The sequence below is a fragment of the Cavia porcellus genome, unplaced genomic scaffold (assembly GCF_034190915.1).
Source record: "Cavia porcellus strain 051 isolate PalLab524CR breed Dunkin Hartley unplaced genomic scaffold, mCavPor4.1 scaffold_18, whole genome shotgun sequence".
Taxonomy (NCBI): Eukaryota; Metazoa; Chordata; class Mammalia; order Rodentia; family Caviidae; genus Cavia; species Cavia porcellus.
The window spans coordinates 27,477,696-27,616,998 of NW_026947501.1; the positions used below are offsets into that span (position 1 = coordinate 27,477,696).

Here is a 139,303-nt window from a genome sequence, read left to right on the forward strand (position 1 = left end):
AGCAGAATAGCTACCCCTGCTTTTTTTGGGGGGGGTTCCTGTTGCAGGAAGTATTGTTTTGACCATCCTTTGACTTTCAGTCTATGAGTTTTGTTTTGGGTTAGATGGGTTTTTTTGTAGACATCGTATGGTTGAATGTTGTTTCTTGATCCATTCTGCCAGTCTGTTTCTTTTAATTGGTGAATTGAGACCATTTACATTAATGGTTGTAGCTGTTATATATTGATTTATTGTTGATATGTTATCTTTCTGCTGTTGCATCTTTATCTTTCCATTCTATTTCATTGTCTGCCTTGCTTAGTGGTTTTTTCCTATGTGTATTTGAACTGTCTTTCAGAATTCTTTGCAGTGTTGATTTGGTGATCATGAAGTTCTTCAGCCGTTCTTTGTCATGGAAGTATCTTATTTCTCCATCCATTTTGAAAGATAGTTTTGCAGGGTAAATCAGTCTAGGTTGGAAATCATTTTCCTTTAGGATGTGAAATATTTTGCTCCATGCTCTTCTTGACTTCAGTTTGAGAAATGATCTTATGACACATGATGAAATGAACAGATACTTTGAAAAAAAAGAGACACTCAAGTACCCAGTGCTGATCCTGGAGTGCCATAATGTGAAACCCAGCAATAGTATTATTCTTTGTTCAGAGTGATATTAGCCTGCTTGGGTTTATTCAGTCTCAACATAATTAAAGACATGTATAACTGCATGTATGTTTAAGTGTATAGGATTGATAACCATATTTCTAAGTTTTTGTTGGGTAGTTGAACAGAACTGGTTTCAGTCTCACTATTTGAATCCCCACTTTATATGCTCTACTTTAGTATATTGAATAACTATTTGTAAGACGACAATGTACAATCATCAACTAGTGATTTCTTACTGTTTATTTTTTTCTTTGAAAATATGTATTATTTTTACCCATTTTCTGTTTTGTTTAGTCTTTCTTTAAATGAAATTTTTTTAAAAGACACTACAGTACCCAGTGCTGATCCCAGAGTGTCATGATATGAAATCCAGCAATACTATTATCTTTGTTCAGAATGACTTAGGCCTGCTTTAGTTTATTTAATCCCAACATAAATGAAGATATGGATAACTGCATGTATGTTTAAGTGTATAGGATTGACAACCATATTACTAAGTTTTTGTTGAATAGTTGAACAGAACTGTTTGCAGTCTTACTGCTTGAATTCCCACTTTATATGTTTCACTTTTGTATCTTGAACAACTATTTGTAAAAAGGCAGTATGAAAACATCAACTAGTGATTTCTTACTGTTTATTTTTTCTCTGAACATATGTTATTTCTACAATCTCTGTTTTCTTTAGTCTTTCTTTAAATAAATTTTTTTTAAAAAAGAGGGCAGGATAGGTGTCACGAGATGGCATGAGGTGAATACCCTTGAGTTTAGATCCTGTGTCTGTCTACCAGATAATTCCCCAGGGATCCAACAGTGTATTGAAAAGCTGAAAACTTCCTCTTCTGGCACTTTTCTGCTCCTGGACCTTGCTGTTGATGATTAAAAACTATTCATGAGCCAACCAATGAATGGCATCCAGATCTGCTGCCTAGAAGTAGGGCAGGCCCTACACAGTCTCTCCCAAGAGTCAATTGGAAGCTGAAAGCTCAGGCCACTCTGCACATTCTTGGCTCTGTGATATCAGGTAAGAGGACATGGATAAGGTTCAGGCCTCTCAGTATGGGCCAAAGACCCAAACTTTCTCAGTGTTATGGCTTGTATCTAGATGTCTCTCCAGAGCCTCGTATATTCACAGATGGTGCTTTTCAGAAGTGACTGAATCTAGGTTTGTGAATGCAGATTGAGGGTGTGTGATAAGCGAATTAATGTACTGGTTGGTTTAGCATAGTTCTGGGTGTCGATAATGAGAAAGCCCACCCTGGGCATGTGGCACCATCCAGTAGGTTTATAGCCTGGATTCTATGTCCTGCTTCCTGCCTGCCTGACATGAACTGTTCCTCCTCTGCAGTGTTCCTCTGTTATGCTGGCCTGTCTTGGAGCCAACTGACTGTGGACCGAAACAGCTACAAACTGTGAAGTATCATAAAGCTTTCCTCCTATAACTTGTAAGTGTTGGTTATTTTGTCTTAGCAACAAGAAAAGAAACTAAAAGAATTGAGAATGTCAATATTGGGCCATTTTGAAATTTGAACCTTTTACCTTATCAGCATCCAATATATTTATAATTGGGAAAAAGATGTTTTTTTTAATTTCCTGCAGCACAATGTTGGATTACTGTAATAGATTGAACTAGGAATGAACCAAAATGCAAGGGACACAAGGTCTGACTGCCCCATGTGCCATGTCAATATACAGAAAGCCTTAAAGAACCTGTTGTGGCATAAGGGACTTTATATACCAGCATTTCATACACATGATTCTAATAAAGCCACAGACAATTTTAGTAGGCAGTTTTCTTTTTTTCCCTTGTTGTGAGTTGAACACAGTCTTAGAGAAATTAAGTATATAAGTATTAAGTATATAAGAGGTCACACATCCTGAAATGGGAGGAAGATGGGAGGAGCCAGTGTTCCAATAACATATTTCTGACCCTCACTTTCTTTTAGTACTGGTGGGTTGCTTCCTTTGGGTGACAGCCGAAGAACACACACTGAGCAAGGTATCCATGGTGCCTGGGCAACCAGAGATGATGAGGCGCTCACATGACTTCTCCTCTCTTCTCAAGGGCTGCAGACAGGTTTGCCTGTCTCTCAAGGACTGTGAAATTTTAGACACAGACGCAGCAACATGGCTCCTTACCACATCCGCACATTCCAGGAGAAAGACCAAACACCAGTCATGGACTTGTACAGCAGCTGCTTTGTTGAGCATGTCCCTGCCGCCATCCGTCACGCGCTAATGTTGCCTAGAAACCTACTGCTTGAGGTTGGGGTGGCCCTGTTGGTATTCCTGGTCTCTGGTTCTTGGCTCTTGGCTGTCATATCCATCCTCATTCTGCTCCTCTTCTTGTGTTTCCTTGTCAGATACATGTGGAAGCATGCAATTGTCATATGTTTGCGCACTGACATGGCTGACATCACCAAGACCTACCTGAGTGCCCACGACTCTTGCTTCTGGGTTGCCGAGTCTGGGGGGCAGGTAGTGGGCATTGTGAGTGCTCTGCTAGTGGCAAATCCACCCCTGGGGAAGAAGCAGTTGAAGCTGTTTCACCTAGCAGTAGCCATGGAGCACCGAGGAGAGGGGATAGCGAAAGCCCTGGTCAGGACTGTCCTCCAGTTTGCCCGGGACCAGGGCTATGGTGAAGTTGTGCTTGATACAACCGCGGTGCAGCACAGTGCCCTGGGTCTCTATCAGGGCATGGGCTTCCGGAAGACAGGCCAATTTTTTGAGAGTATACTCTGGAAACTAACAGGCATTTCTTGGATTCGTTTAATTTACCACCTCCCATCCGCTCGGGATGGGGGCCTGTGATCTGTTTCCTTTGTATTAACACAATTTGAGTGACAGCATTCCTATATCTTGTTCTCTCAATAACTACTATGATGACAATAAAGCATAATGTATTAATTGTAACTGTCCTACTAACTAGTTTGAAAATCTGTTCATTTGTCATTTTCAGCTTTTTTCTCTTCTAAAAGAACAAAACCTGGTTGAGTCTGTGGTGGTCACAAACTATGATGTTTGTGTTATAAACCCTAAAGTCTCTTTGCTCATACCGATCTGTGTCCAGCATGTTTGATGGTGGTGTTCAGGCGGTGGCACCTCTTTTCCATTCTGTTTTTGTGGGTTGCTCCCTCTTCATTTTTCTAGTGACACAATCATGTTTCTTTTGAAAACAACCACATCACAATAACTGACATACATTTTCTCAGAAGTTGTGAGCCAGCAGTTTCTGTTGAGTTGGGCTGGGATTTTGCTGGTCTCAGCAATCTCTGATAACGTCCTGGGTTGGCTGCAGTCTTGGGCATTTGGGTTTCATTTTGTTCCAGCAGTTTGACTGACACAGAGGTCAAGGTCTCCCTGAAGAGCTCCAAACAAAAGTAGAAAGGAGCAGAGGCTTTTCCAAACTTCTTTACGTATCACATGTGGAAACATCCCATCTTAAAGGAAGAAATTGAGCCACATCCATAGTAGTCCAGTTTGAAAGGGAAACAATTTAACACAGGACATATAACTTGTATTATTTTATGATAATTACCCAGAGAGTCAAATATTGCATACAGTCAAGAGATGCTCAGGTCTCTGTCCCCAGGTCAGGGTAATCAACCCAACAGTATAAGCATTTAGTTGGTTTATGTGCCTTAGTTGCTATCAACTCTGGCTGACCTCAACAACTTTCCATTGCTATCAGAGGGATGGAGGGGCATGGGATGTTTGATTCTTAGCCCGTGCATGGGTAGGCTCATGGGAGACACTGACTTGTTCTCTCTCTAGTGTGCTGGCTGCTAGTTGTGCTACCACCACTTACCATGAAGGAGAGTTTGTTGCTTTTTTGCTCAGCTCCCCAAGTTCCAACATAGCTGGATCTGGAATTCTTAAATTGACACAATGAACTACATCTTAGAACAGGTGGGGCAAGTCCTCTACACCCCAGGATGTAGAATTGCTGAGCTACTTAGTTAAGCTTCTAGACTTCTCAAGTTGACACAGTGTATCAACCATTATATCAATCAGCTTTAGGAGCTGTTTGTCACGCAGACCACAAGTTCACAAATACAGACCTCTGATCAAATCCTGCCCACAACTTGTTTTTGTAAATCAGGGTTGACTGAGACCCAAATATGTCTTTTTAATGTATTTGTCTATGGCTGTTTGGGCCATAGACTGTAACTGTGCAGCTGAACAGTTGGAGGAGACATTATGGCCTTCAAGGAAAACATATTTACTTCAGAGACGAGTTCCAGTTTCCTGACTCTTGATTAAATCTATCTTGATTGACATAGTCGAGTACATAGAGTAAAGTGGTGCAAAAAATTCAATCATTTATCAAACACAAGTTTACACTAGCTGTATAACCTCAGAAAAGTGACTCAGTATTTCTATAATCTTTCATTACCTCTTGTATGATGAAGCTAAAAGCAGCATCTTTCTCATAAGACTGATAGGAGAATGAAATGAAGTCATGGATGTAAAATACTGAGGAAAAAGATCCAGTAGCTTGGAAGAGCAGAGCCAGACTAGGAAGAAGTGAAGTGTAGGATGTGAACAGATGGGTATAAAGTGTTTTATGGTAAGAATCCAGTACACTGACCTTCTGGGAGAACATGGAGGATAGATAACAGCAGCTAAGGAGGCTCTCTGAGACAGCCAGCTCAGGATCCAGGAGTGGTGCTGTGTGAGGAGTCCTAAGCGAGGGGAGATGTACCCTGCTGACCCAAGAATGAACTAAGCTGAGAGAAACCAACTGGAAATGCAATTTCTAACAAACAAACAACCTGGAAATATAACTTGCTGTGAGGCCTTAGGTTCAATTTCAAGAACTGTACCAAAAAAAATTTTAAAGAAACCCTACAACATAAAAATAAGAAAATCTGCTAGGAGAGCGTGGTGGACAGATAACAGCAGCCATGGAGGCTCTCTGAGATTACCAGTTTAGAATGCAGGGGCGGTGCCGTGTGGGGGGTCCTACATGAGAGGGGATGTACCTTGCTGACCCAGGGAAGAGCTGGGCTGGGGGAGGCCAGCTGGAGATGCAATCCTGGTGCTATGGCGGGAACGGATGGAATCTCAGTGCGGAGGCTGGATCCCGCGCCATTGGAAGCCGTGATTCGGGTTTTCTGCTGCTACTGCTGTGTCCTGGTCCGCACGGCAGGGAGAGAGATGCACTAGGGCTCTGAGAGCAGGAGTCAGTGAACCAAACGGCATCGAGAGCGGATCTGGCAGGGAGCCCTGCATCGATCTGTGGTGACTGAGAGAAATGGGGACCCTTTCATGGACTGGGAGGCTCCAACAGAGGTCATTCTGGGAACAAGCAGACTAGCCGGAACAGGGCCCTGCAATGACTTTAGTCGCATATTCCCCTCTCAAGCGGGAGTGGTGGGGAGCGCTTGGCCTGGTGACACCGCGGACTGGGATCCAGTGGGCTGGCCCAAATCAGGTCCCTGCGCCTGGCAGTGCACCCTAGCAGTGAAGCATTCAGTAGGTTGACCTGGAGGGGCGGGCCCAGCAGAGGCTGCACAGGTCTGTGTCTCCCTAGTACACTGCAGTGGGAGGGAACACCTAGCTGGTGAATTCAAACAAACTGTAACAGACAAAGACAAAAAAAAAAAAAAAAAAAACTGGGCCTCCCACATACACTTGTATGGAAGGAACAAAAAGTATGGGAAAAGGGAGCAACAAGAAAGAGTCCTCAGTCCCCAATCCTGAGAACACTGATGCAGGAAAGGTAAATGCAAAAGAGAATGAAAACAGAAAACATGTAATATCAAACATGGCACCTATAGACATAAAGTGGTATCTCCGGAGCTTCATAGACGAGTTCAAAAATGAAGTATTTAATGAAATAAAGCAAGAAATAAGTAGAATAGTTAGAGAAATGCTAAGCACCACCCAAGAAAAAACAGATGGTGGAATGGAAGAACAGAAAAAAAGGGGAGAATTGTTTGATGGAGAAAATAGAGAAAACAGAATACGTGAAGCAGGTTCAAAGAGATTACCAGGAAATTAAAAACTTTATTGAAAGCTGGCATAACAGCTTGAAAGAAACTAAGGATAGATTATCTGAACCGGAGGGCAGATTTGTGAGGTGGGAGCATGAAATGAAAAACTTCTTAAAAATAACAAGAAAACAAACAGCAATAATACAAAGACTAGAAGATGATAAGAGGATCCATAACTCAAGAATTAAGAACATAAAAGAAGAAGTAGGGACTCAAACAAATGAACTACAAAAGCTATTCACAGAACTAATCCAGGAGAATTTCCCTAATTTAGCAAAAAGTAAAGACACTCAGATGTATGAGGCACACAGGACCCCAGCCACCTACAACCCAAACAGAGTACACCCAGGCATATAATAACCAAAATTCCAGAAATCCAATATAAGAACAGAATACTAAAAGCCATCAGAGACAAGAAACAGATCACTTACAAGGGAATACCCATCAGAATTACAGCAGACTTCTCGGCACAAACCATCAAATCACGAAGAGCGTGGGGGGAAATAATTCAAGCTTTGAAAGATGATAACCTCCAGCCAAGATTGATATATCCTACACAACTGTCCCTAGAAATTGATGGAAAAACAAGGTGCTTCCAGGATAAAGAGGAACTAGGGGAATATGCAACCACCAATTCAACTCTACAGAGATTACTGCAGGATATTCTAAAAATGAAAAATACCAAGATTCCAGAAACAGTGGCAGAGCGGTCACAATGAATGGAGCAGAAAGCTAAATGAAGAGGACAAACTGACAACTAATGACAGAAAAAGAGCTCAACAGAAATGAGGCAGAGAAGGTTGGATGGTAGGAACAGCCATTTTGGAGAAAACAAGACATCATAATAGGTAGTGCTGATTTAATATCCTCTTGTTTTGAAGTCCCATCAAGCTTTTGTTCTTCTGTCTCCATGGGTTTTTACATGTTGTATCTTATTGGATTTTATTATATGTGATAATATAAACAAAAACTTTTATAGGCAAGGAGATTATACAGAAACCATTGTTCATTTTCTGTTAGTTGATTCTAAATACCCTGTAATACTGTCATTCTCTTGAACAGTTTTACATTGTCTTGATACATTTGATGCTACAGTATACAAAGTTATACCCAAAGATTTTAAGGGAAGAGACACTATGGTAACTACTATTATGTCGAGATTATCTTGTGGTGAAACACTATTTTGCTTAAATGGCTATGTTTTGACCTGCGCTGTTTTGTTGTTATGCCCTCTTTTTTTATCTCAATCTCCTTTTTATTATCTACTTTTTCATTTTTATCCTTTTAATTAAGGGAAAAATAAATAAAAAATAGCAGGATATATTATAGTAACCCACTTTGATTTCCTATTAACTTGATTTGAAACTCTGTATTGCTCTCACCATCTTGTTTTGACTGATTTTCCTCTATTCTGTTATGCTTGATAGTACCAAGTTTGAAAGTATAGGCAACAGCTATGAAGACAATAAGATTCATTGTGACGCCCATTCTGATTGACTATTATCTTCTTTTGAAGTCCTCTGATGTCTCCAATGTTTTGGTTTTATTGGTCTTATTCTTTACTGTTTTGTACAATTTTATTATAACTGATGATATAGGCAATTCTTTTTAAGATAGCAAGAGGCATTATGGTAACCATTGTTGATCACCTTGTATTTTGTTTTTACAATTATGTATTATGTCCATCCTTTTGATTTCACTGACTCTGTCCTGGTATGTCACATTTGGTTTTACTTTCTTCAAAAAAAAAAAGTAGTAAGAACTGTGGGAGTAATAAAACCCAAAATGTGTAATTGTCATTGTACAAAAGAAAGGAAAGAAAGTTCTCTAAAAGATATAACTGCATATATATTTAAGTGTATAAGATAGATAACCATATTACTGAGTTTTGTTGGATCATTGAACAGAACTATTTGCAGTCTCACTGTTTGAATGTCCACTTTGTATGCTTTAATTTTGTAACTTCAACAACTGTTTCTAAGATGACAATATGTAATTAACTAGTGATTTCCTACTGTTTACTTTTTCTGAAATTCTGTATAACTTGTACCCTTTTTCTGTTTTGTTTTCTTTTTCTCCTTAAATAAAATAAAAAAATAAAATCTAATTCACATCTAAACACATACTCTCCAAAAGATCAAAATACATCCAAAAGATCCTCAACTTCATTAGTCACTTGAGAATGTGAATTTACTGTACAATGAGAAAATATGTAAAACAATAGCAGTACCATGTCAAATGTGCAGAAGTCTCATATCTTTCTGTTCTGAATGTATAATATATGGTAGCTTGGGACAAATTCTGATTTCTTTAAAAACTTTAAGCATATACTTAGCATACCTACTGGTTCCACTTCTCAGTATTCACCCAAAAGAATGAAAACATGTCAAGCAGATACACCTCAGTTTGTTTGTTTTGGTTTGAAATTTTATTTTAAAGAAAAAAGATAAACATAACAATGAAATGAAACCAAATTCAAAACAGGTTAGTTGGACCATTACAATACTTGATATTTTATTTATTGTCTTTGTGGTTGTTGATCAAAGGTTGTTGATACAAGCAAGATGTCTTGTTCAAACAATATTAGCACAAAGTTTTCTTTTCAAGGAACTAAGGGAAGCTAACTGTATAACTATCTTACATATACGTATATCTTTTCCTTCGTCCTTTCTTCCTTTCTCCTTTCCCCCATTACAGTTTGTCTTTTCTTTTGAACAGTTTCTTCCTAATTCACAGTATCTATTGTACATTTTCATGTTATTTACTAGTTCAGTTTTTCATACTAGTGAGACAATAGCATGTTTACACATATTTGTCTGATTAATTTCACTTATGAGTATGATCTTGAGTTGCATCCATTTACCTATAAAAGTCTCAAGTTTATCCTTCTTTCGGGCTAAATAGTACTCCATTATTTAAAAAAACCCCACATCTTTCTTATCCATTCCTCAGTTGATGCACACCTGAGTTGTTTCCAAAATTTAGCTGTTACCAGTTGTGCTGCTGTAAATGGGTGTGTGTGTGTGTGCACGTGTGCACATTTCTCAATGTGGTATGATATTTTTAATTCTTCTAGGAAGATACCCAGAGGGAAAAGCTAGATCGAATGAGACCTCTAATCCTAATTTCTTAAAGAAATTACACATTGATTTCCATAGTGGTTACACCAGACTACATTCCACCAACAGTGGAGAAAAGTTACTTTTCCCCCCACAGTCTCTCCATCATTTGTTATTAACTGATTTCGTGATGATAGCCATTCTTTCTAGGGTAAGATGGAATCTCAGTGTTGTTTTAATTTGCATTCCTTGAATGACCAATGACCAAAAATACAAGAACATTTTCACATATATTTATTTGTCATTTGTATTTATTCATCTGAGAAGTATATATTTATCTCAGATACCCATTTATGGATTGGGTCTTTGAGTTTGTCAGATCTGGTTTTTTTCAATTCCTTATATGTTCTAGATACAAGTTCTTTGTCTGTGGTACAACAAGCTATAGTTTTTTCTCACTCTGTGGATTGTCCTTTCACTCTGTTGGTGATTTCTTTTGTTATGCAAAAGCTTTTCTTTTCATGTTTATTTTAAAAGACTAAACCCAAGCAAAACAAAACAGAATGAAACCAATCAAAACAAAACAGTGTAAGTGATACAGAGTTTCAAAATAAGATAATGGGAAATCAACCATAATGCTTCTTGTTGTTTTCAAATTACCTGCCCATACCATCAGACACAGGAAAAACAAACAAAAGAGAACTAAATAGAACCAATAAAAATAAAAACAATGAATGCAGTACAGGACTTCAAAGCAAGATAATAGCAAATCCAAAATAGCTATCATAATATATCTTGTTATCTTTGAAAGAGCTGTCTATGCCATCAGATATAACAATATCAGATATAACAAAATCAAACAAGACAAAATAATAAAACCACACTAAATAAAACAATGAAAATGATACAGGACTTTAAGATAAGATGGTAGGTAATTAACTATGGCTACCTCCTTCAGAAGGAGACACCCCATAGATGCTATACTGCATATTGTTATCCTCCAAATAGATGATCAGATTACCCGCTGTAGGCCTGCAAAGTCAATGAAACACTAAACACTACAAGCATTAAGTTGTATCTTACTTCAATAGTCATCATCTCAGCCTGTGTTTCTCTGGATCACCCAGTCCGATCATGGCAGATGGGTGGGGATTCGCTCTTCTTGTCTCCCAACCCATGCACTGGGAGGGGCTGGCCTTTGATTGTCATTCCTCTGGCCCGTACATGGCACTGACTCCCAGGAAGTGGCTGGCTTCTTGTTTTCTTCCCTGAGGTCCGCGAGTGCACAGGTCAACAGGAAGGGGATGGTGTCTGGTTGTCTTCCCTACAGCCTGTGTACCAACTCTCCTCCGTGAAACCCACTGCAAAAGCTTTTTGATAAGATGAAGTTCCATTTGTTGATTCTTTGTACCATTTCCATAGCAGTATGGGTTTTATTCATGAAGGCTCTGCTTACACCTGTGTCTTTGAGATTTCTGCCTATTTTATCTTCCAGTAGATTTAGTGTTTCTGTTTTAATATTTAGATCCTTGATCCATTTGGTCTTAGTGAAAGATGATAGACGTAAGTCTAGTTTAAGTCTTTGGCATGTGGGGAGCCAGTTTTCCCAGAACCATTTATTAAACAGATTATCTTTCTTCCATTGAACCCATTTGGCTCTTTTACCAAAGATAAGGTGGCTGAGTGTGTTTGGGGATGTGTCTGCATGTTATGTGCTATTCCACTGATCTTCAGATCTGGGTGGTTTTTTTTTTTTTGCCAATATCATGCTGTTTTTATCACAATAGCTTTATAGTATAATTTTGGGCCTGGGATTGTGATGATCCCTGACTTGGCTGTGTTGCTCAAACTAAGCAGATTCACTTTGCATTGATTGGCGACTTGTCTGAAGCCAGTAGGACACAAGGAAAGATGAGCAGGGAGGTAAACAGAACCCTGGGATTCACTGTGAATTGGTGTCCCAAGGCTCTAGAAAACTACCCAGATATATGAAATATCTTCTGCGGATGCACCACTTTCACAATGGCTAAGAGACTTCAAAAAGATGCACATTCTTCTTGGAAAGAGAGAGATGTACTGATCTATAGCATTAAAGGTTACCTATGATTAGGTAAAACAGAATAAGCCCTATTCTGGCTGTTGGTCTGACCATTGGTTTATCCGTATGGAAGCCAGTTGCATTTCCAGTGCACATCAATTATTCTTCGAAACCATAAATGAGAATGGAGAGAAACCTGGGCTAGTCCAAGGTCACCCAGAGAACTGTCCTGAAACTTATACATAAATTTTCATATCAGCTTCACTTGTAATAACCACAAACTGGAGATGATTAATGACCAACAACACACGAATGTATATATAGTGGAAATTTGTACAGTGAAACGTTACTCACTAATAAAGAAGGGATAAACTACAGATAATTCTGGTATGCATGAATCTAAAACACATGTTTGGGGAAAATGTGAGAAATGAAAATTACCACACCCTAGGACTCTGAAAAGTCCCATCTGTGACCACATAAGAGTTTGGGAAGACATCTAGATACAAGACATAACAAATTTTGAGGTGATACCTTAGATTCTGTGTTCATATAGCATGAGATATAAATGAAATTAATAATGACACAAGGTGCCTTTAGGAAAAGGAATTGGTACAAAGGGTAGTTTCCAAGTTAACACTGGGGTTCCCCAATCAATACTGGGGATGTTGTTTCCCAATTAATATTGAGACTGACCTCTGGTGAAGACTCCTGCTTTGATGAAGGAAGACTGGTGGCATAGGCACACACAAGGAGTGGGTTTACTAACCACATTGTTCCTTAAAGGAGCACCCTGTTTCTTAAAGGAGCACACTGTCTGAAACATAATGAGAACAAAGATGTTCTTTACTAAATGAGAATAAGAGGCATTCTATGACCAAGGAACTCAAAGCTAGTTGAAGGAAAATACATGTTCCATTTGAGCTGACAGTATGGGGGACAGCTTGGGAAACAGCATGGAAAACGTCTTCCACATCCTGTAGCTGTCAAATCACGGCCCCCTCCAAGTCATTCTGTGCTCTGCCTACAGAGTCTAAAAGCTGACCTTCAACAGACCCTTTAGGACAGACCACATCACAGTTTAGAAGGAAAACATTTCACATACACATTTGCAGTGCTGACACCATAGTGAGAGAACTCCCATATAATGAGAGTAACTGGTTTACAGAGACTGCGCAAAAGACCCTGCAGTCAAGGGAACAACCTGCAATACAAAGGACATAGTGTGTGGAGCAGAGTACTCATAAGAGGTGCTGACATGCAGACATGGAAGACACAACAGAGTGCAATGAAAAGACAACTTGGAATCAGATGCAGAAGCTTTAAAATGAAACCTGAGAGCCACAAGAGGAGAATAACAGAAATGGACTTGCTTTCTTAACACAATTCTGGGACTATTGCTAAAATTTCCTTGGAAAGTAGGTTTAGACAATACATTGGGTGGACCTCTCTGCATAGTAGCAGTGTAGGGAATCATGTTGTAGATTCAAATTATGACTTAGGACACTCAGCTCCACTCCTTCAGAATAGTGCACATACACCCAAAATCAGGTTCACTTGACTGAGAACCCCAAAAGCAATCTAATAGCAATTAAATTCTCACTTCCTGGGCTCTTATGCCTCCAACTCTAGCTCCTTCCCAACCCCCAGCAAATGACTGGGAGATATAATTTAAAGCCAAAATCTCATTCTAATCAGAACAAGAGAACACCATGAGGCCCTATCAGAAAGTTCTAAGGAAGGGGACTTTGAAAATTTAGGCAAAGTAGAAACCCTTTGAACTGTAGTTTAGTGGAGTTGCCTTCTACTAATGTAGAGTCCACATGAAGTTAACTGATTGGCAAGACATTAGAGAAGTATCTGAGACCCTAAGCCTCTGACCACAGCACAGCCTGTGCAAGCCTCGCTTCTAATGGGACACATGGGCAGGAGCAGGAGCACCAGAAGAGTAACTGACCTCGTTGATTATGTCTGTGCGTGAACAGTTAGTTATAAGACTTTCACCTATTTTTATGCTAATTTATTCCACGGTGGCTCTCACAACAGCAAGCCAGTTATTAAATACTGCTTAATTTTATCCAGAAAACTTCACTACCGAAAAAAATTTTAAGAAAAATTTCCACAAGCTCTGATGTCTTTCTATGAGGTGAGCTACTTTGAACTTTGAAAATAAATAATTGCTGTAAATTCCTTTTGATTTTCTTTTTCTGAGTTCATAGGCCTGGCTGCATTCATTCATAGAAAAAAGTTTATTAAAATAATCATAACAATAAAAAGAAAAATCTCCCAATGTACCAGAGAATGAGATTGATGATAAATGATAGATTAGAGATGGCAGTAAAATTGTTAAAGATGATCAATGTCAGGGAAAAATAAAGACCAAGTATGTCCTGCAGGGGGGAAGTAAGTAACAACAAACTGCCTAGCCACCTCATTACAAGTCTAACACAGTAAGAATAACATTTCCAGGGGCTGGGGATTTAGCTCAGCGGCATAAGCACCTGCCTTGCAAGCAGGCAGTCCTGAGTTCGATCCCCGGTACCGATAAAAAGGAAAAAGACAAAAAAAAAAAAAAAAAAAAAAAGAAGAAGAATAACATTTGCATAAACTCTTTGGCTCAATCTTATGGCCAGAGTAAAGAAACATGGTCACTAGGTATAACAGCAATATCTCCAACATGAGCAACACATACATAAACAAATGTGAAAAATAAAATTGATGCAAGGAACAGAATAAACTTTAAAAACTCATAACATTAGAAATATAAGATAATGCATTGTTTTAAACACAAGAAAATCTTTTTGCACCACTAGGGATCAAATCCAAAATTCTCTCCTGCTAGGCTTCTCCTCTACCACAGAACTAACTATATTTTCAGCCAAAGAATGGTGGTATTTTCTACAAAAGAAAATGGTCCATTCAAAAAATGAAAATCATCTCTTAGAAATTAAAAATATAGAGCTGACAAAAGGAAAGAACAACTAGAATGGGAAAAGGAGAAAAAGAGGATAAGAAAACAAAACATATATATATATATATATATATATATATAGTAGCTAAGAGAATTATACTAATATTTTTATTAATTCATTGAAAAGAATGGTTTCTGCTTAGATTGTTTTTGATCAACTTTGCATGTCTATATCTCTTTTTTAAATTTTATTTTGAAAGTAGTAAAAATGCAACAGCACAAGACAGAACAAAGCCAATCAAGACAATGCAGTGAAACTGGTACAGGATTTCACAGTAGGATACTGGGATAGTAGTAATAGGTACATGGTATATCTTTTTAACTTCACAATAGTTTTCCAGTCAATTAGGTATATAGCAAAATCAAACCAAAAATAGAACTTTATAAAACCAATTGAGAGTACTGAATAGAGCAAAAGAAACAACAAAACAAAACAGTGAAAACAACATTTGCCTTCAAACAGAAGATAGAAGGAAATCCCCCAAATTTGCTATACTGCATATGGTGATCCTCCCAAGAGATGCTGAGATATCTATCCCCAGTAGCTATGGGGGAATGGGAGGGGGAAGGATTTTCAGCCTGCATGGCAGTAGGCTCACAGGTAATGGCTCTCCTCCTGGCCTGCACCGAAGGCTCTTACCAAGAGGGCGGGTGAATAAGCTGCTTGAGTCCCACCATGGCCAGATCTCGGGAGTTCTGGTTCTCTTCCTGGCATGCCTATATCTTGTAATCTGAGCAACTACTTTTAAGATAATAATATGCAATATATTAACCACCATTGATTTTCTATTATCTTGTTTTGAAACTATGTATTATTGTTTTTCCTGAGTTTTTTCTCTTTAAAATGAAAAAATAGAGACAGAAAACTGAGTACAGTGACATATGCAGTCCCAGCCATTTTATTTGGGAGGCTGAGGCATAAGGAATGCTTGAGTTTTAGGCCAATATGTTGTGCATCAAGAGGCTCTGTCTCTCTCTCTGTCTCTGTCTCCCTCTCTATCTCTATCTCTGTCTCTGTCTTTTGTACCAGGAATCAAACTCATGACTCACACTTGCCAGGCAGATGCTGTGCCACTGAGCTATATCCCTGGCCTAACCCATCTCTTTTAAAAATAAACTATATATATTTTATATTGCAATGACAAGCAGAAACACTGAAATGACATCCAGAATTTGGAGGTAGATGTATGTTGACAAACACTGACAAGAAATCAATTGTCCCTCAAAATGTCAGGCCTCAAAGGCCCAGGGAGGGAGGCTTTTTAATGGGGTCTGCAAAAAAGTACAGAGTCCTTGGCTGTCTGATTGGTTTTCACAGTATGTATTATAGTGAAAGCCCTTAGCAAGAGATTGGAACTACAACAGGAACTGTCACCTGGGCATCTAACAGATTGGATGGGGGGGTGGATTTTCTGGTATATTTCCCCCATTTTTTAGTTTCCCTGGTAAATCATGTTACATGTGATCTTCTGAGACAAGGTCCAGTTAGAAGCAGCAACATTAGCGGTGTTAGAGGTCCTAGGGTGTGTCCTAGTCAAAGCCTCTAAGATTGGAAAGCTTTTCCTTATTATAAAATCTCTCCCCAAGTTGCTTTTAGGAAGAAACATGTTTTAACACTACTCTGGCAAAGGAGTCAGTTTTACCCTGGAATGTGTCTAATGTACCTTGCACACTTGTCAAATCTTGGTCAACTGTAGAAAAGGGAAAGGGCCTTACTGGTCATTTTCTATTTTAAATGAAAGTAAGTACTGGAGTAAGCAGACTGCAAAGGCACAAAAATCAAGGAGAATAATGTATTGAGGTATGGAACAACCTTGTGAATGGTGTCCCCAGCTTTCATTTTGGTCAGCATCCGAAGTGACCAGAACAGGGGTTTCAGTCCACTGTCTCTTCAGGTCTGCATAAACTCTCCAGAAATTCAACAGGACTCTAGAATGGTGGATCTACGCCTGGATTTCTGAAACTTTAAGAGATGCTAGTATGCACCTGGGTTATATGTGTGTACAGGGATGTCTACAGGTATAGCTGGTCTTTCAGCTAAATTTTTATGGAGCTGATTACAAGCTGCTTTTTAAAAACTTTTCTAGAGCTTTGTGGCCTGTACCCTGTATGTAGGTTTTATGTAATCTAGTTTTTGAGTTTTCTCTGCTACAAATGCAGTTCCATTGTCTCTAACAAAGGTCAAGGGTAAGCCATATCTAGGGATGATTTTTCACTGCCAGGACCTTACAAACTTTTATTGTCATTTCAGTGTGGTTATGGAATGTCTTGGGCCAGTCTCCATAGGTGCAGGTGAGCACTAAGTCTATCTATATATCTTTAAATGGGGCAGAGGGGGAGGTCAGGGCCAGTGACACAGATGCCTGAGCTGGCTGCAGGGCCATGGGTGCCAACACTGTGGCTTGAGCTTGCAGAATGTATGGTGGGGGTAGGTCTGGTTCTGATTCAGATAGATCTTCTGGGAGTACCAGGTAAAGTTTTTCTGGCTGAGGTTGATGTTTCAGTCATCTGGATTCACAAAGAGGGCTTAAGCCTCTGAACTGGATTAGAGTGCAGGTTTGGCATCATTGGTGGCAGGTTTCCAAACAGCAGCAGGAGGCAGTAGCAGGAGATCTTGGGTCAAAATAGCTTTGTCCAAGGTGATCACAGCATGCCCAGCCTGTCGGACTCCATTTCTAACAGAGCTACTTCCATCTGTAAACAGAGTGTACTCAGCATCTGTCAGGGATTTCATTTTTAAGACTGATCAACTCAAGAACAGTTTATCACTCAGTGGCAAGCTATCATGATTTGGAAGGCCCAGCAAAATTGGCAAGTATATGGCAGAATTGAGTGGTCTACAGTTATTTAGGAGGTTCAGTGCCACAAGTAGCACCTGGATAGTTAAGTCTTGGTCTAAGGCGAGACTGTCGGTCTTTATCAGAAGGACCATGGATATTAGAGCATGGAGGCAAAGGGAGAGGCAGTCCTTAGTGACTGGATCTAAGTATTTGCACAGGGGCTGATAGTCTGAGTAAGCATTACTGTTTTTGTGAACTCAAAGATCCAGATTCTATAGAAGCTAGAAGCTCCAAGAAATTTGTTAAGTTTCTATTTTATAACCACTTTCTGCCAGATATTGTAACAGAGCTTTTTTGCCTTTCAGCTGGCAGGCTGGGTGTCATTAGTCAGAAGTGCAATGATATTTTGTGTTGGGAAACCAGTGACGTCAGCTGTGACAGCATGTCCAAAGAGGGCAAACAAGTTTTTGAACATCTGGGAGGTGAGTCCAAGTCACTTAACCTTTGAGATCAGAGCTGGGGCCCTTCCATTTAAAGGTGAAAATGGGCTGACTGGCGGTAACCAAAGAAAGGCAGAAGTAGGCATTTTTTAGGACCAAGCATGTGGTCAAGAGGGGCAGAGAAGTAGGTGTCTTGGAGTGGCCAAATCTTGTCAGAGCCTCCCCAAAAGTAAATGCACAGTTGTCAAACCCTCATGTCAATAGTTCAAGTGAGTTGGCCCTTTTTATCCCATCTCTGTATCTTCTTGTTCAAAGGCAAAGAGGGTTGACTAGCATGGACAATTTGCAAACAGAAGAAGGCATCTTTTAAATCCAGACAAGTCAATCAGGTGGTATTTGGAAGTAACAGTCTGAGAAGGGTGTATGGGTTGGGAACCACAGAGCATGGTTGGTGGTCAGGCCCTAAAGCAAGTCTTGGCTCATTCCTCTAGGAAGAGAGTTTTCAAAATTTCAGGATTTGCAGTTATCTGTCTCAGGCTGAGGCAAGCATCATCTTCCTCTCTGGGTTGAACTAGGGGGAGGCTGACTGGATTGAGGACAGGAATTCATGTTTAGTGAGCTGTCCTGCCGGCATTGTTTATGCCTGGCAGAGGGGGCAAGAAGCAAGAGTCCAATTGCCTCAGTGGTGGTCACTTTTTAAGAGAGGAAACTTTTGAAGGCCAAGATTTCTGTTCCATTGTCTACCAGGAAAAGCACAGGTTTGCTTCTGACTTTTGCAATGATCGTGGGCTCTCAGGGTGCCAATTTGATAAGAGTTTGGACTCTCCTATCCATCCATGACTGACAGGGTAAAGAGAGGTTCATGTTGAGGTGGGCCTAAATAATCAGGTTTTTTTTGTGTCTTGCAGATGAAGAGGGCTTTTATATTTGTTCATCACCCTTACAACTCATAGCCAGAGGATATGATTGTCTATCAAACTTTACTTTCTTATAGATATCAGGTGCTTTATTTTACCAGGTTTCTGGTAACAGTGGTCGATGGGCTTTTTGCCCTCATTTTGATGTCTTTGAGGAGCACTTGAATGGGTTGCTTTGGTTAAAAGCCATGGCAGTTTCTGGATACTGGTGCCTATAGAGGAGTGTGAGTCCATGCTCTGCACTTCCTCCACTGCCTTGACATGGTGGTGCTGGTGGGAGGAGTGTAAGTTCATGCTCCTCCCATCCTCTATTGCCCCAGGATGGCAGTGCCAATAGGACGAGACATCTGAAGAAACAGACAACTCCAAGGAAAGTCTCAACATCAGTGATAAGGCTTACATTATAAATCTAAAAGCATAACATGAAAAACAAAATAAAGTACAGAAAATGACAAAGAAGCAAAATGTAATCCCAAATGCCTGGCCTACCCAGGACAAGTTCAGAATATAGAGGTTGAGGAAATCAAAAGTCTATAAATAGGGCCAGGGATTTAGTTCAGTAGAACAAGTGCTTACCTGGGAAGCATGAGATCATGAGTCTGATCCCTGCTACAAAAAAAGCCAACAAATATGTCTTAGTTACTTTTTACTCATTGAGACAATACCTGATGCCTAAAGTTGGGAAAGAAAAGTTCATTTCTTACAGGTTGGAAGTTTCAGTCCATTCTCCACTGGCTCCAAGTGGCAGGGTAGCATGGCAGGCCACCATTCATGGCTGGCTGCAACAGCAAAAATGAAAGCAAAAAGAGTGAGACACATCTTCTTCCCACCATTACATCACATCATTGTTCCACCCCTAGGCAGGTGGAACACTTACATTGCATATCCCAGTACTAGACAGCAAACCAATCACAAATGCTAGATTCAGCTACATCCAAATTACATGAGGCCTAGGGGTGGGGGCAAAGGAATACATAATCTATAACATTCTACCCTTGTAGGGGCTGGGGATTTAGCTCAGCAGCATAAGCACCTGCCTTGCAAGCAGATGGTTGTGAGTTCGATCCTCGGTACCGATTAAAAAAAAAAAAACATTCTACTCCTGCCCTTCCCAAATACTCAAGTGTATCCTTTTACAAAAGACATTTAGTCTATCTCCAAGAGTTGTCAAAGTCCTAAAAGTTTTAGAATTGCTGAAAAGTCCAAGTCCCAAACCTCCTCTGAGATCTAGGGTAAACTCTTAACTGTAACCCTCTGTACAAATAAAACAAGGTTAAACATTTCCAAAATGCAAAGGCACAAGATAAACATCATCATTCCAAAAGTTACAAACAGAGGAATACCAAGGATTGGAACCAAACAAGTCCAAAATCTATCAGGGCAAACATTAAGCCCTGGAATTCCACATTCAGCATCTGAAGCAATCTGGTTGCAAGTTCCAAAAGGCTTGTGTGATTCCACCCCCACAGCATTTCCAGGGATTTGACTCCTAAAGCTTGTCTCTTAAGCCCCCTCTACTTGGTTTTTACAGCTTTCCTTGGATGATTCATATCCCTGGATTTTTCAAACTTCTAGGGTTTCCATTGTACCTTTGACTTCACCCTAACATCTTTACATATTACCCTCTCAAGGGCACACTCCCAGGCCTTTTACAGTGGAAGCTGTCTTACCCTCAGAACATGTGCATTTTCCTTGCATCTAAAACCAGAACTACATGGATGCCACCAAGGTCTGCACTCAGTTGGAGCAATAGCCAGGCTTTTCTCTTGGCTGTAGGGGTTGAGTGCCTGGATTGCTGAGCTCTCTGAACCTGAGTGTGAGGAAAATCTTCTCTATGTCACCATCATCCTGGAATCTGGTGTGGTCACCAGCATTTTGGAACCTCCTGTAGCCTCTGTCAACCACTCTGGAATATGGCACTCTGTGGCTTTCTCTTCTGAGCAAAGTATTTCACTTTTGGTGGTTTGAGGCTGCAAAAGATGAAGACTCACTGCCTCTTGGGATGGCCCTAGGCCATCTTTTTTATTTCTTTGTTTTGTCTCAGCAATCAAGGTTTTGGTTCTATCTTGATAGTCCACAGCCTTACTGGAGTTTTTCTTCTGGCCAAACTTACATTTTAAATTATCCTGCTGGGCTCTCTGCTCTTGACTTACAACACAAATCTGGCTAAAATCTTTTAACAATAGCCATACCACTGACTCAATATTTGACTGCCTTGAAATTTCCTTGCCAGATTCATTAGTCCACTGGCCTTAATTTCAGTGTCCAGCAAAATCTCTGGACATGAGAAAAATGCAGACAAATTTTCTTGTCAAGTCATCACACACAACATATGGAGTCCAAAAGCCAAGTCAGTCTTCCCAGCAGAAACCTCTCAAGCCTTTTATCTTTACCAGCAGACTTTCCATCAGCCTTCTGGTCTCCTGAGCTCTGCCCAGAATCTCCTCTGAAGAACTGCCTAAGCTGTTCCAGCTCTATTCATACAGGCAATATCTCTGAATCTTCCCAAACTCTGCCCACAAGCCATTTCCAAAGGTTCTTGAACCACATGGTCAGGTAGGGTCACAGTAATGGCCCCACTCCACTGGTACCAAATTCTGTCTTGGTTACTTTTTACTCATTGTTGAGATAAAATACATGACACCCAAAGTTAGGGAAATAAAGGTTCATTTCTTACAAGTTGGAGGTTTAGTTCATACTCCGCTGTCTCCAAGTGGCAGGGTGGCATGGTGGGCCACTGTTCATGGCTAGCTGCAACACCAAAAGTAAAAGCAAAAACAGTGAGACACACCTTCTTCATACTGTTACACCATACCATTGTTCCACCCTTAAGCAGATGGAACACTTACATCACCAATCCCAGCACTAGACAATAAACCAGTCACAAATGCTAGATTCAGCCACATCCATGTTACATGAGGCCTGGGGGTGGGCAAAGGAATATCATAATCTATAACAAAATAGAACTCTCTGAAATGATAGAAGAAGTAAAAAAACAAATGGAAGAGGCCACAGGAAAAGTAATCTCTAAGGTGCAAAAATGGAATGTTGATCAAAATAAAAGACATTAAAGCAGACATAGATAAACAAATAGAGGAGCTGAAAAACACCATGGAAGCCATGAATGCTAAGCACAGACAAAAAATGGAATCAATGAAACAGATCTAAACAGAAATTCAGGAGATTAGAAACACCACTGAAAGTATATGCAGCAGATTGAGTGAAGATGAGGATAGCATATCAGATCTAGAAGACAGGAATGTAACTAGCAACCATGAAAAGAAAGATATCTTAAAAATAGCAATAGACTATGAAAAATCAATCCAACAGCTACAAGATGAAGCAAGGAAGAATGACATAAAACTGATTAAAATGAGTAAGAAAGCTTGAAAAAACCGCACAAAAACCATTAGAAACCTCTTCACAGAAAACATGGCAGAAAAGTTCTCAAAAAGGAATATATAATTTGACATATGAAAAAAATGAAGCATGTAAAACTCCAAATAGCCATGACTAAAATCTACACCAAGACATATAACAATCAAGATTCTAGAATTCAGCAGAAAAAAAGTATTAAAAAGCAGCTAGAGAAAAGAAACATCACCTGTGAAAGAAAGCCGATCAAAATCACAGCTGATATCTCAACACAAACTCTCAAATCAAGAAGAGTTTGGAGTGAAGTATTTCAAACATAAAGAAAAACAATCTTCAACCCAGATTGATGTACCCCACAAAACTATCTTTCAAAACTGATGGAGAAATAAGATACTTCCATGACAAAGAATAACAGAAGAAATTTATGACCACCATTCCAGCTCTACAGAATGCTCTGAAAGACATTAGAAAGAACAAACACAGGAATACTAATAGAAGGAAGCTGCCAGGCGGGACAAGGAATTAAAAAGACCAGAAAGACAGGGAACAAACAACAGGGAAACAACATAAAAAAGAAAAAAATCAGTACATATCTGTTATAATCATCAACATAAATAGTTTCAACTTACCAGTCAAACAAAAACAGACTTCAGGAATGGATCAAGAAGCAAGATCCAACAATATGCTGCATTCCAGAGATATATTTAACCCAAAAAGAAGTTCATAGACTAAAAGTCAAAGATGGAAAATAATTCTCCATGCCACAGGAACCCAGGAAAATCAGGAGTAGCTATTCCATTTGCAGATAATGCAAACTTTAAGCCAAAATTGATCAAAAGAGATAATTACCACATACTTGTGAAGGAAAAACTCCAAGAAGAGATAACAATCATAAATATTTATGTACCAAATACAAGTTCACCCAGCTACATAAAGCAAATATTAACACCCATGAAAAACCAAATAAACACTAACACAATTGTAGTGGGGAGCTGTATCACCTCACTCTTGCAAATGGATAGATAAACCAACAAAGAAATATAAGAAAACAAACCTGTGAACAAATGGACTTAGTAGATGTCCACAGGGTGCTTCACTCCACAACATCAGAATATATATTCTTGGAAGCTGGGAAAATGGCAGATCAATAAGCAGCAAAGTAAAAAGCCTCTCTGAGAGAAACAGCTCAGATGCTAGAATATAGCATCCTGGAGAAGACCAGATAGAAGGAGATGGATCCTCTCTTCCCAGGAAGAAATTGAAATGAAAAAAATTAATAAAAAATGTGAACAGAAGACTGTAGATGTGCTGTCACTGGAGCTGGTCCCACTGTGTGTGAAATGCCATTGGAATCCAAAGATGCATGGTCACCATGATGTTGGGGGTTGGCAAGCCCGAGGGTCTCGGTGGGAGGATGTGGTCATGGAGGGGAGCAGTGGAACGGAAAACTTCACTGGCTCACGGTGAGTGTCGGGAACTCAGTCCTCCCATGGGAGTGGGTGATTGGCCAGGTGACATTTTGGAGTTGGGCAAGATGAGCCCAGAACCAGAACTGCATCTGGCTTCATTCAGTCATTCCTAGTGCAGAGCAGATTGGTGAGAACTGCTTGGCTGAGTCCCACCCCTGTGCATGATCCAATACCTAAGACTGAGGTTTCCCTGAAGCTATCCCTAACTTTCCCTGACGATGCTGCACACACTAATGTGGTGAAGACTCCCAGTAGTTGACCAGCTCAGAAGGGAGGGGCCAGTTTGTCCTGTCCCTGCTTGTACTCCAGTGGTCACCAGCATACTGGGGAGGGCAGCGATCCCTAGCCAGCACACTTTGAAGTAATTATAACCAATACAGGAAGTGCCAGGGACCCCTACTATCCACTTGTCTGGAAGAAACCAGAAACATGACAAGAAGAAACAAAAGAAAATCTCTGGCCTCGAACCCAGGAGGGTTGGCCCAGGAGAGGTATACACAGAAGAGCAGGGGTTGCACACCTGCAGTTTCTGAAGCAACAGCATCTATCATAAAGAAATCTCTTGATGAAATTATAAAAGAACTTAAAACAGAAATACTAATACAAGTACAGGAAGATATAAGAAAATTAATAAAAGAAATGCTAAGTACTTCTCAAGGAGACACAAACAGAAGAATGGAGGAGCAGAGAAAAAGGAGGGAAACCTTCAATGAAGAATACAAAAAAAGTCTAGAATATATGAAACAGATTCAAAGAGATTACCAGGAAATTAAAAACTTCCTTGAAAGCTGGCAAAGCTGCTCAAAAGAAACTAAAGACAGACTATCAAAACTCTAAGACGGGTTTGCAACTTGTGATTGCAAAATGAAAGATCTCTTAAAAATGACAAGGAACCAAGAAGTAAAAATACAAAGGCTAGATGACAAGAGGATTCTATAACTTAAGAATAAAAAAAAATGTGAGTGAAGAAGCAGGAGTAAAAACTAATGAAATACAAAGGCTATTTACAGAAATAATTAATGAAAACTGCCCAAGCATAGGAAAAGTAAATGATATTCAGATATATAGGCATATAGAACTCCAGCCAGGTATAACCAAAATGGATCTATACCCAGACATATAATAATCAAGATCCCACAAATTCAGCACAACAAAAGGATATTAAAAGCTGTCAGAGAAAAAAAAATAGATCACCTATAATGGAAAACCCATTAGAATCATGACAGACTTCTTGACATAAACCATCAAATCAAGAAGAGTTTGGAGTAAAGTAACCTCCAACCCAGATTGATGTATCCTGAAAAACTATCTCTCAAAATTAATGGAGAAACAAGATGCTTCCATGACAAAGAGGAACTGGGGGAGATCATGACCACCAATTCAACTCTACAAATAATACTGAAGGACATTCTAGAGAAAGAAAAAAGGACCATGGTTTCAGGAACAGAGGCAGAGGGGGCTCACTGAAGGGTGCAGACAGTGGAATGAAGGAGAAAAGTAGAAAACCAATGGCAGAAAAATAACATGGCAGAGATGAGGCAGAGAAGATTGACCATAATCGCTAACATGGATGGCCTCAATAAATTAATAAAAAGAAACACAGATATAGTAGATCAGGAGACAGGGTTCATCAAGATGCTCTATATAATAAATATAATTAACCTTAAAAAGGATTTATGAACTAAAAGTCAAAGATGAGAAAATAGTGCTCTATGTGACAGAGAACCAGAAAATAGTGGAGGTAGCTTGCCCTTTAGCTGCAGATTGGTTGGAAAGACATAATACTTTCATACAATGGAAAACTACTCAGCTATAAGGAAGGAAAACCTTGAGGTTCTTGTAGGTAAATGTATACAACTTGAGATCAAGCTCAGGGGTAAAAAGATTCAGAATCACATAGGTAAATAGTGAGTTGCCTCCCTAATGTAAAAACTAAAGGAATTAGTGGGATACAAAATGTACAGTGTGAAAGTGAAAGGGGAGGAATTGTCTAAAAAGGGAAGGTAGAGGACACTGGTAATCTAGTATCACGACTTTAAACCCATATTATTTTCATCACTCTGTTTAGTTTGGTTATATTCTGTTCCAGTTTGTCTTCTTGTACTAGGTTTGATGGCATGGACAGCTTTTCCAAAGATAGCAGGATATGCTATGGTAACCATTTTTAATTTCCTATTAACTTAATCTGACCCCTGTATTGCTTTTTTTTTGGTACAGGGGGTCAAACTCATGACTGCATGCTTGCAAGGCAGGCACTTATGCCACTGAGCTAAATCCCCAGCCAACCCTGTATTGCTTTCACTGTCATGTTTTGGATGATTTTATTTGAATATGTTTTGATTGCTCTCTTGTCTTGACTGATTTTATTTGAATCAGCTATGTTTGATAGTATCAAATCTGAGAGTATAGGCAACTGCTCTGAAGACAATAAGATTCACTATGATACCCATTCTGGTTTGACTATTACCTTCTTTTGAGGTCCTATAATATCTCCAATGTTTTGTTTTTATTGATTTTGTTCTGTACTGCTATGTTCAATTTTATTGTGCCTGATGATATGGGCATTCTATTGCAGATAACAAGAGACATCGTAGTAACCATTGTAGATCACATTGCATTTTGGTTTTTTAGTCATGTACTATGCCCATCCTTTTGTTTTGCCTGACTCCATTTTGGTTTTTTTCCTCATTTGGCTTTATTTTCTTCAAAATAAAAATAAAGAATATACATTCTTCTCCATGCACATAAAACAGTTTCCAAAGAGACCATAGAACATGCTTAAGTAAATGCAAAGGAACTGAATATGCATATTATCTGACCACAGCACAGTGAAATTGGAAATCAATGGCAAAATAAATCACAAAACTACATTAGCACATGGAAATTAAACAACCACCTCCTGAACAACCAACGTATCATAGAGGAAATTAAAGAAGAAATTAAACAGTATTTACAATTAAGTGCAAATGTCAATACAACATATTAAAAATTATGGAACACAATAAAAGCAGTCATATGAGGGAAATTGACAAGTGGTAAACTCACACATCAGGAAAACATAATGGGCTCAAATAAACAACTTAATATTGGACCTCAAATTCCTCCAAAAGGACAAACATATCAAAACCAAAGTTCATAGAAGAAATAAAATTATAAACATCAGAATAGAAACTAATGCAATTGAGACTAAGAAAATAACACAAAAAATCAATAACTTGAACATGTAGAGTATTTGGCTACCTTCAATTGGTTTTTACATTATACATCATAGTAACTAGTTGTTTCAAAGAAATAGAAGCAAGCAGAATTGCAAGAGGAAATGTCATTTGAGCAAGTAATAGATTGGTGGGGGGGCATTTTCTGCTACAATGTGTGTGTATGTGTGTGTGTGTGTGTGTGTGTGTGTAAAGGCAGATACAGCAGAAAGGGACTGGAAGTGTAGCTCTATAGTAAAGTATTATATATCATTTTTCTTCAGAGTTAAAGTAAATACAAATACCAGGATTTATTCCATCCCTAGATGTAGAGAACAGTGAGTTGGTCTGCTAAATGCTGAGTTAAATCTGCCAATAATTCATAAGTTGACATCCTAGCACCAGTATCTAAAAAAAGTGCATTTGCAGATAGAGCCTTTAAAGATATAACAAGTTAAAAAGAGATCAGTAGTGTAACTCTTAATCCAATATGTCTAGCAGCATTTTAAGATGAGGAAGTGAAAGATACAGCTCAGTGATACAATGTGGGAGATCTGGGATTCCAACATACACATGTCCCCCAAAGGTAAGAAGAGATTAGGACACAAAGACAAAATTTTAAAAAACCATGTCAAGAGTTACAGGGCGGTGATAGCATCTACAAGACCAGAAGAGATGCCTTAGAGGAAACCAACCCTGTTTACACCTTCATCTTTTCCCATTGTACATTACAGCCTCTCTAAACTTCTTAGCACGTAAGCACTTGTGCTAGAAGATCACATTCTCCAACACTTTGGTCCCTCCCTGGGGTCTCTACTTGTAGAAATTCCATGCAGCCTTCAGCATATGCAACATTCACAAGGCTGACCATCACCACTTCATCAAGTCCTCAAACATTTTCATCAGTTCAAGAGGAAACTCGTACCTTCACAACCATCATTGCCTATTTCCTCATCTCCCCAACCCTGGTGACCCCAAACTGCCTGAACAGCTTGCTTTTGATTTTTACATGTTGTATCATGCCTCAAGGCACAATTTTTTCCATCTCATGGAGAGTGACACTTTGTGAGGTTTCCTTGAACTTCTTGTAGCCTTTGGTCTCCTTGCGACACAGTCATGCCCTTCCTCAAGCATAAACATATGTGTGCACCTGCACAGCTCTGGACTCCTCCTACAAGTCCTTCAGGAAGAAATGTCACAGCCCCACTGGCAGGCATTACTAGTGGTCATGGAGGAGGGAGGTGCTAGTCAGAGTAGCAGACCCCTTCCTCCTTCGCTATCCAACCTACTCAGAACACTCCTGCCCATCTTTTCCTCCTTGAAGCTAGCTGCCATGGTGTTTGCAGGAGGATTCTGTCCAGGATTAATATTTGTTAATATTAGTCTTTGACCATATAATTGAGGAATACTCTTGTTGTAACAGGTGTGTAGGCAATAGGACATCTCATGTGGGTATCACACTGCCTTGCAAAGGAATAAATTGCAACAACAACCAAAATTCAGCTAGGATAAAAGGCTTCTTTTCTGTTCAGAAGTTATCATTCTAATCCAATCTTCATTGCTGTTTCTGTAAAAACTGAAGTTGATGAACTGTCTTAGTTCCTTTTCTCTCATTGTTGAGACAAAGTACCTGACACCCAAAATTAGAAAGGAAAAGTTTATTTAGTTAACAGTTTTTGGAGATTTCAGTCCATGCTCAGCTGGCTCCAAGGCAGGATGGCATGCCTGAGGGGCAGCTGTTCATGGTGACCACAACGACAAGAGCAAAGGTGCAAAAAGGGGAAAACACACCTCCTTCTCTCCCTTATGTTGTATGCTGGCTCCCTGCCTGTGAGCAAATGCAGCACTCATACCATCAATCCCAGTGCTAGACAATGAACCAATCACAAATGCTAGATTCAGCTGTCTCCATGACTGCATGAGGCCTTGGGGGGACATTTAAACAAATCATAACATGGACCTACCAAGTCCTACCAGAATATATCAGGTTAATGGTACTGTAACATTCAGAGTTCATTAGAAGAAGATATTTATGATGTTCTGTATAAGGATTTACAGGGTCTGCTTTCAAGGGTCATGTATGGCAGAGTGCAACAGGGCCACCTACCAGCTGGAGAGCAGGGGGTTTCTGTCAAAATGGAAGGCTTGAAGCTCGCTACAGGGTCCTGTTCAAGTCCTTATCAGCAGGCCTAAGGGACTGGTCTGGAAGGCAGAAGACTACTCTAGGAGAGTCTGAAAAGTCTATAGAAGAAACCTGTAGGCAGAGTTTGGAAGGCAATGGCAAAGACTGCAGCTCCTCCCAAGAATCAAAAGTGAGACTCCCTCTTCATTTAAGTCACACTACAAGCTTAGAGGTTGGTTCTTCAGTCTTCTCTAAGTCAGTCATCCAGGCTCACTTAGATGGTCCTAAACCAATATACTGAGTTTTTTATTTAAGTTCATCTCACAATTAACAGCAACAAAGTGCTTGAAGACCTATAAGAGACCTGAGGGGAACAGAGCATGTGGCAAAGGTTAGGAGAGTGCAGAGGTCAGGTAGATCAGGCTTCAGGGCTGCATCTGGGTTCCAAAAGCATAGGTCCAGGCCCTGGTGTTGCTTTGGCAACAGAAACAACCAAATGACACCCAGGGTTTGGAGGCAGGGAACAGCTTTATTTTACACAGGTGATAGAGGCCTGGCTGACTCCCAACAAAAAAGAAAGCCAGGCCTCACCCTCTGGTTGTCTGGGGCTTTTATATTATAGGCTTTTACAGGCAGGAGATACAGAATCAGAAATGTAGGTTTTTGATAAGGCAGGGCAGGTCCTGTGACTTTGGGGAACAGGTGGGTTGGATGGTGGTTTATGGCTGTGGCCCCCAGGCCTCATGAGTTTGCATTGTGTATTTGTGATTGGTTCATTGTCTAGTGCTTGGATTGATGGTGTCAGTGCTCCACCCACATAGGGGTGGAGCCAGGATGTGATGTAATGGCAGGAAGAAGGTGTGTCTTGCTCTTTGCTGGTTCTGGCTTGCTGTTTGCAGCTGCCATAAAAGGCGGCCCAGCCATGCCCGCCTGCCTAGGAGCCAACTGAGTGTGAACTGAAACCTCCAAAAACTGTAAGAAATAAACCTTTCCTTTCCCAACTTTGGGCTTCAGGTATTTTGTCTCAGCAACGAGTGAAAAGTAACTAAGACAGATGGGAAAGGCAAACATAGTGCCCAAGATGTCGGCCGATGAAGAATCAGGAAGTGAACTGCAGGCATCCACAAACTAGTGAGGAAGCCTTATTATATGGGGTAGTTGGAAAAATAAAAATGGAATATAAGGTGATTTCTGCTTCCATGGGAGGCTCCTCCAGTGAGGGTGCCCTTCCTCAGTGTGCAGGGTGCCCCCATTCACTTCAGTGTGGTAGAATTTCCCTCCTGGCCCCTATTTGGCCTCCTTGGCTCTTTGGCTCCTGATCCCAGCAGGGCCTGTCCCTATTTGTGTGAGATTAGCAAATCCATTTCCCTTTGTCCCTTCCGAAGCATAGGGAACATCCTGGCCTCCTTCACGTCACACCCCAGCCTTGTGCACACTAGGAACTGCTCCTGAGGAAATGACCTTGTTGGGCAAGGAGAACTGGTAGCAGCAAGAAATGAAGAAAGCTCTTCAGCTTCCTTTTCCCTCCTCAGTGGGCTATTGTGAGGGCCCTACTGTTAAAGGAGAAGATGGCAATACAGCTCAGGAGGTAAAAACCTCTGGTGTGAAGGGGCATGGTGGGGGAGTGATATGGGTGCATGAATTACTGAGTTCAGAGAAGCACGGGGATGTAACCCAAAGGAAAGGGATGAGTTGGCAGATGGAATTGTGAGTGCTACCAAGGCCAGGGTCAAGCTGACCTGCAAGAAAAGAGTAAGAAATGATGTTTTTGGTGCCTAGTCAGTTGCATTTAGACACTTGGAATGAATATGGCAAAGGGGCTCCATGGTCCATGTCAGGGTCAGCTGCGTGATGGTGCAGGGTGTTCTCCATCTTGACCCTTCAGGAGGGAGGAAGATACATATACAGTTGGGAGAAGATCCAAAATATTGCTTGCATGTTACAAAATCTTGGCTGAGGGGTGCTTAGAGTTGTGCATTTTGCAGAAGGTCAGCCTGAGATTGGGGGACCCAGGAAGAGACTCCAGAGACTCATGGGCACCCTAGTATTAGAAAGGAAGTAGCTGGAGACAAAGACAATCCTATGAAAATCAGCACAGAAACACATTCCCACTCTCCCACACTGAGGCCTCCAGAATGACATGGTCAGGATAAGACAGCTGTGATTCTAGAGTCCAGGAGACTTTGAGGATAGGACTGGGTCCAGTCTGGGTGCTAAGAGTGAACAATCTAAGACAGTCATTTGCTCAACATCCCTACTTCTTGTATACAGGGAAAAACTCTTCCCCAACTATCCATCTGGATATAGTCAGTATGAGGGCCAAATACCTCTAGATCTCTTTGTGAAAACAACCTTTACCGCAACCCTCTCTGCTTTCATCCTTCTGTGCACCAAATCTGGACTAGAGAAGAGACAGCACAATGCTGCCCAAGTCTTTTCACACGATTTTAATTTCAAACCTTTGCCTGTGGCTTCAGCCAGTATTAGCAAGACGGTTTGGAGGAAACTTCTCTTTCCTGCTGTTTTGACTACTCTTTAGGCACTCTGAGCCCTGTCTCAGTTAGACAAGTGAAACAGGATGAATCCTGGATCCCCAACACAGTACCAATTTAGGACATTTGCACAGATATCTTGAGACCAACAAGATACCAACCAAACCCAGTAGAAACTGCTGGTCCACAACTTCTGAGAAAATGTACATTTATTTTTATATGTGGTTGTCTGAAAAGTAACATTATCATGGCACTAAAAAAATGAAACGGGGTAATCCACAAAGACTAAAGGGAAATGAGCCACCATTGCATGAAGACTACCATCAAACATGCTGGACGCAGATGGGAACAGGCAATGAGATTTTATGATTTGTAATAGAAATATCATAATTCATTTGTGACTACAGGACATGCAATCACCTTTCATTAACACAAAAGAAATGAGTTACAGGCTCCCATACTGAGCAGAAGGGAGATGGTAGATTAAATGAAATACAGGGATATCTCTTAGCTTCCAGAGCATATTTACAAAGTAATGGCCTGTCTTTTGGAAGCCCATGCCCTGACAGAGGCCCAAGCCACTGTGCTGCACCATGGTTGTATGAAGCACAACTTCACCATAGCCCTGGTCCCGGGCAAACTGGAGGACGGTCCTGACCAAGGCTTTTGCTATCCTCTCTCCTTGGTGCTTCGTGCTCACTGACAGATGAAACAGCTGCAACTGCTTCTTCCCCAGTGGTGGATTCTCCACTGGCAGAGCACACACAGTGCCCATCACTTGCCCCCCAGACTCAGCAACCCAGAAGCAGGAGTCACGGACACTCAGGTAGGATTTAGTGATATATTCCAGGTCAGTGTGCAAAGATGCGTCCACATACTGTTTCCAGATGTATCTGGCAAGGAACCACAAGAAGAGGAGCAGAGTGAGGCTGGACATGATAACCAAGAGCCAGTGACCAGAAATAGGGAGAGAGGCACCCCAGGCCCAAGCAGTAGGGTTCTAGGCAGCATCAGCATGTGGTGGAAGGTGGCATGGACATGCTCAGTCATGCCTCTGGAGAACAAGTCCAGCTCTGGTTTCTGGACTCTCTCCTGGAATGTGCGGATATGATAAAGAGCCATGTTGCTGCTTCTGTGTCTAAAATTTCATGGTCACTGAGAGACAGGCAGACCTGCCTGGATGACTTCCCTGAAGCTCTAGAGAAGAGAAAGAAAGTCACGTTAGTACCCCTCAGCACATGGTCACCAGGCACCATGGATATGTCCTTCTGCTATCACCCTAAAGAAAGCAACCCACTAGTACTAGAAGGTGAGGATTAGAAAAACATTACTGGATCACTGGTGCCTCCAATTTTTCTCCCATTTCTAGCTATGTGACCTTTGACATATCACTTAATCTCCCTGAGCCTATATATGCTCATCTGTAGAACAGAGAAGAAAAAAACCCCTGCCCTGAGGGGTTCTTTGAGGCGTTAGTAGAATAACTCATATGAAGTGTGGGTATATAAACTCCCCCAAATTCCTACTGTATTATTCCTTTTCAGTTTTCTCTAAAGCTGTTGGTATATTGAGATGACATTTGTGGCAGCCAGACCCTGTGTCCCTCATTCTTGAGTCCCTTGCTAGGGTCTATCTATTGCAGTAATTACATATTCCCCAGAAGGACCTTTAGTAAACTTCTTTGCCCAATTAGTAATGCTGATAAGGTAAAAGGCTCAAGTGCCAAAATGGCCCAGTTTTGAGACTCCCCAACTCTTTGGATCTTTGGACCCACACTGAGAGGCCTGATACTCATTCATGTCCTCTTACCTGATATCAGAGAGCCAAGAGAATGTGCAGAGTGGCCTCAGCTTTCAGCTTCCAACTGACTCTCAGAACAGACTGCATAAGGCCTGCTCCACTTTTAGGGAGCAGATCTGGATGCCATTCATTGGTTGGCTCATTAATAGTTTTTAATCATCAACAGCAAGGTCCAGGAGTAAGAACACGCCAAAAGAGAAGGCTTCCATCTTTGCGATTCACCTTTAGATCTCCAGGGAATTATCTGGTAGAAGGATATAGGATCTGGAACAGCTCAAGGGTCCTCACCCTCATGAGAGCTCTTGACCCTCAACTTTCCTCCTTTATGCCTCAGCGCCTATCATGTGACTCCCTAAGCCCTGTGTACATTCTACCATGGTTCCGTACCCATACCTAGTAGGAGCCTTGAAACTGTGATTTGCCTGGGCTCCCTTGTCTCAGACCAGAGTCCAGCTCTCCTAGCTCAGTAACAAAGTCCTTTCCACAGATGCACACAACATGGTACACACTCAGCCATGCAGAAAAACCTTCCAAACACATCCTCTCCTCCTGCCAGGCCCTCAGCAACTGTGTGGATTCCTCTGTTGTATTATAAATGTCCTTTGGAGTCCCCAGCTGTGTTTCCATTCAGCTGACAGGATGTAGACAGTAGGCAAATGCCATGGGCCCTGTGGGGCTCAGTTACCCACATCAGATGTTTTACACATTTTAGTTGAACATATACCTCACTAAGTCAGGCAAAGCAAGACATAAAGCCTATTCCCTCTCAATGGAAACCTCTACGGAGGTAATGCTTCCCTTTCACAAATGTGCTCACCTCTGCCTATATATCCTAACCTCAAAGACAATTGAAAGTGTTGGTTTTCTCCTCTGTAGGCTCCCTAAAACAGGAGGAGAGAAAAACCTAATCTTTCTGTGCAGGAATTACCTCTCTTAGTGTGTGGCAGGGAACAATGAACACTTGGGATGTGGCAGAGATGCAGCAACGTGGGATCTTCTGGAAAAGGAGCTCTTCATGAGATTTCAGTGTGTGGATGCAGGTGGATGCCCTTCCAGCTGTGATAAGAGCCAGGAGAGGCAGATATGAGGCAGCAGGCCCCAGTGAATAGTGAGACGACTGCCTCATGCTGAGGAGTAGGGGCCTAAACACATAGAAATGAAACATAAAGATTTGGAGAAAAGTGACTAACAAAACTGTCTTTGGGTGGATAGGTGAGGGCACCTGCATGTCCACATGCAGGCTATGTGGTGTGGACTCTATTCAGGAGCAAAGAAGCCACAGCTGGCTAAATAAATACAGTGCAAAGTATGTATGTATGATCATCACTCTTTCCACTCATGGAGTATGAATCAGAGGAGTCCTGAGTAGAAAGATATAACCCAAAGGCACATGGATGATCGTGGAAAGCAATTGGTCCCCAGATACAGTTGTGCAGGTAGAAGAACACCTGGTCAGGTAAAGGTAACAAGAACCCGGCCATGAGTCCTGATTGTCAGTCTCAAGAATATAGTGAGAAAAATAAAAACAGAGACAAGTGTATTATTCTAACAATGGCTGGGAAGCCAATGCCTCTGGATCTGACCTCTCTGCTCCCAAATCAGCCACTATTTATTATCTGTCATACAGTGATAGGTGGTGCAAGCAAAGGATTACAATTCATCTGAAGACTCTGACTCCAGAGGGCATAGGTAATCTTATGTTTAGAAGTATCTTGACCTGGAGTATAATCCTGTAATAACTCAAGAAGCTATAGATGATCCTATGCTTAGAAGAGTCAATGGGAAATCCCAGCTGGATGATACCAAACAATCCCAATCCTTTCATCCCACAGGGAAATAACCAGTCACTGTGAATTTGTGGTCCTCCATATATCCCCCTTTTGTTTCTATAATTGAAGCTATTGAAACAGCATATAGGATACATATTTTTGTACATACTTTTCTGCTGGATGTTTAAGAGCAAGCTAAAGTGAGACCTGTGTTAATAAAATGTAACTTCTTTGCTATCTATTAAATCACCTGTAAAGGAAAACCCATTAGAATCAGAACAGACTTTTCAACACAGACCCTCAAGTCAAAAAGGGTGATTTCAAACCAAAAGAGAAAATAACTTCCAAGCCAGATTGATGTACACTGAAAAATTATCTCTCAATATTGATGGGTAAATAAGATACCAACAACTTCTGAAGGATATTCTAGAAGAAGCAAAAAAGACAATTCCAAGAATCCCAATAGAATGAATCCACCAGGCAAGTCAAGCAATTAAACAGAAGGAAAAGTAAGGGAATCAAGAAGAGGAAAATATTATGATGAAAAGGACAAGTCAAAATGTATCACTTATCACCATCAGTATTAATTGTCTAAAAAAATCAAAAGAAACAAACTGGCAGAACGGATCAAGAAGCAAGAATCAACAATATGCTACATACAAGAAACACATCTGACTCAGAAATAAAAGTATAGACTCAAAATCAAAGGACATAAAATAATATTCCATGCCACATGAACCTGGAAAAAACCAGGGGTAATTATTCTATTTGTGGACAAAGTGTAATTCAAGCTGAGTGTTCAGAAGAGACATAGAAGGTTAAGGCAACAATCCCGTAAGAAGAGATAATAATCATAAATATGTATGCATCAAATACAAGCACACCTAACTATATAAAGCAAACACCAATGGATAAGAAAAATGAGATAAGCATTAATACAATTGTAATGGGTAACTTCAATACTCCACTGTCACAAACTGACAGATCAACTCGATTTTAAAAAATCAACAAAGGAATATCAGAACTCAACTAAACCTTAGAAAAAGTGGACTTAATTGATACCTACAAATTCTTCTGTTCAACAAGAGTAGCATACACATTCTTTTCAGAAACACAGAATCCTCTCCAAAACAGAACGCATACTACCTCATTGAACATGCTAATGTAAATGCAAAGAAATTAAAATTACCTCAAGCATATTATAAGATCACAGTGCAATGAAATTGGAAATCAATGACAAAAGAAACCATAAAATGTCATAAACACATGGAAATTAAATCATATCCTCCTGACAACCAATGGGTCACAGATGAAGTTAAAGAAGAAATTAGACAGTTTCTACAATTAAATCATAATGCAAATACAACATACCAGAACCTATGTGACACAGTGACAGTAGTTCTATGAAGGGAATTTATAGTAATGAATTCCCACTTCAGAAAAACAGAGCAAGCTCAAATTTGTAACCTACTGGTGAATCTCAGGGTTTTAGGAAAAGAAGAGCAGGTAAAACCCAAAACAACTACGAGGGAGGAAATTACAAAGACCAGAACAGAAATTAATGCAATTGAGACTAAGAAAACAATACAACAGATCAATGAATTGAAGAGTTGGTTCTTCAAATGATTAAATAAAATAGACAATCTGTTAGACAACCTTATCAAAAAAAGGCAAGAAAAGATTCAAATCTAGGCAATTAGGAATGAAAAGGGTAAAATCAAAATGAACCCTGCAGAAATCTATAAGATCATCAATATCTACCTCAAAAACCTGTACTTTAATAATATGGAAAATTCAGAAGAAATGGACACATTTCTAGATAAATATGAATTGCCAAAGCTGAATCAAAAAGTTATGAAAATTATAAATAACCCAATATCAGTCAGTGAAATTGAAGAAGTAATAAAAATAATACCAACAATGAGAAGTCCAGGTCCTGATGTATTCACTGCTGAATTCTATAAGAACTTTAGACATGATTTAATCCTATTACTCCTCTTCAAACTCTTTAATGAAACAAAAAGAAGCAATACTCCTAAAGTCATTTCTAGAAGCAAACATTACCCTGATACCAAAATCAGAGGACTCAACTGAAAAAGAGAACTATAGGCCAATCTCTTTCATGAACACAGATGCAAGAATCCTCAAGAAGATACTGTCAAAACACACATGCAAGAATCCTCAAGAAGATACTGGCAAACAGAAAGCATCAAATCATCAAAAATATTATGCACCATGACCAAGTACAATTCATTGTAGAGATGCAGGGATGGTTCAAACTGTACAAATCAATAAAAGTAATATGCAGCATTAACATAATCAAGGACAAACACTACATGATCATGGCAATAGACACAAAAAGCATTTGACAAAGTCCAATATCCATTCATGATTTTTAAAAAACTTGCAGAATATTGCAGGAAGGTTTTTATCTCAATCTAATAAAAGCCATCTATGACAAACCAATAGCCAACATCATATTAAATGGTCAAAACTGAAAACTTTCACTCTAAAATCAGGAACAAGACAAGTATGCTCATTTAAATATAGTTAGCCAGAGGAATTAGATAGGAGAAAGAAATAAAAGGCATATGTATAGGAAATAAAGAAGTTAAATTATATTATTTCCTGATAACATAGTAATCTAACATAGAAGATTCCAAAAACTCCACCAAGAGTCCTAAATTTGACAATCAAATTCAGTAGTATATCTGGATACAAAGTCAAAACTCAAAATCCCTAGCATTCATGTACACAAATAACAAACTCCCTGATAGAGAAATTAGGGAAACTAAACCTTTGACAATAGCATCAAGAAAAGTGAAATACTTAGGAATCAAACTAATGAAGCAAGAGAAAGACTTTTACATTGAAAACTAAAGTACTGGCTGGGTGCAGTTGTGCATTCCTGTAACCCCAGCACTCAGGAGGCCGAGGCAAGAGGATTGCCATGAGTTTGAGGCCAGCCTGGGTTACAAAGTGAGTTCAAGGCCAGTCTGAACTGTGTAGTGAAACCCTGTCTTGAAAAGATTAAAAAACAATGATGGAATGAACACAAGAAAAACAAAGAAAGAAAAAGAAATAAAGAAGGAAGGAAGGAAAGAAAGAAGAAAAGAAAGAAAAAACTAAAATATCGCAAAAAGATCAAAGAGAATATCCAAAAATGGAATAATATGCCCTGTTCTTGTTGGACAGAACCAATGTGATGAAAATGGCCACACTTACAAACTGTTTTACAGATTTAATGCAATCCTGTTCATAATAACAATAGCATACCTCACAGAAGTAAAGAAAACAATCCTACAATTCATAATGGAAGCAGAAAAGACCTAGAATAGCAAAAGTAATTCTGGGCAACATAGGCAAGGTAGGGGCATCACCATTCCTGATGTGAAGTTATACTACAAAATTACTGTGACAAAAACAGAATGGTACTGGCAAATAAAAGACCAATGATCTGGTGGAAGCGCATAGAAGATTCAGAAACAACTCTAAGCACACTCAGCTAGCTTATCTTTGACAAAGAGGCCAAACACCTTCACTGGAAGAAAGGTAGCCTCTTTAATAATGGTGCTGTGTGTAGGAAAGAGAACCATATTGCTGAGTTTTTCTTGGATCATTGAACAGAACTGACTGCAATCTCACTGTATTAATCTCCACTTTGTATGCTTTAATTTTGTAACCTGGACAGCTGTTTGTAAATTGACAATGTGTGATCTATTAACTGGTGAACTCTTACTGTATCTTTTTTCTCTTGAAATTCTGTGTTGCTTCTAGCCTTTTACTGTCTTGCTTCGTTTAGTTTTGTTTTTCTCTTTAAATTAAAAAAAATAATGGTACTGGTAAAACTGACTTTCCATATGCTGTAGATTGAACCTAGACACATATCTCTCACCATGTACTAAATTAAAATTCAAATGTGTCATAGATCTAAATATGAAAAGCACAGTCTTCTGGAAGGTAAAACTCTAGAAGATATAGGTGTAGTCAAATACTTCATGAACAAAATTCCAGTAGCAGAAGCTCTTAGAGGCTTCCTGGGACCCCATACCATCTGGAAAGTGGAATTTAGAGCACTTGCATTTCTGGCTTTCCTGGGACCATGTCAATTACCTTTCTTGAGTGCCACATATACCCATATTCAATGCAGCTGACTCTGAAGACTTGGGCAGGATTACCTGGGAGCTTCTCAGGATGGGGTCCTGGGTAGTTAAGAGTCCTAGAAAGCAGGCCTAGGGACTGCATCACAGAAACTTTTATGATTTGGAGATGATGTGTGAGATATACCAAGGGCCTTCCAGGAAGGTAAGATTTGCTTAACATGAATGTATACATGGAGGATGTAATGTGGCTAATGGTCCAGAACATCATAACCTTCAACCTAGGACTAGTAATGGGAACAGAAAAAAATAAACCCTGCCTGGGTGGCTCTATGCTTACCCATGGGATCATGTTTTTTTGTACACAATGCACACGCACACATGTACACACATAGGCTGCTCAGTTAAGGAGGGCAATTCAAAAGAAATTCTAGAGCAAGATTCATAGCAAAGGTCAATTTTGGTACTACAGTGGCTACAGGGAACCCTCTACTAGTAATGTCTTAGATCTCATCGCAGAATTTCTTCCTTCTCAGTAGAGGGTCACTTTTTGAGTCTCCCCTCAAACTTTGGGCCCCTTCTGTGACCCTATCATGCCTGCTCCCAAGTCTTAGACACAGCTGTGAGCCTTTCCTTTGAGTTCTTCAGAAAGACCTAGCACAACTCCACCATCAGACTGCCATAGGTCAAGGCGGAGCAGGGAAGAGTCACTCAGAATGGCAGGGCCTTCCCTTCCTGGCTGTAAGTGATGACCAGACTTCGGAATCTGGACCAATTCAGGATACCTCTTCCAACCTTAGTTGGAACCTTAGTATCTTCCCCCTGTGCTGCGTGCAGAAGGAATCTGTCCAGGATGAACACACCATTAGTCTTGGGGCCATAATGTTTGGTTTCCACTTTTGTTTTTAAGAAGCTTCCTAAAAATGTGGTAGCAGGTGTATGGATACATTAGGAGGGACAAAGGTCTGAATTTCAATGATGATCAGATTGCAAGTAAGATGAAGTGCTTCTTCCTCCCCACAAGTCCTCTTTCCAACTTGGTTTTCCTTCCCCCTCAGTCAAAAACTGCAGTTGCTGAAACCACCGACGTGTGGGAAGGGGTGTAGACAGGATAAATATTCCAGGCCAAGGGAACAGCATGCTTCAAGGCCTGTAGCAGAATGAGGCACCCAGAGCAGCTGGCTGAGGTGGGAGTCCAGGGGGCTGGAGTGGGGGGAAATGAGGCTCGTTTCCCAGGAGCAGAGGATCCATCCCTGGAGGTAGCAACCAATAGTCAGGAGTTGGAGCCTTGGACAGCCTTCCTATTGCCCAGGCTACCCTACCCAGGACTTACATTCTCATTCTTTATTGTGCTTCTGACCTCTGACCTCAGAAGGATCTGCTCACTTCTGTTTAGATTTAATAAAGCCACCTTCTTTGATTGAATAAATGCTGCAAAGCACAAGAACCATCGTGACCTCTTCCATCATACATCAAGCTAACCACGTGCCTACACAGAACCGCACCTGGGGATAACAGCCTTACTGAAAAAGGAGATCAGGGAGATTCGTCAGACTCTTCTCACCACACAAGGGCTGTCAAGTGCCACCATTAAGTAAGAAACTCAAACTAGTGCTCAACAGGCAACTGAAATGTGATGTGAGCAATGGTTGGGGTGAAGCTGGAAGAGGAATTTGAGAACAGGTGTATGAAAGGGTATGAATAGTTTATAGAATCATGTGGAATGCAGACTTAAGGGGATGGACTGGCAGAGGGACCTATATGTGCCATCAAGTAAGGACCACCCCGACCAACATGGAAGGGGTACTATAGAGGCCTGTGGTCCAGGCAACAAATCACTCGCATTGAGAATCAATGAGTAAGCAGAGCAAAAGTCTTCCCAGTAGGGAAAATTGGCCTGTGACAAGGCCAGAAGCTAGGATTGGGCATAGTTGGCCCATCTGAGCCCTGAATGAAAAGGAGGAGACATGCACGGTCAGCAAAGCATGCCCATTATAGCTGAGTGTTACAAGTTTCTGGCTAAGAGCAGATGAACTCTTTTGATGAACAGGAGCTCAGCCTCTGTGTTAGAGGGACCACAGTGAGAGGCACTAGATCTTCATGGTCACCCTGGTATTGGAATGAATTACTAGGAAATGGAAACAGTCCTGCAAACATCAGCACAGACTCATGTTCCAACTCACTCTTGTATTGGTGACTTCAAGGATAATATATTTAGGCCTGTGACACACATTTGGGGGCTCTGAGTATTTAGAAACACGGAAATGGGTATATCCCAGTGGTGGCAGATATGGAACTCTCACCCACTCCACATCCTCTTACTGAAAAACTAAGAAAGCTTCTTGCCACATCCCCCTTAGTCATGCTGGCCCTCTGCTGCCCAGCACTATCACTCACACAGCTTATATCACAGGATCACATCTTGCCCTCTTGCTCTCAGACTGTTCAGCTTCACTCTATAGCTGGCAACATTCTCCCCATGAGGCTGGGATGGCTCCAGGTGTAAAACCTGCAGGTGCTTAGAAAAGCCTGCACTCATTTCTTGGTGTACTCTGGCTCCATTCCAACACCCTGGACTCTGCCTGAGCTGTCCTGTGTGAGCAGGATGAAGCCCAGTGGTACTGGCAGTTCAGCCAACCCAGGATCTTTACACAGGTCCTGAGATGCACAGATGTTGGTCCACAGTGAAATGAGCTTTTTTTTTTATTTTAAGAAAGACTAAACAATACAGAAAATGGGTAGAAATAATACATACTTTCAAAGAAAAAATAAACAGTAATAAATCACTAGTTGATGTTTGCATATTGTTCTCTTACAAATAATTGTTCAAGATACAAAAGTGGAACATATAAGTGGGAATTCAAACAGTGAGACTGCAAATAGTTCTATTCAACTATCCAACAAAAACTTAGTAATATGGTTATCAATCGTATACACTTAAACATACACTTAAACACAACTTTGTAGGTAGTGTAAAACTACAAAAACAGGTAATAATCAAGCCAGAATGGATATTGTAGTAAATCTTGTCATTTTCACTATAGTTGTCTATACTCTCAGACTTCATATTATCAATAATAAGTTTTGAATAAAACCTGCCAATAAAAAACACCAATCAAACAAATCAGATTTAACTAAGATCAGTCATGATATAACAGTATAGGTTATTCAGGACTCCAGATTAAGATAATAGGAAATTAAAGATGATTACTGTGCTATATCCTGGTATTTTTGGGATAGCTGTCTGTGCCCTCAGATCTAGTGCTTGTAGACAAACTGGGACAGAATAAGTTCTATCTAAGCAGAGCAGTGTAATATGGGTTTTAATTCCTGATACACTATTAACAATATCTTCTGCTGTCTTTTTAAAACTATTCCTCCCCTTTTACTACCCCAGGGCATACTGTGCATTTTTGGGTCTCACCAATACCCTGAGTTTTAAATTGGGGGGGGGGGCAACCTGCTATTTATCTAAGTGGTTCCAAACCTTTTCCCTCCTGGACTTGATCTCTAGTTGTATTCCTTTACCTATTAAAGCCTGTCTTTCCCACCTATCCACAAATACTGGTCTAGTTGCCTCTATCATTCTCTGGTTCCCTGTCACATAGAGCATTGTTTTATCATATTTGATTTTTGATCCAAATACCCTTTTTCAGGTTAGCTATATTTCCTATAAAGAGCATCTTGGTGGACCCTACCTCCTGATCTACTCTGCCTGTGATTTTTTTTATTTAGTGTATCAAGGCCATCTGTATTAGAGATTATAGCCAACCTTTTCTGCCTCATTTCTGTTGTGTTCTTTTCCATCATTAGTTGTCTGTTAGCCTTCTTCATTTTGCTTTCTGCTCCATTCATTGAGGCCTCTCTGCCACTGTTCCTGCAATCCAGGTACTTTTCTCTCTCTTTAGAATGTCCTGCAGATTCTCTGTAGAGTTGGATTGGTGGTCACGAATTCCCCCAGTTCCTCTTTGTCTTGGAAGTATCCTGTTTCTCCATTAATTTCTAGAGACAGTTTTCCAGGGCACATCAATCTGGGCTGGAGGTTATTTTTCTTTCAGGCTTGGAATACTTCACTCCAAGCTCTCCTTGATTTGATGGTTTGTGTGGAGAAGACTGCTGTAATTTTGATGGGCTTTCCCTTATAAGTAATCTGTTTCTTGTCTTTGACAGCTTTTAACATTCTGCTCTTATACTGAATTTCTGGGATCTTATTATATGTCTGGGTGTAGCTCTGTTTTGGTTGTAGGTGACTGGAGTTCTGTATGCCTCATATATCTGAATATCATTTCCTTTTCCTATGTTTGGGAAGTTTTCCTTAATTATTTGTGACTAGCCTTTGTAGTTCCTTTGCTTGTACCCCTGCTTCTTCATTTACATTGTTTGTTCTTAAGTTATAGATCCTCTTGTCATCTTCTTGGCTTTGTTACTGCTTGTTTCCTTGTTATTTTTAAGAAATTTTTCCTTTTGTGATGCCACATTGCAAACCTGTCCTCTAGTTTGGATAAACTATCCTTAGTTTCTTTCAAGCAGTTCTGCCAGCTTTCAGTGGAGTTTTTAATTTCCTGGTAATCTCTGAACCTGCTTCATGTATTCTATGATTTCTTTATATTCTTCATCAAATGATTCTCCCCTTTCTTGCATTCCTCCATTCTTCCATCTGTGTCTTGAAAGGTGCTTAGCATTTATTAATCTATATCTTGCTTTACCTGGTTAAATATTTCACTTTTGAACTTGTCTATGAGGTCTCAAATATATCTATGTCCACTGGTGCCGTGTCTGATATTGCATGTTTGCTGTCCTCAATCTCCTTTGTGTTTATCTTTCCTGGATCAATGTTCTCAGGGTTGGGGGCTGGGGACTTTTTCTTGTTGTCTCCTCTTCTAATATTTTTTGTCTTCCATATAGGCATGCTTAGAAGTTGTTTACACTTCTTCTGAAGTGTGCTGGCTAAGTGATCCTGCGCACTGCAGTGTGTGATTGAGGTGCAAACAGGGGCAGCTTGTGCTGGCTCCTACCCTCCAGGTCAGTCAACCTGCTGAGGCCTTCACTGCATTTGTATACTGCTGGGGCATAGGGAATTGGTTTGGGATAACTTATTGGGTCTTAGCCAGGAGCGTGACCCAGGCCAAGCACACCCCATCAATCCCGTTTGGGAAGGGAGCAACTAACCAAAATCACTGCTACTCCTTGTTCTTTCAAGTCCTGCCTGTTCCCAGAATGTCATCTGTTGGACCCCTTTTTCTGTGGAATGGTTTTATTCCTGTTACTCACCACAGGTCAATGCAGATTCCCCGCCAGCTCAGCTCTCCGTTTGGCTTGCCGACCCCTGACCTCAGCAAGACTGTGTTTCCAGTGAGCCAAAGTGGCAGGATTTTGGGTGGCTCAGTAAATTGCAGCTGCTCAAATTTGGGCACTGCAGTGGGAGCACCGAGCCATTAGCTGTTCCAATAGTAGCACCGGGACTGTATGTTTCTTCTCAACTTAAGTTTCTTCCTGGGTCAAGAGGATTCATTTCCCTCTGTTCGGGACTCCCCATGCTGTATTATTTTGTAATCTAAATTCGCTATCTCAGGGAGCCTCTGTAGCCTGCTGTTACCTATCTGCCACCTTTACCAGAAACCCAAAATGAGCTGTTCACAGATTTTTTTAATGCAATGTTAGTGTGCTGTGACACAAAGGAAACACAGACAACCCAGAAATACACAATTCAGCAGAGCAATCCATTCCACTTTCAAATAGGTTAGACTAAGATGTTAACATCACCATGGAGATTCTGTTTATCTGCCTAAATGCAGGATTTGCTTCCATGAAATCCTAACTGACCATCCAGCCTGATGTTGAAACTTCCAGGTTGGTCTTCAAGACTAACCTTGAACTTGTGGCAATCCTCCCTCTGCCTAGTACAGAGATTACAGATGTGTACCACCATGCCCAGCTGTTGGGAGGTGGTATGTTAAATGCAATGTAGGCACAGCCAAAAGTCTTGCAATAGTATTGAGGAAAAACTGACCCGTCTCCTGGAAGCCCATGTGTAGGTAAAGCTTGAGGGCACTCTGCTGCACTAGGCTGGTATGAAGCACAACTTCACCATAGCCCTGGTCTCTGGCAAACTGGAGGACAGTCCTGACCAGGGCTTTTGCTATCCCCTCTCCTCGGTGCTCCATGCTCACTGAAAGATGAAACAGCTCCAACTGCTTCTTCCCTGGTGGCGGATTCTCCACTGGCAGAGTGCACACAATGCCCACCACCTGCCCCCCAGACTCGGCAACCCAGAAGCAAGAGTCACAGGCACTCAAGTAGGTCTTGGTGATGTCAGCCATGTCAGTGCGCAGACACGTGACCACATACTGCTTCCAGCAGTACCCAACAAAGAGCCATAGGAAAACAAGGAGAGTGAAGCTTGACACACAAGCCAGCAGCCAGGAACCAGAGACCAGGAGAATGCAGAGTGGCACCCCAATTAGGAACACGAGTGTTTGGGGCAGCCTCAGTAGGTGGCGGAAGTTGGTTGGGATGTGCTCCACCATGCCCTTGTAGAACAAGTCCACGACTGGTTTTCGGTCACGCTCCTGGTATTTGCGGATGTGAGGAGGAGCCATGGAACACTTCAGTGTCTACAATATCAGTGTCCACACGTGACAGCTATACTGATGGCTCAGCTTTTCAATAGCCTGGAAGAGGGGAAAAAGCCATGTGAGTCCCCTCATGAACCATGACTCCCCGTACTAGAATAAGGGAGACCATGTCCATGGCTATATTTTTCTCTCATCATTGATGGAGAAGTAAAAAACCACCACTGTAAGCAGGTAAGCATCAGAAAAACCTGATTAAAATACCAGTTCCTTCCCTTTCTAGCTGTGCAACCTTGAACATGTAACTTAATATCTCTGAGCCTGTGTAGCTTCATCTGAAAAATATAGTAATATATTATTGTTTTGAGAATTTAACAGAACATATATGAAACACTGGCACCTGTAGTATCTTCCTCTCCATGCTCATTACCCTATCACAGTCTCTTTGAGGTTCTTGAGGCATTAGGATAGTTCCTGTAGAGCCAGGCATCATGTCTTCAGGCCCGTTTCATCCCCAGATTCCATTTATCACAGAAATCCTGTCCCCAAGCAAAAGATCAACAAACCCTCCTGTGACAGTAAGGGCATATGCTGCTGAGAAGGCACAAAGGGCAAAACTCAAAATGGCCTGGTCTTCAGATGCTCAATGTTCAGGAACTCCTGGTTCATACTGAAAACCTTGATCTTACACCCCTGTTCACTTACCTGCTCTACCACAGTGCTCACAGTATAGACAGTGGTCCAAGCCCTCAGCCTCCAACTGGCATTCAGAAGACACTCTCTAGGGTCTACCCCAGCTCTAGGAAGCAAACCTGGGTGCCACCTCACTGGCTTTTGTGGTTACATGGTAACCATGAATCCCAAGGTCAATGAGCTGGATTGTGACTAAGCATGGAGTACAAGTCCACTCACGGTTGTGATCCTTGCAGAAGTAACCTGGAGGGAAAAGCAGTCTAGCTGGGTCCACAGGTGGTCATTCACATGGGGGGATTGTCAGCTTCCTCCTGATTTCTTTAGGACACAGCACCTCCAGCTCAGCACACTAAGCCCTCTCTGTGATCCACTCTGGTCCCTTGTACAGCTGTGCTAGAAGCCTTGGGACTGTGCTTGTCACCCTGAGCTTGTTCAACAAGGGGCAGAATCTAGATTCTTTCCTCAGAAAGAATGTCTGTCATGTGTGTCCTTCTCCCTACCAGAATTTTACCTTGTCCAAAGTCAATGGATGGGAGTGGACGGTGCTTCACATTCACCAGCCCCGCCCCTACACTCACAAGCAGCTGTGTAGATATCATCCACTGTTCTGCAGGTGTTCTCTGCAGGAACCAGGACATTAGGCATTTTGAGCTCTGGCGGTGGCTCAGAACCAGTGCCATGCTTTTCATATAATGAAGCTGAGCACGTGCCTATGACTGACAAAGCTAAGCAAAAGTGTTTTCTTTATGGAAGGCATGCTTGCTGTCTAAAAAATGATCTCACATCTGCCTATGTAACCTGTAACACTTAGGGTTCACTAGAGGAACAGACTTAATATAAGTATGCAGGGTGTGTTTGTGCATGTAATGAAGGATTTACATGTTAGGCTTACAATGGCTGCCTAAAAAACAGCTATCCGTGGGCTGAAGAGTAGAGGAGCCAGTCAAATGTGGAAGGCCTTCAGATTCCCCTGTGAGTCTGAATCTGGGTGTTGAAAAGTCTACACTGGAAGGCAGAACTCTGTGCTGGAAGCCTGGAAATGGACATTCAAAGGTAATGAAGAAGACTGGAGCTCTTCCAAAGAAGCAAAAAGTACACTTTTTAGTAGTACATTAGTTTCCTTTTTTATTCCTTCCAGGCTGCAAACCTATTGGTTAGTGCCACTGGCAATTCCATGGAGACAGAGTTACCTTTTGTTGTGCCACTTGGTCTGCAAATAAAGAGTAGACCACAGAGGAAGAATGGTAGCAGATTCCCCCAGAAATGAGTATAGCATCTGAGCTGGTGATGGACCCCCAGATGCAGTTGTGAAGTTTGCATACAAGAGCACCTGGCCAAAAAAGTTTAGTGTGAACTAAATTGAGCCTACAAAAGTTCTCAAAAGCTCAGCCTACCCAAGAAAAAACCATTTATTTCTAATTTTCTCCCAGGCATTGTTTCTCCAGTACCCTACATTAATGGTGTATATGACATAAGGAAGAATCTAGGTCAGTGTTCACAACAGGGTCAACAGAGACCCAAGAGTCAAAGTCATACACTGAGCAAGAGGAAGGCAACTGAGGTGGTGTGACCTAGAATATCTTGAAATGTATTTGGAGGCAGAAAATGGAAGGGTTAGAATGACTGAGGGGAGATAAACAAGAGAGAGTCTGAAGATCCTTGAGAGCTTCTAGGAGGACAGATGGAAGAGGCCAGAAATGGAAAGGTCAGGAGTTATCTGTAGATGCTGTATCCAGCAACCTCATCTGGAAGCAGATGTTAGAACCTGGTAGATGGGAAAAGATGCTGAGCTTTTACATCTCTGGCATGGAATCACAGCTTAATCAAATCCAGGTAGTGAATATACTGGTAACATTGTTTTCAGTTCATTTTAATACTGTCTATATTCTTGAATATGCAGCTGGAAGTTGAACTAGGAATCTAAAGAAGAGGGCAGAGGGCTCTACATACAGAGTGTTCCTAGTGAGTCTGCATAATATTAACCAGTTGGAAACTCAAGCCATGCTGAAAGGCAAGAGGCTCTCCATGTCCTCTGTTTCCCTGTTTATTCAGTGGTTCTAGGGGTGGGAGGTGGCTAAACCTCTAGTTACATTCAGGTTTTTCATCTATCCTGGGCTTTACTACTGCATCTGTATTTCTGAGAGTCTAAGAATTGGTTTTTGAGTTAGAATTAGTTTCAGCATGTAGGGCTGAGTCTTTGTAAGGTACTTGCTTGGCATAAAAGGAAGCAGACTTTGGAGGCATGGTCAGCACTGTCAGAGGACAACCCTGTGTGGTTCCAGAATATAACACTCAAAAGAGGAAGAAATCTACTCTTGGAGTCCAAATAGATGAGTATCCAACTACTGAAGGAGAACCACTGGGAGACTTAGGATACGGCTACCCTGGTAGAGAGAAAAACAGCAGACTCAGAAGCTGAAGGAAAACTCCTGTGACTACCACTCAGAACAAGGTTTTCCCTCAGGGTAAGGTACTGGACACAGGTGCTGGTAGATAGCAAAAGGTGTCAACCCAACTCTGTATTAATAGATGTGCAAAGATATACTAAGATCTGGAGTGCTAATGTTCTGATCCCCCAACTCCATGCCTCTGATTGAGCTTATTATAGGACAGGCAATAGGAAGAGGTAGACTGTAGAAGAGACTGTCAGATCCTGACTGAAACACAAGGTAATACATCACAGGCCCACTTTCTCAGCAGAAGAGACATGGTACATTACATGAATAGCCACTGGCCTTGAGATCTTGGAGATGGAGGAATGGCCCATCTTCTGGAAGGCCATGCACAAGTAAATGGCTCTTCCGCACCATGCTTGTATCAAGCACATTAGCCCCAGTGCTTGGCAAACTCGAGGTCAGCCCTGACCAGGTCTTTACTATCTTCACTCCTCAATGACTCATGGCCACCAAGAGGTAAAAGAGCTGTAAGTGCTTCTTCGGCAGAGGAAGATTCTCCATTGGCATAGTACATACAGTACTTACCAACTGCTCCTTAGTTTCACCCACTTACAAGCAGAAGCCACATGTACACAGGAAGGAGTTGGAGATATTAACCAGGTTACTGTACAAACATGTAATAACATACTGCGTCCAAGGACATCTGACAAGCGGCCACAGGAAAACAAGGAGGATGATGCTGAACACAAGAACCAGAAGTCAGGATAAAAAGAAGGGGACCCCAAGTACAAGGAGGAGGGTTCTGGGAAGCATGACTGTGTAGCACAGAGGGTCAGGAGTGTGTTCCACCACGTCTCTGGAGAACAAGTCCAGGACAGTTTGGGGGCCACCCTCTTGGTATTTGTTGATACGATTAGGAGCTATGGGGATACTTCAGTATCTGAAATCTCAATTCCCTGGAAAAAAGACGGGAAACCATGTAAGTGTCCACATAGCTCCTAGTTTTCCAGCAACCATGAAGATCCTGCTTGGTGTGTGCATTTTTCTGTTGTCATTCAAGACAAAGCAGGCCACCATGACTAGGTCAAAAACACCTCACTGAAACTCTTGTTTCTTGGTTTTCTAGTAGGTAAAGGTGGGCAAGTCACTTAACCTCTCTGAATGCTTGCCTTCATCTGAAGAGCAAGGAAAATAACACTTGTATTCTATTATTGTGCAAGGAAGAACAGAATAAATTATATGAAACACTGGTATACAGTGTCCCTGCCGTTCACCTTCATTGCCCTATTACATGCTCTCAGAGCATCTTGACATGTTGTTGGAAAGGCACCTGTGGCACCCACACCTCAGGGTCCCAGCTCTTTGGTCCCTCCCAACATTCTTGCATTGTAGAAATTCTATGTTCCCACCCAGAAGTTTCAGTAAATGCTTCCTCACCTCCAAACTGTATAGATTTAGACTGCTGAGGAGAAAATCCAGAAGGCTGGGAACTCCAGGCCTCTACTTAAGACTCTGGAAGCTACACCAATGTCCACTGACCTGTTACCAGAGCCAAGAGTGTTGAGGACAATTTCAGCTCTCAGCCTCCAAGTCTCTCCAACATGACTAGGCTTTGTCACAACTCTAGTGAAATGATCCGAGTATCCCCTCACTGCCTGGCTCCTGAAAATTTAATAAAACTCCAGGGTTATGGAGCTAGAATGTGACAGAGCAGAGAACCTAGGTTAGGTTTATTCACCTTTGTGAATCCTGGTGAATTAACCTGCAGGATCTCAAAAAGTGTGCTGGGTTCCTACTCTCAGGAGATGCCTGCCACTGCTTTTCCTGTTCTCTCAGGTCACAGCATCTCCCATCAGACATTCAGCTCTCTCTGTAACTTCCCAAATCCCTGCACTCATGTTCTAGGAGCTTGGAGACTCTATCACTCACCCTAGGTGTCTTATCACAGACCACACTTCACATCCTATGACTCAGAAACAAGGTCCTTCATAGCTGTGATTATCCCTGCTGAAAACTTGGCAAAGACCTGATCCAAGACAAATAGATCCTGGAGAGCTCCCCGCATTGAAGTTAAACTCCATCCTCAACTCTCATCTTTTTTCCTCCCCTTCAGTCCCAAAGTAACACTGTGGACAAATGACACCCATCTCACAAGGACTTGTAGTGGTAGCTACAATGTGCTCTGGTGATGTTTGAGCTCTTTTCACAAGATAAATCAGATGTCATTCTGGTGACCTGTCATTAAGCCCTAACTCCACATCACCTGTCTTATATTTTATGATCTTGGCCATGAGTATTTCTTCTGCAATAGCCTTCTCAGGCTTAAGGCACCAAGCTCTTGAACAGATCCTTTCTTTCTTCCTTTCTCTCTTACTCTGACTCTTTCCTTCCTCCTTCTCTCGGGGTCTATTTGCTACAGAGCCCGGAACCTGGACTCCAGGGCTGTAATAGAGCCCCTTCTGAGTACTGAGCACAACTCTACTCTTTCACCTATCCGTGCTGTGTCTAAAGGGCAGGTCTCGCTGTTTTTCTCAGGTTGACCTTGAACTCCTGGGCTCCAGCGATTCACTTGCTCAGCCTCCCGAGTCGAGGCGACCCGAGGCCCCGGGCTGCTTTTATGTGTGTTCGGTCTCCTCACTAAACTTCCCTTTTGGCGAGGAGAGGCTGACTCTATCATAATTTCCATTGCTGGATTCCCAGGCTGGCCTTGGTAGGTAAGTGATGAGTATCTGCGGAGTCACCGCGTGAACATTAAACTATTCAAACTGCCAGGGGTCTGGGATTCCCCTCCTAACCGGCCGGCTGCCTCCCAGGCAGAACTCACCCTCCAGTGCCGGTCAGTCCCAGAAAATCTCCCCCACACAGCGTTTAAGTGTGGTGCCCAATCTCCGCCCTCGCGCCCTCTCAGTCTCCTTAGTCATTCAAGACTTCGCCGGATGTTGATCCCGTTGGTCCGTCCGCTGACCCTTTCCCCCAAATCTGAGTCCTATCGGCGGATGCGAAGGTTAACAGCTACTGCTGTGTCAGTCCAGGTGCAGGAGGAAAGGATCCCGGGCAGAAACAGAGGTCCGATTGTGAGTTCCGGCTTTGTCCTTAACCGGCCCTAGTTCACTCGGAGCTTCTTCCTTTTCTCTTCTGTTTATTGACAACGGGAGGTCTATATGGTCGTTTCCACTGCTCGAGATTCCACAGTGCATTCCCAAGGCACTGGAACTCAGTTTACTTAAAGCTCTGAACAGAGCTGGGTGTCGTGGCGCACTCCTGTAACCCCAGCACTCAGAAGGTTGAGGCAGGAGGGTTTTTCCAAATTTGAGACTAGCCTGGGCTGCAAAGTGAGCCCAAGGCCAGCCTGAACCACATAGAGAGACCTTGTCTCAAAAAAGACTGACAGACAGACAGCCAAGAAAACCTCTGAGAGTAATCCTTTAGAGTGCGGACTGCGCTCAGTGATTTGTGAGGTTTAAGACACGCAGTGACAATACGTGGATGAATTCAGCCTCTATTGTAAGTCCCAAGATTTATTGTGTAATCTCCAAAGGAGTATAAAAAAGACTATAAATTATATTCCATTTTAGTTATGGTGAGGCTTATCTTTATCAATACAGTAGTTTTCAGAGAAAAACAAATTTAGCTTTTCAGAGAGGATATGTGCTATGGAGGAAAATAGAAAAAAAGAGAAAGAATGCCAGGATGTAGGTACAATTATCCATAGTAAATAGGATGGTTCAGAAAGATATTTACAAAAAGGGCCATTTGAAACATTGACTGTAGGAGGCCTGGAAGCAAACTTATTATATCTGGGGGACCTGCCCTCCAGGCAACAGAAGAGTTTTGAGACAGAGAACTGTGTGATTTCAATAGGAAGAATATATACTGTGTGTATTTCTACCCCACTCGCCTTTTTTTCTCTCTCCTTTATCATTCTTTTTCAGTACATCAGACAGAAAGGTAAATATTATGTATACCAGATAAATATTCTATCACTGAGCTATATCCTTGTCCTATATTACCCTTCTAAATTTATTCTGACAAGACACTAGTGTCCAGATTATATAAAAAATTACAACTCACTTGAGCATGGGTTTGGGGATGTAATCAGACATTCTGAGGAGACAGGCAAAACTATCTCAAATTGAAAGCCAGCCAGAGCAATTTGGTGAAACTTTCTGAGACAAGAAAATATTAAAAGCCCTAGAAATGTAGCTCATTGTGAGGCCTTAGATTCAGTTCCAAGGACAGCAATAAATAAACAAATAAATACATAAAAGAAGCCCTACAGCACAAAAATACTAAGAAAAATGATCTAGAACAGGATGTGATGACTCACATGTGTAATCCCAGCACTAAGGAGGCTGAGGCAGAAACGACAAGAGTTTGACACCACTCTACTATTCAATGAAATTGAAAGGGAAGCAATCCTTCCTAAGTCATTCCTGGAAGCAAATATTACTCTAGTACCAAAACCTGAGAAAGACCCAACTATAAAAGAGAACTATAGACCCATCTCCCTAATGAACACAGATGCAAAAATCCTCAATAAAATATTGGCAAATAGGATCCAGCAAATCATCAAGAAGATTATACACCATGACCAAGTGGGATTCATCCCAGGAATGTAAGGATGGTTCAACATACGCAAATCAATAAATGTAATCCACCATATCAATAAAGCCAAAAATAAGAATCACATGATCATTTCTATAGATGCAGAAAAAGCCTTCGATAAGGTCCAACACTTATTCATGATAAGAACTTTACAGAAAATTGGAATAAATGGTCTTTACCTCAATATAATAAAGGCCATTTATGACAAACCAACAGCCAGCATCATACTAAATGGCCAAAAATTGAAAGCCTTTACTTTAAAATCGGGCACAAGACAAGGATGTCCTTTATCACCACTCCTATTTAATATAGTACTGCAAGTACTAGCCAGAGCAATTAGGCAAGAAAGAGAAATAAAAGGGGTAAAGATAGGAAAAAAAGAAGTTAAATTATCATTGTTTGCAGATGACATGATACTCTACATAGAAGACCCCCTAAACTCCATTGAAAGACTCTTAGATACAATAAATAGATTAAGTAATGTGGCTGGATACAAAATCAATACTCAGAAATCAATAGCATTCCTATACACGAACAACAAAATTACAGAGAGGGAAATAAGAGAAACTGGACTATTCACATTAGCAAGCAAAAAAATGAAATATTTGGGAATTACTCTTACGAAAGAAGTGAAAGACTTATACAGTGAAAATTATAATACACTGAAAAAGGAAATTGAAGATGATCTCAGAAAATGGAAAGACATCCCTTGCTCATAGATAGGAAGAACAAACATTGTGAAAATGGCCATTCTCCCAAAACTGTTATACAGATTCAATGCAATCCCAATAGAAATACCATCAACATACCTTATAGATCTAGAGAAATCACTCCTAAATTTCATCTGGAGCCAGAAGAGACCTAGAATCGCAAAGGCAATTCTAAGCAGCAAAGACAAAGCAGGAGGCATCACAATCCCTGACTTGAAGTTATACTACAAAGCAACAGTAGTAAAATCAACATGGTATTGGAATCAAAACAGAGCCGAAGATCAGTGGAATACATTAGAAGATACAACCACAACTACAAACACACTCAACCACCTTATCTTTGATAAAGGAGCCAAGCAGGTTCACTGGAAGAACGACAGTCTCTTTAATAAATGGTGCTGGAAAAACTGGCTCTCCATTTGCCGAAAACTAAAGCTAGACCCATGTCTATCACCATGTACTAAATTAAAATCTAAATGGGTCAAAGATCTGAATATTAAAACAGAAACACTAAATCTATTGGAAGACAAATTAGGTAGAAACCTTGGAGACATAGGAGTAGGTAAAGAATACATGAACAGGACTCAAACCGCACGGGAAATACTTCCCAGAATCAATAACTGGGACCACTTCTTATTAAAAAGTTTCTGCATGTCAAAAGAAATCTCCAGCATAGTGAAAAGACAACCCACAAACTGGGAAAACATTTTAGTGAACTCTCTCTCAGACAAGGGACTCTTGTCTAAAACATATAAAGAATTAAAGAAACTCAGACCTCCAAAATTCAAAGACCCAATCCAAAAATGGGCATCTGAGATGAATACGCAATTCTCAGATGAAGAAATGCAAATGGCAAATAAATACATGAAAAAATGCTCATCATCATTGGTCATTAGAGAAATGCAAATTAAAACCACACTGAGATACCATCTCACTCCTGAAAGAATGGCCAGGATCAAGAAAACCAACAACAAATGCTGGAGAGGCTGTGGGGAAAAAGGAACTCTCCTGCACTGCTGGTGGGAGTGTAGACTGGTACAGCCTTTGTGGAGATCTGTCTGGAGATTTCTCAAAAAGTTGGGACTGGAAATCCCATTTATTCCAGCTATTCCACTTCTAGGCATATTCCCAGAAGAACTGAAAGCATCATACCACCGTGATATATGTGCACCTATGTTTATAGCAGCACAATTTGTAATCGCCAGATCTTGGAAACAACCCAAGTGTCCATCAACTGAGGAATGGATAAAAAAGTTGTGGTATTTCTATACAATGGAGTATTATTCAGCTATAAAGAAGGATCACATTGAGATATTTGTCAATAAATGGGCACAGCTTGAGACCATACTCATAAGTGAAATAAATCAATCTCGCATGTGTGAATACCGAATAGTGTCCCTAATGTAAGTAATGATTCAAATATATAAAAATATGTGGTAATCATGATTCCCTATTAGGTGGCCTTGAAGCCTTATAAAGTTTTCACTCATTAATTAGAAAGGCTTTATTCTGGGCTTCTTGATATGGAAATATTTGAAGCTAGAGTATATGAAGTTTTATCCAAATATTTCAAGGAAAAAGACAGACACTATGGTAACTACTATTAAGTCGGGTTATATGGTAGTGAAGTACTAGGTTGCTGAAACAGTCATGCTTTGACCTCTATTGTTATATTGCTATGTCCTGTTTTATCTCAATCTCCCCCTTATTCTTTTTTAAAAAATTATTTAGTCATTTCTTATGTTTGTCTTAATTAAAGAAAAAATTTAAAAAATTAGGATATATAAATAGTAACTCTTTTTGATTTCCTATTAACTTGTTTTGAAGTCCTGTAATAATCCCACGATCTTGTTTTGACTGATTAGACTCTGTTCCATTCTGTATGATAGTATCAAGTTTGAAGATATAGGCAACTACTTTGAAGGCAATAAGATTCACTAAGATACCCATTCTGGTTTGACTATTGTCTTCTTTGGAAGTCCTGTAATGTTTTCAATGCCTAAGTTTTATTGGTCTTGTTCTCTACTGTTTTGTCCAACTTTATAATATCTAATGAGATAGACAATTCTTTTTAAGGAAACAAGAGACAACGTTGATAACCATTGTTGATAACCTTGTACTCTGTTCTACACCATGTGCTATGTCTATCCTAGGTTTTGACTGACAGCTTTGTTTTGCCATATTTGACTGTATTCTCTCCCCCCCCCCAAAAGTAATAAGCACTAAGGAGTAATAAAATCCAAAATGTGTAAATTTTGTTGTAAAAAAGAGGGAAAAAAAAAGAAAAACAAAAAGAAAAAGAGCTCTAACGGATATAACAGAAAGTGTGTTTAGGGGTGTTAAATAGCTGACTATATCAATGTTTTTGAATCATTGAACACAGCTGTTTGCAGTCTCCCTGTTTGAATGTCCACCTTGTATTCTTTGATACTGTGATTTGAGCAACTATTTTCAAGATGATAATATGTAATCTATTAACAGGTGATTTCTTACTGGTATGTTTTTTTTTTGTAGTTCTGTATTACGTGTACCCTTACACCGCTTTGTTTTGTTTTGTGTTTTTCTCTTTTTCCTCTTAAATAAAAAAAAAAGAGTTTGACACCACTCTAGGCTACATAGTCAGTTCAAGACCAACCTTGAACTACATAGCAAGAACTTGCCTCCGAACAAAAAAACAAAGAAAAATCTAATTCAGAAGAGGTGACATATCTAAAAACACACTATACAGTTTATAAAACTTGCATCAAAGAGACCAGGAATGCATTACAGTGACCAAACAAAACTAACAGAAACTGTAGATGGAACTCTTACCTGGGCAGCTTATAAACTGACATAAGCTGGTGGGGAGCATTTTCAGCTACAGTTGTACTGTATCATACAGTACTATAGTTTCAAATTCTAGTTTACATTCAAGTATTGCATGTAATAATTATTTAAATAAAAGAAAAGTTATCAAATTAGAGTTTCCTTCTGATCATTTCTTCTGCATATTGCAGTCTACATACTATATACAGTTCCTCATTTAGTGACCAATTCATTTAACGACCTAGTCCCTGGAATATGGCACAGTGGTTCAATGAGCAGTGTTTGTAATGCTTCCTATTCTGAACAAAAAATGGTATAGCCACTTTAGACAAGTTCCACTTTCTTGGGAAACGTTACATACTTATTATTCCCACCAGTTCCCCTCCCCAGTGTTCACTCAGGAGAAATGAAAACATGTGAATCTGTTTCCCATAAGCTGCACCTGTATGTGAGCTACCTGCACTTGAGCTACAGACAGAGTCACTACGTTCCTTGTCATGCTAAATGCTAAAAAAGCTAAAATGCAGAGTTAAAGATTGTTATTAGCACAAAGACCTTTGTCACTCTGTGCTCTATGCTTATCGCCCTAGTAACCATGTATCTGGCACACTGACCACATTGTTATAGTTATAAATTAACTGAGGCATTGCCATACTGTTCTGTATGCTCATCACCTTAGTAACCTGTTTGCTGTATCAACCTTTGTTCCCTTTGTGAGAGACAAATGATGCTGTGTCAACCTTTGTTTGCTTTGTGAGAAACAAATGTTCCTGGAATTAGCAGACCAAGGGCTGTAAATTAAGAAAAAAAGGGGGGGGGTGCTAACCACCAACTGTGAAATGTCTCTGACCTCAAGCAAAGGGAAACAAAGGGCTTCCTAATTCCTGCTCTGTCACCTCACTCAGTTAATGTGCTATAAAAATCTGTCAAAATTCTGACTCAGTTGCACAGCTTTGCAAATTCCATCTGCACTGTGTTCCTGGTGCCAGCTAAAATAAAAGCGCTTCTTTTAAAAAGATGTCATCTTGCTCCATTTTTCATCTTGGGGCCTTTTTGGGGTACAACATCCCTAACCTCCTTTCCCAGGTAGGCTCCATACCCCAGCTCCTCTGTATAAACTACACAGAATCTCAGCTTCTCTTTGCCACCATGTCCGTGCAGAGATCAGGGGGACGGCTTGCTGCTTAGGGCTGCGTGTCATCCCTCACCAGCCTCAGTTGCACAGCTCTCACCCTGGCTGGCTTCCATGGCCAAGGCTTCGTAGTGCACACAGGTGTGGTGGAGCTGTAGAGGGAAGACCAGACCACCCCAGAGGATGCTTACTCTGGGACCCATTTGTGCCCTGGACCACCTGGCCCCAGGCCTTTAGGCCAGTCTCCTGAAGCAGTTCTACCTCTTTCCCCAAGATGACTCCTTGGCTACCCTTTCAACTGTCTCTGTGTGTACATGCACACGTGTGCATGTGCCTGTGCATGTGTGGCAGGCACAGGCCCTGTACTAGGCCTCCTTCTCAGCCAAGCTTACTGCCTTTCTATGGAGATGCAACTCACTCCTACCATAGCTGCCTATTGCTTTTCCCTCACCTTCCCTCACCTAGAAGGTTGTCTCATAACCTTCCAGCACACTCTAAGTGCTATAAATATACTTGCTTTTCTATTTATCTAGTGGGGCCCCAAAAACAGAAGTAGTAGCTTGTACTTTACTATTATATCTTAAATGTCACAACAAGCTCTGTATCTACCAGGCATGTGTTGAATGGCTAAATGATAGTTAACCAGTTTGTGGATTCCAAGTGGTGTGGGAATGGGTGGGAGTTGTGCTTTCTGTAAAACCACAGAGTTGAAGCTTCAAAATGTTTCTGTTCTTGGCATTGACTTCTTCTAAGAAATTCTCTTTGAATTTGCAGTTTTACATTCTGAAGGCAGGCCCTGAACTGCCAATGCCTCATGCTCCACACTAGAGAGATAAGCACTGAGAGCAGAGTTTCCTACTGGACAAAATATGGATTTTAGAGTCCAGCAGTCTGGGGTTTCAATCCTGCCCTCACTTTCAGGATGCTTCTTCTTTCAGACTTCTGTTGCTAATTTGTACAGCTGGGCTCCAAGTGGCACATCCCACTGCCTCAGACAGCAGCCACTCTATTCCTGAGAAAATCCATGAATATCTTACCTCTCTCCAAACCTCAGCAGTTTGGAAACATCTGAACTCTTCTCTGTTCTAATTTTATAAAATGAAATCTACATTCATGTAAATTTTATTTTTTTAAAGTGTAAATCCCGGGGCTGGGGATTTAGCTCAGCGGCATAAGCACCTGCCTTGCAAGCAGGCAGTTGTGAGTTCAATCCCCGGTACCGATAAAAAGGAAAAAGACAAAAAAGAAAAAAAAAAGTGTAAATCCCTATGGCCTGTGGTACATTCGCTATGCTGTGCAACATGCCATCCCCCCAAATCTGAGGCACGGAGTGTGTGCTGGCATAGCTGTGGGGCCCTCCTGTGAGTCCTTGAGGAAGACCTGTGACAGCCCCTCACTGGCTGTGAGTGATGACCAACCCTGTTTAGCTCCTCCGAGCAGATCTCTCCTGTCAGTTCAGGACAGAATCCTGCTGTGGACAAGTGTTACAAGTTAATGGCCAAAGGTATGTGAACTCCTCTGGTGAATAGGAATTTAGCCTCTGTGTTAGGAGCACCTAGTGAGAGGCTTCCGATTTTTATGGGCACTCTGGTGTCACTAGGGAAACAGCTGGGAAAAGATAGTTCTGCCAACATCAGCACAGATCCATGTCCCAACTCACCTTTGTACAGGGGCTTCAAGAATATTATATTTAGGCCTGAGGCACTTATCCTATTGGAGGTTCATGAATACTTGGGGACAGAGGGACAAAGCACACCGTGTCCTGTTGCCTGCAGACCTGGGGCTCTCTCCATTTCCTCTTACTAAATTCCAGCTCCCTCCCACATCCCCCTTAGTTATGCTGGCCCTCTGCTGCCCAGCACTATCACAGAGTTTAAATCTCAAGGCAACATCCTGCCCCCTTGCTATCAGACTGTTCAGCTACCCTCTACAGCTGGCTCCCTATAAGGTTGGGATCACTCCAGATGTAAAACCTGTAAGTGCTTAGAAAAACCTGCACTCTTTTCTTGGTACACTCTGGCTCCATTCCAATGCCCTGGACTCTGCCCAAGCTGTCCTGTGTGGGCAGGTTGAAGCCCAGTGGTTCTGGCAGTTCAGCCAACCAGGATCCTTACACAGGTCCTGAGATGCAGAGATGTTGGCCCAGCACAGCACTGACTGCTGTACGGGCTCCACAGAGAAATGAGATTTTCACAGATTTTTTTAATGCAATATTAGTGTGCTATGACACAAAGGAAACACAGACAACTCAGAAAGACACAAATCAGCAGAGCCATCCATTCTACTTTCAATTAGTTTAGATTGAGCCGTGCCCAGTGAGGAGATTCTATTGTTTATCTGCTTAAATGCAGGATTCGCTTCTTTGAAATCCTGACTGACCATCCAGCCTGCTGTTGAACCTTCTAGGCTGCTCTTTCAGAATGACCTTGAACTTGTGGCAATCCTCCCTCTGCCTAGTACAGAGATTACAGATGTGTACCACCATGCCCAGCTGTTGGGAGGTGGTATGTTAAATGAAATGTAGGCACAGCCAAAAGTCTCATGATACTGCTGAAGAAAAACTGACCCGTCTCCTGGAAGCCCATGTGTAGGTAGAGCTTGAGGGCACTCTGCTGCACTAGGGTGGTATCAAGCACAACTTCACCATAGCCCTGGTCTCTGGCAAACTGGAGGACAGTCCTGATCAGGGCTTTTGCTATCCCCTCTCCTCGGTGCTCCATGCTCACTGAGAGATGAAACAGCTGCAACTGCTTCTTCCCTGGTGGCGGATTCTCCACTGGCAGAGTGCACACAATGCCCACCACCTGCCCCCCAGACTCGGCAACCCAGAAGCAAGAGTCACAGGCACTCAGGTAGGTCTTGGTGATGTCAGCCATGTCAGTGCGCAGACACATGACCACATACTGCTTCCAGGAGTACCCAACCAAGAGCCATAGGAAAACAAGGAGAGTGAAGCTTGACACACAAGCCAGCAGCCAGGAACCAGAGACCAGGAGAATGCAGAGTGGCACCCCAATTAGGAACAGGAGTGTTTGGGGCAGCCTCAGTAGGTGGCGGAAGGTGGTGGGGATGTGCTCCACCATGCCCTTGTAGAACAAGTCCACGACTGGTTTTCGGTCACGCTCCTGGTATTTGCGGATGTGAGGAGGAGCCATGGGGACACTTTAGTGTCTACAGTATCAGTGTCCACACGTGGTGGCTATACTGATGGTCCAACTTTTCAATAGCCTGGAATAGAAAGGAAAAAGCCATGTGAGTCCCCTCATGAACCATGACTCCCCATACTAGAATAAGGGAGAACATGTCCATGGCTATATTTTTCTCTCATCACTGATGGGGAAGTAAAAAACTACCACTGTCAGCAGGTGAGCATCAAAAACACCAGTTCCTTCTCTGTGTGACTTCGTGCATGTAATTTACCATGTTTGAGCCTGTGTATTCTTATCTGTAAAAGAACCATGGCATCATTTGTGGATTTAACAGAATAACACACATGAAACTGTGGTATCCACAGATTACCAGTTTAGAATCCAGGAGCGGTGCCGTGTGAGGAGTCCTACGTGAGGGGAGATGTACCCTGCATCGACCCAGGAATGAACTAAGCTGAGAGAAACCTACTGGAAATGCAATCCTGATGCTTTAACAGGAACAGATAAAATCTCAGTGCGGAAGTTGGATCCTGCGCCATTGGAAGCTGTGATTTGAATTTCCTGCTGCTGATACTGTGTCCCAATCCGCACGGCAGGGAGAGAGACACACGAAAGCTCTGAGAGCTGGAATTGGCGAACCAAACGGCATTGAGAACAGGACTGGCAGGGAGCCCTGCATCGACCTGTGGTGAGTGAGAGAAATGGGGACCCTTTCATAGACTAGGAGGCTCCAACAGAGGTCATTCTGGGAACAAGCAGACTAGCCGGAACAGGGCCATGCAGTGACTTTAGTCGCATATTCCCCTCTCAAGTGGTAGTGGTGGGGAGCGTTTGGCCTGGTGATGCCGCAGACTAAGATCCAGTAAGCTAGCCCAAATCAGGTCCCTGTGCCTGGCAGTGCACCCTAGCAGTGAAGCATTCAGTAGGTTGACCTGGAGGGGCGGGCCCAGCAGAGGCTGCACAGGTCTGTGACTCCCTAGTACACTGCAGTGGGCGGGAACACCTAGCCAGTGAATTCAAACAAACTGTAACAGACAAAGACAAAAAAAAAAAAAAAAAACTGGGCCTCCCACATACACTTGTATGGAAGGAACAAAAAGTATGGGAAAAGGGAGCAACAAGAAAGAGTCCTCAGTCCCCAATCCTGAGAACACTGATGCAGGAAAGGTAATTGCAAAAGAGAATGAAGACAGAAAACATGTAATATCAAACACGGCACCTATAGACATAAAGTGGTATCTCTGGAGCCTCATAGACGAGTTCAAAAATGAAGTATTTAATGAAATAAAGCAAGAAATAAGTAGAATAGTTAGAGAAATGCTAAGCACCGCCCAAGAAAAAATAGATGGTGGAATGGAAGAACAGAAAAAAAGGGGAGAATTGCTTGATGGAGAAAATAGAGAAAACATAGAATACATGAAGCAGGTTCAAAGAGATTACCAGGAAACTAAAAACTCTATTGAAAGCTGGCATAACAGCTTGAAAGAATTACTAAGGATAGATTATCAGAACTGGAGGACAGATTTGTAAGGTGGGAGCATGAAATGAAAAACTTCTTAAAAATAACAAGAAAACAAACAGCAATAATACAAAGACTAGAAGATGATAAGAGGATCTATAACTTAAGAATTAAGAACATAAAAGAAGAAGTAGGGACACAAACAAATGAACTACAAAAGCTATTCTCAGAAATAATCCAGGAGAATTTCCTTAATTTAGCAAAAGGCAAAGATACTCAGATGTATGAGGCATACAGGACCCCAGCCACCTACAACCCAAACAGAGTACACCCAGGCATATAATAATCAAAATTCCAGAAATCCAATATAAGAACAGAATATTAAAAGCTGTCAGAGACAAGAAACAGATCACTTACAAGGGAATACCCATCAGAATTACAGCAGACTTCTCGGCACAAATCATCAAATCACGAAGAGCGTGGGGGGAAATAATTCAAGATTTGAAAGATAATAACCTTCAGCCAAGATTGATATATCCTGCACAACTGTCCCTAGAAATTGATGGAAAAACAAGGTGCTTCCAGGATAAAGAGGAACTAGGGGAATTTGCAACCACCAATTCAACTCTGCAGAGATTACTGCAGGATATTCTAAAAATGAAAAATACCAAGATTCCAAAAGTGGCAGAGCGGCCACAATGAATGGAGCAGAAAGCAAAATGAAGAGGACAAACTGACAACTAATGACAGAAAAAGAGCTCAACAGAAATGAGGCAGAGAAGGTTGGATGGTAGGAACAGCCATTTTGGAGAAAACAAGACATCATAATATGTAGTGCTGATTTAATATCCTCTTGTTTTGAAGTCCCATCAAGCTCCGTTGGTTTTAACGTGTTATATCTTATTGGATTTTATTATATGTGATAATATAAACAAAAACTTTTTTAGACAAGGAGATTATACAGAAACCATTATTCATTTTATGTTAGCTGATTCTAAATACCCTGTAATACTTGTAATACTGTCATTCTCTGGAATGGTTTCACATTGTCTTGATACGTTTGATGCTACAGTATACAAAGTTATACCCAAAGATTTTAAGGGAAGAGACACTATGGTAACTACTATTATGTTGAGATTATCTTGGGGTGAAACACTATTTTGCTTAAATGGCTATGTTTTGACCTGCACTGTTTTGTTGTTATGCCCTCTTTTTTTTTTATCTCAATCTCCTTTTTATTATCTACTTTTTCATTTTTATCCTTTTAATTAAGGGAAAAATAAATAAAAAATAGCAGGATATATTATAGTAACCCACTTTGATTTCCTATTAACTTGATTTGAAACTCTGTATTGCTCTCACCATCTTGTTTTGACTGATTTTCCTCTATTCTGTTATGCTTGATAGTACCAAGTTTGAAAGTATAGGCAACAACTATGAAGACAATAAGATTCATTGTGACGCCCATTCTGGTTGACTATTATCTTCTTTTGAAGTCCTCTGATGTCTCCAATGTTTTGGTTTTATTGGTCTTATTCTTTACTGTTTTGTTCAATTTTATTATAACTGATGATATAGGCAATTCTTTTTAAGATAACAAGAGGCATTATGGTAACCATTGTTGATCACCTTGTATTTTGTTTTTACATTATGTATTATGTCCATCCTTTTGATTTCACTGACTCTGTCCTGGTATGTCACATTTGGTTTTACTCTCTTCAAAAAAAAAATTAATAAGAACTGTGGGAGCAATAAAACCCAAAATGTGTAATTGTCTTTGTACAAAAGAAAGGAAAGAAAGTTCTCTAAAAGATATAACTGCATATATATTTAAGTATATAAGATAGATAACCATATTACTGAGTTTTGTTGGATCATCGAACAAAACTGCAGTCTCACTGTTTGAAAGTCCCCTATATATGCTTTAATTTTGTAACTTCAACAACTATTTCTAAGATGACAATATGTAATTAACTAGTGATTTCCTACTGTTTATTTTTTCTGAAATTCTGTATAACTTGCACCCTATTTGTTTTTCTTTTTTCTCCTTAAATAAAATTAAAAAAATGTGGCATCTGTACTGTCTTCCTCTCCATGCTCATTACCCTATCACAGTCTCTTTGAGCTTCTTGGGGTATTGGGATGGCTTCTGTGGCAGCCAGATCTCACGTTTCCAGGACTTTACTCCCTCCCCTTGGTTCCTTCCATTTCAGAAATCTTGTGTCCCCAAGCAAGAATCAAGAAATTTTTCTTGTCATGACTGTAAAGTTTTAGGCTATTGAAAACGCTAATGAGAAAATCACAAGAAAAACAAACAAAGGACCAGCTTTGAGATCCCCAGAAGTGTTCAGGGACTCCTATTCATATTGAGACCCCTGATCTTGCACCCGTGTCCACTTACCTGCTCTACCACAGTGCTCACAGTATAGACAGTGGCCCAAGCCCTCAGCCTCCAACTGGCTTTCAGAAGACACTCTCTAGGTCTACCCAGCTCCGAGAAGCAGACCTGGTGTCACCTCATTGGCTCTTGTGGTTACATGATAACCACGAATTCCAAGGTCAGAGTTGGGCTGTGACTAAGCATGGAGTCCAAGTCCACTCACGGTTGTGATCCTTGCAGAAGTAACCTGGAGAAAGGAGGCTCTGGATGGGTCCACAGGTCCTCACTCTCCTGGGGCATTTGTCACCCCTCTCCTGCTTTCTTTAGGACACAGGACCTCCAGCTCAGCATACTAGGTCTTCTTTGAGGTCCACTCTGGTCCCCTGCACAGTTTTGCTAGGATCGTTGGGACTCTGCTGGTCACCTTGGGATTCTTCAACAAGCAAGATAATCTGGGTTCCCCAATCAAAAAGAAAGTCTGTCATATGTGTGCCTCTCCCTGCCAGCACATTATCTTGTCCAAGGGACAATAAACCCTGGGTGAGTCCTTGTATTCACCTTCCCCTCTCTGCCTTTTTCTTCCTTTTTTTCTCTTTCTTTATATCTCTTTTCTTTCTTTTTCTTCCTCTCTTCTTTTTCTCTTTCTTCCTTTCTTTCCCTTTCTTTTTTCCCTTTTTGTCTTTCCTTCCTTCCTGGTTAGGACACTGTTACTGGAAACAAGGAGAACAAAAAAGCTCCTGGGTTTCTAGGACAGGTCCCAAATGTGGTAGCTGCATAGCCCTGCCATTGGAATTGCTTACACGCAAGTAGTGGACATAAATTGCTTGTTTAGTGGTCACCTATCACAGATGACTCTGGAGATTTCAAATGATCCATTGGGACTTAGGCTTTTTAGCTCAGTTCTTTCACAGCATGTTTATAATAAACTGGAATCTCAGAAGAAACTGGTTAATGTGCAGTACAATTTTGTAGAAATTCAGGATCTTAGAACGGAATGTCTGCACCTCCCTTTGTAGAGAGTGGGCTGCATTCCATGCTACCTGAGGAAATAACAATCTTGGTCCAAAGTCCTAGTTCACTGTCTAGTCCTGATTTTTATCAGTATGGCTAATTGTCCAGCTACTCTATCTCAAGCCCTTCCACTAGTTAGTTTAAAATTTTAGTTAAATTTAAATTTTTTAAAAAATTTATTTTATTGGTACATTTTTAGATACATATAATGGTAACATTCATCATTGGAATTTGCAACTGTACATGATATATCTTGCTCCCTGTTTCTTTCCCCTTCCCTTCCTCTCCCTTTAACCCTTTTCCCCCTTATTTACAAAACCTGCTGGATCCCAGTGAGAACTCAGAATTTAGAGAAGATGAATGAAACAAAAACACAGCTCATCATTTCAAGGGAGAAAGAGTTGACAAGTAAGTTATTCTTGGTAAGTTGCAATGGCAAACAGAAACACCAAAACAACACCCAGGACTTGGGGGCAAATTTATGCACATTGACAGGCACTAATTAGGAACATTCCCAGAATATCAGGCCCAGATCTCTGGTAGTCTAGGGCTTATATGGGAGAGGCAAGCAGGAAGAACAGAAGCAGAATGACTTGTTACTTGGGTATTGGTTTATACAATGTGTACCATAGTGATCAGACAGCTTCTCATTTCTGAGACAGAAGCAATGGGAATTGGAACTGGAACTGTTATCTAGGCAACTAAGAAACTGAAATATACTGGCTGCAGGAGGTGGCTATCATTTTCTGTTACAAGGTGTTCACAAATCCTAGGACAGTATACAGAAATGATGCTCTCACCTGGCCTTTTAACAAATTCTCTAAGGGAGAGGATATCAGATCTCAACACTCAAATGAAGATAACTGTAGATAATCAAAGGTAGAATTAGGAAGCTGCCATGGGGAAAGGGAAATGGGCTGAGACAGGAACCATGTCAAACACGTTTACGTAGGTCTAATCCCAGTACTTGGGAAGCTGAGACTAAATGATCACTGTAAATTCAAAGCTTGCCTGAGATACGTAAGTTCAAAAGGAGCCTGGAATCCATCTCATGATGCTGTATCAAAATCCAAACCAAACCAAACCTACGTTGCCACAGGGAAGCAGATGTCCTAGGAACTGGACTGAGGAACAGAGCAGCTTTCCGAAGAGAAAGTTTAGTGTCAAGGCAGAATAAATACCAGCCTCACTCTCTTCGTCTTTCCCTCCTCCAAATTCTGCCAACTCCCCTCTCATCTTCAGAGCCAGAGAAAAAGGTTCTTCTTGCTGCATGTATCTAGGTATATCTAGGTTAGTATCCACAACAGAGTACTATGAGGAAAGGTAGTGACTGGAGGGAAAAACAGAAGACACTCAGAACACAAAGTGATGAAAACCCACCATACATCAATAAATGAGTGGACGCCGAAAATATGGCATTTATATAGACAATGGAGTACTATTCTACCACAAGGGAAGATAAATTTGAGTCTGTAGGAAAATAGATATCGAGAATGGCTGCAATTCCCTTTTGGGGAGCTTTGGTCCTTACACTGAGCATTGTTTCCTGCACCAAAAGGGAAGTTGTGTGCTATTTAATCTCCAGAAGTTTGTTATGCTGGCGTCCTGATATGTACTTGGCTCTTTTCATCATTGGAGGAGCTCAGGACCTGATCATCATTGATGGCGGCTGTGGTTCTTTTCAGGGGAGCCCTGGTCTTTATTTTGAGCGTTGCTTCTTGGCTCCAGTACAGAACCCTCAGCCTGCTAGCACAGCTCCTTCACACTGCTGACTTTGGGCCTTCCCAGCACAAATCCGAGAAATAGACTTGCATGAGTCATTGTAGGCTCTAGGCTTTCAGCTAAACTCATCCAGGCCCTCAGATGGATTTCCTAGGTCTTTAGTATTGTGGACAGATTTCCTATACTTTCTTTGTATTTACCTCTTTGGATGACCATTATAAATAATACTGTAAGTTATGTGTTGTGTATGTAGTTGTTTTCCTTGCAAATCCTAACAATAACATACATTTGCAATCTTTTAGAGGTGTGAAATAGAGGTGAGAGATTAAATCTATTTCCTCACACATATATATCTGGGGCTGTCACAAAGACTAAATGAGTGTAAATAAAGTACTCGGCACAGAACTTGGAACACAGTAATCTCAGCATTTCAGAGGCTGAGGCAGAAGGGTTACCATGAGTTTCAGGCCAGCCTGAACTACATAGCAAGATCCTTTTTCCAAAAATACAGATAAGCAACACCTGTCACTTCCAATGGAAGCTTCATAGCCGCTAAGAAACTCACTGTGCTCCCTTTTAGCTAGCAGGGACCCAGGAGCACAGGCTGAGACAAAGTCCTCATAGCCTGGGTACCTACGTCACCACAGTGAGCCTTCCTGTTGACTCATGCTGGCTCTGTGGAATAAGATGAAATTTTCTATTGTATCAAACCAACTAGCTTTAGAAACTGTTTGTCACTGCAGCCTACCTAACCTTCAGGTTCATAAACCATCAATCTCCAAGTAAATCCTGTCCACAGCTTGTTTTTGTTTCTCAAGGTTGACTTGGACTCAAATGAGTCTTTTTCTCTCTTTTTGGTACCAGTGATCCAACTCATGAGCTTGTGCTTGCCAGGCAGGCACTTTGCTGTTGAGCTAAACCCCTAGCCCACCAGGCATGTCTTTATGTGTTGTCTGTGGCTGCCTGGGCACTAAAACTTGTGGCTGAGTATTTGCAGTGGATTATGTCTGCAAAGAGGAGAATTTTTATTCTGGTTCTTCACAGAAGAGTTTCACTTTGCTTAGTCCTTTGTTTTATTATTTATTATTATTATTATTATTTTTTTTTTGGGAGAGAGGGTCTCACTATGTAGTTCAGTGGCCTTGAACTCACTATGCAGCCCAGGCTGGCCTCAAACTCTTTAACAATCTTCCTGTCTCAGCGTTCTGACTGTTGGGATCAAAGGCATGTGCTACCACACTCATCAAGTTTGCTGAGTCTTGACCAAATCTACCTTGACTAACACAATCAAAAACATAGGTAACAAGAAAATTCAATCATCTATCAAAAATTACTTCACACTAGCATGTGACCTTACTCTACGTTTTTAGCTGCCCCTGTAAAAAGTAAGGGTAAAAACACCATCTACTTTGTATGCCTGCTGTGGGAATTAAATTCTTACATGTAAAATACTGAGAAACAAGATCCAGAAGCTTGTTAGGGAAGCGCTGGCGTAGGCAGAAATAGGGGTGAGGAGTGAACTAATGGATATAGATTGCTGTACTTAGTGCATTGCAGGCACTCAATAAATGAGGCAATTTTTCTTTTAATTATACAAAATACATTTGAAAAGATACAGAGATGTAGAGATAATAAAAAACAAGTGTTTTCTTTAATGCTGATAATTTGTTAGTATTTCTCTAATACTTCAAAAAACATCTTTTGTTGACATTCTACAAATGATGCCATCCAATAGTGTCCCAATGCTTTCTTCTTGTGAAGACAGTTTATAGATCTGCAAAAATGAGAGACAAATGACATCTTTCTGATATACTCTTGCACTACTGTCATTCTGCCAACATTTATAAGTGAAATTTTCATTCAATTATTAAGTTATATGGTATGGAATGATGAATCACAAATGATTAAAATAGTCAAAGCAGATGAAGATTCCACTGCTTATCTCATATATTTCCTTTAAAGTGTAGTTATGAGCATAAAAAGTTCTCTATACATAAAAATGCATTTCTATCAATTTTAATAGAACTCATTTATATACTAATTTCATACTACAGTCAACATTCTAAATGTATATAACCTTGAGAATTACTTTCTTGGAGTGCAGAATATTATCAAATACATTTCCAACCACACTTTATACCTCCCAGTTATATTTATAATTAGTATTAAGTAATTTAAAAATGTTAACATTACTTAAAAGCTCAAATATGTGCTTTTTTGTTTATGAGTCAGGGTCTCCCTATGTAATGCAGGTTGGCTTTGAACTCAAGATCCTCCTGCCTCAGCCTCCTAAGTGGTGGGATTATAGGCATGTGCCTGGTGAGGTGCACTGTTGATCAACAAACAGCATTATTCACTTAAATATAAATTTACAAACCTTTTTGACTTCTGCAATATTCGTTATTTCAGGAAGATTTTTCAGAGAAACCTGAAGACCTTCTACTTGAGATATTAGGTACTCTTGATTTATTTGTTTTTTTCCCTCTTCGATGTAAACAATTAGAACTGATGTGTCATTTGCTGAGGTACCAAATTTTTTCAAAGCTTGTGAAATCTAAGGAAGAAAAAAAATAAACTAGATTTGTATCATCTCCTTACGTGCCTTGTTCCTCAGTCAAGTGCTTCCTGTTTTTCATAGTTTTTGCTTTTTAATAGCATCTATTTCTACTATGTTTTGGCTTCTCAAGTTCTGCCTACTTAAAGCTGCACCTTGCTTCTGTGAAGTCAAGACCACACTTCTCCACACTGTGTGTAAACAGCCCTCCCTTCTGCCTCCCCACCTGTACGTTTCTGGCTGCTAGCCAGCCTGGACTCCGTGTTTCATATTCTTCTGCCTATGTTTATGCTTTGTCCTCTGTCCCATCAGCCTTTTCTGTGGCTGGGCTGCTGAATACAGGCTGGAGGATCCAGCCCCCACCTCCAGACCCTCCTCCCTTCTGTGCATTCATACTCCCATTATATCATTTAACTTAGGGCAGCTTAACTTTTGTCTTCTTATCTGCCTCTCCTTATGAACATATTTGCTCCTAAAACTAGAACAGAAACGATGTCCTGAATCATTGCAAAAATATCTCTAAGAAACAATCATGACCTGGTGAATTTTATTCCAGGTACTGGGGAGCTCTATTACTATGCTAACTATATTTTATAAATTTTGCAGTCATTTCTATTTTAACCAAACCACAAGCTTCTTAATTTTCTCTTAAAAATTATCTGGTTGTTAGTAACAGTAGTAGTTATACTGAAATTTCATCAGCAATAAATTAGTGTGCTACATGCATGTGCATTATTGTTAGCTCAAGAATTTTTATTAAGAAAGTATTCCCATCAGTAACGCAAACCATGAAATCTTCCTGCGCACTTTAGTACGTAAGCATGGATTCAGGACTGCCCTAGGAAGCAGCTAGTTCCTGAACTGTATATGAAAAGGACACACATCATTCCCTCAAGGAGCATACAGGAGAGGGAAAGACATGCATGAATGTATAAAATGTCTATGCCTAATTTTTATCATTTGGATTTCTGTCAATCTCTTAGGCAAAAATACTTGAGTGATCTTCCTAATCCTACATGGTAAAGACAGGTAAAATTAGCTTTATTTAATTTAGCCAAACTGTTGTTTACTGAGACAGAAACTGACTCTAAAGCTTATTTGTCTACACAGTGCTAAACCTCCCATCTCAGTGCAGAGCTCTTTGTGATTATTTTCGTTTATTATTAACAACTGGTTCCCCAGAACTTAACCTCTATCCCAACACTACAGAACATGTATGTGATTATGACAAAGTCAATGGAAATAAAGTCAGTATGTTCCACATTACATTGTTATTTGGGGACAGGTTGAAAATAATTTCAGTAGATAGAGTTCGTGTCTTCATTTTTCCCAGTTTGTAGAGGTGAAATGCTTTGTTTGCTGCCACAAGTATCTGAAATGGGTCAACAATCTACCAAAGAGAATAGAAACAATTACAAGGAGAGAATCTGAAAAAAATCTAAAGATATACACCTATTTTATGGTAGTTTCAGTATGCATTTGCTTTATTTCATCTGTCTCATATGCAATATTTTTCAAAATTATTATCAGACGGTCCAAGTAGTTTTAAAAAATCATAAAATCCTAAAGCTTCAAGGAATTCAAATAGTAAAAACAATTTAAAATAACATTATTGTGGGCTAATATGGGAAAGGCTATATTGTAACATTTTACTTGTATTATTGTCTCTAGTGCTCAAATTACTCAATAAATCTGTATTATCCACATGTAAAACATGAAGTCACTGAGATAAAGAACATCTGGGTTGAGTTCCAGCTGTCACTTAGCACCCTGAGAACCTGGGCAAGTTCCTAGTTGCCATGGTTTGTGTTTGGATGTCCCCCCAAAGCCTCATTTGGTCATGGAGGGGTTGGAAGTAGGCTAAGTCTAGCATTTGTGATTGGTCTGTTGTGTAGCGCTGGGATTGGTGGTTTGACTGCTGCATACAATACAAGGGAGGAAAACAGACTTGCTCCTCCCTTTTGCCTCTTTTGCTTTTGTTGTTTGTGGTTGCCATGAACGGTTCATGCCACCCTGCCTTGGGGCCCGCTGAGTATGGCCTGAGGCCTTCACAACTGTAAGCTAAATAAACCTTCCTTTCCTTAATTTTGGGTGTTGGGTATTTTGTCCCTGCAATGATAAAAAAGTAACTAAGACACCAGTGTTTTATCTGTTACCAAAAAATAACACTACTTACTTGGTGAGGCGGCTGAAGATGAAGTGAGTTAGGTCACAGAAAGCACTAAGTACAATGCCAGGGTAGAGTAGGCACTACTAAGTGTTTGCTATGACTTGTTCCAAGTCAAAGTAAGTGGCAGAGCTGGACTAAGTCCAGGTACTACGGTCCCACAGTGTGTGCTCTTAACCACTGTGCCGTTTCTTCTCCACAGACACAAGTCTAGTTGAGAATTCTCATTTCACAGATGAGAAGCTGAACAGCTGAGCATGTGCCACAGTACAATTGTGGTTAGAGCTACACAACCTTTTCTCTTCCTTAGGGCAGGGCCTGGCACCTCTGCTTCCACTCATTGTTCAATGCAAGGCTGACCAAGTTTGACTTGAGCAACACTTTTTTACCAGAAGATCATAGAATTTTAGCCTAACTACATTATGAAAAATTAACATTCTGAAAATTCCTTTACGTTTTACTCAGTCTCACACTTTGTAACTTACCAGTGTAGGATTTATTAATGAACCAACAGCGCTGCCTTCCATGGCCTTTATTCTCAAGTCTCCAGCATTTTTTACATCTTTAAATAACAGAAGGGTCACCTTGCATTCTGGAAATAGCTCCAGTTGATGTGTTAACTGCATTTCATAGACAAGCAGGATTCTGCTGTACCCAACCTAAAATGACCAACAGATTTCTTTTATTTAAAAGTTAACATTACCCTGGTATTGTGGTGTATGCCTGTAATTCCAGAACTCCAGGGGCTGAGGTCATAGGTTCAAAGCCAACCTGGACTACATAGTAAATTCAGGCCTAGCCTAGACAACACAGCAAGACTCTGTCTCAAATAAAACAAAACAAAATAAAACACAAAATTTAACAGTGTAACTCTTTTTTTTTAAAAAATGGCCCTGCTATCAAGTGAAAGTAATTGTTAGTACAAGATGACCCTGCTGTTAAACTATAAAACCCACCCCCCAACACATCTGGCTTCCTCACACTTTCTTCCTAACCTTTCTGAGGTGTTTCTAGCTCTTTTCCCATTGCTGGGAAAAGGTCACAGGCCACATCTGATCCCCTGTCTGTCCAGAGGAGAGGCTTGCACAGGTGACTGAGGGATGGTTTGCCCAGGAGACAGCCAAGAGCAAAATGTTAAGAAGCTGTGAAACATAGGCTACTTTACAATATTAATGAGACTGCGCTCCACCTTAGCTTTTAACTTTCTGATATCACTATTTTATTTATATTTTAGTGGATCTGGACACAAATATTAAGAAAATAATTGTAAAGCTAGGCATGGTGGCACACACTTGTAATCCCAGCACTCAAAGAAGCTGGGCAGGGAGATTGCTGCCAGTTCAAGGCCAGTCTGGGCTACCTTGTCTCAAAAAAAACAAACAAAAAAAGTAATTGTAAAGTATAAAGAATCACACTTGAGCCAAAGACAATTCCAGAACTCCATGCATGGGAATTAGCAGAGAAAATATAACTGTTAAAAAAACAAATAATAGTGGTCCTTTCTTACACGTAAGTTTAGCAGGGAAGAATAGGATATATATAAAGACAAAAAGAAGTACAGGGTAAAGATGCACTCAGTGACAGAACTGCTTGCCACACAAGCTGAAGGCCTTGGGTTCCATCCCCAGCACTAGGGGCAAAAAGACAATATAAGAGATAATCTGAGGGGCTAGGGATTTAGTGCAGTGGCATAAGTGCCTGCCTTGCAAGCAGGCAGTCAGGAGTTCAATCCCCGGTACCGATAAAAAAGAGATAATCTGAATAAACAGAAAGACGTAACTATATCCTTGAATGGAAAACTAAGTACTCTAAAATTTGATCTTTGAAAACAACTTTAACTTTTTTCCTGGGGATTTAACCTAGACCTTTACATGCCAAGTGTGTACTCTACCACCTAACTATATTACATCCCAAACACTTAATACTGTTTTCAAACAGTTAACATACTGGTGGGGCCATTTTCTAAATTCATATCATCCTGTAGGCTTCATTTCTAGGACTCCTTCCCAAGGAACTAATTCAAAATTTGGATACTATAATAAGACATGTTTATCATTATTTAACAATGAAAAGTTAAGAACTTACCTAGCCAATAACAGGATTACTTATGACTAAACAACTATCTAAAACTGTATACTTAGCAAGGCTTGTTGGTACAGGTCTATAATCCCAGCCCTATGAAAAACTGAGGCAGGAAGATCACAAATTCACAACCACTCTAAAGAATTTAGTGACTTAACAAGACCAGGTTTCAAAATAAAATAAGGGCTGAAGATGGAGCTCAGCACAAATGCCTCAGTGCAAAGCTGAGTATTGAACACAGAACACAGAACAAAAAAGTATACTCTTGGGTTAGGGATTTAGCTCAGCGGCATTAAGTGCCTGCCTTGAAAGCGCATGGTCATGAGTTCAATCCCCAGTACAAAAACAAAAAAAAAGTAAACATTTGAAAGGAAAACAAAACAAAATATGGTTGAATTTTATGGTTTTTGAAAAGCATATAAAGAAAAAAACCAAAAAGAAAACAGGGAAAGTTAAGAAGTTGTCTCTGATTTGCTGAAATTACATCTGATTATTTCTATTGTGAAAAAGGGAAAAAATATTTGTAAATAATATTCTGTCTAGCACAGTAGTTTAATCTTTAGTCATAGTCAAGTCTAATTTAAAAAATGGGTACCAAAAGTTAGACTCTGTATAATACCAATTACAAAAAAGATACACAAAGAGACAAAAAAAAAAAAATTGAAAGAAATACATAAACAGTCACTTGGACTAATAAGATGACTAGATGATTTTTTTCCCCCCCAAATTGGCAGTCCTAAGAATTGAACCATGGCCTTCCCACAGCTTTTGTATTTACTTTTTTTTTTTTTTTTCTTTTTTGAGACAGAGTCTTGTTAAGTTAGTAAACTACCCAGGCTGGGCATGAATTTTTGATTGCCCTGCCTCAGCCTCCCAGAGCGCTGAGACTACAGGCACGTCCCGCATTCCTGGCTTATATTAGGTGATTTTCATTGTCTGGATAAAAAAATCCTGGCTGGTATGGTGACACACACTTGTAATCACAGCATTCAGGAGGCTGAGGCAGGAAGATTACCAAGAATTCAAGGCCAGCCTGGGCTAAATCGTGAGACCCTGTCTAAAACAAAAACCCAAAATATATTTTGCTGTGTATGTTCTGAATTTTCAACAGGGAGAACACAAAATATAAGCACTTACAATCAGGGAGAAATTAAATAATCTATTCTTCTAATACAAGGGAAACTTTACAAACCTCAAAATAGTTTGTTCTTGTTCAGTGTAATTCACTTACTTAGGGCAGAAAATCTAGAATCATTGTTGGATCTGTTATATGATTTCTCCTCTGTGAAACTCATTTTGAAATTTAATTTTCATGGGGCACACCTGTAATCCCAGCACTTGGGGAGGATCACTGTGAGTTTGAGGCCAGCCAAGGCTACAGAGTAAGCTCAAAAGTCAGCCTGAGCTGCATAGTGAGACCCTGGGTCACCAAAAAAAAAAAAAAAAAAAAAGAAGAAAGAGAAGGAGAAGGAAGAAGAGGAAGCAGCAGCAGCAGAAAAAGAAATTTAATTTCCATTATAAGATATTTAGAGGTGGGAATACATAGGGCGTTCAGATTAGGACTGTGTCTTCATAAATGCATCAATCGTTTGTCTCCAAAGTCGGCTCTAAAAGCCAAATTTAGCTAGGTTATTTCGTGTTTTTTTGTTTTGTTTTGTTTTGGTAGTGGGGCTCGATCTCCAGACCTGATGCTCCCCAGGCAGGCGCTTACACCGGGGGAGTTGAATCCCTGGCCCTATGTCACCTCTGTACTCTTGTCTCTTGCCATATGATACCTTATGTAGCTGCCCTCAGGGCTGTATTCAGCAATGCCATCTCTAAATGCTGTTCCTGAACCAGAATCCAGAATCGTTAGCCAAAACTAACCACTTTTCTTTATAACTCACTCCATCTAAAATATGGTTATTAGAAACAGAAAATGAACTAATACACCTATCTTTCAAATCCCTATAGTCCTGAATTTCTGCCACCTACATTTTGATTTATCCATTCCTTTCCCACACCCTCTGCCACTTCCCTTCTTCTATAGCAGTGTCCTCCTAAGAGTGATGTCCTCACTGAAATTCTTGCCTTCCTATCATCCAACTTCCACCTGCAGTCACAGTGATCCTTTCAAAACACAGATTACACTGTGCAGTTCTGGTGTTCTGAACTGGTTTATGTCAAGCTGTCCCGTCTCTAAGATCTGCGCGCTGCTTACCTTATCTACCACAATCAGCCTCCAGTCACAAACACACTGAACAGGTAGTTTCTTTATTCATGTCTTGCTGACTCATTCCTTCTTCATTCTTTCGGGGGTCCAATTACTAGCACAGCAAGACATGGGGTTTGTATCAGTTATACCAGCCCTTCTTAGTACTAAGCACGTAAACCACGTGCCTATTCGGCGTTGTTTGAGACAGTGTCTTACTGTGCTATACAGGCTGGCCTCGAACTCTTAGATCACTGGCAGGCACCACGGCGCCCTGAGCTTGTCTGTCTCCTTGCTAGACTGTATTTCTTAGAAGGGAGACGCTATCGTCTCCACGCTGCATTCCTACGCCAGCCTTTGTGTAGGCACGTGAAAAATATCTGCTGAGAAAACACAAGTACCACCCACAAAACTGTTTAAAGCTACTGGGTTTAGAGTTTCTACACCAATCGCCGCCAGCTACAACTCACGGTCCGGTCTCTGTCCGTAGGGCCGATCTTGCCTTCGGAAACAAATCTCTTAACTTCCGGAAGTGGCGCGGAAGTGGCGCCGGGTGGCGCAGCCCGTTTCCTGATTAGCCGGCTCGGGTCGCCCCGCCTCTCAAATCTGAGTCCCGTGAGCGGACGCAAATAACAGGTACTGTTCCATCACTTCCGGCGAGGGCGGAAAGGACCCATCAGCCCGAGCCGGAAGCTTAGGGCTTACTTTTGTTGTGACTTGCCGAGACGTCCTGGAGTCCTACCTGTACGAGTGTTGAGATGAAGTCTACGTAGGTTTCCACTGCTCTGGAGTCTACAGTTCGTTGTCAGAACAAGCGGGACTCGGTTTGCTTCGTGCTTTCCCAGCAGTCAATCACTTCCGGAGGGTCATGGAGCCGACTCTGCTCAGTGATTTGCTTCCAGGACACACCCGGCCATTACAGGCAGCCTCTTAATGTAGAGAAGGCCCTGCAATTTGATGTGTAGTGTTTGTATAAGCCTCCAAAGTCAGGTAAAAGGCTATAAAGTAATTTTTATTTTATCTTAATTATAGTTGGGGCTTCTCACTGCTTTTCTTTGCAGAGAGGTAATAAATACAGCTGTCTTGTGCGTGTGTGCTATAGAGACAAACAGAAAAGTGGGGAAAATGAGGCAATGAGGCTGTTACTGTAAATAGGATGTTTTAGAAACATCGACCAAAAAACGATCATTTGAAACAGTGATAGGATTCTGAAAGCAAAGTTCGTGTACCTGGAAGAGCAGCACTCCAGGCACCATAATATATATAGCATTCTCGAAGATTGTATTTTTTTTTTCAGTGCTGTGATCCGATCTAGGAGCTTGCACACAGGCATTTTGCCACTTAGCTATATCTCCTCCCTTTTAAAATTCATTCTGACAAGATACATCCAGGTATTTCCTTAAAAAAAAAGCTCAAAGTAGAGCTTTAATTTGAGATAATGTAATTAAGATATTCCACAAAAAGAAAAAAAGATTTTTAATATCATTAATCGTGGGAAATACGAATTTAAAGTACAATGACTAAAACATAAAACAATACCAAGTGTTATCAAAGATGTGGAACTAAAAACCTCCTTTATGTTGCTGTTATAATAAAAAATACTATCACCATTTTCAAGAAGTTCCAGTTTGTTTAACAATGTTAAACATACCATATTCAGCAGTTCCACTTCTCAATATCCACTCAGGAGAAATGCAGACATGTCCATGCAAAGGCTTATGAAAAGCAAGTTTACCATGCATTGATTATCAGCTTATCTGAATGCAGTGGAACACCCACACACACACAACTAAAGACTCCACAGAAGCCGAAGATTCATTGCAAGACGGTCTCCCAAGATTCAAGAAAGCTGTCCATGATGAGTAGAAAGTTATCTACAAATACTTCTCTTCCACTGTATCCCAAAAAGCTGCCTACCCTGGTTTTTATACTCTGGAGGCAACATGGCAAATGGGGCTAAAACAAAGTACAAACTGCTACTACAAGCAAATGGAATAAAGCCTAGCCACCTAGCCTAGTCCCTCTTTATTGTAAAACGTTGCATTCTCAACTCATTTGTTATTCTGCATCCAGTAACACAGTTCAGGCTGGCTTCAAGCTCACTTTGTAGCCCAGGTTGGTTACAATCCTCCTGCCTCAGCCTTCCAATTGCTGGGATTAGAGGCCTATGCCCAGCTAACATAGATGAATCTTAAAATGCTGAATAAAAGCAATCAAACGTTAAAAGAATACTATGATTCTATTTATATAAAATTAATCTACTGTGATAGCACATCAGAGGTTGCTGGGATAGGGTACTTGGTATGCAAAGGGATGTTGTTTACCTACAGCTATAGGGTTAGCTGTATCATTATACATCTAGGCAAGTTGGTTCAAAAGCTCTAATTTGAAAAATTGTTAAGGAGCAGAAGGGAAGCATTTGAGTAGTAGGTATGTTTGATTGTGGTAATGACTTCATGGTTGCATATAGGTCAACATATCTAATTGGCTTATAAATAGATACAGTGTATTGTCAATTGTCTATATCTGTTTTTAAAAACAGTAAGACATTACATCTCTTTATAACCACAGCTACAATAAATCCCAGCACTCTGCAAAGCTGAGGCAGGAGGAACTTAGGTCTTATTTCAAAACAAAAAAGTAACAAGGGCTGAGGATACAGGCCAGTGTGAAGGCCCAGGGTTCAATCCCCAGCTGTCAAAAACAAAATGCAACAACTTTGATAATACCAAGTGCTAGTGAGGATGTGAGCAATTGAAACTCTTGTACCTTGCTGAGATGTAAAATAGTGTGCACTGGAAGTTTCCCAGTTTTGCCTTGCCCCACAATCCTGCAGCAACTCTACTCCAAGGGGTAAAAAAAAAAAAAAAGATGTTTAGGCAAAAAACCTAATGCAAAAAATTTTTATAGCAGCTTTGTTCAAAGTTCTAGGAATACTAACAGCAACACAAGGGAATGGATGGTCAATCTACTCAGTGATGTAGACGAATCTCAAAAACAGAGCGCTAAGTCACAGAAACCCATTTGGAAGGACACATACTTATTTTTCTATTTAGATGACATCAAGAAAAGGTGAAACGAGATCAGAAACAGATCAGTTGCCAAGATGGGAATGATCAGTTGCCACATGGTGATAGGATCTTGAAAGGGGAGGGTTTTTATATTTTGATTGTAATTGTAGTTACAAACCTGCACCTACTTGTCAAAACTCACTGAATTGTGGGCCAGGGATTTAGTTCAGTGGTGTAAGCACCTGCCTGGCAAGCACATGGTCGTGAGTTTGATCTCCAGTACAAAAACAAAAGACACTGAATTGTATGCTAAGATAGGATGCATCCATACCATTTTTTAAGTCATCTCTGAGGAAATGTCCCCTTTACTTATAGCTATAGGGTTAGCTTTATCGTTATGTATCATAAGCAACTTGGTTCAAAAGTTCTAACTTGAAAATGTGTTAAATGAGAATTTAAGGATATCAACATTTTCTTACCAACACTGTACACAGACCTGCATAAATATCTGTAACTTATTCTCTTAAAATTAGTCTAACCTTTAAAGTGTTAATACAGATCCCCCAAACTATTCCCATGATCATGTGAATATATCCTGGAAGTGAAATTTGTATTTTTTTAATACCAGGATCAAACTCATGACCTTGCATATGCCAGGCATGAGCTGTGTTGCTGAACTACATCAACTGTAATTTTTTTAAACGTCCAACCAGTTATTACTGCTTTGTGAATTTGATGATACACAATGTTCTGGGAAACATCTCTTGCTTCAGCTTGTCTTCTCTCTTCAGTATATTCATCTAGTGTAGAGGAGGAGTAAACACCATCTTTTGACTCATTCTCAGATCATCCATTAAAACTAATTTTATTTTTCTGGCTAAACTACAGAGATGGTCCTCTAATTGCCTATTTAACATATAATTTTTTAAGAATTTTTATTTCCCACTAGTACATGTTTGCAGTCCATGCTTATATTCCTCTTGGGGAGTTAGAAGCCTATAATTCTTTATTCATTGTTACTTGGATGTAACTGGCACTTATCTGTTCTTAAAGGATGCCAAGTTCTGGAGAATTCCTGTCAAACCAGTGGAAAGGTCAATTCCTCCTTACGGTTGAACCAAAACCTTACGGCCGCCCAATTTCTAAACAAATCCCAGAGTCAGAAATCAGAACCAGAAGCAAAGATTCAATCACTAATATTTTATTTGAGATACATAAGAACACAGTAGGAAGAAAGAGGAAAATGTTAACAGAAGCAAAATACAATGCACAATTGTGATGTCATGAGCTATCGCCCTGCCAGGCTTTGCGTGAGCCAGGAAGACATGCAGTACGTTTGTCTTTATGTTCACTCTGGAGGCTGAGCGTTCACTGGACGACTCATAAGGCAAACCATGGCTCAGGAGACTACAGCAAGGACACAGGAAGGGGCATTTGCCTGCCAGTCTCCCTCCTGTCCTTTCCATCACATTAATCAGGAATTCCCAGGAGCTGACTCCTCCACACTTCTGGATCATTCCACCCTTCAGTCAGATCCCAAGGTCTGCGGGGTAGAGCGCTTCCTCTAATTTAAAGGAAGGGGCAGATGTGAGAGCACAAAGGCTTAGTGTGGGGTCAGAAGGACCATGCGGGCCCAGAGTTAACTTGGGTTCCCATGAGCTTGGGGATCTCAGTAAATTCTGCTGGCAAAGGCTTAAAAAGGGCATTGTGGACTCAGAGGCAAACAGTGCTACCACAAAGGGCGGGCTGAGGGTATCTCAGGTGGTGACTTGGATCTTGTGTTCATATAACATCAATAAAGTTAAATCAGTGACACAAGGTACTTTTAGAAAAGGGGATCATTCACTTGAGTGTAGGACTGGGATAGAAGACTTTATGGAGGAGATATGGCTAAAATGATAATTGGTTCACAGAAACTACAGGAGAGACTGCAGTCGAACAGCCTAGAAGACGGTATGGTGTCTTAAATATGCGTGGCACAGAGTAGTCATCAATAGCTGGCATGCAGATATGGAAGGGAATCCAAAGGGCACAGAAAAGTCAGCTTGCAGTTAGATACAGAAGTCTTAATGAGGAGTTGGTTGAAAACAGAGTATGAAGGTCAGGTGGCTTTGAGGTTTATAAGAGGAATGAGTCTGTTTTCAGGACGTAACTATGACTCTGGTTTGAAGGTCACTGAGAAGGTTTAATCAGGATCATAGATGAGCCTCCCTCCTTAGAAGGAGCATTTGTGGCTGGCATTACAGGTCCAAATAATGACTTAGGACACTCAATGGCTTACACTCCCGGGATGTGAAGCACCAAAACAATTACCTAAGTTTATTTGGTAATGAAATCTCATTACACTGGCTCTGATTGTCAAAAATTTCTAGCCCTACCCAAACCCTACTGAATGACATTTTAAGGAACTTTTAAGACTAAAACTCCCCAGGGTGGAAGACATAAGACATGGTATAGGAGAGTCAATAAAAATTTTACAGATGATATCTGTCAGAATAATGAAAAAGAGCTTAGTGGCTCTTTTTATTTTATGAATGACACACACCTATAATCCTCATGAGGTTGAGGTAGGAAGATCACTGGGAATCTGAGGCCACTCTGGGGTACATAGTGAGTTCAAAGCTAACCTGAACTACATGGTGAGACCCTGTCTCAAAAAACGAAGAAAAAAAGACAAGAGTGGTAAAAAAATAAAGCCTAAATGTGTGCAGCAAGGGGAAGGTAATAACCTGATTAGCCATCTTGTCCTAAAATAGAACTTCCCTCGGCTTTTAGTGCTGCCATCTTAGGTATATATAGATAACAAATAAATATGCTCACCAAGTGTTTCAAGAACATCTCTCACATGAGAGACAAGATGTATATATAAGGGAGAAAAAGACTGATGAAGGGAACCAAAGAAACTGTAAAATCTGGTAACATTAACGAAGTATAAGACAGTGCATCACTTGAAAAAACTATCTTTTTCTGCAAAAAAAACCTGCCATTCAGAAAGAGCTAGCTCTTAGAAATTAATGTAGAGCTATGTGCAGTGGCATATGTCTATGGTCCTACTACTTAGGAAGCTGAGGGAGAGGATTACTTGAATCTGGGAGCTTAAGGCCAACTTGGGCAACACAGTAAGACTTCATTTCCTTAAAAATTAAGGATAGACAGATACACACACACACACACACACACACACACACACACACGAGTCAGAGGTGTAGATTAGTGGTAGTGCACTTGCCTAGTAGGCACAATGCCCTGAGTTTAGTTCCCAGGACATCAACAGAAAAAAAGAATATTTGAAAGAATAAACAATCATTTATTCATATTGAAATATTTTATGTTATTAGACATTCAGAGAATGAATAAGGTAAATAGGAAAACAGCAAAGAGAATAAAAAAATAATAAAAAATAAAAAAACATATAAGAAAGAAAACATAACTATGGTAAATTATGGCTCATGAGGAAAGATACTTGGCTAGTAACACAAACTCAGAATACTGATTTAACCAAAAGCTGGGAAGCAACTGTAGTGTGGTGTTAAAGGGCTAAATCCTCATTTACTATAGTAAAAATTCTTTAACAGATAGTAAGACAATTGAAAAATCAAGAAGTGGCACACCACACACATACACGCACATTATTTAAATAGTATAAAACACTGTATTTGCCTTTGAGAAATGATGACAATTAGGGTTCAGACAAAGGAGTGTTCTTTTTCATGGTAATCTCAACATAGCTACTTGAACTTTAAACTATTCATATTTGCTTTTTAAATAAAAACAAATTTTAAAAGCTTAAATAGACCACTAAAAATTTTTCAAAAAGAAAGGTACTTGTCCTTTACCTAGAGGCCTTAAGCTTTTTCAATAGTGCAGAAGCCAGAACCAGTGTACTGAATAATAAATGGGACATGAGATATCAAACAGCAGGTCTGTTTCAATAAGCCACACTAAGCATTGAAATGTGTAGCACATAAAGGGGGCAACAGAGTCAAGAAAAAAAAAATTCTGAAAGTGACATAGCCTAAATGATGGCACTAACGTAAGCTCCTCAAAAATGGCTTGTGAGTCATTCCTCTTTTCAGCCATAGTGGTGATTGAACCAGAGCTTTTCTACTGAGCTACAACCCTGGGCTTTTTTTTGAGACAGGGTCTTACTGAGTTCCCAGGTAGGAAGAAAACCTATGATCCTCTTGCCTCAGGCTCCCAAGTGCTGTATTATAGGTGTGCACCACATACCCACTTTGCCAAGTCATTCATTACAACTAGGTAGATTCCCATATGCACCCATGCTTTTTTTTTTTTTTTGCCTCACAGCTGTTTTGCTTGAATGCCTTCCAATGTAAAGCTTCATGATATCTCTTGGGGAACAATTTTATAACCAAAGGACTTCTGTATCTCTCTTAAATGTGGCAAGCAGAGAAAAACTTTATGAACTATCATTTAGATGAAGTAGCGCAACATGACTAAATGAGATATAGGCAAGGAGAACAGCTGAGTTACAAGTACTTTCTTACAGTCAGGTTCCACACATTGTTCATATATAAAACAACTATCATATATGGTATTAGGCATTCTATGATACAAATCCTCAAAATCAAGAGGCTTTAAAAAAAAATGAGTCTGAGTTGCCCAAGAATTCCTCAAATATTCACAGAGGCTTAATATGTGTCATGGTATTTAAATACCTTCTCAAGCAAGCAACGATGTTTAGCTTCCTCTGCAACTAAAAATAATTAACACCCTCTCAAGTGATCTACCTGTGTATTCCTGAGGTAAAGCACCACTCCAGCATAAGAGGCAACTGGAGAAAGATCCCAGAGAGTTATGTTCAAAAGACAAAAATAAGTCCTAGATATTCCAGGCAATTTATGTTCATATCTTACTCCATTCATGGAGCAACTTCTATAAATCTATTAAGTTTTCAAGCTCTCTGGATGGATGGTTCAATCTCTTTGATGGCATTTATCCTGTGATCAGATCATTTGGAAAATTATCATTTTTCCAACACTGTAATTAATCTTTCTTGCCCAATTAATAATCCCTAATATTTTTATCCATCTTTGTGTTTGATGGCACATCTGGCAGTTCAGTACAAGGAAGCTGGTCAAATTCCAATACTGACTGCCCAAGAAAAAAATACCTAATCACAAAAATACAAGAATTAATACACACAGTGACTAGGTTCTAAAGAAACTTGTCCTTCTAGGTAAAATTTAGTAAAAAATTTGAACAGTTAGAGAAAAAAAGACTGGGTCAACAAACATAACAAAAACACTAAAAAAATCATATCACAAGTCTATCAAAATGAAATACATAGAAAAAAAGGATAGAATTTTAAAAAGTAATTCGCAAAGGAAGTTAATATTTTATCAGATCTAAAATATCTTTCTGTAGAAAAATTTAAATGGAATGACCAATTCTTTGCATTGCTATAATATGAATTTATGAGTGAAGAGGTAATATTATCATAATTTTTCTTTAAGTCTGAACACATATAACGGAGCAATAAATTTTTGTTAAAAATTTCATCTGACCTGAAAAATAATCTGACCTGATTTTTACTGTAAGTCACTTTAGCAATCTTCAGCCCAGCTCTGTTTATCAGGTAGATTTCCAGGACAGGCCTGTATCACTTGTTCCATCCCCAATAGGCTGGAGAAGACAGTCTCTGGTAACCAGGAGCATACCACCTCTTATTCTGAGCTGCTTGACTGCCATGTGGCTTCATATTCCAAAAGTATCTCCTTTGTGAATAGTCCTCTCCAGCAGGGCCAGGAGGAGGGATATGGCCTCTCTGGTAAACATTCTGAGTTTGTGAAAATTTTCTTAAACAAAAAGTAATAAACCATTATTAGAATAAAATATAATAAGCCTTATAAAATAACCCATATTGTGATTCTGTTTCCTTTCTGATCTTAACAGACTATCTCTTCATTCGTTATAAAATGGAGCTATTTGTGCCCTCCTTTTACAGGCTGTTATAAAGATAAATTAAAGCAATGTACTTTTGTTTCCTACAATGCCTTGGCATATATATATTCACAGAAGCTTTCTCACCCTTTCCTACATACATAAATGCATACCCATACTAGTCTAAATGACTATATTCTCTCCAGTTTGGCATGGTTGATACCAGACAGACCAAGATTTTTGATATTGAAAACAGAGAACTTTTATTTTATAAAGTATAAAAAAAAGCCACAGCCATGACACATGCAACAAATTGCAATAACCAACGTTTAATTCTTTCAAAATCAAGATTAGAAAATATATAATCATATAAAAATTTGGAAATCTGATTAAAAAACCATAAACCTCTCAATCCCATTTAATCGAATTCAACACATTAACATTTCCTTTCACTTTTTCTCACTGCATTTTTTTACACGAATCACAGTACTATTTTTGCTAATTATAGTGACCTATTACTAACACTTTATAAAATGTTATAATATGGATATACTATAATTACTTTGCTGTATCTTCCATAGTTAGACATATATGCTATTACCAGTTCTTGTACTACCACAAACACTTCTGAAATTAACATCTAGGAATATATACTACTGTAACTAAGCATGTAGCCCAGTATCTGAGACATAGTGGGGAGCTTTACAAACGTACTAAGTGACCTAATGAATTCAGCCTTCCCCAAATTTTGAAGTATTTCCTTAGTCTCAAGATGAAACTACCAGGTATATTTATGGCTATTAAAATTGCATTTCAAAATGGTTATACCAATTTTCTATGCTATTATCACCACCTTTTTCAAATGTTTATATCTCTTTAAAATGCCAACAACTTTCTGAAAGTGTTTATAGTGTGCTAAAACTATTTTAACTAATGATGTAGTCACGACAATCCCTTATGAATTGTGTATTATTAAAATCTCCACCCCACTGATAAGAAATGGAAATTTAGAAAAGTTAAGTGTTTCACCCAAAACCACACACTAGGTGAATGGCAGAGATAGGAAGCAAACCCAGGTCCAGTCTGACAAACACTCCACTGGACTGCTCATCAAAAATTGTTACGAAACAGTCCAAGAATAAGGCTTTACTTTTGCAATGATAAGTTTTAGGTATCAACTAGACTGACTTAAGGAGTGCCCAAATATCAGGTAAAGGATTATTTCTAGGTGTATCTGTGAAAATGTTCTGTAAAGACTGTTGTGTGAGCTGGTGGACTAAGGGACTAAGATCTGCCCTCAATGCAAGTGGGCACCAGTCAAATGGCTTGAATTCTGGTAGAAATCTGCCCTCTCCGTTGGAGCTGGGACACACTTCTCTTGCCCTTGGGCATTAAAACTCAGCCTCTGGACTCTAGAACTTTCACCAGCAGTGTACCTCCCCCTTTTCCACATAACACTCACCGTGACCCCGGAGTTCTCAGACTTTTGGCCTCAGGACTTGAATGGAAAGCTATCAGGTTCCTTGGTGTGGAGCCTTTCTCACTTAATTGAGTTATATTACAGGCATCTTTGGTCTAGCTTGCTTATAGCCTGTTGTGGGACTTCTCCACCTCCATTTGTGTCAATTCCCCTAATAAAGCCCTTCTCAAATCGCTTGTCTCCTCCTCCTCTCTTCCAGATGTATAGACAGAGATACAGATACAAATATATAATTTATTGAATTCACGGTTTTTACAGTGATCAATACCCCTACCTCTGTCTTTATTTTGAGACAGGGTCTCACCAAGTTGCTGTGTTGCCCAGGCTGAGCTCTAACTTGTGCAACTCTTACCTCAGCCTCTGAGAGTACTGGGTGTGTGTCACTATATCTGGCTTTTCTGGATAACTCTAATACAATACTTTCACTGAACTCAGATTGCTCCCATTTCAAAAGTGTGATCGACCTATTCAAATGCTCTGCAAATACCTCTATTGGGATTTTATTATTTTTCTTAATTTACATTTACTTTTAAATAATAGCCTTTCTCATTCTGAAAAATATACCGAAATTAAAATAGCCTAAAAATGCAAGACTCTCTCTGGAAGCCACATCAAACTCATGGCTTACATTAAGTTTAAAATCATTGAAAATTTCTAATTCCTTTCCCAACTGTCTAAGAAATCATAAATTCTCTGCCCTGGGGCTGGGGATTAGCTCAGCAGCATAAGCAACGAAAGGTTGAGTTCAATCCCCAGTACCAAACGAAAAAACTTCCCTAACCTGTATTTAGGTTTTTCAAATACACAGCAGGATGATACCCACTAGTTGATACTGATCAGCAAGAAAACATCAATTCCTTATCATTATCATAATATCTTTTCACTGATTAATAGTATTAATTTCTGGGGCTGGGGATTTAGCTCAGTGGCATAAGCGCCTGCCTTGTAAGCAGGCAGTCGTGAGTTCGATCCCCGGTACCGATAAAAAGGAAAAAGACAAAAAAAAAAAAAGCAGAAAAAAAAAAAAAAAGTATTAATTTCTGTTTCAGTTCTAGATAAAGAGAAAGCAGAGGTACCTGACTGATTGTTGCCAGTTCTGGGTCCGGTTATGAAAATGCTGGGTAGGGGGTAGATTGTGTAGGTTATACTTTGGTCCACCATTAACAGATCTGTTGTTATAGCTGTGTACTGGTTCCTCAGAATCTTCAAAACCACTTGATCTGCATACACCGGAATTCCAGTTCCTCAAAGAGAATATTTCCACACAGTATTACTAAATTACTAAATTTTCAAATTTAGAAGCCATTTTAGTTATGCTACTTTTGGCCTATGTAAATAACAATCTCTTTCCAGTAAGGAAAAACCTATGAAAAGAATGGATATATTCAATTCAAATTATTTAAAAAAGAGATCTATAAGAACAGATATATCCAACTTGAATTACATAAAATAAGAGATCTTCTTAACCCACCACCATCACCTAAGAAATGTAACACTTACTTTCTGATAGGACCATTCTGAAGATCTTCAATGTAGTTTTGCCTTTCTATGCAATGTCCTCGGCACCTATTGAATACTGAGGAGTGAATGAATTATTAGAAGTTACTTTACAAATACCAAATCCTTCCCAGAGAGATAAAAATAAATCACTGACTAATTACTTAGGCGGTTACAGCTCACGACTTTCAGACACATCCTTTTATAAATTTTTGGAAAGATTGCCTTATATGGTTTGGGGGGGGAATTGTTTGGTTTTGTTCTTTTTTTTTTGGGTGCTGGGCATGCACTCTATCACTGAGCTACACCCTCAGCCCCAAGACTTGTTTTTTCTTCTTTTTTTTATATTTTATATTGGAGCAAATGAATTATGAATTTTTTTTCAAAATTTGAGAAACTGATCTACATTTTTACCTCTAACTTTTATAAAAAGGGGAAAATAGCGACAACCCTCATACTTACATTCAATTGCATCATCTGGCCTCATGCCTTCTACATCAATCAAATATCTAACAAAACAACATAATTTGGGTCATTTATGTATACGAAAAGAAAAAAAGTTTTTTCAAAAAAGGTCCAATTTCACTTACAAATGGAAACATAAAGGTCTTAGGGAAATATCAATACATCTAATCCAACAATTACTAAAGAGCAATATGCCACAACAAAAAGACTATTCCAAAAATAAAAGGATGACCCAACTTTAGGAAATTTATTAATAAAGGTACGTATACTACTATGATAACTAAAAGAAGGAAAGAAAATACAGACTCAAAATGGCAGGTGTTTAAAAGGTATTTGAAAAAATTCAAGAGGTATTTTGAACAAAATGCTATGTACACTAAAATCAGAAAACTTCCTTGATGTGACAGAATATTTATCAGGAACCAACAACAAACAAAAGACATACTGGGTAAAATAGTAAGATCATATCCAAAAAATATGGTGTAACCAACTGTATGGGCCAAAAACAGAGGAGTCATCATCACTGTCAGCTATTTCTTCTCATTCTCACCTTCATGCTGCCAACAAATTGTGGCAAGATATCACCTAAATAATCTCTGAAATATGGCCATATTTTCCCCCCAAAATAGCCAACACATCTTGCTCCAGGATACTGTCATGCCTCATTTTCTGAAAGTTTCCTAACTTGACTCCTTGTTTCTACTTCTTTCCTCTGTGATCCATTCTCCATTCAGTAGTAAAATGACATGTTAAAAATGCAAAATTGTATTATATTCCATACACTCACCACTTCAAAAACATTCGTGGTTTTCTGTTGTTCTTAAAACCTTAAACATAGTTCTGTGTTATCTAGCTCCTACCTATGCTGCCGCCTTCATTCTAATATTGTACTTACCCCATGGAACTCTCCACCATAGTGTGTATTGACCCGTTTTAGAGTCTTTGCTTTTGCTGATAACCACAATTCTCTCCACCATGTTCCTACCTGATTACTGTCAATTCAACCTTCATATATAATTTCCTCATGGATAAATTCTTCATATATAAATTCCTCAAACTTCCTCATGGAAACCTTTAGTCCTTTCACTTAATGAGGTCAAATCCTTTCCATTATAACCACTTATAATACCATGTCCCTTTGCATAGCACTTGTCAGTTACAATTTTATATGCATGTGTGATTCTTTCCTATCTATTCCATCACAAAGGGCAATTCTACATTTTCTGAATGAAGAAACATAAATAGGTACAGTATAGCAATAAAAAAGTATTAAGAATGTGTACTCTGACTCAGAAATTCCATTCTGAATGAAATTACCTCTGAGATAACTCCATATATATTCAAAGATGTTCAGAGAGGAATGCTCACTATTTTAAATATTAAAAACTTCTGACTTTCATGTTCATCAGCATGTGAATGAATAATGCAGCCTTTAAGAAGAGTAAGATTTCTAAGAACCTTTATAGAAACATGTTTACAAGACAATGCACTAAATAGCATATCTATTATAGCAGAACCACACTTTATGCTTTTATCTACATTTTTGAACACTAAACATATATTAAAGTATTAATGATGGTAACCTCTTGGTGACATAAGAGTGCTTTCTATTTCACACATTTATATACTGACTTCATTTTTTGCAACAACCTTATAATCACTGTGTTCAGACAAAAACAATTTAAATATGATTTACCTCTAGGATTGGCAACTCACCTGCAGATGAGGTAGCCAGTCCTGTTTAAACCATGGGTACAGTGGACACCAATAAGTTTGTCTATAAAACAAGAAATACAGTGAAGTAACTGAAATAGACTAAAAATAAATAAGACAATTTTCTCAAGAGTAACGTACAAGTTACTGTAACATTACCAATATCCTGAAAAGAATCTATTTTTCAGGAACATTTATAAAGAAACATCTATGAGAAAACCAACATTCACTTTCTATAGAAAAATTTGCATAGCCTCCATTAGACCCAATGATGTAAACTGCAAAGGCCTACTTAGGTATTAACAGCTAAAACTGCATGGAGACAAAGTTATCTGTCTTAAAATACTCATTAGAACTGATTTCATTATAGAAAAAGTAAGTAAAACAACAGGTACTGAAAAGAAAAATTTGTTTTAAAATGAAACAAATAAAATGGCTTAACTTTCTTTTCGTTCATTTAGCCTTCCCTCTCTTCCTTGCTCATTTGTTTGTTTGTTTTTGCAGTACTAGAGGCAAGCACTCTAAACACTGAGCTACAGAGCAGACCTTCTGATACTGAACACAAGCAAAATTGTAATCAAAATGGAAAAAAATAGTGGAAATGCCTTAAATATGCAAAACAAATGTACAATTCCACTGGCTCATACTTTATTTGGTTCTATTTGGGACCATCTTACTCCTAGCATTTGCCTTTTGCTGTTTCTTTTGTGTAACTCTCAGACTCTGAGATTTTCTGTTTTTTTAAATCTGTCATCTCCTAACCAATGCAGAAGATAAAACAAGGTTTTTTTCATCTTCTTATATATGAGGTAGTTTGATTCATCTTTCTTACTAAAATCACTTTTCAAAGTAAACTTTATCTGACCAACAAAATGAAAAACATTGTATGATCAATTCATGTTTTCATCTTAACACAATGTCAAAACTTTAAAACTATCAACAATATCCAATGCCATTTAAAATTACCAAAATTTAGACTTTTTCAAAAACAAAAACTTACCATTATCTTTATTTTCCTTCAAAAATTTATTAACAGCACATTTAAATTTAAAAATAGTTTTATCATTAGGCACCTGATGCCCAACTGTAAAAATTTTTAAATAGTGCATAGTTTCTGGTAAATCCTATAGAGCAAAACAAGAAAAATATATATTATTTCATTTCTTCAAAAAGAATTACAACAACTATATGATAAACCAAGAGATTACAATAAACTCTGTGAGTCAGTAATTCTGATGAAAGAGCTATTTTTTTCCAAAGCTGCTTCAACCAAGATAGATATATTACTTGATAAAACCACAGGACAGATAGTTAACAGGTATACAAGACACATCAAACTACATGTGAATACAGGCACAATATAACTAAAAATCCCATGAGCAGTTCTACCTAATATTTCACATTTCAAGGGCCAATGCCTTCATAAAGCAGCTGCCAAGCATAAATATTCTTGAGACGGTAGGAATTAAGACACAGATAAGAGAAGAGGTAACTGAAAATCCTGAAAATCTAAGTATAAATAGAAAGTAACAGAAAAATTCATGACTTAGTTTATATTACAAACCCAGCTCCCAGCTCTACCTATACAAAAAGCCTAGGAACAAGGTCAGCCTAGCAGCAATGAGCACCTCTTAGCATGCAGACTTGTAGTTTCAAAATATTCCCACTAAAAGAAATCAAAGCATCTTGTTACAATGAAAGATTCGAGTTGAGGCTGTATGTATACGAGACGTGTTGCAACTTTTTCCATACAAATACCAAAAAAAGTTATCAAAGACTAATAAAAGAAGACTATCAAAGACTATCAAAAGAAGCCAAATTAAGATGTTCCAATTGTCCAAAGGCAAGGACTCAACCTGTGCCTCAGTAAGACAGACAACTGCATCAGAGTTTATGATGACACAAAACTAGTTAAATAAAATCTTGCTATCACTGAAAGATATTAGTGAACCAACTCACTATTTCAAACACTATTAAATAAAAAGAAAGCATCATCAAGGATTCACCAAGAAGTATACCCTCCCTGTGAACCAGCACCATATGCAGGCCACTGCTGGTGGGTAGTGGCCAGCCAGACCCCAGCCTTTCACTGTGAGTCAGCACCATCAGCAGACTGCGGGAGGAGAGACAGATGATTCACTAAGAAGCAAGTCCTCCCTGCAAACCAGCACCACACAAGGGCTGCAGCCAACAGGGGGAGAAGCAGACCCCAGTCTTTCCCCATTAGTACCATTAGCGGACTGCGGGGGGGTGGGGGGTGGGGTGGAGGAATTTGGCTCCGACAAGGATTCTCCAAGAAGAAAACGCTCCCTGAGAACCAGTGGCACAGGCAAGGTGACAACCAGACTCTAGCCTTACCCCGTGAGTCAGTGCCATTTGCAGACTGTGAGGGGAGAGAACAAGGCTTCAAGAAGAAAGCCCTCTCTGTGAACCAGTGCCATGCAAGGTCCTTAGCTGGAAGGGGACAATCAGACCTCAGCCCCTGAGAGCCCATGGGCTGGTAAACAAGAAAAGTCAATCCCCTTCCCCTAACCCCCATAAGCAACCTGCTGATCCAGAGAAATACAGGCTCAGATATTGAGGTGAAATGCAATTTGATGCTTGTGGTGTTTTGGCGTTTCACGGACCTTGCAGATCTAGGGCCAGTGGTCTGATCTCTATTCAGAGACTATCAGTACACAGTGTGGCATTTAGGTCTGATCTCTATTCAGAGACTATCAGTACACAGTGTGGCATTTAGGGGGATTCTCTTTCTCAAGGTGGAAGCCATTGTTAATTTCCTATTACCTTGTTTTGAAGTCCTTATCATTTTCACTGTTTTGTTGGGTTGTGCTTTGTTCTGTTTGATTGTTATATTCAATGACATAGGCAGCTGCTTCAAAGACAGCAAGCTATATTATGGTAGCCATTTTGGATTTACAATTGTCTTGTTTTGAAGTCCCTTACTGCATTCATTGTTTTGTTTTTATTGGTTCTGTTCTGTTTGAGTTTTACTATGTCTGAAGGTATCTGCAGCTATTTTGAAGACAAGAGGCAATATGGTAACTGATGTTGATTTTAAACTGTTTTGAAACTCTGGATCACTTAACATTGGTTTGATTGGTTTTATTCTGTTTCACTTTCCTTGGTTCTATCCTCTTTAAGATAAAATAAATTTTTAAAAAAGGCTCATGCCTAAAATATCTGACAAGGAGAAATTCCTCTTTACAGAATTGCATATACCTAGGTAATGAATAATTTAAAAAAAGAATGACAGAATTTATAATTTTTGATGTGTGTCAAAAATGAAGGGGCCAATGAATGACTATTTATAGAAAGAGAAATCGATTCATTTATTAGCCTCCTCATAGAAGAAAACAACACCTATATTTTTTGTTTTCATTTCTGTTTTTGTACCAGGAATCAAACTCACAACCTCACACTTGCTATGCCACTGAGCTATATCCCCAGCCTAAGATTGCCTATAAAACATCTTGAAAAAATAAATAAAATAAAGCTTGAACACCAATTAAACTAGGTTCAACTACCAATCTGCAGAAAACAAAAGAATAAAAGGTCTAGAATATAATCAGTTATCAAAATATTAACAGGACATGATATTCAAACATAATTCAACGAGGAAAAAATGAAAGAGATCAATGTTAAGGGAAAACTATAAATTAACATGTAACAAATTTAATTGCTGGGTGACAATTTTTATTACATTTAGGAAATAATTCTAAGTTAAACAACAGATGGAGTACTTGATATTAAAGAACTGATATTAAGGGGCAGGGGTTTAGCTCAGCGGCACAAATAAGGCAAGCGCAAGGCTGTCAGTTCAATCCCCAGTAAACAAACAAACAAACAAAAATTGATATTAAGGAATAAAAGCATTCTATTTTAAATATGTATATTAAAGGTACAAAGTTATAATATCAATGAAAGTGAAGTTATATGAGATTTTAAAATAATAGCAAATGAGGAAAGATACCTAAACACAATAGTCCACACTTGATTGATGTTAAAATTGAGTATGTTGAATTAATGGGTGTACAATGAACACTAATAAGTATATGTTACTTTCTGTATTTGTTTGGAATGTCAGATAATAGCTCACAAGAAAGAATATAACATTGTAAAACTCTGGCAATTACTTGTTAGGTTAAATAAACTACCGTATGATCCAGTAATTCCACTCCTAATCATACCTTTAAAAGAACTGAAAGCAAGGATCTGAACAAGTATTTATACATCAATGTTTATGGTAGCATTATTCATAATAGCCAAAGGAACAACCCAATTGTCTACCAATAAATGAATGGGTAAACAAAACATGGCATATACACACCATAGAATATTCAGCCATAAAAAGGAAAAGATTCTGATACAGACTACACAACATGAATGAACCTTAAAAAACATAACTGAAATAAGCCAGAAAAAGAAAGAAAAATACTGTATAACACACTTGTAGGAGGTACTTGAAATAGGTACATTTATAGAGATAGAAAGTAGATTTAGACATTACCAGGACCTAAATGGATAAAGAAACGGGAATTACTGTATAACGGTTACAAAGTTCTTGTTGAGGATGATAAAAGTGATTTGCATACAGACACTGGTAACAATGACCAAATATTAAATTTTAAGTCATGTCTCCAATCCCATTTTAAGACAGAATTTAAACATGCAGTTGAAAAACACATTTGGTTGTTCTCTTTTAAATTTTACTATTACCCACAGATGGCCAGGCTTTGTATTAGCACAAGATGAAAATTACTCAATTATTACTGAATTACTATGAACTATTTTAGTATCAGAATAAACAAAGTTCTTTTCAATTAAGTATTTACCTCTGGTTTGTAATAGCGCTGAGTATATGTTAAATCAATAATCAGTCCAAGCTCTTCATTTTGCTCTTGGACTTTGTTAAAAAGATCCAAAAGAGAAAAGCGTTCTTCTGAAGCAAGATTCACTTCAAAATTCTGTCAAAGACAGTAAAATAAAAGAAAGCAAATGTATGCTTTGAATTCTAAAATGTGTTATGCAGTTATTCAAAGAATATGACACTAATGTACAATGAGACACAAAAGAAAGTTTTCATTCTCCTGGAAGCTATACTACAAATCTCTCTTCTAAGTGATTGAAAGAAAAAAAGGCGTTTGTGCTGCTGAGCTAAACCCTTGCCCCTTCTAAGTGAATGAATGAGAAAAAGGTGTTTTACAGTGTTACACACACACACACACACACACACACACGTCTGTGTTCCATCTCTTGTGACTTTGAGCATCCCAGTAAACATTAATATAGGTTAAAAAAGCAAAAACTGTTTCTATTTCTCTAAGCCTTAGAACTTCATTTCACAAAAGTATTTTTGCACAATTTTAATATATATTAAATTTCCCACGATAGTAATCATTTTATCAACAAAGTGAAGGCTGATCTTTCTTTTGCTTAGAAATCTACTAAGAGTAGTTTGCCAGAGTATCTCTTCCACTAAGGAAATATATGTAACTCACCTACTCTGTATTTGTAGTTCCTTTTTTTTTTTTTTTTTTGGTATGGGGATCAAACTCACGACCTCACACTTGCTAGGACAGGTGCTTATGCCACTAAGCTAAACCCCTGGCCCAAATTTGTAGTTCTTGCACTACAAATACAATCAAGCATTTCTTTACATCCTCTAGTGTAGTCATGCAAAAATATTTATACACTGAAAACATATTACTTTATTATGAATCTGGTTTATCCTTTATATTCTAAATAGAAAGCTACACTAATTTTCTTTCTTTAAAATTACATATGGAAGTTGATCAAATTCATGTGTGAAGCTAATTTCAGGACAATATGGAGCCATTACAACATATTTGCTACAAAAACAAACTAGAATAAGACAGGGTTGAGAACCAGTGTTCTACAGGGTGAATTTAGTTTCTGAAAAAATATTGAACTTCTGCTTACCTTTTGCAAAGGTACTTTGAAAGCAATGAAACGAGTACCAGGCATCCGCTGTCCAACTGGGAGGTAGTCTTTCCACCTAGCAGATATGTTTTTTGTCAGCCAAATTGTATTTTACCCTCATCTCTCTGCACAGAATGAAGTCTCCTTGAAAACAGTAGTTACAGGACACCCAAAAAGTTCCTGTCTTGCCACTCAATTTATCCACTCTTGCCTAGTAAAAACTGATACTCTCCTTCCCACATACCCATCTGGAAAAGTCCTATTTTGCAATAATACAGGACAAAAATCTGCACATTTAAGGAACATAAAAAGCTGGAGAACTTATGCAACTTTGATAACCTAACTCAGTATCAAATAATTAGATGTCACTAATACATACACAGTGGCTGAAATGATTTAAATTCAATTCTATCACTTCATAAGGTTTTGTCTTCATGCAACTGAAATGATTAAATTCAATCAGAACAAAACTTCCAATTTGTATTCGAGAACATCTGATTAAAAAGGACTGTGAAATTAATTTAGGGGCACTAGATTCACAATGAAAAGTAATACTGAGCCAACTTCTGTAGAATGAGAATTAACTACATTTAGTTCAGTATATTTTAAGTTTAAAAAAAAAAAAAAGGACAAAAGTGACAAGAGATGGGGCTGGAGAAGTACAGAGGATCCTTGACCATGTAGATCCTCATATTATGGGACATAAAAAGAAGTGGGGTTTTTTGTATGTTTTTGTTGTTATTGGTAAAGTAAATTTTGGGGGTTTTTTTTAGATAGTCTCGTTATGTATTTCAGGTTGGCCTTGAACCCACTATGTACACCAGGCTGGCCCAGAGCTGGCAGCAATCCTCGTCTCCCTAGTATTGGGATTAAAGGCATGCCTGGCTGACAATGCTTTATATTAACGTCTAAGAGCTACCTTCCAACTACAGTTCAATTTCAACTTTTAATAATTACCTACTTAAAGAGTTCGGACTTAAGGAAGTAAAGAGTAGATACCTGGACACGACTCATATTTAACTATAATAGGTCACTCAATATCTGCATTAGGACGGTAAAGACAACAGATTCAAAAACTGTTGGGGTGACAAAATAAAACAGCCTTTAAGTATGAGACAGCAGAAAGTCTCAAAGAATAGAAGAGAGTTGTCAAATATATCAACTTTTTTTTTTCTTTGAGACAGGGTCTTGCCCTGTAGTTCTGGTTGGCCGTGAACTCACGGGGATCCTCCCTACCTCAGCCTCCCAAAAGCTGGAACTACAGGTATGCAACCACGCCCGGCAAGCAAAGTTTTAAAAACCATTTGAAAAATAAAAGCGCGTTCCTCAAAGGACAGGTGTGACGAAGCACCAGCTTCCCTTTGTAGTCCTATGAATACTGTTAACAAACTCTCCAAGTAAGACTAGATGGGTTGCAAGGCCGCCGAGACGGAGGTCTTTAAAACTTCTCATTGGTACTTTCTGTGGCAAAATAGTGTGATGTAATGACGGAAGCCGCTCAGCGTTTGGTAATTTAGGAGTGTCCCAACACGAACAGTTCCGCATCAAGACAGTCTTTCTTGTATTTTACCAGAGGAGCACAGGACACAGCTCACTTTTTAATTAAGAACGGGAAGAATTCACAGAACCTGACACTGTTCCTTTTGGTTACCGCGAGTGGCGGCGTGGGGAGAGGCCAGGACCGTCAGCGGGGCGCCCCGGGACACAGAGCGAGGCCGACAGCTCGAGACGGGGCCGTGCCCAGAGCTACAAGACTGAGGGCGGAGGCCTCGAGCCAAGCCTCATTACCTTTCCGGGATGCGGTTTCCACCTTTCTTTTTGGCTGAAGGAGGTCCATGAAAGTCGCGTCCGCGGCTCCAGCCACTGCGTGCGTGACGCCATTGGCTCATGTGGGTCCCGAAAAGCCGCTCTCCGGATTTCAAGCAAGTCAGAGCCGTGGTCCCGACTTCTCCGTACCAAAACGCTCCAAAGGCATACGGATGCCTCGCTACTGCGCCTGCGTCCCCGCCTGACGCGTTGGCGTCACCACATCACGCAACGTCGTTTCAGACGTAAGGTTCCTAAATAAGACCCGCGCGGCCACAGCGCCCTCCTTCACTGGAGGCGGGTAGTGGTCGATTAGTTTGTATATACACCTTTCAGAATTTAAATTCTGCACAGGGCAGGAAATAAAAAGTAAAATCCCGTCGCCCTAGTTCGTTGTGTGTTCTTCAAAACTTACATTTAGACTCTTCCTATACAAATGTCTACCATCCATTTTGTTCAATGTATTGATTTAGTGCTGAGTTTCCTATTAAATGTATATCTCCCTGTTTTTTAATGGCAGGTGATAAATAACACAATGAAAAGTACCATAATTTATTTGACCAGGCTAACTTGATGGACTGCTAGTTCAATTTGTTTCAGTTCTGCTTTTATTCTTGTAAAAATGCAATGTGAAATGCTTATGCATAAATGCAACTATGACTCATTCTTACAAGTAGAATTACTGAAATGGAAGACACATAGCCTCAAAGACTGAAAAACATTAGCTAATTACCCACCAAAAATTGAACCAACCTCTACTCCCAATGAAAGTCTTTTACTGGTTTCATTATCTGCTGGGTATCGTGTTAGAAGTGGAGAGCATGGATTTACTTTTAGAAAATAGAAAAAAAAATACCTGAGAAAGATAACAATGGAGCTCAAGGTCAAAATTTCCACACACTGTTTAAAGTCTAATTGGAAAGAGAAAAAACATAAGTTAGCACAACATAGTTTATAAACTTTTTCAAATTATAAAGCACAATTTTTTTGCCATTTGAAACTTTCATAAATTTACTCCAGTAAAAGATGTCAATAATCAGCAAAGTGCTAAAAAAAATTTACTCAAACAATAGTATATTTTATTGCAAAATCTTATCTTTTAAAGTATTCCACTATGTTTTAAAATTAATTTTATTCGTATTTCTTAGATATATATACACAATAATAACATTCATCATAGGGTATTTGTACTTATACATGATGTATCTTAATTTTTTTCTATTTACTTCCCCTCCCTTCTACCTCTCTTCCCCTCCTTATTTCCAAAATCTTTGTTGCCATCTTTTCCTTCAATTCTTTTTTTCTTTCCCCTTTCTTCCTCCCTCTCCTCCTCTCCTCTTCCCATTTGAATATTTTCTTCCTATTTTGCAATATTTATTATACAGTTTGGTCTTCATTTACACTTTCAGTTTCTCCCATCAATATGTTATTTACATGTGTGTGTTTAATTTGTTTCACATAAAAGTGTGGTCTTTGGGTGCCTCCACTGACCTAGAAATGTCTCGTTTATCCTTATTTATGGCTGAGTTGTACTCCATTGTATTTTTTTTTAAAACCCACATCTTTTTTATTCATTTACCAGTTGATGGCCATTTGGTCTGTTTCCAGGATTTAGCTGTTAAACATTGTGTCACTGTAAACATGGGTGTGCATATATAGTTTTGGTATGATGCTTTTAATTCTTTTGGGAAGATACCAAGAAGGGGAAACAAGGCATGGGTCAAAAGGAACCTCTAGTTTTAGTATTTTCAGGAATCTCCACACTGATTTCCACAGTGGTTGCACCAGTTTACACTCTCACCAACAGTAGAGAAGGGTTTGTTAAAGGTTGATTTCTCGATAATAAGCATTTTTTCTGGAGATGGAATCTCAGTGTTGTTTTAATTTATATTTCTCAAATGACTAGTGATGTTCAACATTTTTCATATATTTATTTACTATTTGTACTTCTTCAACTGAAAAGTGTCTTTATTTTAGATGCCCATTTTTGGATTGGGTCTTTAAATTTAGGGGGTCTGATTTTTTGAGTTCTTCATATATTCTAGAAATTAGTCTTGTGTTTGAGGAACAGCTGGCAAAATCCAGCAAATTTAGGTTTTAATATTTAGATCTTTGACCCATTTTGATTTTAGGTTAGTATGGATGGTGAGACATTGGTTTAGTTTTAGTCTTTGGCATGTGAAAATACAGTTTTCCCAGCACCATTTATTAAAGAGGCTATCTTTCTTCCAGTGAACTGTTTGGCTCCTTGGTCAAAGAGGAGGTTATTGGGTGTGTTTGGGCATACGTCTGTGTCTTCTATTCTGTTCCACTGATCCTCAGGCCTGTCTATTGCCAAAACCATGCTGCAAATGACAAACTCCGGTAACTATTAATTTGCCACCTTTAACTGTATGAACAAGATTTTATATTTATGTAACAAAATCTAAAACAAACCAGAAAATTGTGTACAGTAAATATCACCTCAATTTCTCTTCCTCAAAAGAGAAAATTTTAAAGGAAAGAGGCAAAAAAACAGAGAAACAGAAGAACAGAAAGAGATTAGCAGCAAGACTGGAGGACAAAAGAAGATATGCAAGCTTTGGGAACTGGTGAAGAAGCAGAGGAACAGAAAGTAGGCAGAAACAAGAACAAAACAATGAAAACAACAAAAACTTGAAGCAATGATCTAACTTATTTTAAAAACAAGAACAAGTAATCAAGAAAAAATAGAAAAAGTATTTCAAAAATAAATATATAAAAATAAAAAGCAAAGGAAGAAAAGCAGAAAAAAATGTTGTCTTCAGGGTATGTCTTTGCTGTCACTATTTGATAGAGGGGGAAGACAGAGTTCAAATTCATACTGATTGATCCCAGAAAGGCGGCAGAATTATGGCAGTGGTATATAATCTGAAAAGGCCTGGTTCTTTATTTCACTGAAGTTCAGGCTACTTCTGCTTTCTGGCTGTGAGGTTGGGACCTGAGTTTTCCAGCCACAACACTCTGAATGCCTCATGTCAGTTTGAACTCAGCTCCTTGACCTCCTTCGTGTTTGAATTCACCTATGCTTCACCCTGACACCTAGAGCCAACCCACAGCTGCTCTGAGTTCTGACTTCCATTGGCCTCTTTCCAAAGTAGCTACTACCCAATCACCGTCTCTTGGGGGGCATCTGAACCTGAATAACTCGCCAGCCACTGCAATTCACAGTGTTCTTTTCCACTGGTTTTTCTGAGGTGGCCTCTGGAGTCACCAGTAGTCACTGTTCCTCTATAGTCACCCCTCCCATGCTGTGAGCTGAGGCTCAGGGAGAGAGCAGCAGTTGCCCCTTCCCTCTGCATGTGGTCCCCTTTTTTCTAAAATACAATCTTAGAACTTACAAAAAAACTGATGTACAGTGGTTGAAAAGTACAAACAATACAAATGTCTATAAATATAACAAACAAAATGTGACATAAATCTATCAGAAAACAGAAAAGCTCTGTTGGTCTTGTAATTTAAATTTGCTGAAGACACAAATTTAGGGTAAGAACAAAGTCAAAGGCATTCTCAGTCATAGCTGACAAAGAGCTAGGCAGAACAGAGTTTGTGGGTGAGTCCAATAAGAGGTGAAAGAATATTTTTATGAACAAGTTCAAAATATACTTAAATGGAAAATACAGGATAAAGCCTTAGTTAAAGCAGCAAACAGCTGAATAAGTAGTTAATACTAATAAGACCTGCCCGTATCTGTAAGGACCTAAGTGCTATATAAGTGTTTGAGGGCTTCTAGTGTTTAATAAAACCAAAAAGAGACCATGGAGAGAATTTGGAAAGGTCTCAGGAGCAAATGGTCTGGCTGTATTAGAGCAATCTCACCTATCATGTTGTATACAAAATGCAGGGATGGGTCTTTGGGACAAGGCAACAGTAAGTACAAAAACAGGATTTAGAGAGAATCCTGGCCACTATAAATCTCTAATGAGAGTGTAGGAACCACTCAAACTGCTTCAAAGTTCATGGGTACCTAAGGACACCTGAGGATGTGATTCCACTTGTCTAGCACAATACATAGCCATGACTTAGCACAGGTAAACATGTATGTGCTGGTTACAACACTGTACAAGAATGTAAATATGAGATAACAACCTGTGTAAGAATTATACACTAACGATGCAGGTGGCTCTCTTGCACTATTGTCCTTGCATTCTCTGCTGCACTCCATGCTGTCTACTGTTATTGCTGATGTCTTACACACGTGTGTTCTTTAACTTTGGGGCCTCATTCATGAAAATTTCTCTTGGACTCCCTGAGCTAGTAGACAGTAAATTAAGGGACAGTGGAAATGTATCTCTAGGAAGGTAAACTCTATTTTATTTTTAGTTTCCCCCTTACTATTGTTTTTAACAGAAATAACACATTTATGACAATAAATCAATTTTTTTAACTTTTGAGACAGGGTTTCATTAGCAATTCAGGCTGGTCTTGAACTTACTTTTAGCCCAGGCTGACCTCAAAACACACAGTGATCCTCCTGCCTGAGCCTCTTGAGTGCTGGGATTACAGGCATGTACCACCACACCTGTCCTCAATTTTAAGATTCAGGCAAACATTTTAGATTTTCTCATGGTCACCTTATTTGCAAATAACAGTGTTCTGTTTCACTGGTTGGAGTTCTGGAGGCAGGCAAGGGCTGAGTTACTGTGACATGCATGGGACAACTGGCATGGAAATCTAACCTGTGATCAGCCTCACAGGAAAGAAATCTTGATCTTACAGGCTCTTAGTGCAGTAAAAGAATAGCCCTCAGCTCTCCTCACTAACACTTAGAATGGGTGAGCAAAGTTATCGGACCAAATGGCACACAACTTCACCAGCAGAAACAGTGTTAAGATTAAGGCAGACAGATAGAGGGCTGGGGATTTAGCTCAGCGCCATAAGTGCCTGCCTGCCAAGAGTGAGTTTGATCTCTGGTACCAAAATAAAATAAAATACAATTTTAAAAAGATTAAGGCAGATAAAGACTTCTCACTGAGCTCATCTTAAGGGTAGAGTTCTGGGATATTAGGTTTTTTTTTTTCAATGCAGGGACTAAAGCAACATGGAAAGTATTCATTATTAAACTGCTAATAAATGGTGGAATTTAGGTTGCTCAAACTTGCCTATTACAAAGCAAAAAAGAAAAAACCAGAGTTTAGATCAGGAGAGAATAAACATTTTTATTTCAGAAGTTAAGATGGTGTTTTAGTGCAAGATAAAATTAAGTGGCTGGAAACATGGATAGAAAATAGTTATAAGGACCAAGGACCAGGAAAAGACAATGTATGACTAAATAGAACTGAAGGGCCAGGGATACAGTGCAGCAACACAGCCTGGCAAGTGCCACATTATGAGTTCAATTCCTGGTACTAAAAAATTAATTAATAAATCAATTGAACTGAATGTTGGAATTGAATATTTTAACATGTGAAAATTGTACTGATATAAAAATGATCTCACTGCATGCAATAGTTTTGTTTTTGAAATAGGTTCTTGCTATGTAGTTCAAGCTGGCCTTGAACTCACTGTAGAGATCATGCTGGCCTCTCTGCAATCTTCCTGCCTCAGCCTCCCAAATACTTGGATTACAGGCATGTACCATCATGCCAAGCTATATGCAATATATTTTGATCTAGAATTTCCCAAGGGCCAGTGTGTTAAAGTGTTAGTCCTGGCATGACACTATTGGGAGGTGATAGATCCTTGAAGTGGTAGGGCATAGTGGTAAATTTTCTGGCTATGGAGGAGATGCCCTTGAAAGGGATCATGAGACTCTCCTTCTTGCAATCCTTCTCTTCCTTATTTCTTCTGGCCATGTAGTAAGGACTTTGCTCCACTACATGGTCCCTACTATGTTGTATGGTGCTACAAACCCAAAAGCAAGGTGATCTGAACCTTTTGAAACCATGAGCCAAAATAAGCCATTCCCTTTAAAGCTGATTACTTCAAGTGTTTGTTACACTAAAAGATGACAACACACCACATTTCTCCCAATCTTACACCTGCCACCCCAACTTGTAATAGCTATTGGTTTCCATAGGAACATATAGAGGATAGAGACTTCTCTAACTTGCAGAAGAACATTTTATTAGATAAGGATCATGTACCAGTATTAGGGAATAGACTACCTATGGCATGAAAATGAGCTAAAAGGGGAAAAGACTTGAAAAAGGTACATAGTATAATTTGTATATATACATTACCAATACTTACACAATTTCTTCTTAGATAAGCATTGTCTCATGAAAAATTACTGAAATGTACATCTCTAATATTTGGTATGGGAAATATTATTGGAAGATGAGTTAAAATAATATGATGAGTCTTTGATGGATGAAGCAACCAATAAGGCATCAGGCCAGTGGCACCTGGGCATGTGCAAGAAATCAACTGATAACAAATGATAGTGAGGCTGTGGGGAAAAAGAAATACTCTTCTACTGTTGTTGGGAGAGTAGACTGGTGCAGTCACTGTGGAAATCAGTATGGAGATTTCTCAGAAGACTACAATTGGAAGTTCCATTCAATCCAGCTATTCCCCTCCTGGGTAATTTCCCAGAAAAACTGAAAAGGTCATGTCACAGTGATATATGTGCACCCATGTTTATAGCAGCACAACTCATAATAGTTAAATCCTGGAAACAATCAAAATGCCCATCACCCGCAGAGTGGATGAAAAAGATGTGGTATTTTTATACAGTGGAATGGTAATCAGCTATTAAAAGGCTGTTTTGAGGAGGAGGAGCAAAATGGTGGATAGATAACAACTGGCTACAGAGGCTCCCTGAGATAGTCAACTTAGAATTCAACATAATACAGAATAGGGAGCCCCAAACAGAGGACATGAATTCTATCATCCCAAGAAGAAATTAAGCAGGCAATTTGCTGACCATCTGAGGTCCCATTGTGACTTGCCAAGGTCCCACTGCAACTTGCCAAGGTCCTGCCTTGACTTGCCCAGCCGTCCAAGGTCCCACCACTTTGACTCACTGGAGGTGCAGTTACATTGAGTTCAGGGGTCATGGAATTGAACAGAGAGCTGAGTTGGCAGGGTGCCTACATCGACCTATAGTGAGTGACAGGAGCGGAGCCATTCCATAAATCGAGGGGCTCCGGTGGTTGACATTCTGGGACTGGGCAGGACTGGCAAGTACAAGGGGCAACAGTGACTTCAGTCAATTTTTCCCTTCCTGAACAGGCATGGGTCACGTGACCTGGCTGAGACCCAATAGGTTATCCGAAATCAAGTCCCTACACTAACCCAGTGAAGCCTCAGAGATTTGACTGATCTGGAGGGGAGGCAGCGCAAAGTAATACAGTGCAGGCCACAGCAGCTTGACTGACCCAGAGGGGAGGAGCCAGCATATGCTGTCCATATCTGCAACTCACTTGCACACTGCAGTGTGAAGGGTCATCTAGCCAGTGTGCTTCAGAAGAATTGTAACCAACAAAGAAAGAAACTGGGACCTCCTGGAAGAAGCAAAAAAGATGGGAAGAGGAAGCAACAACAAAAAGTTCCCAGGTCCCAACCCTGAAAACATTGATCCAGGACAGGTAAGCACAAACATGCAATATCAGACACAACACCATTGGACATAAAGAGATATCTCTGGGACCTCATAGATGAGTTCAAAAGTGAAATATTTAGCCAAATAAAGCAAGATATAAGAAGATTAATAAAAGAGATACTAAGCAACCCTCAAGCAGACACAGACAAAAGAAAGGAGGAACTCAAACAAAGGAGAGAACCATTTGGTGAAGAATATTTAAAAAAATATAGAACACATGAAGCAGATTCAAAGAGATTACCAGGAAATTAAACACTCTATGGAAAGATGACAAATCAGCTTGAAAGCAACTAAGGAAAGATTATCCAAACTGGAGGACAATTTTTCAATGTGGGAGTATGAAAGGGAAAACTTTTTAAAAATAACAAGGAAACAAGCAGTAACAATACAAAGGCTAGAAGATGACAAAAGGATCTATAACTTGAGAATAAAGAATGTGAATGAAGAAGCTGGGTACAAATAACGGAACTACAAAGGTTATTCACAGAAATAATTAAGGAAAACTTCCCAAACATAGGAAAAGGAAATGATATTCTGATATATGAGACTTACAGAACTCCAGCCACCTACAATCAAAACAGAGCTACACCCAGGCATATAATAAAGATCCCAGAAATTCAATATAAGAACAGAATATTAAAAGCTTAGAGACAAGAAATAGATAACCTGTAAAGGAAGGCCCATCAGAATAATGGCAGGCCCCTTGACACAAACCATCAAGTGAAGAAGAGCCTGGAGCAAAATATTCCAAGCCCTGAAAGAAAATAATCTCCATCCCAAATTGATATACCCCGCTAAACTGTCTCTAGAAATTAATGGAGAAACAAGATGCTTCCAAGACAAAGAGGAACTTGGGAAATTCGCAGCCACCAATCCAACTCTTCATAGAATACTGCAGGGCATTCTAGAGAGAGAGAAAAGTACTAGGACTCCAGGAACAATGGCAGAGAGGCCTCAATGAATGGAGAATAAAATAGAATGAAGAAGATAAACAGACAACTGATGGCAAAAAAGAGCATAACAGAAATGAGGTATAGAAGATTTTATTCAAAACTTATATGATTGATGGTATCAAGTCTGAGAGTATAGGCAACTACACTGAAGATAACAAGACTCTATGATACACATTCTGGTTTGATAACTGCCGGTTTTTGAAGTTCTATGCTATATACAAAATTATGTTTTTATTAATACTGTTATGTACTGATATATTCAATTATACTATGTCTGATGATATAGCCAATTCTATTGAAGATAACAAGAGACAACACAGGAACCATGGTAGAACTCTTTGTACAATGGTCTTATATATTTATTTCATTTCATGTGTTTATAGGAATATGTTTTGTTTTGCCTTGCTTTGTTTTGTTTCTCCCTCTAATATAGAAAGGATAGAAATACATGTTAAGACTCATGCCTATGTAGAATCTATAAACAGTTCATCTTATGACACATGATGAAATGAACAGATACTTTGAAGAAAAAGAGACATTCAAGTACCCAGTGCTGATCCTGGTGTGTCATAATGTGAAACCCAGCAATAGTATTATTCTTTGTTCAGAGTGATATTAGCCTGCTTGGGTTTGTTCAATCTCAACATAATTGAAGAGATGGATAACTGCATGTATGTTTAAGTATATAGGATTGATAACCATATTTCTAAGTTTTTGTTGGATAGTTGAACAGAACTGGTTGCAGTCTCACTGTTTGAATCCCCACTTTATATGCTCCACTTTAGTATCTTGAATAACTGTTTGTAAGACGACAATGTACAATCATCAACTAGTGATTTCTTACTGTTTATTTTTTTCTTTGAAGGTATGCATTATTTCTACCTATTTTCTGTTTTGTTTAGTCTTTCTTTAAATAAAATTTTTTTAAAAACCAAAAGAAAAAAAGAGGATATTTTGAGGCCTTTATAGGTAAATGGAGGCAACTTGAGACTATCCTCATAAGTGAAATAAATAAGACTCACATTAGTAAAATCACATTGTCTCTTTAGTGTAAAAAATAATAAAAACTGGGGCCAAGGGTTTAGGTCAGTGGCATAAGTGTCTGGTTGGCAAACTTGAGGTCATGAGTTTGATCCCTGGCCCACCAAAAAAAAATTCTAAAAAAAACCTGAAAAAGTAATAAGACCCAAAATGTATAATAGATATTGTAAAAATGACAGGGAAGGAAAGTGCTCTAAATGATGTAACTATGTATAAGTGTATAAGATTGATGATCATATTACTAAATTTTTGATGGATTGTTGAACAGAATAGTTTGCACTGTCAATGTCTGAGTGTCCATTCACTTTTTATGCTTTGATTTTGTAACTTGAACAACTATTTCTAAAATGACAATATGTAATGTATCAACTAATGATTTCTTAGTGTTAATTTTTCTTTTTTAAATTCTATATTATTCTACCTTTTTTCTATTTTGTTTTTTCTTTCTTTCTTTAAATAAAAAATAACAATGTCAGAAAATTTCCCAAGCATGGATTAAAATATTTGACATGCAAATAAATGAAGCATATAGGATTCCAAGCTACCATAATGAAAATAAAACTTACACTAAGACATATAATAATCAAGATTTCAGAAATTCAGCAGAAGAACAAAATATAAAAAGCAGTTAGGGAAAATAAGCAAATCACCTATAAAGGAAAGCCCATCAGACTCACATCAGGCTTCTCAACACAAACTGTCAAATCAAAGAAGATCCTGGAGTGAAGTATTTCAAGTCATAAAAGAAAACAACCTCCAACCCAGAATGATGTATCCCATAAAACTATCTTTCAGAATTGATGAAGAAATAAGACACTTCCATAACAAAAAACACCTGAGGAAATTCATGATCACCAAACTAGCTCTTTAGAATGTTCTAAAGCATGTATTAGAAGTAGAAAACGAAGGCCACAACTGTAAGAACACCAATATATAGAAACTACAAAGATGAGCAAGCAACTAAATAGAGATGAAAAACAGGGAACCAATAACACAAAAATAACGTGTTAAAAAGCAGTCAAGATGTATCAGCGGTAGCTATTCTTTTGCAGAAACTATGAACTTCAAACCAGGACTAACCAAAAGAGACAAAGAAGGTTACCACATATTTGTTAAAGGAAGATTCCAAGAAGAAGAAATAAAAATCCTTCATATATATGTACCAACCTCTGGGGCAACCAACTACATAAAAAACAAATATTAATGGATGTGAAAAATCAAATAAGCACTCACACAAGTGTAATGGCAGACCTTAGTACTCCACTCTAACAATTAGACAAATCAATAAGACAAAAAAATCAACAAAGAAATATCAAAATTACAATAATCCTGTGAACAAATGAACTTAGTAGATGTCTACAGGGTGTTCCACCCAACAATATCAGAATATTACACTCTGGTGGACATGGAACTTTCTCCAAAAGAGATGACATATTAGCCCATAGAACATGGTTAAGTAAATGCAAAGGAAATGAAATTATCCCACGTATATTACCTGACCACAGTGCAATAAAATTGGCAAAAGAAACCACAAAAACTGCATTAATATGTGGAAATTAAACAACACCCTCCTGAATAGCCAGTGGGTCACAGAGAAAACTAAAGATGAAAGTAAACAGTGTCTACAATTAAATGAAAATGCCAATACAACATACCAGAACTTATGGAACACAATGAAAACAGTCATAGTAGGGAAATTTATAGTGGTAAATCCTCACATCAGAAAAACACAATGAACTCAAACAAACAGCATAATATTGGATCTCAAGCTAACAAAGGAAGTAAAAATCTATACATAAAATATTATAGTAACTTGAAAAAGGAGATAGAGTATCAGAAAATGGAAAGAAATCCCTGGCTCATAGATAGGAAGAACCAACAAATGAAAATGGCCATACTCCCAAAATTATTATACAGATTTAATCCAATTTCAATCAAAACACCATTATCATACCTTACAGAATAAGAGAAAACACTCCTAAAATTCATTTGGAACCAAAAGAGACCTAAAATATCAGAAGAAGTTCTGGACAATGAAGGTAAGTCAGGGAGAATCACAATTCCTGACTTGAAATTACACTACAAAGCTACTATGATAAAATCAGTATGGTAATAGCAAAAGAAACAAGGGTCATTTGAACAGAACAGAAGATGCAGATGGATCTCCAAACATACTCAGCTACCTTATTTTTTACAAAGTTCAAAAATGTACACTGAGTTAAGATAGCCTCTTTAATAAGTGTTGCTGGCAGAACTGGCTTTTCACATGCCAAAGACTAAAACTAGACCCATGTCTCTCATCATGCACTAAACTAGAGACAAAATGAATCAAATATCTAAATATTAAAACATAAATTATCTACTGTAAAGGGAAGTAGGCACAAGGCTGGGGATTTAGCTCAGTGGCACAAGTGCCTGCCTGGCAAGCATGAGGTTGTGAGTTAGATCTTCGAAACAAACAAAAAAAAAAGTAGGCAGGCATTTCATAAACAAAAGCTAGACCATATGGGAAATGCTACAAAGCATAAATAAGTGGGATGTAACCTTATTAAAAAAGTTTTTGCACAGGAAAAGGAATAATCAACAGAGTGAAAAGACAACCAAAGAACTGGGGAAAAAGTTACAGCCAGTTGTCCCTTAGACAAAATACTTACCTAAAACATATAAAGAATTGAAAAAAATCAGACCTCCCCCAAATGGAAAGATCCAATCCAAAAATGGGTATCTGAGATGAATACACACTTCTCAAATGAAGAAATACAAATAGCAAATAAATATATGAAAAAAATATTTGACATCATTGGTCATTCAAGAGATGCAAATTAAAACAACACTGAGATTCCATCTCATACCAGAAAGAATGAGCGTCATCAAGAAATCAACAAATAACAAATGCTTGTGGGACTATGTGGAAAAATGAATGCCTCTCCACTGTTGGAGGAGCATAGACTGGTGCAACCACTCTGGAAACTAATGTGGGATTTCTCAAAAAACTAGGAGTAAAGGTCCCACTGGACCCAGCTATTGCCCTTCTGCGTATCTATATAGAAGAATTACAAACATTGTACCACAGCAATATATGTGTATCCATGTTTATAGCAGCACATTTGTAATAGCTAAATCCTGAAAACAATCAAAATGCCTGTCAACCCAGGAATGGATAAAAAAGATGTATTTTTATACAATTGAATACAATTCAGTTATAAAGGATAAACTTGAGGCTTTTATAAGTAAATGGATGCAACTTGAGACCATACTCATAAATAAACTAAGTCAGACTTGCATATGTAAATGTTGTATTGTCTCCCTACTGTGAGAAACTGAAAGAGTAAATAAGATTCAAAATGTACAATAGATATTGTGAAATGGGAAAAAACTGTTCAAAAGGAAAGAGAAACGGATGAGAGAAAGGAGAAAAGAATGATGGGAAAAGAAAAAATATATAGATACACAAGATAGCTAAGATAGTTATACTAATTTCTCATAGTTCATTGAAAAGAAAGATTATATTGTTCAATCAACTTTTATGCCTGTATCTTGTAATCTTAGCAAGATAATATACAATGTATTAACCATTGTTACTCTATTATCTTGTTTTGAAATTTTGTACCATTTTTTATTGTTTTTTATTTTTAAAATAAAAAACTGTGATAAATGCAATATTTATCTTTAAAAACTGATCTATGACCTTAACTTCTTGGCATTTTGTATCACACAATACCTTCTCACAGGCACTATCTCAGATAGATCAAGCTGGGAATTCTTCAAAGCTGACCACCAGGAAAAAACGACTATAGCCTATTATGGCTGTATCTAGATGTCCCTCCAAATACAGCCATAGAAGGGGCTTTTTCTGTGGTAGCTGGATCTAGAATGTGTAAAGCTGGAATTGATTCATGGTGCAATCCCAGGACCAAGGACACTAAGATTAAAGGTGTAAGTGCTGCCCACCCTAAGTAGCCTAGATCAGGTCTATAAGGGATAGATAGAGCTGTGGCCATCTTGTTTGTTGTTTTGTGACCTTCTGTCAGCCATGAACTGCTTCTCCTCTGTGATGTCCCTCTGCCATGCTATCCTGCCTCAGAGTCAACCAATTATGAACCGAAACCTCTAAAAACTGTGATCTAAATAAACCTTTCATCCTTTAACTTGGGGATCAGGTATTTTGTCTCAGCAACAAGAAGAGTAACTAAGATATACCCTTAGATTTCCTCATGCAAAGGCAGTCCATATACATGAATCATAAGGAACTCAGTCCTCATTTTTTCACAATGATAAGAGAATTCAGTGGTAAAACTCTATTCAAGGGATCAATAGAAAAAATGGAAAATCCTAGGTGGTATAGAAAGCTGGTATTGTATACACAGATGTATCATTTGTAAGTCTTCCTTCACTAATATTTCCACTTCCAATGTGCTGCTGTTCAGAATGTAATAGTCACATATTTTAGAAACTAGGTGGGAAGACGTATGAGGAGACAGGAGGGAAAATATGAGACTGTAAGTAGGCAGATATTTTAGGGTAAGTTTGGGACTGTTTCCATTAGCACAGACCAACAAGAATCAGAATTGCATAGGTAGGCGAAAGCAAAATACAAAAAGTAAGGACCAGTAAATTTAAAATAAGGAGAGAAAATATGACATTTTCAAGAAAGAAGGGGCAGTTTTAGATGTGATATGAAGGACTAAGGATTTCAAATGAACACAGGAAGAGCATACTGTGAAGCACCAGAGCGGGCAAAATGAAGTTGGTCTGGAAAATGCTTATATTAAGGGGCTAAGGAGAAAGTTAAGGGTAGAATAGGGTGTTTCTAGGAAAAGGCAGCTTATCACAATCATTCGAAGTCATATTCCATTGTTTGGTGTTTTCATTGCCTCTTTCAACATTTGATACTTTTGAAGATCAACATTTTAGAAATGTTTCAGAAATGACTCTATAAATATGCTAATTCAATGAATGTGGTTTTAGAAATAAGGGGAAACAGAATTATCAATGTTCTATGTCATTTTTAAAAAATTACATGGATTCTTAAAAATGGTGTGTCCTAACACTACCAAAAGGACACATTCCTTTGTGTTTGGTAACTAAGTTTTAGATGAATACCAATTTATATCTTTACAATAGTTTTTTTATTAAACAGAGGATATATCTCCTAGTCATAAATATACGTATTTATTAAGTTTCAAAAGCTAAGAATCAAAATAAGTATCTAAGTATTAAAAAGTGAAGCCCACAACTCTAACTCCACATTTATTTAAGACAATTTTGTGAAGACCTTTGAGGTTTTCTGAGTCTCAAAATTTAAAATAATTGTTCTAGTGCCTGTACATCCAGGTATTTGAGAGGTAACGCAGGAAGGTGACAAGTTGAAGCCCAGCCTGGACAAATTAGTAAGATCCTATCTCAGAATTTTTAAAATGAAAAGAACTGAGGATGTAGCTAGCTGTAAAACACCCTAGGTTCACTCTTCAACACTGAAAAAAAACGGGGAAGAAAATCAGGTCATGGGTGTAACCAGTGACAGAAAATCTGCTTAGCATGTGCAAACTCTGTTTAATTCACAGCAGCAAAAAACAAATAACCTTCCCCTCCACACACACAACTTTTCATTGTATGAAGTGAAGTGAAGTGAAGTGATTATTTTGGGGATAACATTTTCTTGAATATGGAAGATGATTACAAACTAGGTTTTAAGGATGAATAAAAACTTTCATGATCTTTCAATCTTTTCCCCCTTGTTAAGCAGATGCATTGACATGTCTATCCAGAGGGATTAACATTCAGTAGTTGGGGAGTACTATTCAGAAACATGAATCAGCACAGAAATGGAATGCCTTTGCACTTATTGTTTGATCTGGATGTGCCAGTTGTTGTTGCTATTGTTAGCCTGTGTTTGAGACAGGGGAGTCTCACTAGGCTGCCCAGGCTGGCCTAGAATTTCTTACATGAAGCAATCCTCCTGCTTAAGCCTCCTGAGTGCTAGGATTATAGACATTATGGCACGTTTTATTGGAATACATGAATAATGACAATCCAGATGTTCATATTTTTTTTGATGCTTGGTACAGTACATTTTAAATGATACTATTTTTCTGTATGTTCTATGTGATTGATACCTGGTGTCAACTTGAAAAGTTTAGAAATTTAATTAAGTGGTTCAGCAGGGAGCCAGGATCCTTATTTTGTAACATCCTCAGGCTGTGCAATAAGGTATGCAGATCGTGTGAATGCTATAATCACCCAAGGGCGGGGGGTAGCCTGCTTACAAAGCCATGAGAAGAGGCTTTCTTTTCCCCTTTTGCTCTGGCTGCTTTTGCTGGCTGCTTCCTTGAAGTGTTGTCCTAGTGCCATGCCACCCTGCACTGGAGCCAGCTGATTACAGATAAAACTTTCACAAACTGTAAGCTAAATGAGCCTCTCCTTCCTTCCTCCAAGGTGCTGGATATTTTGTCCCAGCAACGAAAGAAGAGTAGCCAAGACAACTAGCTTATCCAAAATCACCTGTTTGATATTTTTTATTATATTCAATAAAATAAAAATGTTTTATAATATTGCATGTTAATAGAATTTCATTTATTAGTAAATTCACTATTCTTTGATACTTTTAAATTGTCAATATGTAGTATTCTTTTGAGTTTGTGCTTTTCTCTTTCCAGAACTTATATCTTCATCCATATAAATCATGTAATACATAATATACTACTTTCATTCATGGATGAATTATCACTGTTATTATTGTGATCATCTTATGGATGAGTCACATGAAAGTCAGAATGTTTAAGGTACTTTTTTCTTGAGAAATCAAAAGAATTTATCAAAAAACTCTCATTCATTTTAACTGATGATTAAAAGATCTCCTTGAAGAGGATAATGAATGACCTTTTAAAACTACCACCCAAACTGGTTATAAGTGAACTGTAGGAAACGGTATGTGACCTTGTCTCGTCATGGCCAGATGTGCTCGGGCAGTGGAGATTTCTATATCACCAAAGAAAATACATGGAGACCGCTTTCTGAAAAGATAAGGTTTATTAAATCTAACAGGCATTTACTTGAAGCACAGTTATTCACCACTCAGTTGTGAGGGAGGTCTATGAGAAGCACATATTGAAGATCTTCAATAGCACTTTGTGAACAAATTCCACTGGAGGTGCAAATAGGTCAACGTTCCCACCCAGTCAAATCCAAGAGCGAGAGACCATACTGATTAGCAGACTGAGTCAGTCTAGTGGTGCCTGGATAGGGCTATTGCTCAGCAGCTCTCTAGATTCTTCAGGAATGGTTGTATTTTTGTGTATGTGTGTTTTTCCATGAATAGCACTCCATGGGACAGCTGATTTAGCATCTGGACCAGAAGACCACTCCAACAGATAACAGTAATTTGCTAAGTTAGCAGTGTTCTTCAAACAACAATTTTTCAGACTCTGGTTCCTATCTGCTTAGAATGCCCCCTTGAGTTGGCAAGTCTTGGGAATGAAAAAGGTGTGTTTCAGAGACATGGTGTGAAACGTCCCTATTTTCTTAGGGATGATGTACTCCATCCCTGCCTTCATGTGCCTGAATGCCCTTACAATCTTATCACATCCATCTTCTGCAATGTCCCTCAGGTGACACACTAGGATGTACACTGCAACCAAATCCCAAAAACATCAATACAGAAAATAATAGGTTGTGACAAGTTCTGCTAACATATCAAGCAAATAGAATAAAATATTTTCCAGGTAGTATTGTAGTCAGGGGTTGTGTGGAGAACAATTAGAATCAGGACATGGAGTTTATAATATTATTTTATGATGGTCACCAGGAATTAACATAAGAAAATGCAAGAAATCTATCCGTAACACCAAATACATAGAATATTTAGTTAAGAGCCTAAATCCCACAGCAATGTCCCACATGAGTCCAGATGAAAACCCAGAGCTCATGACAATGCCTCCCACGAGTCCAATTGGAGGTCTAAAGCCTACAAGGACTCACACCAGTCTTTTTTATGGATCCATGCTAGGAAGACCCAAAGGTCAGCTGTGGAATCCAGAAAGTCTATGCCAGAGGGGTGAAGGAGCTGTGCTGGTGGGCTGAGGGTTCCACACTGGAGCCAAGAAGTCACACTTAAAGACCAGGGCTGACCTGAAAAGCACCACAGCCGTCCTCAGCAACACAGAGACCCTGAGCTGCTCCTCTGACAAGCACAGCTGGTACATGCCAGGAAGCCAACATGATGAGTTCATCCTGGAGACCAAGCAGCACACATCTTTCCCTCTGGAACCAGGAAGCAATGCTTGATGTGAGGGCCAGAGTTTCTCCAAGAGAACCAAACGGCTCAAACAGCAACTCATAGGAGAACCCTCAATGCCTCAGTGCCTCAATGCAATAACACATTAACACCTTCCTTCTCCTTCTCCACGTCTCTATTTATGCTGGTAACCTTCCTCAGGTGGGACATCCATGTTCAGCGCCATGCTGATGTAATCCAGCTGGGGTTAAATTGATCACCAGTTCTTAATCCATAACAGGTAGTATCCACAAGTACAGGGGTCCGCATTGACCTGTGGGGGCCCGTGCCACACTTACAGAGGACTGAGAGATGTACTGCCGTTATTTTCAAGATGGAGAGGAACTCCCCTCTTACTTCCACCTCTGTGGCACATAGCCACTCCAGATCACCAAACACTGTATCCTGTAACATAGGTTTACCTATGTTCATTTGTTTCTGTATCAGACAAAAGACATATTAGTGGCATTAAACAAATTTAAATCCAAGTTCTTAGAACATAAATTTAAGTCCAAGAAAACAAAATAAATTTAAGTCCAAGTTCTTAGAAGGTTGTCCAGTTGTGCCTCAGCACAGTGGGTGTGCTACTTCAGCATAACATTTGCTTCTGTTGCATCAAAGCATCTGGTTATGTTGTCATGGGAGAACAGTAAGAGAGGACAAAGACAGCTCACTGTACACCCAGCAATCAATTTAGTTATTGTTTTTGGAACTATCCTCAATACCAGCTTTGTACTGTCTTTGGTATATAAAATATTCAGTGTGAACATCTCAAAATCGGGATTTTCCAATGGCAGTTTTATGAAATTAAACTCAAATTTACTTTGCCAAATTTAGGATTTTGACAGAATCTTTTGTGCTAGTCACCAATAGGCATGCATTCATAGGACTTATCCTTACTGCCTATTTGCTTTAATTTTTGGTAGGGCTGACAGAAGTGACTCTATCTTGATTTGACAGTACTTATACTTTTCCTATATCTCCCTTGTCTGTATGAGATTCTTTCTGGATGCATCACTGATCTGGTTGTTGTTCTTAACAGGTCCCATGCTGGAGGGTAAGTGATTGGTGGTTGAAGTCCTGTCATAACCCTTTTTTACCACATTTGAACAATAAATTTAGAAAGCAATTTTTACCAAAACAAAGAACCAATTTGTCAGTAGTATTTTTCTTTTTCATGAATCTGACGGTAAAAGCTTCAGAGAAGCATCAAAACTGTGAATGAAAAAAGACTTAGAACATTGTCAGGGATATAGATCAGCAGCACAGTGTCTACCTGGCAAACGTGAGATCCTGAGTTCTATCCTGGTACCAAAAAAAAAAAAAAAAGAAGCATGGTTAGAATTCTGATGAATTTAGTAACTGATGGGATAATTCAGTTACTTACAGTCATTCCTCGTTTCACAGCTGAGTCTGTGCCTGTGACTGGGCTGTTAAATTGGTCACTAAATGAGGAATCATACAGAATATGTACAACACTCAGAGCAAAGAAAATGGTCAAAGGAAACACCAACTTAATGATTGCTTTTATTTGTACAACTCTTACATATAGTACTATAATGTATAACAGGGCATAAAACTATAATACAGTATAGTACAATAAAAAAATTATAGTACTACAGTATACAAACAAGGTGTAGTATATAATAAAAAAGTCACTGAGGTCTATAAACAAGAGGTACAGAACTATATATAAGTAAGTTCAAACAGTCATTAAACAAAGGTTTTAAATGGGGAGCATCTGTATTTTATGCAGTATTTTAAGGCAGCAATCATGACTGACACATTGTATCAGGACCAATGGGCTTTCTTTGGTTTATAGATATATTCCTCAGATTAATTATATCCAATCCTTTTGATTATCAGTGTGACAATGTAACAATTTTATTCAGGTTAACATCACCAACAAAAAAGAACCAAAACGTAGTTTTAGACTTTTCACAAGTTTAGGAAACCATGTTAATGACGACAGACAGACTTATTACTTGATGAACCTACTTAAAACAAAAAGGCACAGGCCAGGTTTTAGATGGCAAAACTGTTCAAAGGCAGATTTTTCACCATGTAATTAAAAACTAGCAATAGCAGGAAACATGAAAAAATGTTGAAAAAAAATCATAAAAGTTTGTTTCTTAGGGCAACTCTTGTAAATTTTGCTAATTTTCTATAAGCAGATCAATGTTAAACATAGAGAATTAAATTTTAGTGACTCTAGCATCAAAATTTGATTTTAGAAAACTCTTTAATATTCTAATTATAACCAACTTAATCAGATATAAAACTTTTTTCTCATATTTCATTCTCTACAAATTTTCCTTGATTTAACATAACCTAATTTTCTTTAAAAAAACTTTAATTTTGCTCTTATCTTTCCTTGTGTTTCTGGTGCCAACTAGTCATTTTACTTTAGGACAAAAAATTATTTTACCATCCAAATTTTCCCTTACCAAAAATGTATCTTCAAACTTACTGGTTTTCTGTTGTAGCCTTGTAGCTACTTGGATTTTAAAAAGGTCTGCTATTATTTTTTTCTTCTTTTACTTCAGCCTCTCAGATGTTACATTTCAGTATATATAATGCATTAGAAGAGCAAGTTAATCATACAAATATAGCTTAAAAATTATCACAAGATGCTCATAAGAAATGTTTTAGTCATGTCAACAAAACAAAAATTTCAACTTTCACCACAGAATTCAGCAATGATGTTCCCCAATATCCTCTCTTCTCTTCCCAGGTAGGAAGGTTTGTTTTGCCTTCTTTGGCATTCTAAGCAGAAGTCAATCCCAGCTTTCTTTTTACCTTTTCTTGTTTTGTTTTGAGAGAGCGTCTTGCCATGTAGTGCAAGCTGGCTTTGAACATACTCTGTAGTCCAGGCTGGCCTCAAACTCATAGCAATCCTCCTGCCTCAGTCTTCTGATTGCTGGGATTATAAATGTGTGCTCCCACGTCCAGCAATCCCAGCATTAACAGGCATCAGGAGCCAGTAAAGGTTGTGTGCAACCTGTAAAATAAATTTCTACCTAATATCCACCTTTGCAGTCTGACTTACTCTCCACAGCAGCATGGGGTCAGGCTCCAGCTAGAGCTCAGTCTAGTAGCTGGGATCTGCGTCCTCTGTCTCCTCCTTTATGGCAGTGTCCATCCCTAGCATAGGCACTGTCATAGTTTTTCCCAGTTCTCTTCCACCTGTATTTGTTTGGCAAGTATTTGAGTTTGAAGCTCATTCTCTACTACCATGAGGGGCTACCGCATGGCTACTCTGAGAAAGTCTCACATAGATCTGTCCTTTTCTATAAATCCTATTGCTCACTTGGAGACTGCCAAACTGTGCTCTCTTGAGAAACAAAGTTCCTTGCCTCCATCTTTCCCAGACCCTTCCTTTAAACCTATTCACTGAGATATGCAGAGCAGAGCAGGCTATATAGAACCAGATGTTCCCTTAATTGGCTAAAAGAATGTGATTGAGTCCAGTCAAGATGCAAATCTGTCTTATTACAAGTATGTGGGTGACATACAAGCAAGTGGGTGACAACTGCCCTCCCTGCTAATGGCTGGAATGGTAGCTAGAGCAGGAGCCTGTGAGATTCCAGGGCTAAGACATGAGATTACATCTCAACTGAAGCCACTGGACTCAATAAGATTTATACCTTCCTGGACTAGGGATTTAGCTCAGTGGCATAAGCACTTGCTTTGCAAGCACAAGGCTATGAGTTTGATCCCCAGCACCAAAAAAAAAAAAAAAAGATTTATACCTTCCTGGCAGTAAAGGTGCCAGCCTTGCCTACATCCAACTACCCATTGCATTGCTAATTGGGAAGCCTCTATTCCTGATACAAAATTGCTCTGTTTCTCCTTATAGCCAGTGGCTGCAAAGTTTCTTTTCCCTAGCACTCTGCCACAATCCCTGCCCACCTCCCTGATTAATATCTATAAAAGCCATGAGCTTTTGGACTTGGGGCCTTTTGTTCCACAGAGAACACTGGTTATCCCAGAGCTCCTCACCTGCAGAATATTCTCTTTGTCTTTCTTTTCTATCCATGTGCCATTTTGCCAAGTGGGAGACCTGAACCCTCCATGGGAGCTTTGGTACTCACTAACAATTTTCCTAGTCTCAAAAGACTTTTCAGGGCTTTCTTCTACACAGTGGTTCCCAAACAAACATAAGGGCTGCCACCTTTTACCACACAGAGGAACAAATATTCCAGGATTTCACCTCCAGCTTTTATAATGACAATAATCTCAGTACTCGTGGGTATTACTCTGGCATTCTGGCTGGTTAGCCAGTTGTGTCAACCAGACAAGATGTCCTGAGACTATCGAAGAGGTTTCCAAGAGACCATCGAAAATACCCAGAGACAGATTTTGTGAAGATAAGGTTTAGTGAGGCTAAATAATGGGCACTTTCAAAGAACCACACTAGTGAAGGAGGACCCACACAAATCACATACATATTCAAGAACACCTTTTGGCTAATACCATAGAAGGTACACACAAGGCCAACAGCTCCATACAGTCAAAATCCTACAGAAGATGGGCACAGTTTAACAGTCCTACCTGGGCAAATTCCATGCCAGGTATGTACAGGTCAAAAGCCCCTTCCAGGCAAAATCCCACAGAGGGTACTGTACAAGCCAACAGCTGTGCCCACCTAAATCCATGGGAGACATACCAAAGTGTCACCCAGCAGGTTCAGTGGTGCCAAATTACATGACTCAATCAGTAGCAGCTCTTAAGCTTACTTCAGGGAGGAAGTGTTATATATTTTCATACCAGTAAAAGAATTTCTTTGTTTTATAGTTTAACCAGCATTTGAAGAACACCTGACTTAGAGAATGGGCAGGAAGGCAGCTCCTACTGAATTTTAGTTTGTCCAGTTCACAGCATCCTTTGCATAACAATCCCCTACACATTTGGGTCCATATCCACTTAGAAGGCCCCTTTGACTTGACAAGCCTTGGGAATGGAAAAGAGATTTTCAAAAAATGTGATGTCAAGTCCTAATTTAATCAGGCATCACAGAGATATACATGAAATGAAAAATAGAAGGTAATACAGGCAATAGCAATATTGTTTTCTAATGAACCAAAATATCATTGTTAAAAGTTTTTCCTTTCAGTTTTAAGTCTTTGCTGAGCATAACATTACTGAAAAATGAGACAAGTTCTATAACCTCGTCCTAAAACTTAAATCATGGAAGAACTTAGACAAGTCAGTGGGACCTCTTTGACCTGTTTCCTCTCTCATAAACTGATAAAGTTACAAGTTCGTAAGGACTCCTAGGTCTGAAAGGAATCAGTTCCATAACTCATAGCTATGAGATGGGACAAGTATAGACTCAAGGGTAGCACAGGTAGGAGACACCACTTCTGACCCAGGGAGCACACAGGCTCGGGACCCTGTGAGTCAGGAGACCAAGGTGGAAGAAAAGGCAGTTCATCGGAAGAATTCCAAACCACTCCAGCAGTTAACGGCCATTTAAAACTGTTTTGTTGCTAGAATCTCAAAGGCTTCCTGACCACAACGATCTCAGGATAAATTATACTCGAATAGGGCCTGGAGGTTTAGCTCAGTGGCATAAGCACCTGCCTTGGAGGCAGGCAGTCGTGAGTTCGATCCCCGGTACCAATAAAAAGGAAAAAGACAAAAAAAAAATTATACTCCAATAGAGTGAGAATCTGTCAAGCTAACCAGTGTTTTCATGACCCTCTAGCTTCTGCCAGCAAATGTCCAAAGCCGACCAGCCCTTAGAATCTTGAGCTCTCTGCAGCTCTCGTATCCTGTGGTGAGCAAAGCAGCTTCCAAATGGCAAGTGCCTGCAACACCTCCAGAGTCTCAGCTCTAGCCCTCACTTTGGCATGGTTCCTGTCTCAGTCTCTGCCACCTCATCTAGCCAGGCCTGGCTTGTGCCTATCTTTCTCAACATTCTAGTACAACTAGGTTTTCAGGGATTATTGGTCACAGCCAGATGTCCATATGCTAGCTGTCTCCTATCCAGGTATATGGTAGGGGGCTATCATGAGAAACTCTGAAAACAGGGCTCCCTCACTCGAGGCCTTCACGCTGACTGTCACTGACCATGGCACATCCCGTGCTTCCATGTCCATGATGGGCCATGCCGATGCCATCATTCCAATGTATCCATCACTGTCTGCCAGCCTGGTCCAAGGGACACTACCACTCATTCTGAATCTAGGACAAGGCATGTTTCTTGCCTACCAGCAAGGAAGCCAGGTGTGTTACTCAGGGTGTGAGGAGAGAGGCCTGTGCTGTCTGGAGAACTTCATCCCTACCTGAAAACCTATGACTGTGTATCATACATATGGAGTGAGGCCTCTTCCCCTCAACCAGAAATAGTGATGGTTCTGAAGGATGCTCGGCCCACAAATGTCTGAACACAAGTCTCCACTTCTTTGCCATGTACTAGCCTGAGTCTGCTCAAGCAAGAACAGAAAAGAGTTTCCAAGGTGAGTACCAAAATCAATAAGGGGAAAGAATCAGGTTAGCCTGACTCCTAGAATCTGGCTCTAAAAGGTCCAGTCCACACCTGGGTAGTGATGGGTACATAGATAGGCAGAATTTCAGTCCTGAGACTTCACCCACTACCACTACATTTATCCAGATCACTCCACCTCCTGAGTCTGTAATGTACAACAACATGACGGCCATCCTTGCTGCACTGAAGAGATCCCCCAGAACCGACTGAGGCAGGGCACACTTTTCAGCACCCTTGTGGATCAGTTCCCTGTACCACCAGTCATAGTCAATTCCCTTTCTTCATCTACTGCTGTGGTCTCTTTGGAAGACACTTTAAAACTCATTTTTCTTCATTTTCACCAAGTTTTAAGACTTTGTTTCAGAGACCCTGTTCAAAGCACGGAGCTCAGAATCTGTCCTGTTCATATATTTCATGAGGAAGACCTTCATGCTCTCTCCCAGTCCACATTGAGAGGCACTCTTATACTAGCCAGAGAGGTGAAGGCATTGAGTGGATCTGATAGGAGGACACTACTGTCTCTCAGGATGTACATGTATGTTTATTCATGCATGTATAGTGCTATGTGTGCTTGCATGTGTGTGCATGTTTGTACATATGGGTTGGGTATAATGTGGGTATGGGTTGGGATGAAGCTCAGGGCCTGATGCATAGTAGCAGTGTTCTACCACTGTGACCACAAAAATATAATACTTTTCCTTTAACTGACAACAGTCTTAGAACATAAAAGGAAAGCCACAGACGCCAGGTGATAAGCAAAAAGAAGCAGAACAGTTACCTTTTAGCTCCTAACACAGGGCCTTGTCCATAGTCCTTAAGAAGAGCTCAAGGAAATGCCTTGCTGAGTTTGGCAGGATCCTGGTTGTACTGGTATATAGCAGATGCACCTCACTTAGGGACTGACTTTTTCTCAATTCTTTTGCAGGGAGAGAAACTGTCATGGTTTATGTCTGTGTCCCCCAGGCCTCATGAGTTTGCATTGTGTATTTGTGATTGGTTCATTGTCTAGTGCTTAGATTGATGGTGTCAGTGCTCCATCCACAGAGGGGTGGAGTCAGGATGTGATGTAATGGCAGGAAGAAGCTGTGTCTTGCTCTTTGCTGGTTCCTCCTTGCTGTTTGCAGCCGCCATGAACCTAGGCTCAACCATGCCCGCCTGCCTGGGAGCCAACTGAGTGTGGACTGAAACCTCCAAAAACTGTAAGAAATAAACCTTTCCTTTCCAGAGTTTGGGCTTCAGGTATTTTGTCTCAGCGACAAAGTAAAAAGTAACTAAGACAGAAACCTCCTCAGAAATGGAAAAATCCCTGTGTCTGCAAACCTTGAGCCCCACACAGTGCCTACCATAACCTCCAGGATTCTCCACATCCTGCAGTAGCAGATGTACACAAATGCTTGAGAGGAGCCCACCACTGAGCTTGGCCTGAACAGCAAACAAGCACTTCCTCTGACAGACACTTAGGGTTTTTGGGCTGAATTTTTTGTTTGTTCTTTCTCACTTGTTGCAAGGGACCTTTTGTGATGCATAAATTCATCAAAAGCTCCAAGATAGAGTTCTACTCATCTCTTGGCACTGTCCCTAAGTCAGGAGCAACCAAAAAGGAAGAACAGGGATGAGATGGAAACCAAGCTTCCCAAGCCTTTGGGTTCCTACCAGATCCTAACAGGTGAGCAAGATCCACCACTACTTCCCTTAGCAGTCCCTGACCCTCATGAGCTGCAGGCTCTCATTATACCTCTAAGCCAAGAGACACCTGGTTCTGAAGATGTCCACTGGGAAAAGAACTCCTTGACTCTCAAGGACATTTGATAATAAGATTGAGTCTAGCCCGGGTTGGGCAGATGTTACTGCCCTGGTAGAGGACTTTTACCTTTTCCAGCTTTTTTTACTCTTTGCATGCTCTTGACCAATCCAGTCATCCCACAGTCATCGAAGCCAAAGACAATGGAAGCACTGAGGTAAATGGGTACAGAAGGCAAGTTAAGGGCTGTGAGCTAGTATGGCCCAAGAGGACCAAAGAAAACAACTATAGGAAGGCACAGGAGAGGCAGCAGTCCAGGTACAAAGTTGAGGCAGAAAATAAGCCAGTCATTCCCAACAGGAAGCATAAGAGAAACCAACCTGCCCTTGGCCAAGAGGTCTTTAAAAAACCTCACACCTGCCAAGAGCACACAAGCTGGTGCTGGTGCAGGTTTTCCATGGAGGGGAAGAAGACTGACAGGAGATCTAGGCTCTTCTCCTCCCAGAGCCTGGGAACCTTGAGCAGCACCAAAACCTCCAAGCTACTGCCACCAATCAAACCATGGCTGGGCCCCTTGTGAGGGGAAAGAGCCCGACAGGGTTTAGGTCTGCTCCCTGAAACCACACAGTAGGCTCCATCTCCATCCCTGCATCAGCTACCACCACCGGGGAGGACTAGTTAATACCTTGGCCTTTTCCAAGTCCAAACAAGCCTCAAGCGGGAACCATATCTCAAAGGCCACAGCTTCTGGCCTCACATTGGCCACTGTAACTTACCCTGCCCGACCTACTACTACTAGCACAGCTCAGTCATTTCAACCAGCTGCTGCCAACACCTTTCCAAAAGGTCTTGTCAAACCAGCTCAGCCAGTCCCAGACAATGTCAGCCAACTGGGCTCAACCACCTCTCCTCATCATGGCTGCCTTCTAGGCATATACCTCTAAGAAACATCACCTTGTGCCTCTTTCTGGCAGGAGCCTGTAGCCACTGCTGTGACCAAGTGCTTGCCCCTGCCTAAGCTGCAAAACCAATTTCCCCTCCAAGATTTCCACTACCAACCAGGTCCCTAAAGGGAGCCTAGTGTTCCTGAGCCAGTAATGTCAATCCTGGTCACAGAAGAACAGACATCAGAGTATGAACCCATGAAAAGGCAGGCTCAGCAAGAATGGGAGTGGCACCAGACATACCTCTTAGGGAAACTAGTTTTCAGGTAGAGGGAGAAAGACAAGAAAGTTGTCCAATACTGTGGGTAAGCAAGATGAGAGCTGCCAAGGAGTGCCATGTCAGACTCCAAGTGGCTTTCCACAGGGATATATTAAAAAGGCAAGTCAAAATCTATTTATTCTGATATACTGTTTAATATTACTGCACACCATCAGGAAAGGGGTACAGAAAAAGGAACAGATAAGGAATAAAGCCTCTTTTTGAGTTCTGAGATGCTGTACACTGTGGAGCTTTTTGGTACAGGTAGAGATCAAAGACCGCATTAGAAAGAATGAATTTAAGATTGGAGGGGAGAACATGGGCACACAGAATAAGAACTGAGAAAGAAGAAAGAATAAGATTCAAGTCTAGGAAGGTCAAAGAAGAGAGATCACATGAGCCTGCAAGAATCAGGAATGGCTTAAAATGGAGGAGACGCAAAGTCTGACACCAAGATAAGAGGAATATAATTTGTAAAAGGTACAAAGTGGCACAAAAAGGGTGTGGGTTGACTTCATGGAAATGACCAACCAGGCAGGCATTTTAGAAAATACAATTCAGAACACATCTCTAACATGCTGGGACAGCTAAGATTATATTTGGGAAAGGTGACTCCCACACACTGAGGAAGCTACAAGGGGAGTAGCCAGGGTCCACGGTGATCCTGGGGCAGTGGATACGCTGAGGCCTGGCCAAGTGAGGTGTAGTAGCATCAGGCCCACCTAGAATATGGCAGAGAACAGAAATCAAATTTTTCAAAATTTAGTAACCAATTTAGCCACTCTATATTTGGGCCTAAGGAAACAATTCCTTCTCTCCTCCATACCTATTTATTTAGATTTCCTCCAGCAAACAGACAAGCTACAAGAAGAATAAATATATTCAACTGGAATTACATGAAAAAGAGATTTCCTCAGCCAGGTGTGGCTGGTGCACGCCTGTAATCCCAGCACTTGGGAAACTGAGGAAGGAGGATCATGGCAAGTTTGAGTTCAAGGCCAGCCTGAATAGGGACACCATAAAGATCTTCAATGTAATTTTATAGTATCTTCTTTTTTTTGGTACCGGGGATCAAACTCACAATCTCGCACTCGCCACACAAGAGCTTACACCGCTGAGCTAAATCCCCGCCTCTTCTTCTTTGTAGTTTTGTACTTCTATGCAGTGTCCCTGGAACATACTGACTACCAAGGAGTGGATGAATTGCTGCAAATAATTATATAAAAAACAAATATTTCTTAAAGAAAGCAAATTTTAAAATATCAGTATTTGGGCTGTTTTATCTATTTCCAGACACACCTTAATAAACTTTTGACAAAAGATTATAGTTCAGGGTTTTTCTCTTCTCTTTTAAAAAAAAATTTTTTTTTGCATCTGTGCTGGGCGTATATGCTACCACTGAGCTACAATAGAGCCCCAAGAGTTTTTGTTTTCTTGGGAGTTATGGGTATGTGGGGTTTTTTTTTTTGGGGGGGGGGTGTTTGTATCTTATGTTGCAATAAATACAAATTTTGTTTCAAAATTTGAGAAATTCGTTGCATTCTTATCTTTGAAGGAAAAAAGAAAAATAGTGACAATCTTCATCTTTACATTCAATTGTACCATCTGGCCTCATGCTGTTTACATTAATAAAATATCTAGCAAAACAATTTTGGTCACTTATATCTATGAAAAAAAGTTTTTTCAAAAAACTAATTGCCAGGCATGGTGATGCATGCCTGTAATTCCAGCAGTTGAGAAGCTGAGGCAGGAAGATCACACAGAGTTTGAGGCCAGCTAAGAATACATAGTTCAAGGCCATCCTAAACTACAAGCCAAGACCCTGTCTCAAAAAAATTGCACTGAAGAATGGAGACAAAAATCCTACAAAATAATATGCTATAACCACAAAAAGATTCTATTCCTAGAATATAAGGATGATTCAACTTTTAGACAGCATATATTAATATGATAATTCAACTTGGAAAAAAATTAGGCTCAAACCGGCAGATATCTAAAAGGCACTTGAAAAAATTCAATAGTAATTTTTGATAAAAATCCTTTATATATTCTAAACAGAGAAACAATTCCTTAATATGACTGAATACTTACTATAAACCAACAATAAGCAAATGGTGAGAAAAATATATCATATCTAAAAAGTCCCATATGCACCAGAAACAGGAGTCACCATCACTGTGAGCTATTTCTTTTTTATTCTCATCTTCACCCCACCAAGTTCCAACAATGATATATAAATATCTCTAGAATATATCTTTCCATCAAAATGGCCACATCCTAGTTTAAGCTACTACTTGTAGTCAGGGCTTGCAAGAACAACTACATACAGGATACAGAATTTATATTATTTTATGAAGGTCACCCAGAGTTAAATACAGGAAAGTGAAAGAAATCTGTCCACAACACTAAAGACCTAAAATCTCTAGCCAAGGGCCTGGGTCCCAAAGCAATGTCCTGCATGAGTCCAGGTAAAGACAATGCCCATGACAGTGCCTCCCACGAGTCCAACTGGAGGCCTAGAGCCCACAACAAGGACTCATGCAAGTCTGTTTTACAGACCTGCACTAGGAAAGCAGAAAGGTCAGTAGTGGAAGCTAGATGCCAGTGTGATCTGTGTCACTAGGTCAAGGGTTCTGTGTCAGTAGGTCAAGGGTTCTGTACCGGAGCTTAAGTTTTAGCTTCTTGTAACTCCCTACCCCCTTTCCACATGTTATTGCAGGTGTGCCATTCTGGTATAATGTTTAACCGCAGGGTAGGAGTAGAGGAATGCACCAAAAGCTCCAGATGTTATCAGAACTAAGTCAACTAAGGGGACAGTTTTATAGCTTTACGGGTTTTTTAGCTTTAAATATCCCTCCCTTAGTCTGTTAGGCATGCAGTTTCTGGGTTGATCCAAAGGGGGCTGCGTTGCCAGGCCTGGAATAAAGCCTTTGCTCTGAATTTTCTGTTTCTTGCTTCCTTGGATTTTATTCCGGGGCCTGAGCTATCTCAAAAGTAATTTATATTTTACCAAAAAAAAAAAAAAAAAAAAACAAAAAAAACAAACAAACAAAAAAAAAACACATTTTACTCTGCTATCATTATCTGATACTTTCAACTTAATATCATCAAAACAAAACTATCAAAAATATCAAGAATCTCCAAAGCCATTCAAAATGCAAAGTTCATATTTTAAAAACCATAGCATTACCTTTATTTCAAAAATAAATGATCAGAATATCTTTTTTCAGTTTTTATTTTTTATTAGTACATGTCTGCAGGACAATAATGCTTTGATTCCTCATGGAGGTAGCTGGCAACTGTACATAAGGTATCAATTCTTTTTTCATCCCCTTTTCCTTCCTTCCCTCCCTCCATCTCTTGATCTCCTTCCCATTTGGGAAAGATCTCCTTATTTCCTATTATCTTTTATTTTGCTCTTTATATTCTGGCTTTCTCGTATAAGAAAAACCTTGCGATATTTGTGTCTGTTTTATTTCACTTATCTGATTTTAAAATAGTGTCATAGCAAGGCCCTGGTAGGAGCCTTGCGCAGGCTGCAAGATGCTGCCGCCAGGGCAGCTTTGCGCTCTTACTCCAGGGTGCGGGCCGGAGGCCCGGAGCAGCAGGTGTTGGTGCCACAAAATCCAGGTGAGTCCGCACAGCGCGGTGAGGCCTATTGCTGCCGCTGCGCAGGTACCCGCCTGCAGGGCGAGGCGCGCTGGACTGGAAAGGGAGCGCTGGCCGAGCAGGTGCCCTCAGAGCTCTTCCCCCCAACGCCTGTTGGGTTCTCGACACTGCTGCGGAAGACACTGTTCCTTTCAGCTACTGCGGGGAGCGAGACTGAGCTGGCCTGGCAGCAGCGGACGCATGACCCAGCGCGCGACACAGCCAGCCTGGACGCTACCAGCCTAAAAGGCTAAGCCTTGGAACCAGGGCTTATTACCTTTCCTAGATGTGTTTTCTGCCTTTCCTCTAGGGTGAGGGATGGAAAATACCCGAGCCACTGGGGACGTGAAACCATGAGTTCACAAGGGGTCACAGCATTCGCCCTCCTCATCTCCACGCCAAAACCAGTGGCTGTGTGGCAAATGCTCGGGTGCCTCGCTATTGCGCGTGCGTCTCGACCACTTCTGATGACGTCATCAGGCGCACCGAGACGGGAAATTTGTAAAGCGGACCTTGGTGACCTCAGCGCCTTCAAGTCTAGCTTTTGATTGTAAATGTATAATAACTGCTTGAGAACTAAATTCTCAATAAATGATTTTTGGAAGAAAAATATTTAGGGCTGGGAATTTAGCGCAGTGGCATAAGCGCCTGCCTGGCAAGCGCAAGGTCATGAATTCCAGCTCCAATACCAAAAAATAAATAAAAAATTAAAAATTAAACTTTCTGACTCAGATAACCCATCTGTAAAGAGTTATCAAAATCACAGTGCTAATTCACCCATGTGTGACGTCACATACGCCATATGATTTGTGTGGCTGAAAGTATAAGTTCTAGAAAGGCAAATATGAAACATAACTAAAGAGAACTAACTAAAAAGAGTAAGTTGGGCATGGTAGTGCACGCCTGTTAATGCAGCACTCCGGGAGACTCCAGAAGAAGGACGGAAAGTTTGAGCTCAGCCTGGATAACTTGGCAATTTACTGAGACCCTGTTTCAAAATGGAAACTTTTGAAAAAGGCTAGAGAGTATATAGTTCAATGGGAAGACTGTGGATTCAATCCCTAGTGTAGGACCCCTCCTCCCCCTGCAACGCGCTATGTTGCCTCAGAGGAGTTCACTGTTCTGGGTCTTTGCCCTCCAGTGAAGAAGTGAGGCTAGGCTCTTAGTGGGAATTGGGGGGGGGGTGTGTGTCAATATTGATATAGCAAAAGTTTTCTTAAAGTGTGGTGAATGCAGAGAAAGCAGGAGAGCTATCCTTGCAGCAGAGGGATGCCCTACCTATAGGAGCAAACTGTTTTGTTGATTGGTGTGGGTTAGGCCAACCAGGGTCTTAACCTTTGTTTCTGGGAAGAGGACAAGGTCAATTAGGGACTTCTTAAGGATAAGTAACATTTTCATAAGAAGAGTACATTTTTTTCAAACACATAGTATGCAGATAAGCATGTAATTGTTTTACAATTGTCACCCATAAATAAACATGTGATGATGTCAGTTGCAGATATGCATATGATGATTCTACCATAATCAGCCATCAGGATCTTGCCCTGGGTCCCTTCCTATGTCCCTCTAATCTGTCCTACAAAAAATATATAAGTATTGGTGAAAATTGAGGGTACAAGCAGCAAAGCTTAGTACAGTTTACTATTTGACAAGCATCAAACCACAGAACTCAAGTGAAGTACTTGTATACATGCAATTTTAGGCAAGTCGCCATTATTTTATTTTAGTGGGTCCTATTAACCAAAAAGTCCACAATAGTGACTCTGAATTTGTAATGTGTACATATAAACGGAGCAACCATATCATTTAAAAATGTGTAACTTGGAGCAAAATACAGTAAATACAAACAGATAGGTAGCTACAATTCATTTAGGCAAATATATTAATACAACTTCTATGAAGCTGGCATAGTAGCCTGTGTTTGTAGTCCTTTGGAGAGGCTGAGGCAGTATATACAATATACTAATTGTATACTAAAAGGTTAAGACCTCTTGCCTCAGTCTCCCAGTGGCTGGGATTATAGGAGTGTGCCACTAAAGCTAGCTACATAACACATCTCAATGCTGTTTTCTTTTTTTCTTCTTTTTTGGTTTTTTGAGGCAGAGTCTTGATATATAGTTCGTGTAGGACTTGAACTCATGATGTATCCCAGGCTGGCCTCAAACTTGCAGTGGTGCTCCTTCCTTAGCCTCCTGAGTGCTAGAACTACAGGCATGTGTCTGCATGCCTACATGTCTACACCTGCCCTGAATTCTTCATCCATTTTTTCTCTCCTTCCTTCCTGTCTCCTGCCTCTGATCTCTCCATCCTCTTCCCCCTTTAGAAAGATCTACCTCCTTATTTTATATTATCTATCTTTTATTCTGCTCTTTATTTATACCTTGGGTTTCTCTTATGACAGAAACCATACAATGTTTAAGCTTGTGTGTCTGATTTATTTCACTTAACATCACAGTCTCCACATGCATTCATTTTCCTACAGATGACTCAAGATTATTTCTTTATGACAGAGTACTACTCCGTTGTATATAAAAACCACATTTTTAATCTATCCATTCATCTGTTGATGGACATATAGGCTGCTTCCAAGATTTAGTTATTGTGAACTGTGCTGCTATAAACATGGGTATGTACGTATCACTACTAAGTATTTTTAATTTTTTGTATTCTTGTTTTATTCTAGGTATTTTAATTAATATAGCCATATTACAAGCAGAAAAGATACTTAAACAGGATCGTGAAAGTTTTTATTTATCATCAAAATCTAGTTTATAACTCTCTTCAATATTCAGGAAAATGGCATTCCCAACACCTAACAGAACCATCAGTTCTAGAATATAGGTTTTTGTTTTGGTTTAGTTTAGTTTGGGTTTTGGTGCTAAGGATTGAACCCAGGGCCTTGCACTGTGTATGGTAAACATGTCCTCTGCCACTGATCTGCAGCCCAGCCTTAAACAATTCTAATGTAGAAGACTGCAAAGGAGTTCATGAAATTGTTTTAGGCGAATGTTGAACTAGAGATATGGGCCTTGACATTTTAGTCTTAGGCAAGTTATTCTTTTGATTCTTAGGTCTACAAGCTACTAATAACAGTACATATACTAATTGCATACTAAATGTACTATAGTAGTCATTATGTATTCTGGTTAAGGAAAGAAACCTATTGCAAAGAAGTAAGGTAGCTTGCTTTCTTTTGCTGGAAAATTTTATAAAAGCTTGACACTTTTTCTTTCTTGAATATCTAGAATAAATGAATTAATGCCATCAGTTCCTAAAGTTCTGGGAAGGTTTTTAAGTACCACTCAATTATCTGCAGCTGTAATAAGATGCAATTTACTTCTGCTATGGCCATGGTTCTAAGACTTCTATGGTAGCATGTTCACCAAAGGCCCACCCTTTGGGCAGTTTCTGAATTCTAATAATTTTTTCCCTCAAAAATGCAAAAAAAAATCAAACCAACTTTTTTTCAGATTAGCTTTTCTGGTTCCTGCTCCATTCATGTCAGACTTTGGAAACTTTCATGAGAAAACTTTGTGTTTAAAGTTCCCATTGTTTTCATATTTCATTCCAGTCTTAACTGCCAAAAGTTCTGCACAGGGATGCCAGCTGCCTGAGCAAATCTCAGTATTCAGGTTCTTTCTTGTGGCCAGAAATGGCAAGTGCCTCCAAGGAAGACAGCCAGGTTTTGCCCATTTTGTCCAGGTTTCATCCCTCTCCAGTTTACCATAATACTCCTCCTTGGGTCTACAACAATCAGTTGCATTTAAATAGATAAACTTCGTGACATCTTCTCTCTTTTTTTGTCTTTTTGAGGCAGGGTTTTGCTATGCAGTTCAGGCTGGCCTTGAACTCATTTTGTAGCCCAGGCTTGCCTCAAACTCATAGTGATCCTCCTGCCTCGGCCTCACGAGTGCTGGGATTGCAGGCATGCATCACCACCCCCAGCAGTGACTTATTTTTCTGGTTGATCTCATTGGGTATACGGGCAGCTTCCAAGTACTGAATTCAACCCAGCAGCAGAATCTATGTGTGCTTTTTAAAAGCTCTGTATTTAAATTTTATGTCTACATATAAATACAGTAGAAAACTGTTGCATCACATATGAAACATACTTAAATATGTAAGGAAAGTATTGGGTACAGCAGAACATACTGGCTGCTAAACACACTCAATCTTCTCACTTCTACTGTCCAGATAAGGTACATACAAGGCCTCCCGGTTTGACCATTCCAGAATGAGTCACCCTAAATAAGTCTGCTCTAGAATTACTAAAATATCACTATGGCAGTCTGATACATCTTATGTATGTCCCTAAGATCAGGACATTCTCTCTTCCCCTGAACAAAGAGTCCTCTGGCCAGTGAGTCCCTTTAGTAAGAATCTTCCCTTATTTTATATGTGATGACTTGCTCATGACCACTGGCTCTGGTGCAGTATATTTCCACATCTGTGTCTTAAACAGGAGGAAGCTACAGTCCTAGCAACAGGCCAAATTATATTTTAACAAAGTCAAATAGTAATTGTAAATTAAAAACTCTCATTTTCTCAATTGCTAGATATCCTCCAACTCATCACTCCTGCTGAATAAATTTCCTACAATTAAAAGTATTCTCTAGTATCTGTGATCATCCAGTATTCACAGAGAAGTGCTGCTTAGGACACATATCAAAAAAAAGTGTCACCTCACAGTGAATGTTTTCCTACAGCTTGTGAATTTTCTCTAACCTGGGGTGAATCTTCTTTACCTCTGGGATGCTAACAGAGGTTTCTACTCCATGTTGCCTTGCAAAACATTCTCTATATTCATTCATCAACAGGTTTATCCAGTCTGAGCCTTAAAAGGTGTGGTCTTATTTTCAGAAGGTTTTCATATATTTAGTACCTTCACATTGTTTTCTATCCCTCTAAGTGATCTTCAGTATTCCGAGCACTCAATGTAGGCCAAAGTTATTGTCAACGTGTAATGCTACCATACTAGTAGATTTTTCTCTTTCCTTTTGTGTTGTCTGTTCTACAAAGTTTTGACTTCACCCAGAGTGATGTCCCTTACTTACTACATTTATAGGGTTTCTTCCCCAGATGTGTTCTCTGATCTGTAGTGAGTTTTGACTTCACATAAAATTATGTCTACAAATATTACATTCATACAGTTTCTCCCTTGTGTATGTCTCTATGATACACACTGAGCTTTGACTTCACACAAAAGAGTTTTTCATACTCATTACATTCATGGGGTTTCTGTCTAATGTGAGTTCTCAGATTAACAATCAGGGATGATTTCTGATGGAAGGTTTTCCCACATTCAATGCACTAAAAATTCTTCTCTTCTGTGTGTCTTCTCTGGTGTTCCATGAAACCTGAGAAGAGTAGAAAATTTTTACACATTCAATATATTCATAGGATTTCTCACCTATGTGGAATCTTTAATGTTCTGTGAGGGTGGACCTCTCAAAGAAGGATTTCCTACATTCATTACATGCATAAGATTTGAGTTATGCTGTGAGTTCTTTGATGTTTAGTAAGGTCTGATTTTCTTCCAAGTACTGGAAGAACTTGGAAGTTACAGCATTCCTTCAGTCACAGCATTCATAGGGCTTCTCCCTGGTACGTTTTCTGATGTACGATAAGGATTTAAATGAGAAGTCTTTCCCATATTCATGACATTCATGTTTTTTCCTGTATGTATTCTCCAGTGGTGAGTAAGGGTTGACTTTTCACTGAAGGATTTCCCATGTTCGGGCATCTATAAGATTCCCCCCCCCCAAAAAAAAGATTTCTTCTCTATGTGAATTTCTGATGTCTAATGAAATCAGAATTCTTTTACTTTTTGAAAATTTTATTTAATTAATTAATTTATTTATCTTTTCAGATCAGAATTCTTATAGAAGGTTTTCCCAGAATACTGCAATTTATAGAATTTCTCAGTGTATGTTCTCTGATGCCTTGTGTGGGATGACTTCTGGTTGAATATTTTCCCACAAATATAGAGTTGTTCTATCTGTGTGTTCTCTGTTATACACCAAGGACTAACTTTTCATTATATTCAGTCATAGAGGGCCTTTTTCCAAATCTTGTCTCGGTCTAGGAAAGTTTGTTTGCAATCCCATGGAAAAGTTATTGGAATCACAACAAGTTAATTCCAATCCACCACTTCCAGTACAACCCAATGTGAAAACAAAAACATTACAACAAAACATAAAACATATGATATATATATATATATATATATATATCATGTGTATATATATATATATATATAATATATATATATATCGTATACACACACAAACACACACACACACACACACACACACACACAGAGTTATGGCGAGCCAAGGGGTCCTAAGTCTAGCCAGAGTGAAGACTCACTGGAACAAAGGCCATGATCCAGGGCCCAACCCAGGTTTTATTAATTCTCCATGAGGGGAGATGCTGGGGGATGAGTGACAGTGAGAATGGCGGGAAATACACGAGAGCTGTGCGCTTGGCTATGTAAGAGGCCTGAGATCACCCCTATGATTATGCAGAGGGAAAGAAATTCACAGAGAGTAATCTGCGTAACACAACTGGGGCAGTATCTAATATTATGGGGTCAATGCTTCAGCTCTGATGTATAACATTTTCTGCCCTGGGAAGTCATAGCTTCTTATCTGAGGGTTCAGTCCCAGCTGACAGTATGGAGCATGGCTCTTCATCCCGCCTAGCTCAAAAAAAACTATGTATTTTGGGAGTCACTGAGTGGGGTAACAGTCACTTTGCTTCAAAGGTTATACATCAGCTACTCAGCCATGCCAATTTAAATCACTTAAAGCCAATTGAAGGGACAAAGAAATGACCCAGCCAGCTCTGTACTTATCAGTACATGAGGATTGGGCTGAGTTTATCCAAAAGGGAGATAATTGTTCTTTCGAGAAGAGTCATACAAGTAATGCCCACATTCAGTTATTTGTCATCTGTCAACTGAGTAGGTTCTTTGAGTTGGAATGAGATTTGATTTCTGGCTGAAAATGTAAGCACTCTGTTGCTCAATGAGAATGGATTCCTCAAGGAAATATTCTCTATGTTCACCAAATTCATAGTAATTCTCTCTAGGATGTTAGTGGTGAGAGATGACATGTCTTTCCCATGTTCAGGATATTCACAGGTTTTCTGTCCCGTGTAAGGTCTTTTGTGTATAAGGAAGAATGCATACTTATGGAAAGATTTCCCACATCCATATTGCTCCAAAATTTGAATTTTCTGATGCTGAACAAGGCCTTTATTAAGACTGAGATTGTTCTCATTTTATTATACCATAAGGTTTCTTTTCAGAGTGAACTTTTCCACACTTATCTTCATAAAGCCATCTTCTACTTTTGTTAAGTTCATCAAATTTCTTTATTGAATAGTTTCTACTTATCAGTTAATTCTGGGAAACTCTGGTCTCAGAATCCTTCCTCCAGTATCCACAGCTCCTCTCCTTACTCCAATTTGAGGATCACATCTGGTTTAGGGGTGCAATGCCCTGCCATGCAATCATTTTCCAATGGTGTTTGAAGAGCACAAAATACTGTGAAGATACAGCTATGTGGTATCCATACTGGCCACAGTGGGCTTGTCATACCTCCACAGCCTTATCTGCTGCACTGAAGGTGAAGGCACTGTCCTCCCCCAACTCTCCTAGCTATGTTCCTTCCCAAGGGAGCCCACTTCTGCAGAGAGACCTGTGGCCTGGCCCCCCGGCAGTGTGCAGGTGTGGGTAACATCACACAGAAACATCTGTGGGCCTGGGAGGGCAATAGCTTACCCCATCCAGCACAACTCAGTACCCACCAACTATGAGGTAGTTTTCAACTGAAACTTTACATAAAGGAACTTGTCCTTCTGATGCATGTTAGTGATATAAAACCTCCAAATGATATAGGGAAATATGATAATGCCTAACCTACTAGATGTGCCATATCTAGATTCCTGCTTCCCAAAATCAAAGCATCAATTCTGTGGCACAACAAAAGTTAAGAGCAGGAAATTTTATGAAAGGAGAGACAAGAGGGGACCCAGAGTTGCCAATGAACCCATTTCTCAAAGAGCAAAATCATGAGCCAGGTACAAAATTATGAGGTGCTTAAATATGGGACAAAAACTCTGATTAACAATAAGATTACAAGTATAGCTGCTCAGGTAATGTTGTTTCAGTGAGGAAGCAAGACAGTTAGTAAGTACACAAAGAACAAGGGATATTTTTGGAAGAGATGGGTCAAAAGGTCTTGGTCCTGACTAGGTTGACTGATGTCTATTTGGAACATTGAACATTATTGTTTATTCCTTGGAATATAGGTATAGTCATTCCATCTTTATCTTGAGGTCTGGCCTTCAACAAACCCATCTCCAGACACAGTTGTAATGTGTTCTTATCTTCTGCACTCACTCTTTTGAGAGGCTATCTCTGCCTGACTGCCTATAATATTTCTACCTAAATTAACTGTGTATAATATTAGGAAACATCATTAAAAAGAAATCTATGTAGTTTAAAATCAATGTAGTTTAAGATAGAAAACTGAAAATTCTGTTTCTTCATTGCACTAATTAACCACTTACGTTAGCATGTTTCTAGAAAGAATCATTTCTAAAATGTTCATATTTTAAAATGTCAACTGCCAGACTGGGGATTTAGCTCAGTGGCATAAGTGCCTGCCTTGCAAGCTCATGGTCTTCAGTTCAACCCGAATACCAAAAAAAAAAAGTCAACAGCCATCTGTGTTCAAAGAGACAACAAAAAATAATCGAACAACTGAATGTGATTTTTTTGATAAGCTGTTTTTTCCTAGCCTTAGTTTTCTTCTTTGAAAGGTTCTTGCTCTAGTATAAATCACTGTACAATTATGGCAGTGGTCTAACGTGGCAGAAGGCCAACGCGGTAGTGCTTATCACTTCCTGTTGCTTCTGCAGCCCTAATTGCAACTCCCCTTCCTGTTGGCACACACAGAGAATTCCAATCAGTTCCTCACTGCGTAATCAATATCTGCATCATACGCGCCACTTCTGATCAGAGATCATATAACCTTCTGCCTTTCTATAGCTGGTCAAAAGACACAGCACAACCACCATGGGTTGTGTACTCTTTTCCATGTACTCAACTCAATAAACCTGTTCACTTTGTACTTTTTGCTTCTCTATTGTGCCAGAATACTCTAACATTTTTTTTTGGTACCTGGGATTGAACTCACAACTGTGAGCTTGTAAGGCAGGTTCTTATGCTGCTGAGCTAAATCCCCAGCCCTACTCTAACATTCTTAGTTTTTGTCTACTTTAGTTTTCTTCTTACTCCATTGATCAAAGCATTTGTTAACCCAACCTTATTTTGAGATTTCACTAGGTGCTCTTTCCGCATTCATTTGAAATCTTTAGTCTTTTTACACATTCTATGCCAAACTACCTCTTTTTTCTTGAGAACATCCTTATGTTCTTTTTTTTTTAATTTTAAAGATAGTAAAATACAACAAAGCAAGACGGAACAAAGCCAATCTAGACAATGCAGCAAAATTGGTACAGAACTTCAGAGCAGTATGGTAAAACAATAATTGCTACCGTAGTATATCTTGTTATCATCAAAATAGTTGTCTATTCCATCACGTATATCAAAATCTGACAAAAACAAAACACAATAAAACCAAGCAAAACAGAATATTAAATAAAGTGAAACAATTAATCAGAACAAAGCAAAACGGTGACAACAGTATTGGACTTCAAAGACAAGATAGAAGGAAGTCCCCCATATTTGCTATATTGCATACTG

The 139,303-nt window shown here is 39.6% G+C and overlaps 6 protein-coding genes and 1 long non-coding RNA gene across 15 annotated transcripts in view; 2 read left to right on the plus strand and 5 right to left on the minus strand.

The window, feature by feature from the left end:
- The window catches only part of LOC100714943 (probable N-acetyltransferase CML1), an 8,396-nt gene extending 4,842 nt beyond the window's left edge, over positions 1 to 3,554 (plus strand). For 2 of the 7 annotated variants that reach the window (XM_063229596.1, XM_005003350.3), the window contains exons 2-3: positions 1,990 to 2,086; positions 2,588 to 3,554. In XM_063229596.1, coding sequence (XP_063085666.1) covers positions 2,769 to 3,452 — 684 coding nt within the window. In that variant the 5' untranslated portion in view covers positions 1,990 to 2,086; positions 2,588 to 2,768 and the 3' untranslated portion in view covers positions 3,453 to 3,554. Of the gene's footprint in view, positions 1 to 1,432; positions 1,666 to 1,989; positions 2,087 to 2,587 lie in introns of those variants that run through there. The other 5 variants (XM_023564777.2, XM_005003348.3, XR_010040670.1 and 2 more) reach the window with 4 other exon arrangements.
- A 28,388-nt stretch (positions 3,555 to 31,942) lies between these two features.
- Positions 31,943 to 32,619, minus strand: LOC100714665 (N-acetyltransferase 8-like). Its single transcript, XM_063229597.1, is given in 2 exon segments — positions 31,943 to 32,439; positions 32,442 to 32,619. Coding segments are annotated over 2 exon segments (675 nt in total).
- A 12,173-nt stretch (positions 32,620 to 44,792) lies between these two features.
- Positions 44,793 to 45,765, minus strand: LOC100714389 (probable N-acetyltransferase CML1). Its single transcript, XM_003468917.5, has one exon. It carries the CDS (start codon positions 45,763 to 45,765, stop codon positions 45,076 to 45,078), a length of 690 nt encoding a protein of 229 aa, XP_003468965.1. The 3' UTR covers positions 44,793 to 45,075.
- Positions 45,766 to 60,261: 14,496 nt separating this feature from the next.
- Positions 60,262 to 61,234, minus strand: LOC100714111 (probable N-acetyltransferase CML1). The gene has a single exon (XM_003468916.4). It carries the CDS (start codon positions 61,232 to 61,234, stop codon positions 60,545 to 60,547), a length of 690 nt encoding a protein of 229 aa, XP_003468964.1. The 3' UTR covers positions 60,262 to 60,544.
- Positions 61,235 to 69,369: 8,135 nt separating this feature from the next.
- Positions 69,370 to 77,700, minus strand: Tprkb (TP53RK binding protein). 3 transcript variants are annotated; one of them, XM_013151571.3, is made up of 5 exons: positions 77,537 to 77,700; positions 73,007 to 73,180; positions 71,622 to 71,744; positions 70,178 to 70,354; positions 69,370 to 69,574 (listed from the first exon to the last, which is right to left on the minus strand). In XM_013151571.3, exons 2-5 carry the CDS (start codon positions 73,145 to 73,147, stop codon positions 69,488 to 69,490), a joined length of 528 nt encoding a protein of 175 aa, XP_013007025.1. In that variant the 5' UTR covers positions 73,148 to 73,180; positions 77,537 to 77,700; the 3' UTR covers positions 69,370 to 69,487. The 3 variants fall into 3 exon arrangements, with proteins under 3 accessions (XP_013007025.1, XP_003468963.1, XP_005003402.1); XM_003468915.5 differs by lacking the exon at positions 77,537 to 77,700 and adding an exon at positions 77,265 to 77,451; XM_005003345.4 differs by lacking the exon at positions 77,537 to 77,700 and adding an exon at positions 76,804 to 77,267.
- Positions 77,656 to 78,806, plus strand: LOC134471305 (uncharacterized). Its single transcript, XR_010040672.1, has 2 exons — positions 77,656 to 77,784; positions 78,482 to 78,806. It is a non-coding gene; the product is annotated as an uncharacterized LOC134471305 (long non-coding RNA).
- A 2,184-nt stretch (positions 78,807 to 80,990) lies between these two features.
- On the minus strand, positions 80,991 to 98,825 carry Dusp11 (dual specificity phosphatase 11). The gene is made up of 9 exons (XM_003468914.5): positions 98,596 to 98,825; positions 96,808 to 96,883; positions 95,700 to 95,831; positions 91,865 to 91,988; positions 90,868 to 90,928; positions 89,149 to 89,195; positions 88,690 to 88,765; positions 88,266 to 88,433; positions 80,991 to 85,624 (listed from the first exon to the last, which is right to left on the minus strand). The coding sequence occupies exons 1-9, from the start codon at positions 98,694 to 98,696 to the stop codon at positions 85,429 to 85,431; spliced, it is 981 nt and encodes a 326-aa protein (XP_003468962.2). The 5' UTR covers positions 98,697 to 98,825; the 3' UTR covers positions 80,991 to 85,428.
- Positions 98,826 to 139,303: the final 40,478 nt, after the last annotated feature.

Excerpts from the sequence above, each read along its gene's own strand:
- LOC100714389 (XM_003468917.5), bottom strand. The coding sequence starts at position 45,765 with ATGGCTCCTCCTCACATCCGCAAATACCAGGAGCGTGACCGAAAACCA.
- Tprkb (XM_013151571.3), bottom strand. The coding sequence starts at position 73,147 with ATGCAGTTAACACATCAACTGGAGCTATTTCCAGAATGCAAGGTGACC. Across the intron at positions 71,745-73,006 it reads CATTAATAAATCCTACACTG|ATTGTTGACCCATTTCAGAT; the intron begins GTAAGTTACAAA and ends TCTCTTTGGTAG. Across the intron at positions 69,575-70,177 it reads ATATTGCAGAAGTCAAAAAG|ATCTATAAACTGTCTTCACA; the intron begins GTTTGTAAATTT and ends TCATTTTTGCAG.
- LOC100714111 (XM_003468916.4), bottom strand. The coding sequence starts at position 61,234 with ATGGCTCCTCCTCACATCCGCAAATACCAGGAGCGTGACCGAAAACCA.
- Dusp11 (XM_003468914.5), bottom strand. The coding sequence starts at position 98,696 with ATGAGCCAATGGCGTCACGCACGCAGTGGCTGGAGCCGCGGACGCGAC. Across the intron at positions 95,832-96,807 it reads TCAAAGTACCTTTGCAAAAG|AATTTTGAAGTGAATCTTGC; the intron begins GTAAGCAGAAGT and ends TGTCTTTGACAG. Across the intron at positions 88,434-88,689 it reads CAGAATGGTCCTATCAGAAA|GAACTGGAATTCCGGTGTAT; the intron begins GTAAGTGTTACA and ends ATTCTCTTTGAG.